This window comes from Callorhinchus milii, unplaced genomic scaffold (assembly GCF_018977255.1).
Source record: "Callorhinchus milii isolate IMCB2004 unplaced genomic scaffold, IMCB_Cmil_1.0 Scaffold5, whole genome shotgun sequence".
Classification (NCBI taxonomy): Eukaryota; Metazoa; Chordata; class Chondrichthyes; order Chimaeriformes; family Callorhinchidae; genus Callorhinchus; species Callorhinchus milii.
In genome coordinates this window covers 28,680,577-28,805,800 of record NW_024704746.1, presented here as the reverse complement: position 1 = coordinate 28,805,800, position 125,224 = coordinate 28,680,577, and the positions used below count along the sequence as shown (strand labels likewise).

Here is a 125,224-nt window from a genome sequence, read left to right as displayed (position 1 = left end):
TCCAAGCTTAATTATTTCAGTGTGATTACTTTCCTTTCCAGCCAAAAAGGTGAAAAGCTGAACAATGTGTTTCTCTGGCTGGACAGCTTCGACTAAAACATGGGAGTGAATAAGGGCTGTGAGCAGTTTAGGAATGTTATCTTTCAAGCCAAAGGCCAGTTTGGTAATAGCAACCGGATAAGGGAGGATTTGACTGGCATTTCTACAGCATCTTCTTTACAATGTACATTCTTACACACAGCGCAGATGATCATTAATTCTGTCACTGTGGGAACATGTGTCAGAAATCACTTGAGTCTCTGTAAGTGTAGAAGCTTACTCTCCTCCCCCAAATTTAACAAAAANGTGGGAAAAACTTTCATTACGGTTTTATGTTTTGCCTTCAGGGTTGGCGCTGACATTCTAATTTGCAGCACTACGCTATTAAAACCCATAAGGGAGGAATGTGTTTCCCAAGTGATACTCTCTAATGCTGGAAAACAACAGCTGTACCCACTCCGCCCAGATCTACTGTGATTATTTAGTTATTCTGTTGATGTTGTGTCACAGAAGAACCCTCAAAGCCATCTTTTGGTCTGACTGAGTATTAGACGAATGGGATTGGATGTTTGGAGTTTCGAGATTTCCTCACTCACTTCCTGTCAATCAACTTGCAATTTTCCTGGTTTCCTTTCCTATGTTTGTCCCGCACTCTCATCCTTTCCAGTCTCATTGTTGTCATTCTTATCCTTTTTTTATTGCTACAAATCTCACACCAATCATTCCTGTTATAATCTTTGCAGTCAGTTGTATCATTCCTTGATACTGGCACTTTGTTTAACTTTGCTTTCCTGCTGGATTGCTAATGATGATAATAATAATAATAATTACTGCATTTGATATAGCACCTTATGACTTCCTCGAGGCGTCTCAAAGTACTTCACTGAATATACTGTAAAGAGAACTGACTGTATATTTTGCGGGTGAAACGCGGCAGCCAATTGCACACAGCAGTATCCCACAAACAGTCGTGGATTAAGTAACCGAGTTATTATGTTATTTATTGTTATCATGGACCCGATTGCTTGTTAAAACAGTGTATTTACAAAGTTCACTAAAGGTAGCAGAATAATACTTAGTTCACGTCAACACAAATGTTACAGAGAGCGGGGTGGAGAGAGCATGTAAAATGTCAAATGGTGGGATGTCTGTACAAGTAGGGTAAAGTTCCCTTCTTAATGTTTTCAACTCATGGGATGTGAAACTATCATTTTGGGAAACCAAAAAAAAAAAGACTAACCAAGCATTTAAATCTATAATACGAGCTATCTAGAAAATTGTTGTAATCTAGCCAAAACTTTGAATTGACATCTGGGGGGCATATTTTGAACCAGTTTACTCGAGCTTGATCAATCTGATTTGAGGTTGAAATTGGCAAAACAAAGCGAATTCCTGCAGACATTTTAATACTTTCATGAGACCGAATCTTTGATTCAGTTTATCGTTGAAAAATTATGCCTTATGTATGTCCAAGTCAATCTCCGTTCAATAACCAGAGGATAATCAGCCTTTGTTCTGTTGGCTTAGGCCTGCTGCACGTCCCTTGTTCCTTCCATTCCACCATTGGCGCTCGTGCTTTCAGCCCCTGCATCCCCAGACTCGAGCTCACTGTCCAAATCCTTCCATCTTTCTTCCACCTTGTCCATTTTCAGATCACACCTGAAGACCTTCCTCTTCAACCATGCCCATAGTCACTTACCCTCTCTTGCTGACTCTGCGTCAAGCTCTGCCACTGTTAAACGCTCCAAGACGCTATCCCACGTGAAAGGGCATTCTCCTGCCCACAGCTCGAACACACGTCCCTTCCCACTGAGCCCGAGGCACCAATAAGAATCAACAGCTGGGTCCAATATCTCCTGTATCTTCAAATCAATTTCCTCAATGTCTTCTTTTGAGCTGTGGAGAACCATGATTCCACACATAGTCATGTTCCACCAGTTGGCCCAGTCAGTGTTCAGCGCAGAATAATAATCCTTGCATTTGGTATAGCACCTTTCACACCAGCAGGTCATCCCAAAACTCTTCACAGGATACACTTAAAGAGAAGTGAGTGTGTATAAAGCCTATTGAAGTTTGCGTTAGTGTTGTGTGCGGCAAAGAATTACACTGAATCACCTTGTTTGCCCTTATTAGGAGAGGAGCAAAAGCACCGAATGAATTGACTAAGCTATATTTTTGTAGGATTTGGGAAAAAGCAGCAAAGAGCTGGACATAGAGCAGCTCCACACCCGTATGCATTCTTTCCGGAAGGGATTACTGCAGTACTTTGGTTAGTAATCAGCAGCAGGAACCTGACAATACTTCTCCTCCCTAGCTCAGGGATTGGCAGGGGTCAAACAACTGAATGTGGGACTTTTCATTCGCCAATCAAAGTTCACTCTTGCAATCCCCAAAGGCCCAAAATGGGGTCTGATCAAAGCTTCTAAACTCCCCTTTCCTCCCCCTCTCCTCCCACCCACATACAAATCTGGATTATTTGGTGTTGCAATGGTTTCCCTCCTTTTTTCAGTCCTTGTTTGCTGGCTTTAAGCCATCAGGATATCCTTCAGCTGAGATAGCAACACTGTGCAGCCCAAAAAAAACCTTCCTCCACTTGCCATGTTAGTGACTCACGATAAGTATGCTCTATGGAGCATGATCTTACTGCACCTTTCGATACCTCACAACAAGTGCCCCACCCGGCAGAAGATTCTCTATGGATGACTCAAACAAGAATCAGTGTAGCTCTTCAATATAAGTGCTTTAACACAAGATCTGATAATAATAATAATCCTTCATTTGATACAACGCCTTATCACGTCTTTGAGATGTCTCAAAGCGCTTCACAGAATATACTGTAAAGTGAATAACTGAGCATTTTGTGGGCAAAATGCAGCAGCCAATTGCACACAGCAGTGTCCCACTCAGTGGATTGATTGACCAAATCATTATTTTTTAAAAAATAATCTATAATCTGCAAGTGACTGCCTGAATCTTGCAGCAAATTACAATACTCAAAAAATAATCTTGAATCAACCCATTCCCTCTCCCCAATACGTCATCTCTCCCTTTCTGTGTTCTTCCTTACCTAAAGATGCTGATTCTTTCTCGGGTCTGGTTCCACAGTGTGAGTCTAGGCAGTGAGCATTGACATGCTAGTCAACTATGGAGGACATCATAGTCGAGTCCAACCCATCTCTCAGGCGCTCCGGAACTCTACCCCACATGAAGGACGCTTTATAAATGGAATTTGTCGTAGTAGTTGTAATCCTTCACCCAGGAGGAGACGGCAATGAGGAACGTAAATCCTGGCTGATTTATTTTCTCTACAAATTCCAGAAGCAAACTTAGCACCTCTAACTATTGCCCCAACTGAGATAAGCTGTCTGGGAATGAAAGCCATAACATTCTCTTCTGTATGTCATAGTTTTACAGTGGGCAGTGCTTATTCTCTCTAAGCCTTTAAAGAAGCTGAACGAACATGCATTGGTAAGTCAAATGGCACTGCTTTATTCTACATCTCTTCTTCACAGAATACAGTATATTCTGTGAAGTGCTTTGAGACGTCTCAAAGACGTGATAAGGCGCTATATCAAATGCAAGGATTATTATTAACTCAAATCTGCATCTCAACTCACAGCTCGACAGAGCAAGTCATCTCTTTCTGGGAAGAATATTTATATGTTAGAGGAGCAGTTTTTATAAGAAAGAAAAGGGGACTGAACGCCAATAAATAAGAGATGGCCTCATCACTTATTTATGGCTTATTCATAGTTTTTAAACTTAAGTGATTACAGAGATGTCAGACTGGCTCATTTGGTAGTACTCGCACTTCTGAGTCAGAGGTTGTGGGTTCAAGCTCTATGTCAGGAATTTAAATTCACATAGTCTCAGCTACACTCTAATACATTCCGAGTGGAGCATTGCATTATTAGAGGTGCCAGCTTTTGAACGAGACGCTTAACCAAGAACCAGATACCACAAATATTTCTTTACTCAGAGAGTAATTAACATCTGGAATGCATTAGCAGGAAGGGTGGTTGAGGCCAGGACACTGGATTCATTTAAAAAACAGCTTAATACTGTGATGGGAAGGATGGGAGGGTGGATGTTTAGGGAAGGATGAGATCAGATCAGCCGAAGAGTCTTCTACATCCTAACAGATCTGTGGATCAATTTGGGATTTCACCTTCATGTCAAAGCCACATAGTCTAGGCACAAACACGTAAGCTTAGTAACAGCCCCCAAGACACTGTGTCTGCTGCACTCTATGAAAGGTTAATTCTGAAAAAATCTAACACTCAAAACACAAACTTGTCTTTCTTTTCAAGTGCAGTTTGATTTGCTGTTCATGCAGATATCTGTTGATCGGTTTCATCACAAACATATGGTCAAGCCAATGATTTTTGCAATGTACACAAACGCATACACAGCACAAAAGCATGATGGCCTGGCTTGTTCTTAAATGAGTAACCTAAAAATTACTGGAAACTCTCGAGTGCTTACCATACAAAGCAGCACATTCACAAAGAGCTAACTTTCAGGCTTCAGAGACTGTTCCGTGAAATATTATAGCTTTAGCAGCTTCCAACCAACCATATCAGAGTAGATTTACCTGTATGGTACCAAGTAATACTGTAATGTTTGCTCCTCACAGGTTGTCTATGCATATAATAATAATAATAATAATCTTTGCATATAGCGCCTTACTACATCATTGCGATGTCTCAAGTGCTTCAAAGTGTTACTGTAGAGTGAATTGGCTGTATATTTTTGTTATTCATTCCTTCATCACCCCCAGGCTCGACTATGCAAATGCCCTGCTTGTCGGCCTTCCCAACTCCTCCCTCCTCAGGTTGCAGACAATTCAGAACTCTGCAGCCCGTGTCCTCTCCCGACCAAACTCCATGACACCATCTCCCCCACTCTCGCCCGACTCCACTGTCTCCCTATCCTTCAGAGGATCCAGTTCAAGAAACTGGTCCTCACCTACAAAGCTCTGCATGGCCTCACCCCACCCTACCTCTGTGACCTCCTAACCCCCTACCAACCCACCCGTTCCCTCCGCTCAGCCGGCTCTGTCTGTTCCACATCCCCGACCCACCCGCCCAACCATTGGCGGGAGAGCCTTCAGCCACTCTGCCCCCAACCTCTGGAATTCCATCCTCCAATCACTCCGCCTCGCCCCCTCCTTAGCCTCCTGCAAGTCCCGCCTCAAGACCCTCCTCTTCGACCATGCCATCGGCCCCCCACCTTCCCCTCCCCTCCCTTCTCCCCCACCCCCGACCCCAGCTCGGGTCTGAAATGCTGTTCACTGTCCAGCGCCTTGGGATGTCCTCCCGACATGAAAGGTGCTATACAAATGTAATCTTGTTGTTGTTGTTGTATATTTTGTGGGTGTAACGCGGCAATCAATTGCACACAGCGGTGTCCCACAAACAATCGTAGATTGAGTGACCAAATTATTATGCTTATTTTTGTGGGAGAGGGATTATTACCCTGGAAATCGATCTGCCAATAGACTAACAGCCAGGTTCCTATTTACTGCGAGGCAAACAGAGGCGTGTGGCGTAGTGGAGTAAGGAAACTTGCCTAAGGTTTCGCCCTGTCCGGGAATCGAACCCGGATCCTCTCGCGTGTGAGGCGAGTGCTCTAACCAGGAATCCAAACACTTCACAGTAACAGTGCGGTCCTACAAAGACCAACGCAAAATCAGCCTCTGCATACTTCTCAGTTTCTGTTTCTCACATGGGCTCAGCAATGCTGTGACACCAGTTCTGAATACAATATTTAGTTCATTTCTACTCAACCTGTTATGGATCATTGCAAATTTTTTCAGTTCAGGATTTGCTATTATAATTCTTTTAACAAGGTCTCCAAACTGCTTCATTCTGCTGCTTTTGCCTTTTTTTTTAATTCAAAGTTGCTGTTTATTGAGGAATAAAAAAAAATGTAATCAAAGTACTGTTCAAACTAACATACATTCTAAATCAATTGGCTGATGTAAAATCAAATGGTGCTGATATTCATCTTGTGGACACATGTTTATGACTCGGACACGCCTGCCCTTGGCTGGATGGTTGCTTGAGAGGTGTTTGGTTTAAGTATCTGGTGCCTTTGATTGACTTTGGTTCTGTGCTGAGGGAAATCTGGGCGTTTTTAAAGCATAACACTGTTAATAATTACATTGACTGCTCCAAGCTTCACCCTAACGTTTACCTACTTACACAGGGGAGCTCAATTTAGAATGAATGTTTCCATCCGCCCAGATCCTCACCACCCACTGCCATTCCACACGGCCCAATCCACAATCTCACACTCAATCTCTCAACTCCAACTCAGCAGCGGGTCCTACAACCCTTGATGGCTTCACATCAACACCCACAGCCACTGTGTGATCAGGCCTGTGCGCAACGCAACTTCAATACATATTACATTACTCACAAAGATTTACCGGTTTACCAAAAAAAAGGGTGAGTGGGAGCCTGAGCTGGGAGGGAAGCTAGAGGTAGGGAAGGTGACAATAGACAATTAAAGATAATGGTCTGCGGGGGAATTTGAAAGCAGAGAAGGAAGGGGTGAGACAGGGATATTCAGAGATTTCTGGAGAGCTAGAGGCTTGTCTGCCGATCCCGGGGCAGAATAATAATAATGCTAATAATCCTTCCGTTTGAGACGCCTCAAAGCGCCTCAAAGAATATACTGCAAAGTGAAGTGACTATATTTTGTGGGCGAAACGCGGCAGCCAATTGCGCACAGCAGTGTTCCACAAACAGTCGTGAATTGAGTGATCAATTTATTGTTATTATTATTAAACTTTTTTTTAAGGAATTATTATCCTTCTGAATGGATGAGAGTATGAAGCAAAACTATGAACCTCAAAATTAAGAATAATGCGTTTGAAAAAAAATCACAGAAGTCTATTACATACGATGAAATGTTTAATCCACTTGAAAGAATTATTACACAGTTAAAGTACCATGTTCCTTTTATGTTTTATCAAAGCTACAAAATGAATTATATTATATTATATTATATTATATTATATTATATTATATTATATTATATTATATTATATTATATTATATTATATTATATTATATTATATTTGGCAACGATTTGTTAAAACTGAAGGCACAAAACATAAAGAAACCCAGAGTTTGCTGCCAGGGTTGTAATGTTTTGTCAGATTAATTGATTGATAGATTTTAATAAAATTAGGAAATATTCTTCTACTAATGCTTGTTATTACAATGGTGGGAGGAAATTCTCACTCAGGCCCTAACGAATAGGGTGGTCCTAACTGGACGAGCAGTGGGAAAGCTTACCAGACAGTGCTCCCAATGGCAAGCTATGTAGTTATAGTTCTCGCTGTTAATGTGGCTGCACCCCCTGGGATAAGCCATGTTTAGGCCAACAGAGCATTTTACTTTGACTTGTGCTTGTGGTCCAAGGCCAGATTGAAGCAACGCAGGTGCTGTTTGTACTTGTTAAAGATAAAACCTGTTATTTATCAGCCAAAAGCACGAAGCCAGTCATGTGTGAAAGCTATGCGAGCAGATCATTTGATGTGATCTTTTGAGGAACATATTGGTTCATGGCTGGCATTCTCATTGCATGCTTCCAGTAATTATGTGATTAGTGCAGAGAAAAGCACTGTAAAATCTGTACATGAGTGACATTTCAAAACAATACCATCTTTTATTCTACGTCAGAATGTTAGTAATACCTGGTTTTACTTTCCCACGTAACACAAAGACGTACTCTATACTGCACAGCAGAGCTGATTATAGTTTGCTTGGATACCCCGTGAAACAGTAGATGTATTAATGAATATTTACATCCAGCACTCTTTGTGTTTTAAATTATTATTTTTATTATTCAAGGAAATTCTATGACGTCTACATACACCCAGACAATGGTTAGTGTGTGGGCTTAGATGCTTTAATCAGTCTACCAGTAAAATCATAAGGTTTTTTTTGTGCCACAACAATACAATAAATACCTTCTATTCACTGAGAAGCAGATAATGTTAAATTATAGACTAATTCCCACTGGTCCAAACCTTTATTGGCTTGCAGTTATAGCAATGAATTATTTCAACATCCTATTGGGAAGAACCAGTTAGTTTGTGAACAACACAATAATACAAAGTTTTGGTTGTAGTACGTGGCTCACACTCCTGTTTAAAATGTATTTATATAATAGGTTCTATTTAACATGGAGGAACAAGGTCCTAACGTAAGCCGCTGGTTGAAGAGTACAGAGCACTAGTGTGTATCATCTAAGGCAATGTTGTCCAAAACATTAGCCACATGTGGTGAATTGGCAATCCAAATTTTTGATTAGTAAATAAAAAATGAGTGATAAGACACTTTCATTGGGAGTATGATCTCAATACTCGTACTCACATGGCGTATCCATGTGTACTTTGACCTTTTTGTATGTTTGTTGGTAAAATGGTACGATTAAAAATTGAAAGAGTGATTAGTCAGCGATATCTATTGGACAACACTTCTCCTAAGGGCAAAAATAACATTGCTGAACTATGTCTTAGTGAATAGAAATAAGTAGCTTTTAATACTGTTCACTGCTCCTCTGTAAAGGAAGCATTCACATATTGCTAGATTAGAAAAGTACGATATTCATAATTATATAAAACTCTAGCTTAGTACTATTGTAGTATGGAAACGAGAGGTACAGTAATCTGGAGAGAACTACAGTATATCACAATAAAGAATTTAAAAAAAACACTTTGGAACCTACAATATTAATTGTATGTTCAATTCACCTAACACATAGAATTCTTATTTTAGCCCTTAGAAGTTACACATCAATGCTCTGCAAAAAAAAAACTTTTCAATCTTATGTTCGCTTTAAGGACTTTGTTTCTTCATTTTAAAATAGAACCTGTACGTTTATCGCAGCTGACATTAGATTTTGAGACAGCTGCAAGGATTTTTTTTTTTGCTTCAAGAAAAATAAAGCTGTCCTGTTATTTCAAGCGATTTTTTGGTAAACACAATTACCCCCAAAAAATTAAATTGTGTGGGCTCCAGAGGCCTATTTTATGATTGCAGTATTACTGGCAATCAGATGGTTAGTCGTGGCATCCCAAGGGATAGTTTAGAATGCATGGTCAGGGTGTGCCTGTGGTTGAGAAGCATTTGTTTCTGGCATCTGACTGAAGACAGGAACACGTGGCAGTTTAGCCTCCATGTTAGGAAGTGTGTGCACAAGAGGTGTGTCTTTTGGGCAATATTGTGAGTAGTGTGATTAGAGGGTGAAGTGTTTTCAGTCACACATTCGCAGTGAGTGAAGTAACCAGAGGCAGACCGTGATCCTAAATACAAGGAATTGGTTTGGATTATTGTTAAGAACAATAACCTATGGTGTTGAAACTACAATAAAATAGTCATACATTACAGGAAACTGAGACCAAGCACCAACATCGTCAGTACAATTGAATGTGTTGGTGGTTGGTTACCACAAGAAGCAATTTTCTAAGTAACTCTAGTTACCTTAGTATTAGGACTCCCATAATGGAGTCCTGTAACATAGTGGTTAGAGCACTTGCCTCACAAATGAGAGACCCAGGTTTGATTCCCGGACAGGGCGAAACCTTGGGCAAGTTTCCTTACTCCACACGCCTCTGTTCACCTAACAATAAATAGGAACCTGGATGTTAGTCAATTGGCAGCTTGCTTTCCGTAGGTAATAATCACTCCCCACCAAAAAATAATAATAATTTGGTCACTCAATCCACGACTGTTCGTGGGACACTGCTGTGTGCAATTGGCTGCCGAATCTCGCCCACAAAATATACTGTCAATTCACTTTACTGTATATTCTGTGAATCGCTTTGAGACGTCTCGAAGATGTGATGAGGTGCTGTAGCAAATGCCAGGATTTTTTTTTACTACGTGTTGCTCTCAGAATAAACATGAACTTCAGTACAGAATTTGTTTGTCGCTAGAATTCATTGAGCAGATTGCCATGAGGATGCACCTGGACAAATTCACCAGGTTGCGATGAGATACTGCTTATTATTGGCTGAATTCTGTACATATGGTTGGTGTGAGAAATGGAAATGTTATTCTGCTGCCAGGAGTCAGCCTGGCTCAGTTGGTTGCACTTTCGACTCTGAATCAGAACAGTTATGGATTCAAATCCCACGTGGGAACTTTGATCTCATAGCTAAAAGGCTGCTTGTCTATTCCAATGCTAGGGAACTGCATTGTAGGACGTGCCATCCTTCAGATCCGAAACTCAGGTCCCGTCTGCCTGATCAGATGGATGGTACTATTCAAAAAGAGATGGAGTTTTTCATTGGGTCCTGGTTAACAATCCCCCAGTTAAAATCGGTCATTCACTTCATACAAGTTGATACACTTTAGACCAATTGGCTGCCACATTTGCCTACAAATAGACAGTCACTACACTTTACAGTGAAACTATTAAGATGGATCGATGATATGATAAAGCACTATATTAAATCCAAAGTATTATTATTGTAATACAATGCGCTCTTATGAGATTGTGATTATGATGTAAAGGTCTATAAATTCTCCTACGGTCGAAATTATTTAGACCTTACTGAGCAGAAGCATCTTATTCTCTTCTGAACAGTACTTTTTTGAATCCAGGCAAGTGTCAATTTGAAATAGGTTGACCAGAATCATGTTGATAGCTTGGCTGTTGGCTTGTGGCTTATGATAAATGGACGTTAAACATGACCTAGAAGATATCGTTTACACAAGTCTTCTTTAATCTGGAAAACCCTTAGACTTTATGTGCAAAGATGGTGATGATGATGAGGATCCCATATTGTGAATGGATTCATGTGATTTGGACACTTGTAATTCTGGACTGACTCCCAGTTTAGATGGAGTACATATAGTCCCTTGTAGATTGCCAACTAAAGAGGATCTTTCCATACTGACATATTTATGAAAGGAGTCAACAAGTTCACACTTCATCGTAAAGCCAGTCGAATCCGAATATGGGCACCTATCTCCTCTCTTCCAGGGCCTTGGCGAGAATAGTGATGGAATTTGGTTCAGAGCAAGATCTGAGGGAAATTCTGCTAAAATGCTTTAGCAATCATCTATAGTAAAGTAAGGTCGATCTGGACAATGTCTCACAGTCTGGCTGACCCCCTGTGCTTCCTGTTGTTTTCGAATGATGCAGAGGTTAGGTATATTATTTTAATGTAAGTTCAGAAATATTTGTTTCAACAACAACATGCATTTATATAACGCCCCTTCACGCAGGGTAATGTCCTGGAACGCTTCGAACGTTTCCTTCTATCCAGCAAAAAAAATTATCTGGTAAACAAGAAATATGGAAGCGAAAAATACAATGGTTATAAATCTCTTACTAACGGTGTTTACTCAATAATAAACAAACTGAAAATAAAATAGCATTCCAAGGGGCATGTGTCTTTTGAATTTACTACTGGCTATCTGATGGGAAGTTGTTTTAAATTGTTCACATCTAGCGTTAAATTTAATATTTAAAAAAAAGTAATCCTTGCATTTAATATAGCGCCTCGTCGAATATACTGCCATCCTTCAGATGAGACATTTAAACAAGGTCCCGTTTGCCTGTTCAGGTCCAGGTGAACGTTAAAGATCCTCGAAAAGAGCAGGGTGTATTTCCCAGTATCCCGGCCAACAATCCCCCAGATAAAATGAATCATTCCCTTCGTGCTTATTTGTGAAACATTGCTGAGCCCAAATTGGCTGCCACGTCCACCTAACAAATACACAATCATTACACTTTACAGTAAATCCAGTGAAGCACTTTGAGACATACTCCCAACATGAAAGGCACTATACCAAATGCAAGGATAAATATTATTAATATATTAGGTGTCATTAAGCATTGGTATCTGGTAACGAGCCACCTTATCTATGGAAATTAACATTTCATTCATTCTTGTGTGTAATTTATCTCTGTGCTATGGCATTCCAACTGTTTGTGTCCCATTCTTTTTAAGGTCTAGGTTTTTCTTGGGGAAAAAAAGTGATCGATTTGACTAGATTTTGTTGGTACTCTTACTATAAATTAAAATGTCCTGTTAGAAATGTGCAAGGCTCATAATAACAACAACAACAAGAGCAAATTACATTTGTATAGCAACTTTCATGTCGGGAGGAAGTCCTAAGGCGCTCATAACCATTTTCTAATCAAATGAGTCAAAACTGGCTATTGTTTTGAATGCGGATTCAAAGTAGTTTGACGGGTGCAAGCAGGGGCAAGCCAGAGTTATCTCCTATGAAGGGTTAAGCCAGGCCTACACTGCATTAAGGTTGCCATCTCCCTGAGCCCAGAAACTGCTGTGGGAACAACAGTGGGAACAATGCCAAATAAGGCCTTAGCACTGTATCAGTTAAGTAAACGTTAATGATTGCATTTAAGATGTCAGTACCAATAGGATTGTTGCTGGTATTACATAGTTCGGTTAAATGATATTTTTAAAGTCTGCCAGACTTTGCTGACAAGTGCTATTTGTTTTGCAGGGGTGGATACAATTGCTTCGGTTCCTCCGACTCTAGTTCAGGGTGGGGTTTATGAGAATTTACATTCCCACGACTACATTGTACAGTCACAGGAAGGAAACCGTCTAAACACCCAGAGAGAAAAAAAATGATCAGTTTGAATATTAAAGTGCCCTGACGAAAAAATTCCGTATAAATCTTCTGTGCCGTGTTTTTCTAAGGTTTTACATTATGGGTGAAGAAAGAGGGATTCAGTGAGAAATAGGAATGTCTGTAAACTATATTTCTGAAATTTATTTTGGCAGGAATACGATTTGTTGAGGTGCTCTTTCAATTGAAGGGCAAATTGAAGTTATGATGGAATGAATAAGAATGTAAAGCAGTAATTATTGCATTACTACTGCATTGTGACAGCATTAATCTCACCTTAAGCTCTGAGCACAAATAGCCTGTTATTCCATGATGTGTATCCATTATATCAGAGTGTATTTATAATGGAACTGCAGTAAATTATTCTAGCGTAAATACAGTTGAAAACTAAATGCAAAATTGCCTTAAAGTTGTTTGTGAAAGGATTATGACTGAAATGTTGTGGTCTAATATGTGATGATCGTTAGAAGGGTTCCTTACTGTGGTACTCCACAATCTACTGTTGGAGTGGAGTTCTTGCGTGTGGATGTACTTCTGTTTGCTGAAAGGAGTTTATATTGAGAAATCCTGTTATAAATTGTCACGTATTTGACTCTCAGTCATAATTATACCACCTATTATTTATCTTAATCCCATACTGCAAACATGATCTTAGCATACATTCCCTACATCATTGTTCTGCAGCAAATAACGTTCCTGTTATGTGCTGTTGTTATAATTTCTGGCAGCGTAGCCCATGTAAAATGTTGCAAACTTTAAATAAACTACAACAAGCTTCAAAAGCTATCTCCATCACACGGTGGATGAAACAGGATTCTTCTCACTCAGATTCATTAAACAACTTGAACAAGGAAATGCACATTTAAAACATACAAACTTTCTACCATTCAAGACAAAGGGGTGGCACTGTTCATATGTCATAAGCGTTTTAAACATGATGTAACCCATCTTAATAAACGGCATCTACAATGTATCATACCAACCCATTGGATAATTTCAACCCATCGTATTACAAGTGTTACACCTTTCAGCATTGCTTTCTTCACAATTTTTGATTTCCAACCTCATCCATACTCTCTGTTTTCTGACCGTGTATTTGATGCCGAGGTATCGTTCCATAGACCCAAACCACTCTCTGCTACTTCCCCCCCAAGTGACCCTTCTTCATGTGTAAGCATGAGCATTAACAAACTATTCAACCTAAGGAGCATCAAAACTAAGCCCATCCTCATACATGCACTTACCAGCAGGGTATCGACCAAATATTGACCAAACATTTGCTGTGAGCAATTGACTGCCATGTTTCACTTCACAGTATATTCCGTGAAGTGCTTTGAGATGTCTCAACAGTGCAATAAGGCACTATATCAAATGCAAGGATTATTATTATTATATACTGGCTGTGTCCGAGCCAAGAGGAAAGTCATAGATCTTCTAATACCAGGTGGTGACAAGGCAGTGCATTGGTGACAGCCCAGGAGAACACTCTCCAATTTTCCACTCGTCCCTGACTGAAAATATCCGCTTCATCACATGCTTTCTCCTGAGAATCAAGCAAAAATCAGGATCTCGATGTGTTGGGAAAGCTAGAGAGGTATACACATTAGTAATCCAACCTGGTGAGGAACTGTGCTGTCTATCAAAAGCACCATTTATTATAAATGTGCAAAAACCACAGGAAGATAAAACACAATAAGTTACACTCCATCCACACGTGTTGTGCATCGAATGCAATACAATAACATTTGTGGGACACTGCTGTGCGCAATCAGCTGCCACGTTTCAGCCACAAAATAAACAGTCAATTCTTTTTATAATAAACTCTGTGGAGCTCTTTGAGACATCTCAACGACATGATAAAGCGGTGTATCAAATGCCCGGATTATTATTATTTACATTTTTTGTGCGTAGCGCCTTTCGCGTCAGAAAGAGGCAGAGTGAAATTTAGCAGATTTATAAATTGCTTGTGTTTTTTGGCATTTAGTTCGAAATATGTGCTATTTAAATCTGCATTTGTCAGTTTAACAACAGTTGCGAAGCTGTAAAAAATGCCAAATTGGTCAAATATCAGTCAGGGAAATGGCATGTGAACCCAGTGAATTCTGTGAATGTGAATGTTTTCATTCCAGGTTCTGCGGGAACACGATTTGGGGCAGTGACTATTGAGAATGCAACAATTATTTAATCACGTTCTTGATTCAATCAGCAGTAGTTGTGCCCTTTTCCCTTTTCCGTAATGTACTCCGCAACATTCTGCCACTAGCAAGAATATAACTGATGTCATCCCCCAAGATTGTGGAGGTTATGGCACGCACGGCGCTGAATTCTGCTACATTGTGTGGAGGCCGTCGTCAAACATGTGTGGGAATTTAACTGTACGTCCAACTGTTGTGGTTGATTGATGGCATTCAGTGGCATTCTTCTGAACACCGATCTCTTCCCAAGTGAAGTGAAGTGTTTCAGAGATCAGAATAGGTGTCTTTAACTTCCTGGTATCTGTCCTGAATTGCCCTTTGCAACCCTAAACCTGTGCAAGACCAAATGGTTGTTAAATGGGATTGAGAAAGTAAAACTCAGAATAATACTTTTGGAAGCAACGAGATATCAGGACAAGGGGGCACAGGTTTAGGGTTGCAAAGGGCAATTCAGGACAGACACCAGGAAATATTTCTTTACCCAGCAGGTAATTAATGACCGGAACGGGTTGTCAGGCCGGGACACTGGACTCATTTAAAATGCTTGATGGTGTGATGGGCGGTTGGGAGAATGGGTTTTCTATAAAGTGAGATTATTAGTAAATGAGTCGAAGGACTATCTTTATCCAAAAGTCTCTTGTGACCGTATAATATTTCTTTTATAATTTTTATTGGTTCAGCATAGCTTCTTAAACTTTTGGCTGTCTCATGGGGTCACCCCACATATAGTATTGCTAAAACACGGTAGCCAAGGTTTGGAAAGTTTGCCACAGATATATTCCAATGTGATTTCTTGGGGAATTTGCGTTTTTGTGTTTTGGCAGAAATTGGGAATTTCAGTGCCAGACTTAAAGAGGGACTGCATTCCACTGAACCGTTCCACACTCCTAAATGTTACAAAGATAGATACTCTGATGAGTTTATCTTAGTCGCCTCTTTTTTTCTATCTTGTTTTATACACTGAACCTCTGATTGGATATATGAAAGAGTCATCTATTCCAAACAGAACAAGGAATTTCCACTCCTGTGACATTTTCTATGATGAATTATTAGATAAGTTAGGATTCATGTCTCGAAAAGAAACTGCACAGAGGGAACGTTCTAAACGTTAGATGCATAAGATGCTAAATGAGTCCTTGAGCTACTGTTGGTAATACAGTACAATTATCCATGGCATTGCTGACAGCCATCTGCTGTGAGTGCTGAGGATTTGCTTCCTCTTAAAGTATCTTTTGTTTGCATTGCATTACATCTATAGTCTGAACCTAACAGGTAAAACGAGAGAATGTCTGGGGGATAATTGATATTGGTAAGCAAACAGGGTGGTAGTAATCCAATTGAGGAGGTTCAAATGTTTTCACAAACCTGAGAGCAAACCTTATACTGTTCAGGTTTGTCAGCTGATTACTGCTTGTAATTGACTTATAGTTTCCTTTCGTAATGTGTACCAGACAGGCTTTTTTGTTCAAAGTTATTTTGTTAGTATTACGGCAATCCAATTTTATGTGTAAGATTTTATCATGTTATTGGAAGACAAGAACAAGAACATCATGTGGTTCAAACATGTTTCCAGTTTTATAAGGGACGACTTGAGGGTGGCGGAAGCATGCAGCGTTATAATCTGGGGTGAACATTGTGGCCTGTGGTAGTAATAATAACAATCCTTGCATTTGATAAAACACCTTTCAGACAGGGAGGACATCTCACAGTGCTTCACAGCACTCACTGTAAAGTGTAGTGACTGTATTTTGTCGGCAGCCAATTTGTGCACAGCAATGTCACACAAGTAGCCATGAAGTGAATGATCAATTTTATTTGGGGAATTGTTGGCCAGAACACCAGGAGAAACTCCATTCTCTTTTCAAGTAGTAACACGGGATATTCAACAGCCACCTGAACAGCAAGCGGGACATTGAGTTAACATCTCTAATTTGATGAATGACTTCTCTGACAGTGCAACACACCCAGCAGTGTAAGCCAAGACTATGTGAGCTCAAGGTCCTAACGTGAAGTTTGAACCCACAAGCTTCTGACTGAGACACAGTAACTAGACCGTGTAGGATTATTTACTTTACACCGAGAGTGGTGAATATGTGAAATGGACTATTGTGTCAGCACATTCGAGAGGGTGGAGGTCAGATGGATATTTGGCAACAAAAAAAATCAGTAGAGGGGAATAAGAGGGGAAGGTGCAATATATTGCTTTGCCTAGTGACTGGCCAGCACGGACTGCAATAGGTTGGTCTCTAGTCCTGTACACTCTGAATGCTCCAAACCTCATCTGTAGGAATACAACACAGAGAATTTGGGAAATGATGGTGTTTCTAGAAGAAATAAAAGACTGCAGGCAGCATGTGGTTTATGACTTATTGTGCAAAGCTATTGATTCCAGACCGTAACCGTATAGAGAATCGTTTCAAATAGCCATTTCCTTAATCATACACAGGCCCTCTCCCTTTACATTCCATTCTTGGACTGTACCATTAGGTTGCACAAAGTGTCATAGCAAAGCAATCACCTTAAACTTCGTTATTAAAATCTTAATTATTATTAGTACATTTCTCAAGTATGATTTGACACCTGGAGCTGGACACTGATTCCATTGAGAAAATCCATTTATAAATTGAACGCTTTGCAATCCATTACTTTTTCCTCCAGTACAGCAGTTTTCACTAACAAACGATTCCATTAAAACAATAGTTTGGAAAGTCTGTTGTCACTTTAAGTTACAATGCAGTTACAGTTACAGTTAAGTTACAATTAATGCAACACAAATGTGTCGGTCTTTAATAAGAAGTCAACATTTAATAACACACTCCAGGAGAATGGATGACCAGAAGCAACAGTTTACATTTTTGTATCTTACATCAAGAGAGTGCCATTTTGTGCACCAATGTATATTTGTTAGCTCTATGCTTAGGTTAGTGTGAATAGCCATGATTGAATTTATTTTTTTCATTCTTACAAAATACCTTTTGTATTGCTGTGTCAGGCTTCTGAAAGTGTACTGATTCCATCAGGGAACGGATCGACTCCAAGATCCTCACACTCGTGTTCAAATCCCTTCACTCCCTGCCTCCTCCCTACCTCTCCGACCTCCTCCCTCCCCAATCCACCACCCGGCAGTGCCTCTGCTCGACTGGTACTGGCCTCCCGCTCGTCCCTCGCACCCTCCGCCCCATCATCGGAGGTCGCACTTTCAGCCACTACACTCCTAAACTCTGGAACACTCTCCCTCAATCCCTCTCCCTGGCCCCCTTTCTCCCCTCTTTCAAGTCCCGCCTAAAAACTTTCCTCTTCGACCGTGCTTACGGCCACCTTCCCCCCCTCCCCCCGGCTCGGAATCAGGCTCTGTCACTGTTAAGCGCTCTGAGACGCTACCCTACCTGGGGGGCGGTATATAAGTGCAAGTTGCTGTTGTTGCTGCTATAATTTGACGCAACACTAATCAAACTTAACTTATTCCTAATGTACTTGTTGCACTGTTATATATTATCTATGGAACATCTGGTGTGAGTATTTCCCCTCCATGTACATTGTAGTGACTTTGATGATTATACTGTAGTAAGTTAGAACCTATAATGTACATTGCCACAGGGACTATTTAGTAGCGAGTGGAATTTTACCATTTAATGTTGAAGCTCTATTTTCATACTCTCTGCATTTCAGCTGTATATGAGAGAGGAATATATATACTTGTATGGTTTACTGTGTTCACGGTTTTATCTTCACATTGATTGCTCACTCTAGTGATCTTTTTATTAGATATTTAGAATATAATTTTCCATCAAAGACTTGTAACTAATGAATTGTTGTGATGAGCAATCAGTCCATGAGAGACAGAGCGAGAGAGAGAAATCCTTATTTCTTTGTATTGAAATACTTAGCTGGTTGGTATTATCTTGCTTGTCCTGGTGACTATCTGACGTGGTAAGGTGCTGTAAAAATGCTCCATTTCCTTCCTTCCTCCCTTTTGGAATAGTGTCATGGGATCAGGAACCAGTCAATGGAAATTAACATCTCGTCCAAAAAATATAATAATTTGGTCACTCAATCCACGGGTGTTTGTGGGACACAGCAGTGCGCAATTAGCTTCCGCATTTCGCCAACAAAATATACCCCCCACTTCACTTTACAATATATTCTGCGAAGCGCTTTGAGACGTCTCGAAGACGTGATAAGGCTGTATATCAAATGCAAGGATTATAATTATCATGAAGTGAGCCAAAACACCAATTCATTCTATCCTTTCTTGTCGTGATGCAATTTTAAAAAAAAAGCCAAAATAATTCTCAAGAATTTCACTGCACTTTGAACAACTGGGTTTGAAAATAAGAATCTTAGCCCGGGCTCTGTTTTTGACATCAGTTCTCTGTCTCTGGAGGGGCAATGTCATAAGCTCATTCAACCCAATTGTGTTATAAGGTTAACTTACAATTAAAATACCACCATAACAACACATCTGTTTTAATAATCACTAAAGTTACAGGCAATAACTTTTTTTTTAAAAGGACATCAAATTCTCAAAAACAAGCAAAGCAGAAATGCTAGTTCAATTAAGCAGCCTTTCGTGCGGTAGAGAGAAAAAAAACAGTGCCACATGTATTTGAGTCATCAGAAAGTATTAATCTTTAACCAACATATTTTGTTTAAAAATGGAAAGTTGCAATTGAGTTAGTAAGAGTTTATTACCGTGAAACGCTTAATACATTCTTTAAAGTGTAAACGGCTTCATTGATTCTCATACTTTTATCGTTAGTTTCACTTGATAGAAGAGATAAATCAGTATTGAGCAAAATATACACCCACTGTCATATTGTGGGTTGTTAATCATACTAAATACTGCCTTCAGATAGACACGTTATATTTTATACACACTGGATGTGCTGTTGAAACAGCTACTTTGCATTGACTGGTAAAAGCAGTGATTGAAACTTTCAACAGACAAACGTTTGATTAATACACTGTAAACAGTTTGCTGACTGTCTCCAGTGGCATGAAGTTAACTCGGGACATCTGCAAGTTGCCATCTTCTGTTTCCACGGTAACTGGAAATAAATATTAAAAATAGTACGACAGCAGGAAAGGCTCAGCAGGGAATATCTCTTCTCAAAAGAGCAGCGAGATTGCTAGACCCCACATACACAATCCGCTGGCCCAAACTACTTCTGTAACTCCACTGCCACAAAGCCATTTGTTTATTGCTGACCACTCAAGCTTGGAATGGAAAATGCAGAATAGATCCAAAGACTTAAGGTGACGTTACCCAATAAACTCAAAAATGTTGTGGAATCGGTTAACCTAACATATATGGAAGTCCAAGAAAGCAGATAGAATGCCAGATCTGGGAGTGAGGGGTGCCAGGAAAAGTCTCAAGAAACTATTTTGGGAATGATACCTAATAGTCCATCATAAGTGACGCAAGTAAGGCTGGACCCTGGAAATCTTTTCCAATAGAAGGTCAAAATAAAGTTTTGCAGCCAGCAAATGGGCAGGAAACAAACTCCTTAGATTTCAGCACCAGTGAGTCATTAAGTTAATGACCTAAATAACAATGATAATAATAATCTTTCCATTTGATACAGTGCTTTTCGTGTCTTCTAGACGTCTCAAAGCGCTTCACAGAATAGACTGTAAAGTGAATTGATTGTATATTTCGTGGGTGAAACGTGGCAGCCAATTGCGCACAGCAGTGTCCCACAAACAACCGTGGATTGAGTGATCAAATTATGATTGGGTTTTTTTTCTTGAGGGATTATTATCAGCTGTGTGGAGTAAGGAAGCTTGCCCAAGGTTTCGCCCTGACGGGAATCGAACCCAGGTCTCTCACGTGCGAGGCGAGTGCTCTAATTACTGAGCTACAGGACTCCTGATAAGTCAGCCTGGCTCAGGTAGTATCACTCTCACTTCTGGACCAGAAGGTTGTAGGTTCAAGTCTCATGGAATGGTTTGGGGGGATTGAGGTCCTGGACTAGGTTGACACTTAGTGTTGAAAGAGTGCTGCATTAATTGGAGTTGTGCCTTTTAGATAAAAACCTCAAACCAAGGTCCCACCTACCCGTCCAGATGAAAGTTAAAGAACCTATGGCACAATTTGAAAAAAAGGAAGGGAATTTCTTCTGGTGTTCTGGCCAACAATTCTCCAGTTAAATTGCTCATTTGCCTCCTGACTGTTTGTGAATATTGCTGTCTGCAAATTAGCTGCTGTGTTCACCTTCCAAATGCAGTCATGTCAAGAGCATAATAGAATTTAAACGCATTTATTTTGAGATGTTACTACGGGATAGACCATTTTATCAAATGCATTTAGATTAAGCAATAAGCTGAATTTATTTGCACTTTTTCCCCCAAAACCTTTTTTTTTAACTGGCAACAGAACTCCCTTAACATTTCTGGCCATGTGTCTGCCCATAATTGCCAGCATTGTTCTCTCCCTCTATGGCAGCCCTCCATCCAGTTGATTTTTTTTCAGTGAAATCTCAGGAGTACTGGACGGACATATTAAACTAACAGGAAAGCTTCAGCCATTTCTTACTCACTTCCAGTTTCAATCACAGCCCTTAACCCAGACTACATTTGGCCTTAACAAGTCTGAAGAATCAACACGCAAATTATGAGCAACCACAGAGCGTTTCAATTGAATTTAAATCTGGGCAATCAAGCAAAACTGTTTAATCAAGGGAAAAAACGTTTTTTTTAAAAAGAATTCAAATTCCAACTTTTATGTTAATGCATCCATGTAATTTATTTCAGGTTTTTAGAAACCTTGTAAACCTCTGATGTGGTTAGTGTACTTAGTCATATAACTGGCACATTTGGTGCACAAATCAAATGTTCCATGAAGAGACACAATTTCGAAGCTTCATTGAAACGTACACGAACATGGTGCGATTTCACTGGCTTCTTACTACAAATGAGAAAACTACTGAACTTTCCCATAATCTCAGCCAATCTCTCTGCCTGAGCGCTGCATCTCAAAGGGTCTAATATTTCACTATTGAAGACGAAAAATATCTTTGGCAACGCATAAGATAGTGAAGAGGCGAGTTACAATACAGTAATGTACAGTAAGTCATGTAAAGCAGCAATAATGTAAATGTCATTCATTCATCTGATCAATCAAGCAGAGCGAGCAATAGAGCCACATGAGGTTGAAGAATTGAGGTGGGGCAAAGCCAGGGAGATGTTTGATTTTGAGGAGAAGAATCTTGAATTTGGGGAACCAAGTAGAGCTGAGTGAGGATAGCGCTTCTGAGCTTCTGAAGCTTGATGTAGAAAAGGACATGAGCTGCAAAGTTCTGGATGGCCTGAGCTTGTGTAGGGAGTTGCTGGGGAGTCTGGCGAGCAGGAAGTAATCAAGCCTGGAAATGATGAAGGTATGGAAGAGGGTCTCAGCATCCCATGGGGGAGAATTAGTGATGGAGATGGGCGATGAGCGAAAAACAGAGAGGTCAAGGTCCAAACATGACCACTTGGACTAGATACCCAAGGACACATGGAACCTGAGGCAGCAGAAGAAAAAAAGTAAACATCTATCTTCATTAGAGGACGAATTACATGGAATTACATTGAGTGTACAGCACAGAAACAGGCTATTCAACCCAACTTTTCACATTTTTTTTTTACATTCCACATGGGCTTTACTGCTCCGCAACAGGTTTGCAAATGCAGTCTTAAATGTGAAATAAACTTACTGCTGGGCCAGCGATAGAATCTAATTTATTTTAATTACACAGATCAGGAGAAGGACAAGGAAAGGTAATTGTACTGGTCAGTGAGAAAGAATAATGAAAAATTGTTAATTGAGAAACAGTTGTTAAAAGCATTTCATTAAAAGCATCTTAAAGGTTTTCAAGAATCAATTATGTGTTTTATTATTTTGTCTAACAGCAAAACTAATTTCTTTAAATTTGTAATCGCTGTGAAAAATGTAGATAAAAATACTTTCTGGGAAAACCTTTAAATAACTCAGTCATTCTCAGTTTAATTTCTTGATAGACTTAAAGCATTGCTTTCCTGATTGAATATTTCTTGATTTATGGCATAAATCTATTCTATTTTATTATTTCTATTGATTATTTATTGGTCACCAAAAAGATTGGGCACGACTGGACTAAGGCAATGAAAAATAGGAAGTCTGATTTTTCACTGGCTGGTAACTTTACTGACTTTGTTGGTGTGAACTTATATGGTCCCATTCAAAACTCACATAATAATAATTCTTGCATTTGATATTGTGCCCTATCACAAAACCTCAAAGGGTTTCACAGGATGCATTGCGAGTTTGTTGACTGTACTTGTATGCAAACTTGGCAACAAATCTGCTCAAGGCTATAGGACATTGCTTTAAGACGTTACATGGCAATTAAGAAAGAGCCAATGAAATAGAAACAGGAAGTATAAAAGGATCCTGGGCAGGGACCCAGAATTTATGGTTGGAGCTGAGGATAAAGGAATTACTCATTACACCAGTGTTATGGATTGAGAAACATTATAACAGCGATGGGCCACAAACAGCCATTAGGGGAATGACTAATTGTATCTGGGGGATTGTTGGCCAGGATGATCCCATTCTGTGTTTCTTGTGATCTTTAGCATTCTCTTGGAAAGGCAGACAGACCTCGGTTTAATGTCTCATCTGACAATGCAATGCTCCTCCAGCACAGTATTGGAGTGGCTACCTGTGAGTTCAAAGTCCCGATGTTGAGTGTGATCCCAAAACCTTCTGACTGAGAGGTGAGAGGTTATCTTGTGGGTGACTGTGTCAGTCAATTTGCACAATAGCAACTTCCCACAAACGGCCATGGAGTGAGTGACTAATTTTATTTGAAGAATTTGTTTGTCAGGAGACGCTCCTTTCTCTTTACAAATACCGCCATGAGGTCTTAGCATCCACCTCAGCAGCCAGATGGGACCTCGGTTTAACATTTCATCATGATTCGCACCTCTGACAATGTAGCACACACCTCCGCACTGTATTGAAGTGTCAGCCTAGACAATATGGATTCCATATGAACTGACAACCTTCTGACTCACAGGTAAGACTTACTGACTGAGCCGGGCTGACGCACATTCTTAAATCTCTTGCTCGGTTTCGATTGTTTCCAAATGGAAACTGCGAGAAGGTCAATCCATTAGAGCAAATGGACTGTTCATCCTTAATAATGGTGTCCAGTTTCAATCGCTTCTCAATGCAGACGGAAAGAAAGGTCATTCCATTAAAACAAATGGATAGGTTTATGAGGCTAAAGTCATCTGTAATTTGCACAGCAATTTCATATTTTCCTTATTCATTGCAACTACAAGAATCTGGTGAGCGTTATTGATTCAGCGCCAGAAAAATAAATAAAATGTTTCCGGTGCATTTAGCCATCGCTTCAATTCCAACCAAGAATACGCAAACAGTGACTTCTACCTAGGAGCGAAAGAACATGACTCTCACTGTATCTAACCCTCTCCCGTTCAATGTGGCCCAGTATTGGCTGTGAATTCATACAGAAAATACAGTAAATCTCATTATAATGCAGGTTTGGAATCCAGCCAACATTTGCATTACAACAAGGGATATGTTGCAACAAACATTACGGGGGAATTGGCATAAATCTATCGAAGGAGTTGAGAGCAGAGTTTTAGCAACGTCTGTCAGTAGAGTTGGGCATGAGCACCTATCTGTATGGTATATAACGCTTAAATCTACTTCTTGTTTCAAATAACATTGCTGTTTTTTTTTTGTACCTAAACACTGTTGCTTAGAAGTTCCCCCAGCTTCTCTTGGGCTTGTGTTATGTGACATGCTAAATGGGCGAAACATTAGGCAAGTTTCCTAACTCCACATGCCTCTCTTTACCTAGCAGCAAGTAAGAACCCGATTGTTAGTTGATTAGGGGATCACTTTTAAGGGGGTAACAATGTCTTCAAGCTAAATAAAAATAATTTGGTTGCTCAATTCATGACTGTTTGTGGGACACTGCTGTGCGCAATTGTCTGCTGTGTTTCATCAACAAACTATACAGTCAATTCACTTTACAGTATATCCTGTGAAGCGCTTTGAGACATCTCGAATACGTGATAAGGCGCTATATCGAACGCGCGCATTATCATTTGTTAGTTTAAATTGTATTGCTTCTGACGTTAAGTTTTTGTGTGTAACAACTTGCATTGGCTGTAGAGGTTTAACCTTATCAGGAGCTAAATTAATTCTTGAAACCTCTCAAATACGAGTACTAATTGTACTAAAAGAGTCAACGTGGCTTCGTACAAAAAAGCAAAGGATGATCCTGGGGAAATCAGAGTACTGTTATTTGAAGGGTTTGTAACATGAGCTCACAATCTTGACAGATGAAGCCAGATCCTGATAATCAAGAAATATTTGCACTGAAACTTTAAACACTGTGGACTGAAAAGCAAAATTGCTGTCTGTTAATTGACATGAACAGGTTAGAGCCCTGAGAGAAACATCCAGCACAGTAGAATAAAGACTGCAACCTGCTGAAACCTTTCCTTGTTTGTGGTGAATGTAGCCCCGAGGTTGTGATATGACAGATATAGCTTGGGATTTTTAGTTCTAAGTGATATAAATGACCCTTCGGGTTATTAAAAGAGTGATGGGGATGTGCAACAGCCTACCAGCGTGGGTGGTGGAACAAAAACACTACAAAGGGCTTCAAAAGAGAACTGGACAAGTTCCCATCAATTCAAAGGATTCAGAGTTATTACATATAGAAGTGGATACATTGGAGGAACATTGTGGGAAATTGGATGGGCAGTCTAGATAAATCATCCTTGCATTGTTATAGCACCTATTAAAGTTAACATTTTCAAAGTGCTTTAAAGTAATTATCTAGTGAACCTTCTGATTCGGAGACAAGAATTGGGAGTCCATGTCCAAAGGAATAAAGCACAAAAGTAGGGAAGCAATGTTACATTTAAATTTTATAGGTTTCATCTACAAAATATTCAGTCAATCCACTGCACAATATATTCTGTGAAACGCATTTACGTGATAAGGCGCTACATCAATGCATGCATGAAGGACAAGGGGATAGAAGAATATAAAGAGGGGAATAGGAGTGCTGGGGGCTCATGTGGAATATAAGCATCAACTCAGCTAGGCTGAATGTCCTATCTAGTAACTATTCTGAAATAGTTACTGGCTTGTATTTGACAATCTAAAATACAATAATTAACATGAGGGGGTTTCACAGATTTCACTTCCTTTTCTGGTCACTTCTGGGTTTTTGTAATTTCTATTTCTGGTACTTTCTGTGGTTTATTTGAAGACAATAATCCTGGGCCTGGTTAAATAAAATAGACTAGGATTTAAAAATATAAGTTTGCATTTCTTTTATTTTTGTTTGAAAACGAAAAAGATGGCATCTTATGAATCACAACAACTTGGATTTATACTGTGCCCCTCACACAAGGTTAGCGTCCCAGAGCACTTGACAGTGGTGGAGCAAGACACCAAGCTGGGGGGAGGGAGAGGTGACCGTAGGCATGGTCGAAGAGGAAGGTCTTCAGGTACGACCTGAAGATGAGGAAGGGGGGGGGCAAGGCAGAGGGAGAGAGGAAGTGTGTTCCAGGGTTTTAGGGAATAGTGGCTGAATGCATGGCCACCAATGGTGGCACAAGGGACAAGCAGGAATACCAACCTGAAGCATTATTACTTACACACAGAAGCAATGAAATATCACTTAAGCTCTATCTGAGTGGAAAGAGGAAGGAAGTATACTTTTGCTGCTAATAGTCGGACCTTCAACCTTCTTGCCCCCACTCTCTGGAACTCCATCCCACAGTCCTTCCAGCTCTCCCTTTCCCTCACCTCCTTCCAGGTAGGTCTCAAGATCTTCCTCTCCTAGACCGTGCCTTGGTCATCTTCCCACCCCATCCCCCTTGGTTCCCATGCTTCCTGAATCCAACTCCCAGCTCGGGTGCCAACCCTCGATGATCCAGCACTTTGGGACGTCATCCCAATTTGAAAGCCACTATATAAACGCTGCTGTTGTTGTTGCTTTTGTGGTCTAGTGAAGCCAATCGATAATTATCCTTGCATTTGATATAGTGCCTTATCACATCATTGCGACGTCTCAAAGCGCTTCACAGGATATACTGTAAAGTGTATTGACTATGTATTTTGTGGGCGAAACGCGGAATCAAATCGATAGTGAGTTGGGGAGGTTGGCTTCCCATGTATTGAATACTCTGGAATCACCACTGTGGCACTTTAGCTGATAGACCACTATGTTCCTTTAAAAGTAGCACAGTATCTACTGCAATGCCAACATCTGTAGTCTGACTTTTTAACATGACATGAGAAACGCACAGAAGAAGCTGAATATGTTATTAACTCGTGCAGTAACAGTCCCCTTATTATATCATTGCTACAGTCCAGCCCTGGGCAGCTGCAATAAGAGACATATCTAGTGCTCACAGGCAAGGCACTTTAGTGTGAACAACATCAAATGTCTAATATTATAACTTAAGGAGTTCCAGATGTTATTTTTTTTGCCTGTTGAAGCAGACACGATGAGGCCTAAAGGGTTACTGTAAAACTCCCTAACCCAGGAAAACAGAAACTGGTTGAATTCAGCTAACAGTTAACTGCAAGTTTAACATTCGCTCTGCCTTTATTAACATTAATAACTGTTACTAACATTTGCTACACACGTGTAATTAAACTGCAGAAGCCATTAGCTGTTGCCCACAATGTGCTGCGTGAGTCTTGCTTTTCTGTAATGTGTACATCGCATCACGGTATGGCAAATGGAATTTTTCAGTCTTTACATGTGTTTTCAATAAGATGCACAAAATAAGCCCTGCTTAGTTTGGTATAGCTCGAATTGAGGGTTTCTTTTCAACCCTGACCTTTTTATTTGGCAAAAGAATGTATGCAATTGGTCCAATTTTTTTTGTTAAAAAGTCCTGGGTTTTTTTTCCTGTGCTTTTAGCGAGCTAAAGCCAAAGCTCCAACGGACAGAATATTCTATCAGATTAGCATTTTGTATGATTATACATGACAGAGGATTTACTTTCAGAGGCCCTGCTAAGGATAACCAAAAAAGGGCATGTAGCAGGACATTTTTGGCAGCAAGCAGCGGTTTTCAGGGGTTTTAGGTCTTGTGTCTTGATGAGTGGTTTCCTGAGCATGCCTGGAGAATGACCGGCATTTCTGGAAGAAGGCTGGACCTACCTTGGGTTACATAGTGTGATTGGCCGAACATTAGAATAAACTACAGACAATGCGTACCAGTGGCTGTCAACTGTAAACATAGAGGGAGATGTATTCACTTGGCATTGACTTTGGGAGGGGCTAAGGCCTGACTCCAGTTTCATTGAATAGAGCTGTATGTGTGTTTATACTGCCTGTACTTCCTTGCAGTTCTGGCCGCAGAGTCGCTTGTAGTCTTTGAGAGCCAGTCAGCGTTGAACTCACAGAGGTAAGGCAATGGACTTTTGAGTGTTCCTCGGTGCAGCAGGCGTTACTTCAGAACGTGAGGGATCTACACTGAGCTGGTTTACTTTAGGAGTGACTCCGACATGTTAAATGTCAGTAAATCAGACTTTCTTAACTTTAATTATCCAAAGGGCAAATGTTTGACAGTTTGGAGCTTGGTCTAATTTGTCTGCATTGTCTGAAGGCTTCTGGACTGTAACAGGTAGGCAAGGCAGCAAGGAGTTTTAAAGGGTGCTGTAAAGCACTCGAGCAGGATTTGAAATGTTTTTTTTTACTGAAGTAACAAAGATTTTCTCAAGACTGGCTGTGTGTTTTGGAACCGCCTACTGCAGCAAAGGACTGAGAGTTAGCAGGCGAGACTGACGCTTCGAGATTTAAACATGACTCAAACTCAGCAATTGTAAATGGTTTAATATGTTAGAACGTTTTAAGTTTATTTTATTGAATGTTCCTTCACATTGCGTTTTTATTCTGAGCTGGTAGTTAGATACACCAATCAAGCTTTGCACAGTCTCCCAAGTGTGTAAAATGCAGTTCAGCTGAGGATTTTGCTGAAATAGAGGAAAGTAACTTTCATTCCAATCAGTTAGACATGTTCAGGCAATTTAAGTTGTTGTTCAAGATGATATCTGATTTCAACCTCTGATATTACTTCAGTCTGTTCGTCAGTACTTTTGGAGCATTGCCCCATTTCTGTTTTGTGAGCTGGCCATTTGGATTTTTGCCTTCTCTATTCTAGTTATTGATAGTGTATAGTGTTCAGACAGTTACACACCCTGCACACACTCAGCCATGGATTCCAAAAGCATTCCTTTCCTGTAAAAATCCCTCCAAAAATATTAATATAATAATAATCTGGTCACTTAATTCACGCCTGTTTGTGGGACACTGTTGTGCGCAATTGGCTGCCCACAAAATATACAATCAATTCACTTTACAGGATTTTCTGTGAAGCGTTTTGAGACATCTTGAAGGCATGATAAGGCGCTGAATCAAATGCAATTATTATAAATTTTGATTCCGACAATAAATAAGAATAAATGATTTGTGTCCAAATCCTACTGAAGATTGTTTGAAGGGAGGGGGATTAAATACTACTTGCTCACGAATGCAAAACAAACTGATCAAATTCGGGACATACTGGGTACCGTTTTGTCTGCAAGAAGGAGCTCCTCTTTGGATGTGCTGGCCAGGTTGGCTGCTTGCCAGTATTTTGAAATGTAAAAAGGTTAGCTAAATATTTTCTGGCCTTCGGTGGAACCACATCAGATAAGGAATCCATGTTGGGAAAAAATAAAGAGAATGCACTCCCTGCATAGACCTTATAAGGAGCAGATGTAAGTGGGTGACAGATGACGGTTTTGACCTATGGAATGCAAGAATGTATTGGAAAACAAATCCAGTTATGTATTCTCTACATTACTATATTTGATCTGCTTTAGCCTAGTGATCATTTGGGACTGCGGTGTAAATCACATGCATAAATACATTTCATTGTGAATATTTAGAAACCCTACCTGCCCTCAGGGCCTATATAAAAGTATAGTTCTCATCCAATTGATTCTCCATGTGCATGCAGTTTGGCTGAGATTATTTTAATGGAAGTTAACGTAACCACGAGTGGTACTTAAAAAATCATATCAGTCAGTGAAAGGAACCCTCACTTGTCTCCAAAAATATAAATTACAAACTTTTTTTTAGCAAATATCATTATCGTTTATATTTTGTTCTTGCCAATTTTCATCCCTCCTTTCGCTGAAGGCATTTGGTTCCGCTTTGGTTCTGCAGAAGTAGGGTTCCATAGGGACTTATTGCCCTCCGGCATATTGCCCAATTGATCATTATTCGTGTGTGAACCTTGGCTGTGAGCCTGGTAACCTATTCGGCTACACTGCGAAGGGGATAAGGGTGCATTGCAATCGAGCTCCAACTTGTCCTCATCCAACATCTGTGTAAGACACACCTCCACTCGGGAAATTCATATAATCATTACTTTCATAAGGAAGAAGGAATCACTGATTGCCTTCTCTCCCCTGGCTCTTATTGGCACAAGAACTAGGATCAGCTAACACAAAAATGACTGAGGGATCAAGTATGGCTCAATCATTACTAAATATATTTGTTGAGCCAACTTGGAAGTGGTGACCATTGACTTGCCTGAATCAACTTTATCTTACGAAGCACATTTCAAGATATCAATGTTTTTTTTTCTTTGTTAACTTATCGTTATTCAATGGAGACCAGCTAAAAACGTGCTTTGATTTAAAATGACTGAGTTTGTAATTCATCTCTAAAATGTCTAAAAAGTATTCTAAAAAAAAACATTAGACCATAGTATTACTGTTACTGTCTAACAATGGCGTCAGTCAGGAAAGTGGTGCCTGAGAATCATTGCAAATGTATTACGATTGGCCTAGGGTCTGACCTGATGAAGTGTAATACTGTGACTTACAGTTGTGAAGAAATCATTACAATTCTTTGGCGGTTACTGTTACAGTACTTGGTCTTTGTATAATCCTGACAAGATATATTGATTTCTAAGCTGGTACGTTATGCAGCATCAAGCACATAGATTGGTAAATGTCTCTGGCTCCCAACCTGTGGATCCAGGCCAGAGCAGCCTGACTAGTTTATCTGTAGTTTCATCTTTCACCTTTTCACGGAGGGGAATTAGCGGCTGGGATGAATTACCAGAAGAATGGTTTCAGCCTCATTTGACAAACAAGTCGATGGAGAATTGGGAAGGTCTTATACTTGGTATTTCACAAGGATGAGATCAAATGAGCTGAAGGGCCTTTTTCATCTAAACCCCTCTTATAATCTTGTGATCCTGTCTTCTTTTAGTTAACCGATTGTTTGATACACGTGGAAACCCATCACCCTGCTTGAGAATCGCCAAACCAAGCTGAGATTTCCGTGCATCCCACTTCCACGTGGAAACTCCAGAGATAGACTGTTGAAATGGAATGCGCTCTCTCTCTCTGGAGGGACTCATCCTGCTTACGTAATTCCAGAAAGTATTGGTGCGGATTGTCAAGGAACTAGTCTTGGGGACTCAAGAGTGTGTATTGAGGTACCACTGGAGTCTGACCAGCTAAAACCACATACCTTGCATTGATATCACTGTCTGGCAAGTTTTTTCCAGCTAGGACCACTCTAACAGTCTTGGCTCTGTCCACTAGATAGATTCTGAGACTGTGAAAAGGGAGGAAAAAGAATGGCGATCTTATTTCCCCTCCTGCTTGGGAAGGCTTACAATGGGGAGGAGCAGTGACAAGCATTGACAATGGTCACAGAGTAATTTATTTGACCAAACCTCTCGATTCCCCTAGCTGTATGCCTATACTAGCGAAACAGAGGGACACATTATGAAAAAATATGTTGCCATCAGTCATTGGAATTCTCCATATGAATTCCATAAACTATGTGTAATTCTATGGAAAATATGTTTCCTTGTATTTTTATTTGAAAACGAAAAATGACAGATTAGCTGACATGCTTTGTGTATTAAGCTGAAACATTTCTCAAAGCGACACTGTTTCCAATTGCCACTAAAGTTGAGACTGGCTTAGACAGGAGAGAAGCTGTCCCGATGCTGGTAACCTTTTCTTGATTTGCTACAGCTTCTGGACAAACGTGTTTAATTGCAATTGTGATTGAAAGATACAGTTGTAGATGATTTTACATTGCCAAAGTGACACTGATTCACATGTGCATTTAGTGGATGAGGTTAATGACTGTAAACTATGGAAATTGCTTGAGGCGAATCACGGTACAACTGGAGAAATCACTGCATCGAAGATCAAGAACTCATATCCCTTGATGGGGTCTTGATCTCAACCAGGAGTGACCAGACCAGACACCAAGATTACTTCTGCTACTATTTTTCATTCACTTCATGGCTTCTCCTTGCAACACTGGTGCCTTTCCCTTACTGATCACGTCTAATGGGGAGGGATATGAGACGATGAAAATTACCGTCTGCCTTTATTAGTTCTTTATTTTTCTAATCACATTTCATTGTCTTTTCCAACATACCTTAATACCATTATTTCCCAATTGCTCATAACTATCCCTATTAAACATTCGTCTCCAAATAAAGATGCATACACTGTAAAATGTAGTTACTATACTTTACTGTAGATCCTATGAAGCTCTTTGAGACATTTTGATGATGTGTTAAGGCGCTACATCAAATGCAAGAATTATTATTAAACCACTCAAGGAAGAAAATGTAGAAAAGTACCCAATCAATGCATTTCAATGTATTTTTTTACAACTGTAAGTTTTCCTTATTATTGAAACTATAAAATAATTTCTATCAGTTTATATTCAATGCTTTATTGCAACTTACCTTTCCAATGGGGGATTTATAATGGTAACAATTCAGCACTGTGCTTGCCCAGCCCTGCCTATTAGTGCCTTGGCTTGCAGGGTTGAGGACACATCCATGCTGCTATGCCTTATTCATGAGCCAGTCGGGCTAACTAGCTGTTTACAGTTTGTAGATAATTGTGGATCGCTCTAACTTTCCCAGGCATCTCTCCTCAGATCCATAGAGATTCCGCTAACCTTCTCCCACCTCCCCACCCTCCAGTTATTTTACACAGTCATTTTATCACCATCAAGAGCTAAATGGACCCACTGGGATTCAAACCCAGACTCTTCTATTCCTGGCCTAGTTAAACTGACTGAATGACCACCATTGGTTGTTTTTGCTCCTATGCAAGCCATGGAAATATTTGTTGCAAATTCAGATTGTACCACATTTTGTTTTAGTTAATAAATATGTATTTTTAGACCCAGACATCAGTGAGTGAAACGGGTTGAGCGTTTGAGCTAATACTGGGAACCAGACTTGAAACCATTAGAAAAGCAGCTGGCAGCCTGAGTTCTTCAAATACCATAGGCTAATGGACTGTTTAACTCCTTCAAGAAATCCAAAATGAAATGCTGTGCAATTTTCTTCAAAATGATTTAATTGTCATGTTCGCAGGAATCATATTGGAAAAGGGACCACAGTATTATACAGTAACTTTCTGTTCAGCTCTTCAATGGCCCCATGGTTTAGTTTAGACCAGGGATGTTACTTATGTTTTTGTGTTTCACTTCCAGCTGCAAGTGAGACTGACATTCCACACTGCACAGTAGATCTGACTTGCAATCTTCCTCTTACAGCCATCTATAGGAATCAAGCTAACAGCTCTGGATTAAATAGATATAGTCTTTATATAGAGCTATTCAGACAGCTTTCTCCTCCTCTTCCCCCAGAATTGTTTCAGCGCAGATGTTTCTTTACCCTGATTTCGCACCTTTGTTTAAAATTCCTTTTGCAAACTTGATGTAAAATGCTTTACCAGTTGACAATGGGCCTCTCAAGACCCTCCCCTTCGACCGCGCCTTTGGTCACCCTCCTACCCCCTCAGGTCCAAATGACTGTCCAGTGCCTTGGGACGTCCTCCCGCTGTGCAAATGTAATTTGTTTGTTCCAGAGCAATTTCTTCTTTTGTTACAAGCTAACGTGGTGCTAAACATTGGCTTTAGGGCAGTGTGATTACACACTTGTGATCGAACAATTGTGTGAAAGATTACAGTGAGCATGCAGAAATCCATCACTGTGATAGTGAACACAGAAGCTGTTTACAGTCAGGAGTCTATCACAGTCTTGGTTTGCAAGAGCAGTCTAGATGACGAGGTAACTTTAATTATGGAAATATTTGAAGCCCCAGGTACTGACTATTTCCTGCGTATCTTTCAGAAGGGCATGCTTTGTTCAGAGCTGATAAGGAGTGTACATATTTTACATTTAAAAATAGTTTTTTTTTCTTGTAACAAGCTTTCAAGCAGATAACAACAACACTTTCAAGTACTCAGAAGGCTGGTATGTGGAGATAAGTATGCAGCTGCTGCAGTGCTCATTATAATGGTTGATGGTGTTCCCTTCCTCAATGCAAGTATTTTTTTTTGTTTTATTCCCTTCATGTCACACAGGCATGTTCTTGTTCACACGCCTCGGTTTACCTAGCAGCAAATAGGAACCCGGTTGTTAGTCGATTGGCGGTAAAAATCTGGTCATTCAATCCACAACTGTTTGTAAAACACTGCTCTGCACAATTGGCTGCCTCTTTTTGCCCACAAAATATACAGTCAATTCACCTATACATTCTGTGAAACGCTTTGAGACATCTCAAAGACGTGATAAGGTGCTATATCAAATGCAAGGATTATCATTATCTTTACAGCATTGAGTTCTTTCTGCTGATTTATTGGTGATCCAGCTGTAGTCTTAAGTAATGCCCGGTTTATCCTCCTGCTACTTGAAATTATACGTCTCGACATGTTTTAATTTCACCTTGTATTTTTTTTATTTGAAACTTTTAATACTCTGTAAAATGTTCTTGGTTCCCATTTTGAACCACTTAACACCAGCTTGAATCACCATTGAGGTCTCTGTTCAACTCACGATCAGTGATTTTGAAAACGGTGATTTTGGAGTTAAATCTCTGAAACCTGAATTGGTACATGAACCAGTGAGAGACTGCAAAGATTAATACTGAGAATTTTCCTGAACTCCTGGATGAGCTGTAGTTAATGACTGTTTGCAATATTGACTGACTAGTCAGGTGTAGCTGAATATTGATCTTTTTCATTCATTTCAGGAATCAAGCAGTGCCTGATACTGACTGGTTTGAGCATGACATTGGCACACAATCCTTAGCTTATTTATTAGCGAATGATCCTGATAAAATACCTCACAAAGCAAAGAAGTGGCATTTCAATTGAGTAATGGAATTACAAGTGATCATGAGGTCCTTTCATCTAATCATAATAATAATCCTTGCATTTGATATAGCGCCTTATAAAGTCTTCTAAATGTCTCAAAGCGCTTCATAGAACATACTATGAAGTGAATTGATTGTATTTTATGGGTGAAACGAATATTTCATTTCATCTTGAGACCTAGGCTTTCTTTTCACAATGTGCTAAGTCGAATGAATACGTTAGCCAAAGGTGACAACAAGATCAAGACATTTTTAACAAGAGGAAAACATTGTTTTTATGTTGTGAGATTTCTCACCTGTCCTGTTCGGTATACAGTCAATTCAATGTCACGTAGCTTTTAATTAAACTCCAAATGTGTCCAGCTTTCTCAACAGCAATTATTGGAAATGTTTTCCTTTCACTTTATATATCACTTTACAATTCATTCTTCCATTAACATTCTATACTTTATTTCATACTGGGACTTTGAGCTCATAGTGCAAGGCTGTTGGAGGTGCTATGTTTCAAATAAGACATTAAACCAAGGCCCTGTCTATCTGTTCAGGTTGACACCAATGACTCTATTCAAAAAGAGAAGGGAGCTTCTCTTGATGTCCTGACCAACAATCCTCCAACTAAAATTGGTCTTTCACTTCATGGCTGTTTGTGAGACGTTGCTATGTGCAAATTGGCTGTTATGTACCCCTCAAATTGACAGTAACTACACATTAGGTCCTGTGAAGCCCTCTGAAGACATCCTTCCAATGAGCAGTAACGTGCTTCTAACAAATGTTGAATGAGGTGCAAAAGTACAGTGGGGGATAATAATAACAATGTAATAATCCTTGCAGAATCAGAGTGTTCAGAGTGACTACTACCTTGTACTGCTCCCTTCTCATCGGGCCTCGGATACATTTGTCATTGGTTGACACAGACAATGTCAGTTTAATCCTTTTGAAGGGAGATGTTCTGGGACCACAGGACAGCCTGTAGTAAACACACAACTCGTGATGTACTGCTGGCAGATTGAGTTGCTGTCAGTTCTTCCTCAACCACTACTCAACTTAGCTGTTAACTAGCTAAAGGCATAGGTATAGTTAAAATACATCTACTGCTATTCCAAAGATTTTGATTGTCTGTTTCAGAATTCACAACTAGTTTCCCTTTTATAAACTATAACTGCTAGAGTGAATAATAATAGTACTTCATAACCATATTCCATTCAACCAAATGATAGTGACTACAGTAAAACTCACGTAAGTCTGATCTATATAATCACCTAAGTCATACATCTACCCAAGTCCTGTTGAATTTCCGATTATTTATAGTTTGACATAACTCGTACTTTGCATAAGTCATATTAAATGTATGGTCCCAACTGACTTATGCGAGGTTTGCTATCTTTGTGTAAAATGTTTTGAATGCATGGATCGAAATGTATACACATAAATGTAACCGGAACTGAATCAATCGATTTCCATCACTGGTAATAGTTTTTTTGTGTGACAAAATTAAATAAATTTTGAAAAGTAGGTCACAGAACCAGGTACACACTGTGCTGTACTGTCACTGAGAGAGACTTACAGTAAAGCTTTTTTCAACATTCCAAAAATATTGAGTCACGGAATATTAAAAGCGGGAGTTATACTTATGCAGTGTTATGAAAAATGCAATTAGTGGTTTGCGGATATTGACAGAGTAACATAATATTCTGTTAACCTTTTTTCTCCCCCACCCCCCGCCCTGGATTTCTACTTCGATATTTTGCCAGATTAATGTCTGAACATTTAAATGCCTATCAAATATGAACAGGCATTTTTGTGTGAGGCAGCTATGGAAAGATCGAGCATAAGTGAGGCGGTCTGCCAAGTTGATCTGAACTCCTTAGATGGATGTGAAGAGAAGCAAAGACCAAGTACAGGCATACTTAAACAATACGCAGCCGCTAATGTATATTGCCTTTCTGGGTGTTCTGGAGGGTCCTCACCAGCCTCTAACTGGGTCAGAACATGAACTAGAATTGTACGCTGTACATGCTAAATGGATGTTTCAATGAGTCGTGCGATTTCTTTACAGAGTAAGGGAACCTTAATGCCATGCTTCTCAATTCCATCGTAGATGCTAAGTGAAATCAAACAAATGCAGGTTGCATCGATTTGGTTTTGATGACATTTGCAAAGTTATTCATTCTTTAATAGGCTCATTCGGTAAGAAATATCGCAAAAATTAAGACATTCATTTAAATCCCTCAAATATTAAATATCTCTAATTATTCTCTTTAAGCAGGTAAATTATTGAGAACCAGCATCCTGGCTTCAACCACCTGTGTGCTAATTTATTATTTACCCTCTGGGTAAAGAGATTGGTACAAACTATAGTGTTTTAGATGAGAAGTTAAACTGAGGTCCTGTCAGCTATTCAGGTGTTAAAGATCCCATAGCACGACTCAAGAAGCAAGAGAGTTTCTCCTGATGTCCTGGACAACAATTCCCCACGTAAAATTGATCATTTGTTTCATTCGTGGAGTCTTGTAGCTCAGTGGTTAGAGCACTCACCTTGCAAGCGAGACACCTGGGTTCAATTCCAGGCAGAGGGCGAAACCTTGGGCAAGTTTCCTTACTCCACACAGAGCCTAATAATAATCCCTCCAAAAAACAATAATAAAATTGGTCATTTTCAATCCACCACTGTTTGTGGGACACTGCTGTGTGCAATTGACTGCCGCGTTCGCCCACAAATATACAGTCAATTCACTTTACAGTGTGTTCTGTGAAGCGCTTTGGGACGTCCTCCCGACGTGAAAAGCGCTATATCAAATGCAAGGATTATTATTATTATAGTGATGAGGTGCTATATCAAATGCAAGAATCATTATTCATTTAATAATGTCACAGAGCAGTCAGTACTGGAACAGACCATAGTATTATAATAATCCTTGCGTTTGATATAGCGCCTTATCACGTCCTTGAGATCCCAAAGTGCTTCACAGAATGTACTCTAAAGCAATTGTGGGTGAAACATGGCAGCCAATTTCACTATTAAATAAATATTATTAATATTAAATATTAGAGAGCAGGAATGCTCTGTTCTGATTTTTCAATTATTTTACTGTCAATCTTACCCATTTTCCACAACTCTTCCTTTGAACATCTTCCATCTGCATCTTTCCCTCCTCCACATTTTCTGGGTCCCACCCACCATTCTGAAGGTGAAAGAAATATTCAGTAATGTTCCTTTTCTGGTTTTTTTTCCAGCCAATTGATGCATCAGGGTTAAAAGTTGTAAGGCGAGTTCAAGACTTGAGAGGTTTCAGTAAATAAATACAGGAATATTTAGTGTTCAGGCCAAATTATGTCAGCTGAAATAGTTTATTATTGTCATCTGAACCCCCACATGAGATTGCTTGTGTGTGTGTGTGTGTGGTGTGTGTCAGAGGATTAACCCTTCGATTACTGGAAGGCTTACACAGCCTTCTCTCTCTCTGGGCTGACTGATTTTCGCTCCCAGGAAGGGTGGTTGAAGCAGGGATGATGAAGGGGCTTCTTCATTTGAACTCCTCTTGCGGTCTTGTGACGTAAAGGAACCTCACAGGCATGTTTTACAGCCAGTGAAAAGTTGAAAGAGTGAAACTTAACAAGGTCGGATCAGAAATGTGTCACTGTCAATCTCTGGTGCAATTTTCACACACAAATCAGGAGATGGGGGCCACAAGTAGTAAATACATCGGTAATAATAGATATAGATAAACAGAGGCGGGTAGAGCAAGGAAACTCGGTGGTTTCATATGAATGATTGATTGCATTACCAAATGCAGTACCACTGTCTGAGAATGAATTCTGATGTAAGCTATGCAACTTTACAAGATGATAACATGCTTAGTAGAGCGGAACTATCTTACCTATTAATTGAATGCAGCAATAGTTTTTATGCCAACCTTTACAGCTATTTAAGTGCAGGTAAGCTCAGGAGTTTGGCAATCAATGCTGGATTTAAACGCAGAGAAAAAAGTTGGACATAAATCGCTGTGCGGTAATTCATTATACGGTCTTTGCTATCGTGTTGTCAGTAGTGCATGCTAATGCCTGATAAGGAGCCATACAGAAACTTCACTAAAACACTTAGTGGTAACACTGGGTTGACAGAATGATTTGCTTTACATTCCCAGCCTAGAATCACAAATCAACTCACTTTGCTAATAACATAAGGTGTGTTTCCGAGTGGTTGTCAAATGTGATTGTCACACTGTCAAGCCTTCTTACTTTCATCGACATTAAGATTGTAATGATTTTAGTAGCAACACTATAAGTACCGTGGCTTGATATTTATATTCAATTACTAATTTACCAGTTTAAAAAAGTATATACTATGTAGAGGGTTATTTTAACGAGGGGAGGAAAGAAGATTATTCTGCAGATATTGGCAATGCTTTGTTCCATTCTTAAAATGAAACCATGGCATTTTGGCCTTTGAATACCTTTTAATACAGATTTTGTATTCCTCTCTCCTAAATAGCTCAGAAAACTATTGGGTCAAACAAAAGATGGGAAAGCTATAAATGCCATGTAATAATAATAATAATCCTTGCATTTGATAAGCGCCTTATCACATCTTCAAGACGTTTCAAAGCGCTTCACTGAATATACTATAAAGTGAATTGACTATATTTTGTGAGCGAAATGCACAATGAAGACACACACTCTGTAAATGAAAATGCACAGGAAAAGAGAGGAGTGGGATACAACAGAGGACATGGGGCGGTGTCGAGGGTGCAGAATAGCTCCACTACACCCGCAAATGTTCTTTTCCACGGAAGGAAAGTTCCTGCTAGGGCAGTTGATTTACTAATAGCCTGAGTCATAATTCTAACCAGTCCCATCACTCAACATGGGCTCCAGAATAAAGGAAGTCTTGGCCTTGGGCTGTATCTTTTGTAGAGCAGATCCCTGCCCATTGACTCATGGCACATTGACAGCAGCCGAGCAGTGTGTAAGCTTGAATGCTTGCTCTGAGGTGCTGGAGTTTGACTGTAACGTCAGAAAGGCCCAGGTGGATTCCTCCAGATTCAGGTCATCTCAGGCCACAGACTAGTAATCTGTACTCGCATGACTGCACTCTTTATTTACAGTAGTTTAACTCCAAGTCTTCTACCAGATATCCTACATCCCTGAACATTTTCTTTTGCTCAGCCGGGTGTCTGACCCATTACAGCACTTAAGAGCATCCAAACCATACTGAGAATTCCATGCAAACCTGCCTGCACATGGAGATTCCATGGAATGGACATCTGGTAGGAGATAGGAGAGTAAAGAAACATGTGGGAATTTACAAGATCCAGGAGACTTGTCAGGAAAGAAAGTATAGAGATTGTGTCACCTCTAGGCCACACTTGCACATCTCACAGTATTAAGTTTCACCCACAAATATACGGTCAATTCACTTTACAGTCTATTCTGTGAAGCGCTTTGAGACGTCGAGAAGACATGAAAAGCGCTGTATCAAATGCGAGGATTATTATTATTATTATTAAGTATTCACAGAGCTCAGGGTCAGAGTCTGCTTGTTCTCTGAGCCAGAGAGACCTGTGGGAAACAGCTTCAATTTGGGTCATTTAAAAATAATGGGTATTGGTTTGAATCCCTTAACGTGCAATAGAAGTACATGGACAATATTATGATTAACAGACTGGAATGTGAACAGAACAGAAAAACATTTTCAACCCACTTTTCATTTGAATGTCTGAAAAACTAAAATCACTGGAGGTATTTACTTTTGCTCAATGCTATTGATTTCAACAGCAACAAAGAATGTGGGACACCAGGGTTGAAGTCATTTGCCAAGTGTGTGTAATCTTGAAATCAAGACTCATCTCACTGTCTGCTACGCCATCTCGTTCTTTCCCAGCAACTTAATACTGTGGAACCCTGTCCTCCATTAAGTCTTCCCTTCCACCTAAAATCCACAGGGTTTTAAAACCCAAGCTTGGCGCATGCCCTGATTTGTCTCAATTTATTACAGGTTCGTACGGCAATGTTTACACCTGAGCTGGGGGGGAAGGGTTGGATTCGGAAAAGGTGGGTCCAAGGGAGGTGGGGTGGGATGATGACTGAAAGCATTATCAAAGAGGAAGATCTTGAGGGAGGGAAGGAGCAATGTGAAGGGGCTATGGGGTGGAGTGAGGACAAAAAGGCTAAAGGCTCAACTGCTGATGGTGGGGCGTGGGAAGTGAAGAGGCCAATGCTTGCCAAGCCGTGGGTTGGTAGGGTTTTGGAAGGTCACAGAGCTAGGATGGGACAAGACCGTGTAATAAATCACAGAGAAAGAAAAAAGCTAAATTCATCCATTTCTACCAAACATTTTTTTTACCCAGTTTACAGAAGAATAAGAATCAGGAGAGGAGCAACTAACCACGTGTTTACGATGGTCCCTCATCATATACCCCCTTTTTTCGGTACTTGTCATGATTGTTGGTGATATTAGTGATCAGGAATGTCAACCCCATGATCTTTTCCATTGTTCCTCAGTGTTGTTTGGAAAGAAATCCACAAATCTGAAAGATAAATTGGTACATCACCCAGATGCCTTCTGATACATATTAGTCAAGATATACTGTAGCCCACTTTGGATTATCTATCCACTGTTTTAGACCTCATTTTTGAGACAAGTAATATAACAGGCAATTTATTGAAATCACCCATCAAGATTACACTACATGAGGGATAAGGATACTTTATCCTATCCAAACACATGTTCCAATATGAGATCATGGTTCATTTATCAGTTTCTAGCAGCTGATATGTTGCCCCAAATCCAATAGGGAAAAATTGTCAGGTTCATTTCTTTGGTCATGCAGTCTCCATCTGATCATTTTAAAATGCATCAATGTGTCCTGAGTGTTGATGTCTCAAACAAAGTATATTGTAATTCACACATAAAGTTTCTCGTTCCCAAACTAGAACAGGTTGACGTGCAATGAAATCTTATTAAATAATCATTATTACTGTTCCCAGCCTCTGAGGTGGGTTTCCGTGACTGTCTGTTAATAATGTAACACTTAATGATTATCCCTGAAGATCATGACCTATGTACACTATTCAAAGGACGTAAGGAATCACGGACAGATCAAGTTAAGCTGGAGGAAACTATACAAAGAATATGACTGCACTAATTCTGAACGTGCTGATCGACATTTTATTAACGCTGTTGCCAAAACCAGCATTGCCTCAAGGCATTTGTGTCAGTTATGTACTCTGGCACCAAATAGTTTATATTAATTTTGCCTGTGTTAAGGCACAAAAGGAGTGTGTTACTTGTACTGTATCAACAAGGAATGGATACTCTGGAAATTGTTCTCCATTTGAGGGTAAATCAATTGGTTTACTTCACAATAAAATTCCTGTGAAGAACTTTAAGACGTTTCGACAAAGTGACAAGGTACTATATCAAATGCAAGGATTATTATTATTATTTTCCATTTGGGAGTAAATTAACTAAACCATATAATGTGATTCTACTAGAAATTCATACCATCAAAGGCTATTAAATTGACCCAAAAGAGAGCGTGTCAATTTAAATTATCTAACGCAGCAGTTTTTATCTGTAAGCAATGACTTGCCTCAGTTTCATTGGCATTAAGGCCTAAGAACAGGCCTATTATATTGGCAGGAAGAGAGTAATATTTGCCTTGCTGCTAAGTGTAGTGACTGTCTATCTTGAATCCCATTGTAATTGTGTAACAACAAAGTCTTTAGAATTAGTGGGAAGAGGAATTTTTTCCTCCATTTATAAAAATTGATTGAATTTCCAATGGTTATTAAACAAAGAATGTGGTTTGCATTCTTTCCTAACCCGGTTCACTCAACACAGTCTTATGTTGGTCAGCTACTTTCTAAGAGGCTGTTTCTGGCTGGATTGTTGGAAATCCAGTCTCAGCTTCACTCGAGGGACAAGAGAGTGTTTTTTTAATAAAAAAAAAGGCTGCCGCACTGTCTCAACCAGGCTTAGGAACAAACTATTGCTCCGATGAGAAAACAGTGGGGTGGCAAAACAATATCTAGCAATAGATGAGGCATGGTCTCCTCACAGTTCTGCCTTGATCTGCAGAACCCAGAGACTGCTGTGACCAGTGACTGAACGATGCATCACATGGCCAAGAATAAACTTATGCCAAGACGCTGTGGGAAAGCAATATAACTGAGATCAGTGCCCAGACAGTCAGCCTGCACAATGGGGGTCTAACCCATTGGGTAGCCTAGAGAAAGCCACACACTAATGCTGAAAATTGCTCGCTCTGGTAAGAAATTAGGTGCAAAATCATAAGCCGAGGACAAGACCTTGAATGTCCTCAGATGAACCTGAAAAGAACTTGCGAATCTCTGTTTAGTCTGTGATTGTGATCAGTGTTTGCTACCATCCACGAGACTTGCTTCCTGTCAGATAGAGTTGCTCACAACTTCAGTGTTCAGTCGACATGTCCACAAGGACATTCTCCAGAGCCACACGATTTACCCTTCTGCTACCTCAGGGATCCCTCAATTGGCTGCTGTGTTCGCCTACAAAAATATATAGTCACTACACTTTACGTTATAGCCGTGCCGTTCTTTGAGATATCCTCCTAATGTGAAAGGCACTAGATGAAATGCAATGATATTTTTTATTTAAACACATAGATGACAAGGCCATTGTACGAAGGGCATGCAAATTTGCGCAGACCGGAAACTCTTTGGAAATAGCGAGAATGATGGAAAATTAGTGGAGGGACAGTCCTTGTGCCAAAACTCTGATTAATCCTATTTTATGGAGTGTAGATGGCTATCATTTGCAGCAGTAACAACACCCAATGTTTAATTACTCCAAGAACAGCCTGAACTATTTCAAGAGAGAGAGACTATCTCGACTGATTGGCAAATCAGTAACAAGAGATATAAAGTGAGGATTGCCATCATTAGCTGGATGGGAGGTTAGAAGATTATTTTTGTACACACACACACACACACAGACACAATACAGCGTTGTTTAGTATGAGGACTAGTTTGCCACAAATCGCTGTTGAAGCTGAGTCCATAACATCCTTTGAAGGTAGAAATTCCCTGTGGGTCTAGATTTGCTCTGTTTTCCTAGTTACCGGAATTGGGCAAATTCTTCAATACAACCCTTAATTTTGAAGTTGCTTTTCTGTTCTTAAGTTCTTAAGAATTACAGCAAATTGGCTTCAAAGTTATGACTGAATTCAACAGACTTTAGGGAATTGTCTTCTGCGCAGTAAACATCCGAAAATCTTCTGATTCTGTTTTCTAAACCGTTATATTTAGAAAAGACACGTTAAGTTCAGTATGTATTTGGCTGGTATAAAATAATAAATACTTACCAAGCAGAATGCAAGTGGCAGCTTCTCAATGTTTGAAATCACTGCTCGCTCAAGTTACACCAAACTTCAATTCTGCAATAATCTCGTCAAAATGACTAATTTCAATCCAGCCCAGAGAGACTGTGCTGGACGTTTAAACATAGACTGTTAGTTGCAGCAGGAGGGCAGACATATAAGATTGTGTATCATCGTCTTTGCTTTATTGGGCCCAGAAACGATGGCTTCATATCAAATTTGGTTGCTTGTGTTTATTTATTCAAAGGACTGGCTCTTATTTTAGTAGCCAAATGCAGTACAGTCTAATGTGGGAACTTACAGCCTCTAAACGGATTCACAGAAGGCAAGCCAAGGGTACAAGTTTATTTTTAGACAGATGTATCTATATACGTTTGGGAAATAATTAAGAAAAAGTACAGCAATTTTGAAATGTTAATGTCGAAATTTTGGGGGGAAAAACAACTAATCATGAGTTGCTAAACGTGATAGCTGCACTAACTCTGAGAGAATGGACATATTTGGTAGAATAGTTCCAGCTTGCATTCCTTCATGGGAACCACACCAGACTCAGAAATTAAGGCATTAGGTCAAATAATGACTTATTGAATCACAATTCACGAAGCATCAGCTTGCACCTTTTCATATGATTGGGGCAGATTAATGTCTTTGCAAATACCCTTGAGACTACTCTTATATCAGTACTGAACTTACTAATTTTTAATAAGCATTTCTTGAAAAACAATTGTTACAATAAGAACCTGAGGAAGCACGGAGTGAGCTGAAGCCATTTAATCCATCAAGCCCACTCTTTTCATTGACACGCAAAACATACCTATTGCAGACTTCACCCACTCCCTCGGTTGGTTGGTTTTGTGCTATAAAGTTTTAACGACAAACTGCAGTCAATTCACTTTATATTATATCCTGTGAAGCGCTTTGAGACGTCTCAATGACGTGATAAGGCGCTATATCAAATGGAAAGATTATTATTATTACGTTCTATGAAACACTCCTCGATACTGCCAAGGAAGGAATGGTGAAAGCTTTTCAAGAATTTTGGTTTCACAATATTTCTAAAGTTAAAACACGATAACCACAAACCCACTGAAACTTCCAAAACCAGACAGACTATTTAGAAATATGAATCCACTGCAACCACTAAAGTGCCAAATGCCATTGTCTACTCACTCCAAGGCCAAGGTGGAATTGGACACAGACCATCACACTACAAAGCAAGGAAATGGAAGTTAATCCATGCAAATCCTACTGCGATTTAAAAAGTTCCAAACATTTAAACGCATCTAAGATATCCAGTGCAAATTATCGGAAAGTGATAAGGAAAAAAATATCTGACTCTGCGTTCTTCCACTTGATCTGCGGGTAGTTAAAGGAAAACGCTTGCGTAAAGATATTTATTTTAAGATCTGGGTAAATGAGGTCTTCCTCAGCCAAGCTATATATTTATTTTTTATTGTCTTAAAAATTAGACTAACCAGGCCATAGTAATGTCTGGCTGTGGGCCTATTTTGCTCCTTTCTCTTACTTACCTTTCGTCAGTCCAACGCCCACTTGCTTTGTATCACAATAAGAGATAATAATACTAGAGTATCATTTGACGTCAATTGAATCCTTCACTGTTGGAAATGAACCGAAGACTGTCAAAGTCAAGGTCAGTAAATGACATTTTGCACCAACCGTACTGAGAGAAATTTACAAAATAGATATTTGCTTCAGATGAAACATTTAAAACATTAATAGGCAAGTGTCACATCCAGGGTGGTTCAACCTTTTGGCGTGCAGCCGGATGTGAAATTTGAGAAAAATACGCAGGCCACATAAGCAATAGTTTTGTGTTTCCCTTCCAGAAACATAACATAACATTTATGGGTTATGGAGGGAGATGAAATGGGAGGGGTGTGGGTTGGGTGGATGGAATCACCAGTTGGACTGCCGTGTATGCAAACACATGGCCATGGCCAGTTTAATAATACATTTGTCCAGAGAAATGGAAACAATTAAACTGGTAATAAAATCCAATTTATATTTGAAGATGTAAAGATTGCAGAAATGCAGGCCCTCATGTAAGATACCATTCACTCTGGCACAGTGAGTATGTTGCTTGTAATTACACAGCATCTCTTTATAAATTAAAGATCCTAAGGGAGAAGATTGTGGTTTGATACTTAAAATACAACTTAAAAAATACCAAGAATGCAAGACATGACTTTTATTTTCATGACAAATACACTGAAGTAAATCATTTGCAATCTCCATGCTGATATATTAATCTCATTTTAAGATTCTCTCACATATTTTCTTGACCCTTGAATGACCATAATTATATGAAGACACATGTCACAGATGTATATCAAGATACTTGCCCATCATGATATGTTGACAATTCATTTACCAGCAAAAAAAGCTTGTGGATTCAAATTAACCCATCACTTATTGAGTATAGATTATTCTCTTCACATAACATAATTTTTTCAGCATTTAACTTTTATAAGATGGTGTTTGTTCTATAGAAATAATAATAATTCTTGAATTTCTTGAATTTGTTTATCAAGATGTCTCAAAACTCTTCACAGGATTTACTGTAAATGTGTATTTGTAGGCAAGGAAATATGAATGAATAAAGGAAGAGAACTAATATGGGTAGTATAAAAGGATTATTACTATATCTCAGTAATAGCAAAGAGACATTTTTTGACTTATTGGTTATTGATTTAATACTTTGCATTAGAGTAATTCCTAGAAACTGCTATTCCAGAAATCAGTGGAAAAATTGTGCTCGGGCTGGTCATTCTTATTTACATAGTACTATATCATCACATGAAGGAAAAAAATGACTTTGAAGAACTGGTATATTCAGTTCCGAAACTTTTACAAAAAATCCCCCTTTTTTTCCCTCCTCAATTCACATTTGTCTGACATCTTTCTGCTCTCCTGAGTATCTAGCTTGGCCGAGGAAGACAGTCTAGCTGTTGTGAGCTAGCTATTAGAAAGCGTACAAGAGGGAATAGATACTTATTATTTCTCCAATTTTCCTTCCATGCTGAGGGGAAACTCTGGCCTTTTCTTGCAACCTCACCCCCATGACATTAGCCGCGATCAGGAATTCAGCTGTGGGGCGGAGGAATGATGTGTACTGATGGCTGAACACTCCACGATGCTGGACCCTGTTTCAATGCACTGTGAACATGATCACAGTGTTGGGACCGAGCACATGGTTGGATCTTGATAAATGGGGAATTTGCCAAGAAACACTTACGCTTAGATCATTATTTTCCATCTTATCTTGTACGTGCGAGTAATGATCTAATTCACGAGTAAGCTGATGTGAAGAAATGTTTGATTCATAACAGCTTTCTTCTTCACGATTCCTAGATATAACACGAAACGGGAACAACGTACTTTGAACGCATGAACAAACCCAATCCTAAAGATAAATTATTCGAACATCTATGAAACTATTAAACCATTCCAAGAGGATTATTCAGGCTATTAATACATGCCCAGAATAAATATTCTGGCTATTAATACATTTCCATACTCAGAAGCGAGTTTAGATTCCCGGGCAGGGCGAAACCTTGGACAAGTTTCCTTACTCCACACACTTCTGTTTACCTATCAGTAAGTAGGAACCCGGTTGTTAGTTGATTGGCGGAGCGCTTTCCGGTCGTAATCCTCAAAAAAAAATCATCTGGTCAGTCAATCCACGACTGTTTGTGGGACGCTGCTGAGCACAATTGGCTGCCACGTTTCCCCCACAAAATATATCCACTTTACAGTATATTCTGTGAAGCGCTTTGAGCCATCTCAACGACGTATTAAGGCGCTGTATTAAACATAAGGATTATTATTATAGGTCAAGGACAAGATCAGTTGCTGAATTTACAGTGATATTATCAGGATGTCCTTTGTACTTAGATGATCAAGTGTGAAGTAACCTACAGTATTTCTATAATTGTTGAACAGAGTTGCATTGAGCTGAGGGAATCCAAATGGTTCTTCCACTAGTAGCCAACCTAAAGCCTTTCTCTGCTTCCAGCAATAGTCAAGTCAATTTCGGGAGACACATGTCTTCACTGGGGTTACTTTTAGCTGCACCTTATTATCATGCTACCTGATTTACCAAAAGAAAACTCAGGGATGTATTTGTTGATTAGCGTTATAACGGAAAAAGAGTTCAAACCTGGAAATCTGAAACAAAACCAAAAAGGTTGGCAATGACCTCAGGTCAATCAGCACCAAAAAAACGGGTGAACATTTTGGGTGTGGCCCTTCCTTAAAAAAAGACAATAACGAATTGCTCATGAAACATTAACCTAATGTTCTAAAATCTCATTTGCCTGACCCTTTGCCACACTCCTGCAAATTGCTACTTGTTGGATAACTTATCTCGTTCCCTCTTTTGAAGTTAATTTATATGCTGCCTCAACAACCATTCCTGGCAGGGAATTCTATACCTTAACAACTTGCTGTGTGTGTGTGTGTGTGTGTAAAAAAAATCTTCCTAACCTCTCCCTTTGCAAACTATTTTAATAGAACCACGGAAATACAGCACAGAAGGCCAATGAGATTCAGATGCAAGTTGGCGTACTGTTTCTAGTGTGTTCTGGTTTCTTTGATGGACAGTCTTGCTCTATAGTTTACTCATTAAGGGCAACCTCACATCTTAATGGAAATCTACCGTATGACTCTCATAACAAGAGTGAATGCAACTTCCAAATTTGGATGAGGATCATGTTTGTATTCGGCATGTATTAACCAGACTCTACTGGGTTCTGAATTACTGTCGGACAGTTTACGGGGCTAAGAGTTTAGGAAATTCTGCCTGGCATTTGACAAATAAAGTGCGGGCATTCAGTGCGTTAAATATGTTATTGTCCAGGGAAAACAAACACAGGCTCCCCTTTTGAGCCAGCACAAAGATACATGTATGGAAAACAAAGCTGCCTTGCAGAGCAATGGTATTTAAAGTGGTATGTGACAGCTTATTTAGACAAAATCTCACATACTTATGAAGGCTGCAGTTTGTGAAGGCTAAAGTTCAAACTTAAAATACAAGAGTGATTGCAACCTATTTTGACAGCAACAAAAAATTATGTCTTAAACCCAAAAGAATATTCAGAGTACAAACCATGCATGTTTCTGCTGTAGGATTGATTACTTTAAGAGAAAGCATTTTTATACATGTTAAGAGCCAACAAAGGCCAGAGCTTTTATTATTTTGGAAATTTCCATTTGTTAGCTGGAAAGAACTTAGAGTGAAATAAGTGGTGGAGTAGATATTTACGTTTGTGAAGCAGATATTTATTCACCCACAAATATACAGTCAATTCACTTCACAGTATATTCCGTGAAGCACTTTGAGACATCTCAAAGACGTGATAAAAGGCACACTATCAAATGCAAGGATTATTACTATTATCATCATTTCATTTATCCCTCAAAAAAAATCATTCCTCATGATGGATTTGACTCATTCTCCAGTCCCAAAGTCCTATCTTTGTCCCAGAAAGAAGTAGATGTTTCTTTGAACAAATAAACTTTGATCTGAAAGTGTTTGAAGGGTCAGAGGAGCATCTTCATATAATTCACCTATCAACCTAATTAGCTACGGAGCTGTGGAAGGATAGCAGGCTTTTCAGATGCCGAATGCTTGAAATTCTTTTCACATTTTTTGAATAACAGCTAAAATAACAAGATATAGCAATGGGCTCGAATTGGTATTCTTCAACCCATTAGATCTTATGAAAGCTGAGATAACAAAGCTATCCAAAGTATCCGCTTATGATCATTCACCGGATATTTCAAAAGCTTTGGGACGCTACCCTGCATGAGGGGCACTTTACAAATGCAAGTTGTTGTATTTTACACATCGACAAAGCCACTTCAGGATGTCCTGTTTGGACATACAGTAAGCTGTTTTGTAGTGGATGGAGCAATGTGTTACAGTCTCCCTGTGTGGCGAGATAGTTAATATGGTTTTCTATTAGTTTTCGATCTCAACTTGGTGCCTGGAGAAGATGGAACAGACGAGAAAATTTTTTTTTGCCCACAAAGACAGGGTCTTTTTCTCCTAGTCTTTACTTTCATGTAGAACCTTAACTCTGTCTGTTTGTGTTTGCTTTGGAACATTGTTCCTAATGGCAGTCCTAAGAATCATGTTATAAATAAAACACCACTTTCTCCGAGTTGGTGACCACCTGAGGCGTTTCCTCCTTCTATAGACGTAGGCAACAACAGGTTAACGTACCCTGTTCCCTCCCCCCCTCCCCCCTCCTCCACCCCACCCCTCATGCCCTCTCCCCCAAACCCATCTCCAGGGACGGTCCATAAGCATAATATTACAATCCCAACTTGGAAAACTGTAGAAGTTTGCTCACGTGCAGTGCTTTCAACTCTGCTGTCGCACTCTGGCCTCCGGCCCGTAGAGTAAGCGGTGTAGAATCCCAGCAACGAGCAGATTCAGGGCATTCCAGAGTCTGAACCGACTCAAGTACACTGCAAATATAAACACTGCAGCCTTGACAGTGACTTGGAAGAAGTCACTAAGTCTCCCCTCTTGGCTGAGGAACAGTGAAGGAGGTCACTGAAAGAACAGAAAATACCAGAGAAGGAAGTCAAGAAGGCCTCTCTAAGACCTCAAACGGCAAATGGGGAGAAATTCCATCTGGGTTTGGATTTACTTTATTTATGCAGCATCTCAGAGCATCCAGAACATGGTCACTGTTGAAAGTGTTTTTAAGAAGTTTAGGAAACAAACTTCAAAGGCCGAATTCAACAGGCCGACTTAAAATGAAGCCAGTATTTAAGAGTTGGACACATTCTGGATGCTCTAAAATGCTCCAGTAGTGGAGCAACTCTACACACAAGTGGGACTTTCTCCCCCACATATTTACAAGACCATGAACTTGTTCTGTACCAAGAAGAAATATTGGGGTCTAAAATGCACAGGAGTCACAATTTGCACAGGATGTTGAATCCTGCCATTAACCAGATTTACATCATGTTGACCCACGGGAACTTCTCTCCGACACAATCTCTTCTAAGCACATCAGAGCAGAGCTGCTGAGGGTCAGTATAAAACACATCCGAGTTCAGCAAAACCCACTGCCAGGAATGTTCAATCAGCGCAGAATGGCCGTATTAAAAGCCCAAATCATTTTCCACAGTACAGTATTGTTTTTTAAAAGTTTTCCTGAATACAAACTGCATGAAAAGGAAAACCTAGAACGAAGCAGTTGGGTTTCATCTATGCATGTTTATCAGATGTTGGTATCAAGGAATTACTCGAATTAAACTTAATCGTTAACAAAAACAGCTGCTGCATTCAAACAGAAATGGCTACTCACACGTTAGTTAAAAAGCATTCCTTATAAGGACTTCTGTATTGTACTGAGCAAGATTATTGCACAATCACATTAAAGTAGGGATGCAGCAATATGCACGCATTAACGTTTCCTGAAGAGTTTTTATTTCATTCTTATCTTAAACCCAGAACAAAAAGTTAAAGTTAAAAGGCTGCTAATTCATCTTTAGACTTGTGTTCCTGCAGGAGGCCATTGTGTTTCTACACATCGACCTTAATAAGAAGCAAAAGATAATTCTGCTTGTATCAAGTTGGTTTGCATTTATTTTATGCCAACAATTTTGTGTCTTATTTTTCTGGCTTCATTTTGTTTTTTTTTCCACCCTTTGCTTACCCCATTTCCATTATGTTCTGAATGTCGTACCAGATTTGTTCCACTATGTGAATCCAAAGCAAGGCACAAAAGTCCAGTTTCCAAAGGTCAGGGCAGTTAAAAGGGGCTCTGTTAAAATATTTACAAATCATCTGCATGTTTGTGTCACCTCCAGAGCAGCAAAACAATGGTATTAAGATGCAATAGACCCTCGATGCTGCATGCATTCTGGGGCACACCATACTGAACACAAACATGCTAGCGATTATGGCACATACACCTCAAAGAGGGGTAAGACAAGACCAAATGACTGCATTGGTCTTTTTCTTGCTCTGGGTTCAGCCCAACTGGACACAAAGAATTGCAGAGATACTGCGCTTTGGGAGAAGTTTCTGTTAATGTAGAAACCAGTTCAGTACCCAAAGCGCGTTTGAACTCTTGGCTCTTGATCTACTCGTTTTAAAAATACTGAAGTGTGTTGAGCATCTGCAATTGATGCAACTAAAAGCAATAATTGACCCTTACGTGTTACAGACAAGCCTAGTGTTGCCTTCAAATTCACTTTACAGTATATTCTGTGACGTGCTTTGAGACGTTTCAAAGATGTGACAAGGCACTGTATCAAATGCAAGGATTATTATTACTATTATTATTATTATCTAATATTGAAACATGAATATTTTCCTCTTGGGATCACTAGTCATTGAACAGTAGTCAAAACCTAGCTCAGAAGCTCTGAGCCCAAATGCATTGCCCAGCAGATGTTAGACCAGTAATCAAACCTGGAATCTTCCAGGTCATTATGGCCGAGTTTTTCATTTTGTTTGGGTCTGAGACAGGCAGAAACCCGCCATCACGTTTAAGAGTAAACAGACTCGACTGAGAGTTCCACATACGTCATCTGGAAATTTCCCTGTGTCTGGAATGGAATGTGCGCTCTCTTCCTGGAGGGACGCACACTGCTTACCGAATTCCAAAACCTATTTGGCGAAGGTTATCGAGAGCCGAGGCTCGGGGACATCCGGGTGTGAGATGCAGGTATTGTAGCAGTTTAACCACGGAAACCAATACTGGAGATTAACCAGCCGAAACAAACTAAATAAGACAGTGGTTTTATCAGCAGAGCCATTGGGGAGCTAAATGAAAAGCTTTCCAATATCATACTGTACCTCTTTGCACAGTATTTTCTCATACTATCAGATATAACAGTACGAGGAAATCGAAAGAAGTAACTTTTCTGTGACATTTTAAGCTCAGCAACGAAGCATGACCTATTATAACATCATTATCTCTGCAGCCATAGAGAGCTCCCTGCAGCCTGGAATTAGACCAGATTGTTTTCACTGCATTCTGTCTTCCACTTAAATTATCTTTGAATTACACCAGGTCAAAACTTTTGAATGTCAATGTCAATGTCACCAAAAAGTAAGTCTTTTGTTCTGCCATTCGGAGGGAAAATCCCAGTAAACTCTGTTTAGTTGTCTCGGACATTATCCAGGCCTGCAACAAAGTTTAGAGTTAGCATTAATCGAGCTCCAACATAATCGAGTTCCATTGATCAATGATCCAACTGTTGCAATGAATCTAAAGAGCGTGAACTGTAGAGCTGTGTTTAATTTAATGAAATCTATGGTGTTTGGCCACTATGTGCATCAAGTGTTTTCATTCCAGAAAAAGGATCCTTGCCATATTTGGTGATGTGGACATTGGCCAAATAGCTAGATGCTTGCTTCTGCTACACCACACGTACACATATGTTGTAATACCTGACGTTCGGTTGTTTCTAAGATATGGCTTTTCCAAAAAGTGTTCGTTAAATGATAGGGTTTCATTATTTTCTTTGAATTAAAAAAACGCAGCATTTCTAAGGAACGTTATTTACTATTTAACTCCCTTGGCTCGGACGCGCCTGTTTTTTTAACAGCTTTGCACTCCTGGCTTGCATTGGCTTTTGCAATCATCGTGCTTTTAGCAAAACCTGCAAGAATCAATTAGAATCAAAATAGAATTAAAAACACATACGCATGATATGCAATAAATATATGCAAAGTAAGATTTAAAACAAAATTGCTTTTAAAAAGCACTGTCTTGTAATATACACAAGTTTTAAGTATTTCTATCCACATTTTAAGGAATAATACAGAAATCCTGGCACAACGACAGCAATATTGTTCTTATATTATCAGTGGAAACCCTCAAGTATATTGAGGAACATCGCTTGAAGTTAGAGGTTTACATTTCAGTGCAAAATTACCCCAGAAAGTAACAAACATCTGTAGCAAAAAAACAGTGTATGCTCTGAACTTTGACTGCTGACTTTCTGAACGCTACCACTAGGAAAAGGGCTTTGTTATACCTGCAGTAAGGATTTTCAGAACTAATTTAAACAATTTTATGTGATTGATCCTTTGAGGAAGATAATGTATTTGTATGATTTGGCCTTTTAATACAACTACAAATACACGTTTGCCTACAAATGCACAGTCAGTACACAGCAATTTGCTGTGAAATACTTTGAGACGTTCTTGATATAATGGGCGTTATAGCAAATGCAAGGATTGTTATTATTTTAAATATCATATTTCAAATAAATATACTTAAAGCATCGCCTTTCCCTTTTATTTTGGTGGAATTCAGACATACCATTCGTAATTTAGATTTAACTGTTGGACTAACAAAAGTTCAAAACAAAATTCAGTAAATAGGATTAGTATGATCCACTCGCTCCTTCCCCTCCCCCAGTCTGCCTTTATTTGCAGGAAAAGGAGAATGCTGGACATGCGAAAAATGTCTGTGAAGAAAAATCAAATGCAGATGTTCAAATGGGGGGAAAATATTGCAGTGGATATTAAGTGTTGCCAACAGGTTCTACCTTGACTTGAACCCTGTAGCATAAAGTCAAACCATGTGAAATGTATTCACTGATGCACTTCATGATAAATATACGATTATTTACAGAGTAAAATGAAACCATGTTTTTTTTTTGGGGGGGGGTGGGGGTGGGCAATCCACTTTTCAATTACTTTCCCTGTACTTTTTCAGTGGGGCTGTCCCTGTAGTGTTAGGGTTAGCACTCCACAGCTGGGAGGGTGGCCACATCAGCTTCTCTCAAGGACATGAGCTGACTGTTGGAACATGCACAAGAACCACACTGAGTAGTTCGCTTTCCAATTGCCTTCGCGAAAGCAATTGGAAAGCAAACTATTTGTTAACGGAGTGAGAAGTTGCCTGTGTTTGGCGTTTTCCCCGGTGGTCTTCATATCAGCAGAACCGTAAGCTCAAAGCCATGCTTTGCCGTTCTGTGGTGTGACACGTTAAGTACGTGCTACTTGAAATCCATGAAATGTGGAAGCCAATTGCACACAGCGGCCTCCCACAAACACTCGTGGATTAAGTGACCAATTTATTATTATTTTTATTTATTTTAAAGGTGATTATTACCCCCGGAAAAGCAGTCTGCCAATCGCCTAACAACTGGGTTCTAGATTCTGCTAGATAAATAGAGACGTGTGGAGTAAGGAAACTTGTCTAACCTTTTGCCCTGCATTGGTGCATGTAGTCATTTGGAATCCAGAACTGCAGATTAAATGAAATCTTCAAAATTCCTGCCCTGGTCAGGCAATAAAAGTAAATTATCTAACACCCGGACAGAGTATTTCTTCATTACCACTGCCTTGTCTGTAAATAACAGGAGGGACTTGCCAGACATTAGAAGCACTCATTGATGAGACACGAAAGGCTACAAATTCCACATTGTCAGGAATTTGTATTTGTTAAACGGAGTAGACAATCAAAGGATCAGCTGGCAGATAAGGGAGCTTTGCTGCAATCTTTGGAACAACAATAGTTTTCGAAGAATTTTAAAACCACAATCTTTTGAGGCAGGCTTTTATATTAAGATTGCGCTTTAAAAGCTCTCCCAATTACGTGATCCATAGATTGGACTCAGTCCAGATCAAAGGCTAATACATTTGTTCAATAAGTTACCAGAGAAGGCCATCAATGCCAACAGTATAAATGGATTGAAAAGGCAACTAGATGTATTTCTGGAAAAAGAACAGATTGAGGAATATGATGGGAAGGCAGGTAGGTGAGGATGAGAATCAAAAGAGTGATCTAGTTCATAAGAAGTGTGTTTGCCATCTTTGATTCTGTAGATTTTTTTAGCGTAACAGTTTAAACTATTCTAAAATATATTATCATAACAGCACTGCCTTTCCACCAACCTTAATGAATCTAGAACCATAGAATCATGCATTATAATGCAGGTTACGTGCTCATTTATGCACATGAGAAAATAATCTTTTTTTAATATTCTGGGCATCTCACTATGATTTGGAAAGCTTAAGCACGGAAGTCTACAGCGGCAGTAAATGTCCTTTAATGTTTTGCCCTGACAGTGGTTTATTCAGTTCAGAAGTATACTGTGTACCATGGTAAAGGCTTACATGCATAATAGGATTTAATCGGTGGGGTTTTAATAAGGTGAGCTGGAAACGTTACAAGTTGGGGGGCATCGTTTTTTAAATTGTTGAAATGCCTGTATGTCCCTTGAGCTGGTTACATTAAAGATAGCAAGACATAATAGAGACTGGTCTACTTAAGCTGCATGTCAGTGAGAGATAAAAAAAAGAGTCCTGATTTTTCTTTACAAAATGCAAATTGAAATAGTTTATCCACTGGCATAATCCTTTGGCGTGCTTATACTCCCCACATCCTGCCTTTCTATGGAAAAATGTAACTTATAGTCACACAATGTTTCATCATAAAGCATTCCTTTGTCTTTACACTAACTCAACACTGGGTTTAGTTCACATTTAAAAGGCTGCAGGTAAGACACAGTAACAAGAGTAGATCATGCAAGCCATAAGCCAATTTTAAAGATTGAATGGAATCATTGAGTTTATCTCTAGTGTTTTATGTGAGGGATGTTCAAACACAGTAACTACTGTATGATGCACACATTTAGCTATATGGTTATGACAGCTATGTATTTATCATTGTAGAAAAAATATGATTGGAACATTACTGCAAGGTATAAGTGGAATCTGTTTAGTGGTGTCTTTGCGCCATAAAATTATACAGTATCGTGTTCGTGTTTATACCTCAGTACTTTCTCCTGAGGTATCATGATTTTCCTGACAGGCACTGTTCCATCACTTCCATCACTTCTATCAACAGATTTTATAAGCTCGAGCTATATTTTTTACACATTAAGCAGAAATGGCAAGTGTTGTTATGTGGCAAAATGACAGAACAATGCACAGAAGTATGTAAACTGGCAAGTCAAACTGTGTTACAGTCCCTCTATGAGCCACTTGTGATTTGCTGCGTAGTTTGTGGGCGAAACGCGCCAGCCAATTGCGTACAGCAGTGTCCCACAAAACAGTCGTGAATTGTCCTTCCTTGCGTTTGATGAACTGTATTCTGCATATACCATTCACAGCTCTGTTACACCATCGATCATACACTGCATTCAGTTAGTACTCGTTGACTGATCTTAATAATCTCTCCCCGCAGGTTCAGCAAAGAAGCCGAGTGAATTGACTGTAAGGCATACTTAAACGTGCTTTAGTACCTCTGCGTGGAATCAGCACAGCTCTCAATCAACAGTAGTCATTGATGATCTGATTACCTCCTAGTGAGTATAATTATCCTGTTTAAATAGAATTTAATTTCCCCTTCAGCTACTTGCTGAGCTGATGTGCTCACATCTCTATACACTCCATCATCATAATAAGACGTCTATGATTAGTGATTAACGCTAATCTAGTTTCTGCACTAGTTTAATCTGTTATGTGTGAACATGGCTCCTGTTAACATTGTACTTTGCTTTATCTTTAACATTGCGAACATGGTGTTGCCACAAGTCCAGGATTAAAAAGAGAAACAAGACAATGACAATTTGTAGATAGTACAGAAGCCTCAATTAAACTGAAATAATAATAATCCTTGCATTTGATAGAGCACCTTATCACATCGTTGAGACGTCTCGAAGCACTTCACAGGAATATACTGTAAAAGTGGATTGACTGAATATTTTGTGGGCTAAACAGTATATTAGTTTTACACTGTCAAGTTGCTTTCTGTGGTAAAATGGATACACAAACAAAATAAATGGCCTTTTGTCACATATTTATTTATTGTGGGATTTAATTTATTAAAATTGTCTTGTATCACCAAAATCCCTATATACTGATGGGAAATTGCTGTATGCAAATACATCTGGCAACTAAATACACAGTCACTACACTTTATAGTATGTCTCAAAAATGTGATAAAGGCAGTGATTCTTCTTCTTATTATTATAAACTCTTCACTGAAATCAGCCCAGTCACTAGTGTCAGACTTGCTGTAAGAAAAGCTCAAGAAAAGCTATTATTATTATTATTGTTTTTCATTTATGCTTTGAGATGACCTCAGTGACGTCGAGATATCAGACAATAATGGTGAATGAGAGTATGCTTGTCCAACCGAAGGACAGGATATCCTTTGAGATGAGTCAACGCTGACTGTAGTCTGCAATATCTGTTGGAGGGACCTGACTCATCAATCCAGGAGCCTCAAATCCTTGTCAGGTAGAACACTGGAGCGTTTAGGAGAGTCTGGCAAGTCTGTTGAGGGTTTTTGGAGTGCCTGTCTTTGAAGAAGAACCATGAGAGTTCAGGAAATGTAAAGCTCCACTGACTAGAGCCATGTGTGTCAATGGGAGTGCGGAATCCAAAGCAACCACCAATGGAAAAATGGGGAGAATCTGTTTGGCAACTCGGGGAAGAAAGTGCTAGAAATGAGCATGAAACTAAGCTCACAACAACAACAAATAGCATTTGGATAGAGTCCTTCACATCAGGAGGATGTCCCAAAGAGCTGGACAGTCAAGGATGTAATCAGTAACTGGGTTAGCATCCTGGGGACATTTTGAACGGTGATAGCAATAGGGGTGAGGAGTGAAATTGAAAGAATTCCGCTTAGTGTGAATCAAAACAAGCCTTGAACCCAATATAGATGGTTTACTGATCGCTAACTTTGTACAAGAATCCCATCAATCAAGATCCTTTGATCAGATGACTTGCTTTGCAATTTAATAACTTATAAACACGGTCCTCAGAAAAAATGCGAAACATTAGAATAACATCTGGGCTGAAGAGTCCGTAAAGATTGCAACACACTCCAAGGGTGCCAAGGACATTATGAAATATAAAAATAAAACTCTCTAAGATTGTAAGAATTGGTCCAGGCAAATTACTCACAATGGCAAAGGATCTGAATACCAGGATACACGTACCAAAAGCAGAATGTTTTTTGTGATCAGTCGGGTATCTAACGCGTAAGAAAATCCATCGCCATGCTTAAGAGTCTCTGAACTAACCTTCTAAGACTTGTATGTTATGGAGCTTTTTATTTTTTAGTTCACTTTTTCGATTGCTCTGAGTGGTACAACATCCCTGACCTTCAATGCAAATTTCCAAGGCTGAGGTGGGTTGATTTCTGTTAGTTCAGGGTACCAAGGGATACAGGGCAGTGGTGGATAATTGGAGTTGAGGTACATGTCAGCCATTATCTTATAGAATGGTGGAATAGACTCGAGGGGCTGAATGGCCTGCTCCTGTTCCTATGTTTCTAACGTCGTCTGAAATTGGTTACTGGCAGGCTAATGGGGAATGGCCAAGAGTTATTGTCCTCAGGCTGATATTCCAATGCAATGCTGGGGAAGTGCGTTGTATTGTTGAAGGTACCATCCTTTGGCTGAGATCTTCACCTGAAGTCCCATCTGCCTGTTCATGTGGATGTTAAAGATCCCGTGGCACTGTTCAAAAAGAGAAAGGAGTTTCTTCCCAGTATACTGGCCAACCATCCTCCCAAAATAAATAAAATGGTCACACACTTCATGGCTGTTTGAGGGGCATTGCCGTGTGCAAATTGACTGCCGTGTTTGCCCACATAAATACTCGGTCGTTCCATTTTATAGCATATTCTGTGAAGCGCTTTGAGACATCCTTCTGACTTGAAAGGCACTAAACCAAACGATTAGCTTGGTGTGACAATGGCGAATCATCACAGCAGCTTACATCACCATTCCTGCTGTCACATATTGAGTGGTGACAAAAAAAGATGAAAAACCTTCATGGTAAACGTTCATTGCTGTACCAGATAATTGCTCAAATTACTTAATGTCGCCTCAATTTTAATTACACTGACAGATTTTACCCAATGCCTTTTTTTGTCTACACAACATCTGCGTATTTATTGATGTAAGATGCTTGACAACTTAGTATGATAACGATCTCTACAAATAATTAATGCTGCTCATTTTTTACACTCACTCACTTCCTTTTCGAGAAATGTTCTTCATATCTTGATATATCAAGTGCAAGTATTCGTGTATGTAGAAATGAGTGAGGACGGTCACATCATGCAGTAATCCATCATGCAGCAGTAATTGAATGACAAACGTGGATGAGGCTAACGCTTAGTGTATAAATCAGCTGTTACTAAACAATTTGTCTGCTTTTGTCATATGAAAATTGCACACATTTATATAGTGGCTCAATTTGTGAGTTTGCTCTCAGTGTAAAACACATCGCCTGGAGCAAGATTGCAGATCTCGCAGACGTAATGCTTGAGTCGATGCTTTCTTTTCTTGACAGCATGGTTGAATAGCAACACCTGGCCTTTCTGACTTGTGCAAACCTGTGCAGCTATGTAGACGTTCATGCCTCTAATATTTTGCAAATTGATCGTCCATTATTTAAGATGTCCATAAGATAGGCACATTCCTGAGAGTTAAAAGAAATGCTCAGTTATGTAGACTTCAGTCTCTTCAGTCTCTTGGAAATCATATTAGTGTCACCTTCATAATGTGAAAGCTTAGAATGATTCTGAAATCTGGTCAGCAATGCTGACATTAGATCCACTGTTCTGCTGATAGTCCACAATCCTGATGGGACTTTGATAAACTGGTTGACCCTTGCGTAACAGACGGTATGTTTGTTTTCACTCCCTCTGAAAGTGAATCAGGTTAGGCACAATCTCAGTGCTGACTGATGCAATATCCTTTGAAGTCACTATCTGGAGACTCAGTGCCTTGATATCTGTCAAGAACAGCTTTACACTTTGTTAATGGCAACGCATTTTGCTGTGTGCAGTCTTGTTAAACATGGTTTTAGCGTTGCGTGAATTCTGTGCAGATGCGTCAGAAGAGCGGTGTTCACAGAGGATAGGTAGTTTCGATTTAAATCACTTGAAAAAACTAATAATACAAATTGGGTCACTCAATCCACGACTGTTTGTGGGACACTGCTGTGCGCAATTGGTTGCCGCATTTCGCCCAGAAAATATACATTCAATTCACTTTATTATGATCCTGCCCAATGCTGGAACTGAAAGATGAAGTACATCTATAGGTAAATGTTAAGTGTATTCAACCTTTCACATCTGCTTTTCTCCATTTGCAGAGCTCCTTTTCTGAGTCCTTACACACATTCATTTGTTGAAGTATTGAGATGTTCATTGTTGCATCTTTGCTCCACTCAGCACTTCAGCAAATTCATGGAGAAGCTCTTTGAGTGAGATACGTTTCGAAAAAGTTAAGAAGAACAGAGTTGGGAAAGATTCTATGGGTAATTACTTTGCTGTGAAACACCAAGCCTCGTGGGAGACATTGTCCTTTTCACACCAGCTATAGAGAACACCATATGCTACAGCAATGAGACATTTTACAATTCTCACACTAGCCAGCTTTGGTCTTATCTGAATAATACTCTGCTCTCTTTAATTTTAAACGCTTTCTGCTTGTCCAATTTGTGTTCAGATTTCTCCACAGACAATATTAAATAATCTTCAATCCTTGCGTTTGATATAACGTCTTATCGCATCATTGAGATGTCTCAAAGCGTTTCACAGAATAGACTTGTAAGGTTAATTGACTGTACATTCTGTGGGCGAAACGCGGCAGCCAATTGCGCACAGCAGTGTCCCTCCCACAAACAGTAGTGGATTGAGTGACCAAATTATCATTATTATTTATTATATAGATGAGAGTTCCTCTCTAGAGCTCACTCAGGTATAGTGCTGATTTCGGATTACTTTGTGCTTTGAATTTATTTGATTTACGCCATTCAAAATTTAAGCTCTTTTTAAAAAGAAATTTGGAGATTTCAATTGTTTTCTCATGATTAAAATCCTCTAGTAGATATTCCACTAAAGTCGATTCATAATTTAAAGTGATAGGCATTTTGATGAGAATTCTGTGGATAGCTGTTCAATGTAGCTATCAACCACATGTATTGAGGTTGAAAATGCTGTAACAATGTCGTAATTGGTGCATTTGATATAGCACCTTAACACATTATCGAACCGTTTCAAAGTGCTTCACAGGATTTTACATCTATGTATTATAAATACATAGAGACATGCAGTCTCTATGTATTTATAGGCAAACACAGCAGCCAATTTGCACACATTAATGTCTCACAAACTGCCATGAAGTGAATGATTAATTTTATATAAGAGATTTTTGGCCGGGACACCAGGAGAATGGCTAATGTTGCACTTGATGCTACGAAAATACATTACAATTGTTTAAAGGCTGAAAGTCTCTCCATAGAAACCTTAGAGACTAACTCTGCTACATGGACACAAACTACAATTCCAGTACAGTATTATGCTTTTTATATCTTAATGATTCTCACTCACCAAGTTACGTCATACTTTAATCTTTCACTTTCCCCCTTCATTTCTGGTTTAAATATTTCCCAGTTGTCGTAAGCATATCCTGGTCCAATTTCTGATTTTCTAGTCTGTGTACACACCAACAATCTCTTCTAAATAATTAATGCGTCTCTGCAGCCTGTCTCAAATTACCATTCCATTCTCACATTATCTTTCCAATCAATCATTGAGGCCAGTTATGCTATTCAACACTTGATCATCCCACGATAGTCCTGGCAGTTGTCCAGATATCACCAGTCTCCCAGTAACATTGTTCAACCTGACAAGTATGTTTATACTTATCTCGGCATCTTGGATATGTCCCATTGTCTATATCATTAAACTCAATGGGCGGTCAATAATCCCAACAGATAATGCAAGCAAAGGCTCCATCTGCGAGTCTTTAGTTTATTGAGAAACCTAAGTGAAGACCAGAGGCACAGGCAGCAAAGCACCAAAGATACAAGGAACAGGAGGCAAGACAAGGTAAATCAGAGTTAAACGTGATGCAAAGCTTGGATTTTGAAAGTCTGTAGACTGTAGAACGAAGGCAAAACTGAGAGAGGTAAAGAGTTCCACCATCTGGAAGTCCTGAGAGAGAATGAGTTCAAACAAGAGACGTTGCAATATGTTTTGATTTTGCTGCAGATGGAAAGAAAGTTGTTTAAGATGGAGTATTTGGAGCTTGAAAGGAACAAGTACATTGCTGCTGGTAATTTGCATAATTTAACACTGGATGGATTTCAGATGTTTTTGATTTTGAATTTGGACGTTGGTGGGGAACGTAAGTACTCTAGCTCATTGGGGAAGTAGATGATTTGATAATATAACATCTGCACACAGTGACACAACTTGTGAACTGATCTGCTACAGCAAGAAATAAAGAAATATTTTCTGATCTCTGTCAAGAATATTAAAAGTTGTAAATGTTAAAGAGTCAACGGAATTTGAAGCATGCATGCCATCGAGAAGAAATTACTCTCATTTGCCTTAGAGACTAAATTGCCTCCAATTCAGATTTGGTTACCCTATACTGTATGATAATAATAAACTTTGCATTTGATATAGCACCTTATCATGTCATTGAAGCATCTCAAAGCATTGCACAGGATTTTCTGTGTATAACGTGTATAAAATAGTTGATGCAGAGTACACTTAATATGAGTGTGCACTGGTGCAACTGTGAATGTCTTTCAGAAACGGGGAACCTTACTTCATAAGATCCAGCTATTTCTGTACCTGAACTGGGTTTGGTAGTGAATACGAATGTATACAGTTAGCAAGCAAAATAAATTCTGTGCCAGATCCTCAATGAGAAATGTGCACGCTGATTACACACAAGTGGGTGATGACAAGGCTTCACTGATGTGATCCACATCTCGCCAGGCAAGGCTAACTACAGTGTTTAAAGTAGTCAGGACTTACATTCTTGTGACTTAATAGATATCACATTGCAATGTTGTGATTGTTTGATTTGAATTACAAGTATGCCATCAACTGGTGCTTGTTTCGATCTGAGGGGAAAACTGAACCTTGTTTAAAAAGCATTAATTTCACCAGTATACTTACATCTGAAGCTCTCTGCCAAGTGACTTTAGCCATGTGCTGCTGTGTAACAGATTTCTTTCATCACCGCAGTGAGGGCCTTGTATCCATTTCTGTTAGGTAAGATGACATTGGGTTGGGTTGAAAATCCAGTGTTTACCACCCGGATCTTGTGTTTTGTTTCTCGAACGAGATGAGGCCTGTGGCCTTCAGCAAAAGATCGAAAAGCCTTTGCCGATTTCAGAATGGTGTTCTATTCCCCCCCCTTGTAATTTCAGCGAGGAATCTTGTGATTTCAGTCATTGCGTCCCTCCAGGGAGAGAGAGAGAGAGCGCGTTCCTCTCCAACAATCTATCTCTGGGATTTCCATGTGTAGGTGGGAGGCAGGGAATTCTCAGTTGGGTTTGGAGACTCTTAAGCAACGGTGATGAGTTTCCGCCTGTGTCAGACACCCATTTGACCCCTCAAAAATGAAGGTGCAATTAGTACAGCAACTTCTACTTTGTAAGTACGGTGCTGTGAATACAGTGAATCCAATGCGTAGCTGTAGGAAGAGGGACTGCATTGTTGGAGGTCAGTCCTTCAGAGGCGACATTAAACCGAAGCCCCACCTGCCAGTTCAGATGGATGTTAAAGACCCTCATGGCTCTACTAGAATAGAGAAAGGAGTTTCCTGGCCAGCAATCCCTCAGATAAAATTAATCATCCATTTCATGGCTGTTTGGGGGCATTATTGTGTGCAATCTGACTGCTTTGTTTGCCTATAAATACAGTCACTACACTTAACAGTAAAATCCTGTGAAACGTTTTGAAATTTCTTGACAAAGTGATAAGTGCTATACCACACCGTATCAACAGATATGTTGTGCCAGTAGCCCAGTTAGAAAATAATTTGTACCTATTATTTTTAATTTAATGCTTTAGTGCTTTGAAACTTCTCAAAGGGTTAAAGGAATTATGATCAAGTATAGCTACTGTTTTAATAGAGGCAGTATTTGCCATAAAATAGACATCTGGACAATGTCACAGTGGAAAATAAACTTTGCAGAAACTCAAATATTTCTTGGAAGTTGTTCCGTTGATTAATTTTTGGTTCTATTTTCAGTCCACTTCTGTGCCCGGTGACCCAATTACTCTAGTTTCTCTAGTTTGTCGGAAATAGTATTCAGCAGTTTAAACACTGGGTTTCTTGAACCACTCTCCCTGCTCTTTAGCGCTAAAACATCACACGTGTTAAAGAAGTAAACCTAGTGAAACTCCACATTGCAACAGGATTAGACAAATTAACATTTTTACTAGAAATGGCCTAATATGTTCATGCTATATGATTTTCCAATGGAGCCACTATTTTTAAAAAAATACTATGTTGAAGAATGAAAAATTACCGTACTAAAGGTCACTGCCTAGAATCAGGGTCACATGTGTGCCAAGTGTATCGAAACTAATACAGCTGCAGATTTACAAATATTCTTTGATATATGAATACAGGTTCTCAGTTTATTTAATGAAAATACAACTTTGACAGAAAGACTAAGGGCCTGATATTGGGGGTTATTCTTGCTGACTGAAAACCAAATAAATGCTAGTTTCCTAGGTCGCTCTGTTCTGTTGTGAATTTCACAAGATCGGTTAGAACGAAGAAGGTCCTTCAAACCATTTGATCTATTCTTTCTAGAATACCAACCTTCCCACATTATAATCAATCAGTTTTTAAATGAATCCAATGCCCTGGCTTCGACCATTCTTCGTGGTGACGTGTTCCATCTGTTGAATACAATGTGAGAAGTTATCCTTCACAACACTGAGCATGTGATCACATTGCGTTTCGCCCAAAAAATATACAGTCAATTCACTTTACAGTATATTCTGTGAAGCGCTTGGAGACATCTCGAAGACGTGATAAGGCGCTATATCTAATACAAGGATTATTATTATTATCTCTTGTTCTGCCACCTTGCACAGAAACTCTGAGTTAAGACTCATATGCCTAATTTACAGATATCAATTTAGTTACACATAACTGTAATCTTTCTCTAATATCCAGTTTATACTATGCTGTGTCCTGGCAGCCAGAAGTGTATGGAGGAATGGGCCCAGATCAGCACTTTGTACAAGTAGCTCTTCCTGTGTCACGCTCTATTTCTTTAGCTAAACATTCCGAGAAGTAGTTGGTTCTATTTATTAGAGACATAAGCACTCCCAAATCCCTCTCCTGTGTCGTATCCTGTGCACTGACACCGTTTAGTTTGCCCTTGATACCCACTGACATAGTTCATATTCATTTCCACCACATCCGTGAATGGCTTATTTTAAATGCTGTGTATAAAATTACTCTTTATTGCAGCTTTCCTCCGCCAAACACGACATGTTTCTCCCAAAACACAACGGAATGGAAATTCCATGGCTATTCCCCTAAACATTTATAAATAGCTTTCATGTGGTGTTCAATAAAAAAAAGTTGACTTTGAAGAGATATTTTGCCTTCGGGCAGTCTTTTCCCCTTTCTCTAAAATCTCCAAATTCCCTTCTCTTAAATCAGATTTTGCAAAAATAAATACATACAATATGTCAAGGTCATGGCATCCCCACAATAAATGAGTAGTACCACAAATTATAAAGTAAATAACTTGTGCTTATATGCTGTATTTTGTGCTATCAAAATGGTTCTACCTTGGGAAGGAAGGTGGATAAAGCCACACAGAAAGCAAATGGGAATCTACGTTCTATAAATATTGTAAAACCACAAACATTTCTAATCTTTTAATAATTGGTTTAACACAAGAGTTTCAAACCTTAGGAATGAATCAGGTTCTGGCTAACCACTGTGGAAGGATTTATGAGAACCCACCTTATATGCATCCTTGCTCAAGCGAAAACCGAGTATATTACGATATGAAATATGGAGCATTCGAGCCTTCAGAGTGGAGAAAGCATATCACAAGATGAGACACTAATTCCTGACTTGGAACAAACATTCTGTCAATCTCTTTTTGGTTGTGGATGATGGATCCATTCAAATTTTCAAGACTGAGGAGGATAGATTTTTGTTAGGTCAGGGTATCAAGGGATACGGGGCAAAGGTGGGTAACTGGAGTTGAGGTATATATCAGGCATGATCTAATAGAATGACGGAACAGGCTCGAGGGGCTGAATGGCCTACTCCTGTTCCTATGTTTTTATGTTCCTAAAGCAAAAGTACCATTTTAGTCGTCTAGTACTCTCACCATAACGCTCTGCTGTTCTGAAACCTCCGATTCAACATTCCTCATTTTTATTGCTCCCTGATCAACAAGGAAACATTGTAAAGTTCACTACATCAATACAACGTGCCTTTCTGATGACTCCATAAAGACAGTGTGATAGAGAGTGTCTCTGCTTTGTGCAAGTGTTAGATGATGGTCATTTTTATGGAGTAGTTTGAGCTTGGGCCAAGTAGTGAAGAAAGAATCACAGATAAGTGAAATGTTTGGATCTCATTTCCAGTGATCTCTGAAGCAACGTTTAGTTTTTCAACTAAGTTGATGAATGTACTGTTTTACATCCCAAATAAGAAGATACTTAATAAGAAGATACTTAAACTGTTAGGATTACAACATGTTCTGGTATTTCTAAGTGGTATTTCTCGATAATAATAATTATTTTTTGGATGCAAATGGAACTAGATGAAGGCGAGCTCGACAGAAGCAATGTACTAAATAAATGTCTTAGTAACTGGATCCAGTTGCAGTAATATTGGCAGAGTTATATCATCTCAGTGTCTCAGGCTTGAAAAGCTGCCCTCAGTTGATGACTCTTATGTGAAATTACCTTTGCCGACAATAATTTTGACAAACACTAGCATTGTGAAAATATGAAAAACTGCACCACACACGCACACACACGCGCGTAGTAAACCTGTATGCACACAAAGTTGCTCAAACAGATGAGGACATTAGCCGTGCTATTTGCAACCCAGCAAAATTTGTCCTTTGTTTGTAGTGAACGTGGAATAGACACTTGCGATGAAAGTTATAGCGGTCTTGTGTGCTGCAAATCTCTATGGTAACTTTTCCACAAACACAAGCCTGGCCCAAATAAAAGGAAAATAATTATTTACAAGCTTCTGGCTCATGCTATCATGTAATTTGGTGAGATCAATTCTATACGTCACTGGATCGTAAATTGACATTATAATACACAAACATTCATGGCCTTTGGGCCACGCTGCCACATTTCCCTGATGTTTCAGTCTCTGGTCATCCAGACATAAATGCCACAAGGACAAGAGATCCTGCAGCTGCACTTAAAACCTTCTGTTTCATTCCAGAAAGTTTTGTGCAGCGACACCACTTGTGCCTGAGGGACTGCTCTCCCAGACAGTGAGGGTCTAACAGACGCTGATCATTACAAATAGTTGATCTTTTTCACACACAAAATATAGTCAATCCACTTTACAGCATATCCTGTGAAGTGATTTGAGACGTCTGAACAACGTGATAAAGCGCTACATCAAATGCAAGGATTATTATTATTGTTGTTGTGCTATGATCAATGTGAGGTAGACGCCCAATGACATTTTATGGAACTCTTTCAGCAGTTTAAATAGATAGGTGAGCATTACCTACTGAACTTGGATATAGAAAGATTCTGGACACTTTCCATTGAATCCCACCAAAGATTTTTTGCAATCAAAGCAGCCAAAGGGTTAACGTAATGAGACATCTGTCCTTGCCTCCCATTGTATTCCATGGTTATCACAAGGAATATACAAAATAAATCAAACATCACAAGTTCTCGCTGTTTATTCTTTTCTTGTATAATTTAAGTACTGAAAATAGTAGTAAATCTGTGAAATCGGAGCGGATGCAAATATGCAGTATTAACAGTAACAGGAGACTTTGGCAGCACAGATCATTTCAGTCCCATGTCTGCCTTCTGTCTCTTGTCTTATTTAGTTTTACATTGTTGGCGAGTTGTGTAATAGTCTTTTTACCACCAATTTTCTCGTCTCTCACACTCTGCCTGAAAGTGTTTGACTCCTACTGGGGTGCCATTGTACAGGCGCCAGTCAATATTTGGCTCCTCGTCCCAATGGCCATACTTCATTCACGAGCCTTAGTGGTGAGTGTGAAAAAGGAAGTTGACTCCAAGTCTGATACCGTCCTCCTCGACCTCTTAAACATGGACTTCATCCAACAGGAAACTCTGGCAGATTTTCGACTCCCGAACCCAGAGCCACTGAGGCCAACAGCTCCACCCCTAATCGAGATTAGATCATTCAGCACAGACTGAGATTAAAATCTGGGACCTTCTTTGGTCCTTTGCACCTTTAGAGGAGCCATTTACTGTCATTAATGAAGACTGAAAAGCAACAACTTGCATTTATATAGCAGCCTTCATGTGGGGTAGTGTCTTGGAGTGCTTGACAGTAGCGGAGTCTGACCCTGAGCCAGGAGAAAAGGGAGGGATTCTATGGCACAAACTTCTGTCATTGCACAAAAATATTGCAGACTTATTAGAATAACTAAATAAACATACAAGTTTTAAAATCTAATGGATTAAGGGATATGGGGATAGGGCGGGTAAATGGAATTAGGTTAGAAGATCAGCCATGATCTTATCAAATGGCGGGGCAGGCTCGAGGGGCCGAATGGCCTACTTCTGCTCCTATTTCTTATGTTCTTATGTTCTAATAGATTTTGGAGGTTTGGCTTATACAGAAATGGGATTTACATTGGCAAAGCTATCACAATCCTCGGAACGCTTCGGAGTTTGCTAATACTGTATTTAGTCTGAAAGTAGTGTGCTGTTTGCACTGGTCTCTACCCACACTGCTGACTCTACTAGGCAGTAAAACCTTCATCGGGAGAGTTGATTTTCGTCTAAACACACAAGTGGTTACACCGAATGTGTTTGAAGCTTTAGACGAAAACGGTTTCTGAGTTACTGCGGGGTAACACAGTTGATTCTCAGTAGCTTAGCTCAGCTGTTTTCCAAGAATGCTTGTGCATGAAGCAGGATTAACTGGATTTTGCTGATAAAAGAGTGAGCAACTTGTATCAGTGGCAGGACTTGTGGTTAGAATCACTCAAATATCTAAATTAATATAATTTATTAAATAAATAGGAATTTTTCCACAAGCTATTGGTGAATTCTACACTTAAATCAGGCAAGTGTTTAGCAGTTATCAATTGATTTCGTTTGCTAACAGTTGACTCGTCCATGACCCCATCTCCCCCACTCTCGCCCGACTCCATTGGTTCCCTATCCTTCAGAAGATCCAGTTCAAGATCCTGGTCCTCACCTACAAAGCCCTCCATGGCCTCGCCCCACCCTACCTCTATGACCTCCTAACCCCCTACTAAACCGCCCGCTCCCTCCGCTCAGCCGGCTCTGGCTGCTCCATGTCCCCCGACCCACCCGCCCCACCACTGGCGGGAGAGCATTCAGCCACTGCCCCCAACCTCTGGAACTCCATCCCCCAATCACTCCGCCTCGCCCCCTCCTTAGCCTTCTTCAAGTCCCACCTCAAGACCCCCCTCATTGACCATGCCATCCGCACCCACCTTCCCCTCCCCCCCTGACCCCAGCTCAGGTCTGAAGTGCTGTTCACTGTCCAGCGCCTTGGGACGTCCTCCCGACTTGAAAGGCGCAAAACAAATGTAATCTTGTTGTTGTTGTTGTAGTTTATCTTAAAACTTATAGACTTCTAATTCACTAAAATATAGTGTATGAAGTACGGGACGACCATGGAGAAAGCACAGTATTCTTTAAGTGATACGTTTGACAGTCTAACCTGCTAGCACAAAGATGGAGCAGAAATGCCACCGAATTGTTTGATAAAAGTATGAATTCATTGATTTTCAAGGAATAGTATTACCTTAATTCAAACATTTTGTGACCTTGGACTCTCTTCAAAAGCATCCTATTGAAAATTACTGGATGTTCACTTCTGCCACTACTATACATTCAGTTAATGCAAAATTCCTGCTGTTTTTTTGTTCCAATTCCTCACCTTCATCTGTCTTGCTGGGATAGGATTCCACGTGCATCAGTACCGCAGTCTGCCAGTGCTCGCTCCAGTAGTTTTTCTTGATATGTGAACCTAGACAGGAAGTGTCGGCAGTCTGTTTAACCAATGGTGAGGGATAGACAGCTGATGCTAACCCAAGCTGACATCCACATGCACATATTTTCTAGCAGGGGGTCACTTGCGCAGCAATCAGGAGAAAGAAAATTGGATGATTTTTTTTTTCTCCTTCCTGGACTGCTTTGGCAGTCAGCACAAGCCTGCCTTCCCGTTGTGTGCGGCTTGGTTCACACAGGTGGTCTATTAACCCAGAACGACCCATCGAGGGAACACGTTCATTCCGAACAGGAATTTCTGGCTTGCAAGTACTTTTGAATGAGAATTGCAGAGTTGTTCTTTCGTTTAATAATAATACTAATCCTTGCATTTGATATAGCGGCTGATCACATCTTCGAGACGTCTCAAAGCGCTTCACAGATTATACTGTAAAAGTAAATTGACTGCATATTTTGTGGGCAAAACTCATCAGTGAATTGCGCACAGCAGTGTCCCACAAACAATCGTGGATTGAGTGGTCACCCAATTACCAATAGTTTGGTAATTTTTCACATTGTAATCCTATAAAATAGTAAAAAAATGCTCAGTTCATACCTTCAGATGATGTGATTTATCAAATTGCCCTTTGAGCTATGTCCCAGAACAAAGTTGTTTATTTACGAATATAATATTGAGCACCCTAAGTCTTTCCTTCGCCCCCACCCCCCACCCGACTGTCTCAGCTACTTTACCATGTCAAATAATGGTTTGCTGCAAGTCCCAAGTCAACTTGTTGCAGTTAAGAAAACACGACTGTTTTAATTTGGATTAACAGATCACAAAATGTGCATTGTAGCAAGAAAATTAGAATGGAATTTTAAGCAGACGAAAAAATGTTGTACAGCATAAAGAAATCTTTTTTACATTGCTTATTATGTTGAAATGTCTCAAAGCATTTTACAGATGATTATTGTTGAGGGTAGTTGGTGTTTTTGTAGGCAAACATAGCAATTATTTTCCACATAGAAGAGTCCCACAAATAGCCACCGTAAATACAGTGAATATATGCACCATTTTGCCCACAAAATACACAGTCAATTCACTTTACAGTGCAACAACAGGGGTTTATATTTCCACTCTGAAGCAACATGGGATACTCAGAGGACAGCACAGGGATGAGATGCAACATTTGCATTTAAGTGTGAACACATTTTGCTTAAATGCCATTGGTTTTGTTGAGTCAACAATGAACGAGATTCTCTATGCTTTATTTTGCATTAAATTCTTTACTTATGTTGTAGTCATATGTGAGTTAATCTTTATTTTATTGTCACCACAATCAGCTATTTTAAACATACTCACATAAGCCACAGTGTTAGATGAGCTCACTAGAACTTACAGCTGTCTGCAGTCAAACTCTTACTTCTCATTGTTCCACCCACAAGGAAGCCAAGGCCTTTTTAAGTGAGATAAAATCAAGTCACGTCCGTCCCTGCATACGGTTCTGATGTTTAATTTGACAGTTTAATTTGACAGTATTTTTGTGGTGGTTTTAAGGGCTCGTTTGGGTTGAGGAATGGAACAGAGCAAACGTCCGACAACTCTCTTAGCACGAGCTTCAGAAGATCGTTTTCCATTACCCTCAAAAGTCACTCTATTCTTCTGACTTTCCTGAGAAAGATCATAGAATAATGGGCACGTCAATGCTTTGTATCTGCAGCCCATATAAGTTGGGTTGAGGCTGCCCAAATAAATGTCACGTTACAGCCAACAGTGGTGAAAATAACACCATATCATTCTTCGCTGGAGTTACAACGTGGAGAGTTGTTTTTTTAAGTCTCTTGTCGAAGACCCAGGAACGGTTCCCAGAATCGGTATCTCTTGCAACGTTGGAATCTGCACTTATGCTTCAAAGCCATACCAAGTGCAAGCCTGAGGGGCAACAAATACCTCATGGAATTACCTCACAATTGTTCCAGTTACTTGATTTTATGAAGTCGTGTACCCTGCTACTTAGCTGGGAGCAACATAACAAACATAGCTACTTAAAGTACTGTATAAATACACTGTATCATCCACCCTTATATTAAGCTAATAATCCCTTCAAAACAAATATGCTCACTCAATATGGTCACGACTGTTTGTGCAACACTACTGCGCACAATTGACTGTTGTGTTCCACCCACAAAATATAGTGTCAATTCACGTTGCCGTATATTCTGTGAAGCCCTTTGAAATGTCTTGAAGACGTGACAAGGCGCTATATCAAATGCAAGGATTATTATTATTATTAGTGGATTGACTGTATATTTTGTGGGCAAAATATGACAGCCAATTGCGCACAGCAAATATATAATATTTCTACAATACTTTATACTTTAAGTAGTGGCTTCGGTCACCCTCCTACCCACACCCTCCCTGCCCTCCACCCCTCCTGATCCCAACCCCCAGCTCGGGGCCAAATCCCTGACTGTCCAGTGCCTTGGGATGTCCTCCTGACGTGAATGGTGCTATCCAAATGTAAGTTGTTGTTGGTGGTGTTGTTATCTGAGTTAATACAGTAAACTCCTATGAATATTTTCAGCGCAAGATACATTAAACATTGTGCCAAAACTGGCTCAAACTCTCCCGCATCAAGAGTGACATGTTTAGACTGTAGCTTTTTTGAAAGGTGAACTTGTTTCTTTCGCAGAACTGAGCTGACTATGCAGTTTGGTTGCCTAACACTGATCTGATACTAACAGTCTATTCATAGGAGTTGGATCTTGAAGCCAACTTGGAAACCATTATTACTACTCAAACTCCATTTCAGCTCCTCTTAAGCGATGCCACCTTGGTTCTCTCGGTCTTTGCCAGCTTATAGTTCCACTGTCAAGCTTCAAACAGTGGCACAGAGCTCTCCACATTTCTAACGCACAGAAGAGGTATTCTGGATGACAACTCATTCTGCACTAGACCGTGGTATGATGTGAATTTCCTCGACCGAATTTGACTGTACAATATTCAGTCAACGAGAAAACAGTTTCCTATTACACTGATCAGATTACCAATCCCATTTGCTTCAGTTCAATGAAGTTTAAATATAGACATGCACCCATCTAGACTGAGGTGGAACAATTAAGGATGTCACCTTAATTAAGGATGTCACCACGGCTCATTTCTAATGAATTTGCAGCCAAATGTGCAAGATGAAGCTCAATGCATAGAGCGTTAAAAATCGATCATATTTGTTCTAAATATTAGCAGAAAATTGGTCAACCCAATAAGACTGATTGTTCACCTCGTGGCTGTTTGTGAGATTTTTGCGGACATTATATTTGTGAAGCGTTTTGATCATGCTAAGAGGTATTCAGGGGCGAATACAGCTTTCATCCAAAGAAAGGTAACACCAATATTGCAGAAGTGTCAGCCGAGGCTGTGAGTTAAAAAGTCCCTGTTGTGGAGCTCAACCTGTTATCTTGTGACGTGAGATTGCTACCAACTGAGCCAAACACACATCATATATTAAACATTGTAATAAGGCTCCTGAATTAGCACAAGTTGTCACAGGATATTCTCTTTGGGACGTCCTCCCGACGTGAAAGGCACTCTATAAATGTAATTTTGTTGTTGTTGTTTGCATTATTGAAGCCAACACAATCGTGTGTTACTAAACTTGCGTAAGTTGGATTATAAAGTCCCCAGTACTTGGAACACTGCAACTTCAAAAGTACTAGAGAACACATCCAAAGTAACACAAAGGTAGCAATAAATAATGCAGGATTTTAATGCAGGGGGAAAAAAAGGACAAAAACATCTTCTCGTTTGTTTACAGGGACAAATGTCACGTAAATCAAATTGGACCGTATCATGGGGCATAATATTGTGACACTGATTGTCCTTCTTCCCCTTCAAAAAAAATTGTGTGCCGAACAGCGTTCTTGCAGAAAATGCAGCTGTAATGAGCAATAGAGCAACTTTCAGATCCAGCAACTTTAATTTTTACTCCTGTGTTTGTGTGTGTGTGTGTGCGTGGTTGTGTTTGTGTGTGTGTGTGTGTGTGTGTGTGTTTTGTGTGTGTGTGTGTGTGTGGTTGTGTATGTGTGTGGTTGTTTGTGTGTGTGTATGTTTGTGTGTTTATGTGTGTGTATTTGTGTGTGTGTGTGTATGTGTGTGTGTGTGGTTGTGTATGTGTGTGTGGTTGTGTGTGTGTGTTTGTGTGTGTGTGTTTGTGTGTGTGTGTTTGGGGTGAGTTGAGAGCAGAATTGTATATCCAAAAGGTAAATGGACTTGTGGGAAGCATCAAATTACATAAAATTCTAATGTGTGCCTACATACACACCCAAGAAGGGTTTATTGTGCTCAGAGGAACGGCATCTGTTCAGAGTCAAAGTCTAAACCTGAGACAGATAATTTTTCCAGCTCGCTTTATTCCCCAGTACGTCCACAGCACCAACACTGGGTCCGGTCCGTATGTTGTTTTAGTTCAGAAGCTTTGTGCATTCCTACAGATGACAATGCTAACAGTTCTACAAAAAAAATTTTGTGCAGCTACTTTTCTTTCTCCACCGACAGAAGTATTGCCAATAAAGACGGGAGATGTGAAGCCAAGATGTGAGAAGCCTCAGGCAGCCCCGCAGCAGTATGCTGGCTGGGGCTGGGGCGAGGGGCGAGGGGCTGGGTGGGTCTGTACAGAACTTGCACAGTGTCATTTCGGTGCTTTGCTTGCGCGGAATTGCCTTAAACTGGGATTGCAAAGGAAGTGGAGGGCTGCAGCACTCTACAGGAAACAATCTTAAGAGTTGGCCTTAAATGCCAGATTCCCTTCAGAGTTTTGCTAACCACTGACAGCTCTGTAAACAAAGAAAGGGGAACGAAAAGACAGAGAGAGAGAGAGAGAGAGAGNAAAGGCAGGCAAGCTTGTCCTTTTGCTAGTAGCCATTCCTTTCTCTTGGGCTGGAAAGGGATGCATTTGGAACCGATGTGATGTCTTAAGAGGCATTGATTGTACTGTGTGTTAATGAGGGGAGCAAAAGACATCAGGAGAAAGGTAGAGCAAGGTTAGGCAGACCACAGACGTTGGGCTGGTAAGAGGTTTTTTTTAATTTTCTTTGCTGTTTGCTGTGAAAGCTTAATTCTGGGCAGGAATTAAAACCATCGCCCAACTTCTGGGTGGTCCAAGGAGGGGGAGGGAAAAAAAAGTATGTGTTCAGCTTCAACTTCTTACTAAATCTATTTGTTTGGAACCGTTCTTAGTTGGGACAGATATTTTAAACCGTAATATACAGACAGTTTTTACGCACTGGCATGACTGCTATCAGAAAAATCTTGGACTCTTTGGATTGTAAAAACTGGAGTGAAGTTATTTCGGTTAGGAAACGGTTGAGCTTTATGTGACAAGACTTGCAGGTTTGCTCAAACAAAAAGAACCATTTTCACTGTTAACATCACTCATCACAGAAATGGACAGCGGGTTAAACCACATGTGAGCAGCTTTAGATTAAATCCCCCTGCCAATAAACCCTCGTACCTTCCTCAAAATCTGTAAGCAGTGTTGAGAACTACGGAGAGCAGAGGCTACCTACCTACTTACCTACCCACCTTCCTATCTATCTATCTATCTATCTATCTATCTATCTATCTATCTATCTATCTATCTATCTATCTATCTATCTATCTATCTATCTATCTATCTATCTATCTATCTATCTATCTATCTATCTATCTATCTATCTATCTATCTATCTATCTATCTATCTATCTATCTATCTATCTATCTATCTATATTTATTTTTGATTGTTGCAATTAACTCCAGATCGAGAAAAACTTTTTTTTTCTTCCCCATCCCCCTCCCCGTAATTCGACACAATTTTTGATTACAAAATAAACACAATTTTTCATTGAGTGAGTAACTGAAATGTGTTCCCTTGTGTCTGTCTCTCTCTTTCTCTCTGTGCAGATTTTTACCAAGGCATCAGAGCAGACACTTCAGCTGAGCGACATGGATATGGATGAGTTTGAACGTCGCAGGGAGGAGCGGAGGAAAAAGCGTGAGGAAATGCGCCGGGAGGTGGAAAGGTAATTACTTTACACATTCTGCACTGAGAGGTCTACTACCCTCGTGAAGGGCGCTATATGAATGCAAGTTGTTGTAGTTGAATCAACAGTATCCATCATTTTACATTTTCCCCAGATTCAACTAGTTATCCTAAAGATTGTTCGATTCCAACCAGTCCCATTTCTACCTTAATATGGGATCACTTGCATTGATTTGATCCGGAATTACACTAGAACAACGCATTTGACCCTGTAATGTTCAGTGGAATTAATTTAAATCGTGTTAAATTGCTTCAGTGTGCCTTAGCTTTTAAATATAATTGCAATGCAGTTTATTTGAGGATTAAAAATGCAGCAGAAACATTTATCAAACAATGTAAATAGCTGTAAATATGCCACACAGATCTTGTAATGTATGATCTCCAAATAAGTTTTGTTATACTGTGTTTAAACTGGATGTTGGGTAGAAAATCACCCCGCATTTGGTGATGATTCTCTGCCAAATGTTCAGTATAAGTTAAGGTTGAAGAGCATAAATTGAGCTGGAGCCCAACCCTTGAACGAGTTTGTTATCTGGAGGAGGCGGTTTCAGACACTGTGCAAGTGGAACCCACCACAAGATAAATGTGTCAGGTGGTAATCACATTGGACTCCCTCTCATACGGTCCGTTGAACAATATTGTGAGGTCCATTGAGCCACGAAAGAGCTTTCATTAAACCTTTTATTCTAATATTATTAAATTTCTGTTGTGCCACTATCACTGGAATAACATTTAAAAAATAACTTAACATCCAATTTTAGAGTCCTGTATCTGTGCAGCTTAGCAGGCGTTAGTTTTGAACAGACCTGACTTGATGCAATGCGGAGCAAGAAGTATAAATCTGTCTTTCCTGCTCCACACATGACAAAATGACTTCCTTTCCAGCAGTAAAAACAGAACTAAGCTCTCACATGTCACCTCAGTTCTTTCAGTCTATTTATGAATTACACAAATGTGGTACTTGTTCGAGGAAACTAAATCGAAGGCAGTCAGACTAATTTAAGCATATTCTCAAGAGACACTCTAAGGTGGACGTCAAGAAATGACTCACTTGAATATGTCAGCAGCAGTTTGACAATATCCTTGCCTTACCTACCTGGTGTTTGTGCCCAGTTGCTGAGTCTCATAGTTCTCAAAAGGACTGGGAAATAAGGAAATATCTCAAACACTAATTCCATTGCTAATAATGGACTGTACTGAATCGGTAGCCTGATTGAATGATTTGTTTTTCTGTCCGATAGCTGTCAGTCCTGCTTTCTACATTTCCCTATATGCTATCGGCCTTCAACAGCAATTAGTTCGTTCTCCCACCTCTGTGCCTGTATAAACAAGGAAGAACAGAGTTCAAAAGAAGGCAACTGAAAGATTGATACGTTTTCATAATGATATGTGTAAACACGTCATCCAAATCTTTTGCATATTTAGGGGCCAAATGGAGTAAGTAAATTATATTTGTTCATTAAATACAGTGGAATGGCAATTTTAGTTTGATCAAACACAGTCAAGGAGACTTAGGGTAAAGTTAGGAAACTGTCTCAAGGACATGTTGGAATATGAGCTAACAGTTTGGGAGGGGCAGCGCAGGATGGGACATGAGCCAGCAGACAATATTGCAATGGAAAGACAATGAGGGAAGCCCTGCAGTTTGGTTGCATTTGGATGAGCAGTTCCTCTGCAGTTTATTTTTACATTACTTTACTTGTGAACTGCGTGAATCGCCTGTTAAAGCTTAACATGATGACTTACATCTGTTTCCTATGATTGAGTGGGCGCTATTTTGCATTTGAAAAGTTGGTGTAAATCAGATTTTCCAGCAGTAACTGGCACAAGCCAAATTGTTCCACTGCCACTAATTCACAGAGCAACGGCATCCCTTTAGATGCCAGCAGCATTTTGACCACAGGGCACATGTGTTGATGATGGTGTGTGGCACACCACACAGACCAGATTAGAATGAAGTACAAAGTCATCCCAAAATAATATTCTTACAGCACCTTATCATGTCGTTGAGATACTTCAAAGCGCTTCACAGAATATACTGTAAAGTGAATTGACTGTTTATTTTGTTGGGCAAAACACAGCAGCCGATTGCGCACAGTGCAGTCATTTATCAGTTACTGCATTAAAGACCTTTGATGTCTCGTCAGTAATGAAAGTCTATTTTACAATGCAATTCAAGAATCCAAGAAAGACTGCTTGATAGGCACATCATAAGAGTACAGCATTTTACTCTTGGAGGAATTCATGTGAACGGAGCCAGCAGAATGATTAAAATGGTGCCTAATGAGCCATACAGACATGCTGTAGACTTATCCAATGCCTCCTAAGGTTAGCTGAATGCACTGCTTTCATTCTTGCTGGTGTATTGAAGGGGAGTCTGTACAGTGAATAGGATCCTTTACTTGAGGTGAACTTTTAGCAAAACAATATAACTCAAATTGCCTTGGGCTGACAAGCCTGACTGTACTTAAGGAGGGAAAGCGGAATTAGAGCAGTTTTATGGTTGGCTTTCAACGGTCTGATTTGTTTCATACATTCCAAAAACTATTCGATGCCAAGAGCAAAGTTATGCTTCTGATTAAGGGTCTTTCTTTAGGTCCAGAACTAACATATTAAAAAAAGAATACGATTGTGAATGAATGGTCAAAGAAATTGCATTTTGTAAACTGTTTTAGAATATAGAACAATATAACGTAAAGATATGAATCTAATTGTATGTCATGGCTGACTACATACTTATCCTTCAAAATGGTAGAGAGATTCCAAGTACACAGTTCGTATCCAATACCAAGATCAGAATAGGAGTTTTATCAAATTATGTGGATCTGTGCAATCAGTTTAGTGTGTAATTGCACGACTACTTGTGCTAGAGACCAGTTGATGCTAAGTTACCCGACCTCCATCAGTGCAGTGACCAGAGGTTTATCATTAGGTTTAGAGGCTCTGGACTGGAGAGGGCAAACTTCAGTTCTTGCTCCTGTTGGTTCTTGTATTGATTCCTGATGGAGAATGGATGCGTGTGGGCATTGGAATGAAGACAATTTGATCCTGGCTGAGATAGAACCATAGAAATATGCAGCACTAGGAGGCTGTTTAACCTGTTATGCCTGTGCTGGCTCACTATCCCATTCCTCATAGCCTTATAACCCATTCCCTCTGATGCTCAATGATTAGACACACATAAGAAGAATGGTTACTTAGGCGAGGTACTAGAGGTCTTCAAGTATTGATGGAATTCACAGCAATATGACTGCCTTCAAGAGGTGGTGGGGAGGGGAAATCAGAAGAAGATTTTTTGTTTCCTACTCATTTTGTGGAAGCAATGTATAAATAGTAGCACGGTCAAGAGTAACATGAAGAATAACATGTCAAGACGTATACAATGGGCCAAAAGGGTTCCTTCTGAGCCATATATTTCTATGGTTCTACGTGAGAACTGAATTAACAAGCCTTCAGATATTACAAGTTACCCACATTGCAACTGTACACGTCGAGACAGAGCCTGTACAAACATTAGTGAACGGAAATGCCAGCAGTACTATGACTTAATGCTCAATATTGCTGGTATCAGGGCCTCTTTCACAATGCAATGGTCAAAAATTTTTTTTACATATCTGTCGGCTTCAATTGATACAATGGATCTTTTTTTTCAAAAATAAGAAGCGACTCTTCGATTTCCAGCTGCGCTTGTGAAATTCCCACTGAAACATGCAATAAGAAACCAGTAATAAAACATCTGAGATGTCAGAAATAGCTCTATCGCTGCAATAATAAAGCTAAACAATTAAAATAAGCAGAACACAAAAGTATAATTCTACTTGCCCTATTGACCTTGTTTTTTTTTTAAAAAAGTTTAATCCTCTGCTCGTATCTCTTTTTATTTTTTATACAACCTAATTTTTCTGTACCTTATTTGCCAGGAAAAAATTATATCCTAAAATCTTTTCCTGCCTCCCTCTTGACTCCTGCTTTCCGCACTATTTCGGAGGCTGCAGTAAGTTTTAAAACACTGCATTTCAGTTGGTTTTAAAAGCCACTTGTCAAATGATATGAAGCAAGAATGGCCATGTGTGATTTTTTTGAGGGTCAGACGGGTGTCTAACACATGCAGAAACCCATCCCCATGCTTAAGAATATCCAAACCAAACTGAGTTCCAGGCATCCTACCCACGCATGGAAATTCCTGTGTTTGGAATAGAATGCACACTCTATTCCTGGAGGGATGCATCCTGCTTACCTAATTCTGGAGAGTTTTAGGTGCAGGCTGGAAGAGCCAAAGACTCACAGATGTACTGCTGGGAGCTTAAGCAGCTAAAACTGTATAGCTTGATATTGAGAGCATTGTCTGGCTCGCTTCCGCAGCTTGTCCAGCTAGGACCACCCTATCCGTTAGGGCTTTGGCTTGCAGGGTTGGCAGGAGCTGAGCGGGAAGAATCCCTGCCCACAGCACAAATGATTAACATGGACACTGTGGGGTGAACAAACCAACCTCTAAAAGATTTCTACCTGATAAGCAGAACCAAGGCTGCCGAATGATTACATTTGCCAGTGACCCATGCATTGGGTGTGTTATTTCCTGAAGCACTTTAACTGATTCATATTGCCATGGGGATGGAGGAGTTACTGTGCCCAAAAACACCAGAGATACTTACAAAGATGAGTAGGTACAGTCACTAACCCTGAGTCCTTCAGTGATATTAGAATTTGAACTGTTTAGATTAATTCAATGGCTTTTACTCAGTCAATGTCTCTTAATCCTTCAAGTCAGATCTTCCCAAGATATCATCAGCACTCACTTAACTATACAGTCCACGTTTCGCCCAGAAAATAAAGTCAATTTACTTTACAGTATATTCTGTGAAGCGCTTTGAGACGTCTCAAATACGTGATAAGGCGCTATATCAAATGCAAGGATTATTACTATTATTATAAATAGGCAGACAAACAATGTCCAAATTATTCTTATTTAATTTTAAACTGATTTGTCAATAGGCTACTGCCAACAATAATAATACTTGCATTTGTTATAGTGCCTTTTTACATCAGGTGGATGTCTCAAAGCGCTTCACAGGAAAGTGTAGTGATTATATTTTGTCGGCAATTGTGACAGCTGATGCACAGCAATGTCTTACATTTGTCTGGAGGATTGATGGCCAGGACACAAGGAGAAACTCCCTTCTCCTTCTGAATAATGCCATGGGATCTTTAACATCCATCTAAATGAGCAGACAGAACCTTGGCTGAACATCTTATTCGAAGGCAGCACTTTCTACATTGCAGTGCTCCCACCCACTGTATATCGAGACTCACTTTTTAAATACCAATTAAGGGGTTAATGGCTGAGGAGTGTTTCATTTTAGATTCTGACTATTTATTGATGGCAAGAGCTGCTCTCTTGTTAAATATTTTCCGTGTATTGGCCATTAATTCATCCAGTCTCATTATGTGTTATTAGCTGATTCTTGGGTCATTTAAAAGTCCAGTTTCATACAGTACTTTTCTCGGAAAAAAATCTCTAAACCCTGCACAAAGCAGGCATAAATAGCAAGTGAGCATTTGTGTTCGCCATGATCTCTGGAGAAAGTATTTTTAACTGCACTTAATGTTTATGATAGGAAATTCTTTAGATGCCAGTTTTTCCAGTCTTAGCAGCATTGCTTTCATTCACTCCTGTAGCGTTCAAGGTTGTAATAAATCTGTTTCAAGGCTCAACCTGGTTAGAGAATGCGAAACATTGGCACTTTATAGTCTAGTGGGAATCCAGTGATTTTCATGGGGATGGAAGAGTGTAAACTAGATATCCTGTTGAGCTACCACCATGGCTCGTTGAATTGAATAGATGCTTTATTCTGACAACACATGCAGCTAATAATGTTGGAACAGAAACAGTGACCAACAAATGTTATACTCCCATGGAAATGCCCCCTTTCTGCGTAGGCCTGTTACAACATCTCCAGGCTCCTTCCTCACTCCAGTGAATGATTTGGGGGAGTCTAGTGCTGTTGATTGGATGTTGTTAAAAGTTCTGAGGTGAAAGAAAATGAGAACAAAATCTCTTTTTAGTTCACGCTGGGCCGGATAATAATAAATTATGTCTCTGTTGTGTTTTATTTGTTACATGGCTTTAAAGTTTCGAGTGTGATCCCACAGAACAGGGCCAAAGCCTCTAGAAATTGGCTGGAAGACGTTCCAGTCTTTCTGTTCCAGTATATTGGAACATCAGTGCGTAATAGAACTCTACACTGACACAAATCAGCCACAGGCGTCCATCAGACCTATTAATGTGCCAAAGCCACGGGCAAAAATACCCTTGACCTCCTCCTCGCTTGAGAATGGAATTCAATGGAATGCCATGGAATAAACCTAACTTTCACCAAAGCCCCTTCCCCAGTCACTGGGGGCAGAGAGTCATCATACTCAGCTCCTATTAACTCTGCAATCCAAAACCCTAAAGGGTGGGCGGTCCTAGCTGGACAAGCAGCGGGAAAGCTCACCAACAAGCGATATCGATATTTGTTTTGGTAGTGTGAGTGCTGCAGATTATAATATTATCCTTTCACCCTTTGGAAACTCGGTTTTGATGCAGCTCAGACTAAAGGGGTGAATGTCTCTCTGGGTGTAAGGTTCCTAAGTAAAACGTTTGGGGAATCTCAATTCAGTCCCCATTTGGCATAAATGATAATAATCCTCAAGTGCTTTGAGACATCCTCCCAACACGTAAAGCTCTATATAAGCGTAAATCATATTGTATTTTGTTATATTTGATTTAGCACCTTTCACGTCAGGAGGATGTCTTCAGCAGATGTACTATGAAGTGTAGTGACTGTGTATTTTGTGGACTAACCAATGCATAATTCTCATGACTTGACACTATTTGACAGGTTCACTTCATGTGCGGTGTTCCTTTAACTGGAGGTATTATTTTAGTTAATATTTCACTGACACCAACTTGCCAGAGGACCATTTATGGCCATTAACTTGAAGGAACAAATAGATGACTTTTTGAATTTTTTGCAATACAACCACATTGTTAAAGAAAATATTAAAATCTTTACCCACCCGCCTACTCAGCGCGAGTATTTTATAAAAAACATATTAAGTTTTCTTTTTGTGTGACATTGTCATTATTTACACTGGCTTACTGCCGTATCTGCAGATCTGTAGAACATTTAGAAATTCTATATGATCCCATTTTAGCTTTATAAATGAGACATGTCTACAGTAACTCGTGGGGTTAGATTAAAGCTCTTACAAATTTCATATCATTATATCGAGGGCTGGATTAAAAAACATTCATTCTCAACAGTACAATTTGGGTTTTCAAAAAAAGTCACTGTGTAATGGTCCAAATTTTGGAGTAACCCAATTATTTTGTCCATTGTTGTTTAATGCAGTCAGCGACTCTTAAAGGAATGCTCCAGGGCTGAATGCTGCAATGGAATTAAATATGATTAACTCAGAAATGCTAATAGATCTTGAACATTTTCCCAATTTGTTTAGTTACCTCCTTTCTGCTGAATAGGTTATCTTCAAAGTACGTCACATTTAGGTTCCCAGATTGATCTACAGGGAGAGCTTAAAATTGTACTCTCCCTGACCAGAAAATAAACTTTATATTGCCCGAGGATTCTAAGCCCATAAGTAGTTAGAGAACTCGCCTCGCAAGCGAGAGGACTAGGGTTCGATTCTCGGGCAGGGTGAAACTTTGGGCAAGTTTCCTTATTCCACACGCCTCTGTTTACCTAGCAGAAAGTAGGAACTCTTTGTCGATTGATGCCTTTCGGGGGTAATAATCACTTATCCGGGGGTATTAATCCCTTCTAAATAAATAAATAAGTAAATAATAATAATTTGTTCACTCAATCCATGACTGTTTGTAGGACACTGCTGTGGGTAGGACACGTTTCGCCCACAAAATATCCAGACAATTCACTTGACAGTATATTCTGTGAAGCGCTTTGAGACGTCTCGAAGACCTGAAAAGGCGCTATATCCAATTCAAGGTTTATTATTATATACTAGAGCTCTTGTAAAGTCATTCTGCTAAACCAAATTATCAATCAAGTTTCACTGGAACCTGATTGTGGAAACAACCAAGAACAGATACTTTCACTAACGTAAATGCAGGCAGCGAGAATCTATTTGGTCTCCATTCGGAATGATCTTTTAAAAGCTCTTTAACAGGATTTTAAAAAAAATAACGCTGGTTAATAGACCTCTGCGCATGTGTAACGAAGTTCCTTTTAGCTCCTGGTGAGAGCGTTTGAGAGCGGATAATTGTAAATCAGATGTCCTGCTTCCAGTTGCTCTATTGCTGGAAGAAGTGTTGCATGACTCAACAATATAGACTCAACATACATTGCCTGAATATAAAGCAGATATAGTAATTCTTGTCTGATCCATTCAGATTTTGCTAGTTAATTTTGATTAGCCAGTTTATTCTTTCACATTTTGACATTAAAATTAAAGTTTTGCTCTGGACGAAAATACTACAACTAATAATAATAAAAATCCTTGCATTTGATGTAACACCGAAGACATGATAAGGCGCTATATCAAATGCAAGGAATATTATTATTATTGGTAGTCAACAGAACAACAGTGCAGACAGATCGTAGAAGAGGATTCAGTAGAAGGAAGCCATATTCATAAACCAGCCATAAAACAAAATGGAAAGAAAACAATACATTACAATGGCGGAGAAAAGATGAGATTGCAATGCCATATTTATTTATGAGTGTAGCCAAAAGCAAGTTTCTAAGTGTTTCGGGTTGAAATGTCCATGAACTGTGTATGGTCTCTGATATCTCACACTACCTTATTCCCAGCCACTATTTAACATTTTTTTTAGTTCTCTGCAATCCACTCATTCTGGGTATAATTTCACAGATTCCATGTTCGGCTGGCCGTTTTATTTGTTGAATCTATCTATCTATCTATCTATCTATCTATCTATCTATCTATCTATCTATCTATCTATCTATCTATCTATCTATCTATCTATCTATCTATCTGTCTGTCTGTCTGTCTGTCTGTCTGTCTGTCTGTCTGTCTGTCTGTCTGTCAGTCTGTCTGTCTGTCTGTCTGTCTGTCTGTCTGTCTGTCTGTCTGTCTGTCTCTCTCTCTCTCTCTCTCTCTCTCTCTCTGTCTGTCTGTCTGTCTGTCTGTCTGTCTGTCTGTCTGTCTGTGTGTGCGCGCGATTTTGTGTGTTTATATATAAGTGTGTTTCTGGGTGTACGTAATTAGAACAGATGAGACTAAGCTTACTTCTAAAGCCCCTAAAATCATGAATGCACGTTTATTAATAATAAAAATAAGAACAATATTCCTTACATTTGAATATAGTGCGTTTCATATCGGAAGAACGTCTGAGTGCTTTACAGGATACTGTAAGGTGTGTATATTGTGGGCAAATGCAGCAGCCAATTTCAGGTAATATCCTACAAACAGCCATGGAGAGAGAATGACCAATTTCCTTTGGGGGATTGTTAGCCAGGAGAAATTCCCTTCTATTGTCAAAGAATTCCATGGGATTGTTAACATCCACCTGATTAGGCAGATGGACCATACGGTATTACAGACCTGTTGCTGATGGCAACCTCACTTCAAGCACAGTGTTGCAATGCAATGGAGGCATAATCTGCCAGGAAATTAATCTAAACTTGTTTTATGTTTGAGCACAAAAAGATCTGAGGAGGATCAATGACTTTACCGATTACAGCCCTGGTACTAGAGGACCCATAAATATGTGCTGTATATATTGCTGGCTTCCCAAGAATTGCCCATATCAAGATTTCATAAATCTGCTGTTGTCACGATTAACCAAATGATAGTTACTGAATGGTTTCTTACAGTGTAGAAAAGCAAGCTCTTTACTTTTGTAAGACTAACAATTAAGGTAGTTTCGGTGGCTTAAATAATATAATAATAATAATCCTTGCATTTGATCCAGCGCCTTATCACGTCATTGAGATGTTTCAAAAGGCTTCACAGAATATACACTAAAGTGAATCGACTGTGTATTTTGTGGCTGAAACGCGGCAGCCAATTGCGCACAGTTGTGTCCAACAAGTAGTCATGGATCGAGTGACCAAATTTATTTATTTGTTTGTTTGTTTGTTTATTTGGGATTATTACCCCCAGAAAGCGATCCATCAATTGACTAACAACCCGGGTTCCTACTTAGGGCTAGGTAAACAGAGGCGTGTGGAGTAAGGAAACTTGCCTACGGTTTTGCCCTGCCGGGGAATCAAACTCGGGTCCTCTCACTTGCAAGGCGAGCGCTCTAACCAATACGTTACACTGGAATCCACAGTCCTGTGGCTTTTTGGTTAGAGCAAGTGACATGGTGAGGGTACAGTGATTTACAGAAAACTAGTAATGCACTTGTCTCTACTGTGCAGACACACAGTCAAATCCGTCGAGGGCAGTTGGGAATTCCCGCAACAGTTCCACTGACTGGTTATGAAATCCAATCAAACAGCTGCAAACCATTTTAAACAAAAGCATGTAAACCAGAGCAAATGATTCGGATCTGCAGTAAATGAACCGTTTTAAGCCTGGTATTGTTCATTCATTCACAAAATCCTTTTCAAGCCTGCGGCATTTCCCTGTAGGTAATTGTTCGATGATTGCGGTAATTTAATTGAAAGAAATAAAACTTAACAAAAATTATGTCTAATTGACATGAAAGGAAAACATATGTCTAAAGCTTGTGGCATTAGACATTTGCCAACTTTGGATTCAAATTAAAAAAGCAGAAACTTCGAAATCCAGTTCTCAGAAAAGTAAATAAAGGGTTAATGGAACAAGTAAGAGACAAAAATACGGTATACAATCGTTTGCTCATCTGATGGCACAGTAAGTAAACATACTACCTATGTGGATGGGGCAGAGAAGGACTGTATTATTTGGAGCAACTCCAGGTATTCACTGAGTTAACTGATCCATCTATCGGATGAAATGTTAAATCAAGGTCCAGTTCAGGTGGGCATTAAAGATCCCATTGGATTGCTTTAGGCTGTAACTTCTCAAAAAGAGAAGGCAGTTTCTCCCACAGTTCTGGCCAACACTCCCCCAAATAAAATTGGCCATTCACTTCATGACTTTTCGTGGGACGTTGATGTGTGCAAATGGGCTGCAGCGTTCACCTGCAAATAAAGTCAACACACTTTACAGTAAATTCTGTAAAGCATCTTGACACACCTCTCGACATGAAAAGAGCTATAGCAAATGCAAGGGTTATTATTATTTTCTTATCTCAAACTCTGATCTCCGTGATGGAGAGCAGCAGCAGCGCAACCTGAGGTGGAACAACAATCAATAACCTGTGAAGCAGCAAAAACTAATGGCTCTAGAATTGAAAATAAAGTCTGACCTGCTGCAAGGTGGCAGGTAAGATAAGGCAACAAGTTGCCCGGGCGTGAAGAGGAGCAAACCAATGTGTCAAAATTTGGGGGTTGTTCAGTTTCCAGCCATTCCTTAGAAATGGATAAAAATATTGCAAGAGTTCAGAACAGATTTGATGCATATCGAGTCTGTTACAAAACGTGGCAAGCTTCTCTCCTGTATTGTGGTGCCCTGTAGTTTATTGGTTAGAGCACTCGTCTCGCAAGCAAGAGGACCTGGGTTTGATTGCCAGGCAGGGCGAAACCTTAGGTAAGTTTCCTTACCCCACACGCCTCTGTTTACCGAGCAGTAAGCCGGAACCTGATTGTCGGTCGATTAGTACTTTTCCGGTGGTAAAAAAATAGACGTGATAAGGCGCTATATCAATTGCAAGGATTATTATTATTATATTGAGTCTGTTTCAAAATGTGGCAAACTGCTCTCCTGTGTAACGTATAAAACGCAACTTCCATAACATAACATGAAATGTTTTATCTGCATTATTATCCGATCACTCTGGAACAAAGATAAATACAGTATTTGACACACTGGAGCTCAACAGGGCCATCAGTAACGTGCAGGTTCTTATTTGGATCCCAGAACAAAATTCTTTCAGCACTTACTGACTCTTTACGATATATAAGATGAAGTAATGGAAACGTTCCTGGACAGTGTCAGGCCTTTGAGAAGGCTTCTCTGCTTTGGGGCCTCCATTCGCTGTTAATGATTAGCAGAATGTTCACATTTCGTTGGTTTTAAAATAGACCCGTTACAGGAAGAGTGATCGGGCGTGCCAAGATTATGGCACAGTTAGAAACATTTTTAGTTTCATTTTTGAGGTAACTTTAAGAAAACAAGGAGAATTTAGTACTGTTGCTTTTCTAACCGTTCAAGAACCAGCTGCGTGTGTGAGACGGGACTGCTGTGATTGTTTAGATGTACAGGCTGTTGATCCAAAGGCCTGGAGTCCCAACCGATGTATAGCATTGCCTCAAACATATACGTGCATAGTCTGAAAGTGGTGGCTTTTTTTTACTTTCACACGTGACACCCTATTTTATGTGAGCCAGTAACTGGGGTTCAGTCATCTCCTTTGCCTGGTAGTGCCCAAGCCTTCAGCCAACATGTCCCTATTGTCTGACACTCTCTTCTCAAACCAAGTCACTGGATTTCTGAGAGTTCATGGAATTCTGGACAACACACACACATAGTCATGTTTGCTGCAGCCATTGATTTCCTGATTTCTACACAGAAAACGCTAACATTCTGTTAGCATGCAGAAAATAGCACACAGTGATTGAAATAATATGCATTTGAATGTCCAGTACCCAGTTGTTGTCATAATTCCTTTATATTAAACGCTACAAGTGCATCTAAATAATAATAATGATCCTGGCATTTGATACAACATCTTATCACGTCTTTGAGACGCCTCAAAGCGCTTCACAGAATATACTGTAAAGTGAATTAACTGCATATTTTGTAGCTGAAACATTTCCCAAACCTAGAGTCGTGGACAAATGGTTATTGGGGAGCTTGACTACGGCATTGACTCCCGGACTCATTCCTTCATAATAAATGACAACAAGACTTCTGCATCAGTGTGGGGTTGTAACAGAAAAAGCTTTCCGTGCATTGAATAAGAGGTTTCGTTGCCTGAATCAGTCTGGAGATGCTCTGAATTATACGCCAATTATAGTGGTAAATATCATTTCAGCTTGCTGCGTGCTTCCAACATGCCTTGAGAACAACGCACTTTATCGGAATTGGTTGCAGATCTTTGAACAAAGCTGTTGAGGACAGACAAGAATGGGACCTGGAATCAGCAGCTAGTTCTGCTGACAAATCACATGGAAATAATTAAAGATTGCATATGCAAAATTATATATTTGGTTGCTTGGAACTTTTAGTCACAGTTGTGGAACTAACTGTGGAACATGAAGAATAATTTTGCATGCTTTACTGAATGTCTATTATAAATTTCCATTGTTGCATTTGCTGCTTATTTACCACCAGCTCGGGTGGAAAATCAACGTGCACATGGCCAGAACTCAGCAAAGACTGCAGGCTATATATTTCCATTGTGCATTCTTTATGGAGTGTCAACCACTTCACTTTGGGAAGGACCCTCTTCTCCTTTGAGCATTGCTGTAGAGATGATTTAGTCTGTGCATGAGGAGAGGAAAAATAAATGCTTGGAATCGCATCTCATGAAGTCCATCAACCATTCATATCTCAGAACTTTAACACTTGTGAATTTCCGTATGTCCATCTAATTTTTTCTTGAAAGAATCGACACTTTCTGCTTCCGCTGTCTACTATTTACTAACAGTGTAGGGTAAATTTTCATTTAGCGTTCCTGAGTTTGAAAATCTGGAGCTGCCAGTGCTCTCTGGTGATCAAAGATTTACGCCGTATAAATTTATACCAACGATTACCAATTCCAAAATATCGAGGATTTCTTGTACTTCCAGAAACAATGTTGAAACGTTTACTGGATCTTGAGAAAATGTCATTGTATCTGAATTGAGAGAACACAAATTCTGAGCTTTTCTGATTCTGTGAACTGTGGCGACATTAACATTGCAGTAACAATACGTGGCAAGAAAGCCTGTCCATTTAGAAGGAAGTCTAAGAAAGATAATAATCATAATCCTTCCATTTGATATAGCATCTCATCACATCATTGAGACGTCTCAAAGGGCTTCGCAGGATAAGTGGACTGATTTTGCGTGTGAAACGCGGCAGCCAATTGCGCACAGCAATGTCACACAAAGAGCCGTGGAGTGAGTTCCCAATTTTATTTTGGGATGATTGTTGGCCAGGACACTGGGAGAAACTTCCTTGTCGAATAGTGCCATGGGATCTTTAACATCGACCTGAACGTGCAGATGGAACCTCGGTTTAACATCTCATCTGAAGGATGGCACCTCCAACAATGAAACGCACCCCCACCCCCAGCACTGTATTGGAGTGTCAGCTTAGATTGTGTGATTCTATGTCCCAATGTGGGCTCCTGACTCAGAAGCGACAGTGCCACCACTGTGTCAGGCTGACACGCAATCAGAATTATTTGTGCTTTCACCCTGGACATGCTGTTCTCTATATATTCTGCCATTTAAGATTACATTAAACTTTGGTAAGAACATAAATGGCCACAGCTTGAAGGGTGGAGAAGAAAAGCATATGGGAACGGTTACAGACTAGTCTTTAAAATAATTCCTGTCTGCACTGTGATGCCAGTTAATCAATTGAATAGAATATTAGATAAAATTGTTTTGAATCCAGAGAAGTCTTAAACTGGACTAACTTTTAACATAACATGTAGCTGAAAGCAGCGTTTGATGAATTGGTATCTCCATGTTGGGATGTGGAATTTACTCCACAAATGTGAGATAACAGTGTGACTGGAAATGCTCTCGCATAAGCTATTGTGGTTGAAAAAAGAATCCTACAGCTGTATCCTTGCCCTGGCCTGGGTCCCTCTCTATGTGGTTCTGAATAAATAGTCGTTTTTTTTGTCTTTCACAAGATCGCCAGATTATTGGCTCAGATGATAAAAGCCCTTCGGCCCATTTGATCTCATCCTTCCAGAACACCATCTTCCCATCACAGCAACAAGCTTTTTTTTAAAAAATGAGTCCAATTTCCTGGCCTCAACTACCCTTTCTGTATAAACTGTCCCAGTCATTAATTACCTTCTGAATAATAAAAAAAGTCTTGGTATCTGTCCTGAGATTGCCCTTTCCAACTCTAGATCTACATCCTCTTGTTCTCCTGTCTTGCTGCATCGGAAAGTACTGCACCACTTACTTTCTCAATCCCATTTAAAATTTTGTACACTTTTATAAGGTCCTTACTGAGACTTGTCCTTCCAAAGATAATCGTGGAACTCACTGAGATTAAAAAAAGTCAGTAAACATTGCCGCGTTTTGCCCACAAAATATACAGTCAATTCATTTTACAGTGTATTCTGTGAAGCTCTTTGAGACGATTCGAAGATTTGATGAGGTGCTATATCAAATGCAAGGATTATTATTATTATGAAAGCATATGCCTCATAAGCGCAAAGCAGGAGGTGACATCGCCGGTGACCGAATGAATTGGAACGCAGCGATTTTAACTTCCTGTTCTGCAAAAACGGGCAACTGCTGGGTCACCCGGTCATCTCTGACATCACGTTGTGCTTTCCTTAGGAAGTAACATAGGTGGGGACCAGATGACCTGGAAATTGGACATTTTTTCTTTCTGTGTGGGAAATTCCAGCATGCGTCCAGCGAATCACCCTGTTGCATACATGTGCAGGCAATGTGGCTCCCAAACATTACATTTTAACAGGGCTCCAATGACTATACAAGTCTCTGCTATCTGTCTTCTAAACACCCTTATTGATTTCACCCCGACAGCTTTCTGGAGCAGGCTACACCTTCACTATCTTGTTTCGCTGTGTGTGTGTGTGTGTGTGTGTGTGTAGAAATATGTTGTGATTGCAATTCTAATTGTGTTCTGAGTCTTTGGACCTATATATGTGTGTATTTTAAGTTTAGACAAAACTTAATGCGTCCTTAAATCTTTAAGGGTTGAAAATAAAAGGGTTGCTAAGAGGAGATGTGAAATATGGAATTACTGAGTGTTTCTATTAGAGGCAATAATGTAGAAAGGTTTGGTCACATGACCCAGACTGTGATTGCAGCCCATTCTCATGAAGTTTTAGACAGTCTCAGGAGATGTATAGGTTCGCACACGGGCTGCATGGGAGGTGAATGTCACGCATCATCTGGGAGGAAACCAGTCAAGACAATTCATGGTGATGTTTCATTCAACCAAAAACAAATCAGCTGCCTGGCTGAGGAACTGAGTCAACAGTAAATCCTGTCACAGTCTCCTGGAGTGTGTTCTTTCAAAGATGGCCAGCAGAGCACATAATAGACAAAACTGGTCTGCTCTTTTCACGTAAGTGCCCTTTTAATATGTTTTGGCTTGTAATAGCAAGCTTTACACGAGCAGTGGGGAGTCGTGTGAGTGTGAGAGTGAGAGGTAGCAGACTCTGGTCTCCAGTGGATAAAGGATCCTTTGTTTGTTTGAACTGTATTTTTGCTCTTTTTTTCTTTAAAAACCCAGATTAGTAGCACCCCTCAGTTTGAGCTCAAGTTGTTTAGTTGCTCTAGCTGCACACAAAGATAACACAGAACAATGTTTGATTTGTATGTGCAGTTGCTGCTACTCAGTTATGGTTCCCAGTCCTTGTCCTGCTCACTTTGATAGGCAACGCAGCTTATAAAGGGGACAGAATTACAAAGAACTACACTCTGATTGAAGTTGCAAAACTTGTCATGATGAAATGTGGCTTGATGCTTTGCTCACAGAGAGCTGTGTACGTTTAGGTCCTACCGATTCATTGCTAGACAGTAGTATTGTTGTTAACCTAGGTGGACTGACACGGAAAACTATCCCAAAGTGAAACCCACACAGAAGTATGTAAACCCACCGCTTATCTCAGCCTCGCTCAGGACACATGAAAGTTACACGACCAGCCTTTGTGTAGCCAGCATGAAAGGAATCGGAAGTAGAGTTTATTTGAAGCTATGTTAAGAGATCATTGATAATTAGCAGCAAATTTATGATGGCAAGGATGTTTTGTAATGAATGGAAAGCAGAGATTTGACAAAACCATTAAATACCATGCTTCCTGTAACATGTAAAAAGAGCAAGGAGCATTACATAATCCCAGTGATTGAAATGCGACCAGTCTATACAGTATGCGTTCCATCCTGCCTTAACAAGATTACTGCTTTTTAATAATAATCCTTGCATTTGATACAGCACCTTATCACATCCTCGAGACATCTCAAAGCGCTTCACACAATATACTGTAAAGTGTAATGACTGTATATTTTGTGGGCGAATTTGCAACTTTTTGGGGGAATAACTGATGTGCTACATTGCACCAATCCTTAATAATATAGTAATCCTTGTATTTGATAAAGTGCCTTTCATGTTGGAAGGAGGTCACAAAGAGCTTCACAGGATTTACTGTCAAGTGTGTATTTGGAAGATTGACTGATTCAGCCAATTTGTACACAGCGATGTCTCACACACAGCCCTGAAGTGACTAATTTTATTTGGGAGGATATCCTTGGCTGACAGGTGAGCAGATGATCTGTTCTGGTAGGTCCTTTGCTATTACTGAGTCATGTACTGTACAGTAAAGGGAAGGGAAGTGTCTCTGAGTCAGGCAAAGAAGCTTGAACCCATCCTCTGATTTCTACTTTAAAAGGATTGTGTGGGTAACTGGAAGAGATAGCTAAGGTTTAAAAATCTCACGCCCTATGGGAAAAAAAACAAGAACGATTCTATCCCTGATGTTTATATTGAGCTTGGCATACAACAACAATAATTTGCATTTATATGGGGCCTTTCACGTCGGGAGGGAGTCCCAAGATGCAGGATATGAGGCAAAGTTGGAATAATAATAATAAATAACAATAATTCTTTAATTTGGGAGATATCCCCCCCAAACATAATAATTTGGTCACTCAATCCATGACTGTTTATAGGACACTGCTGTGCGCAATTGGCTGCCATGTTTCGTCCACAAAATATACAATCAATTCATTTTAAAGCATATTCTGTGAAGCGTTTTGAGACGTCTCAACAACGTGATAAGGCACTATATCAAATGCAAGGATTATTATTATCATTTGATGTAGCATCTTATCACATCATCAAAATGTCTCAAAGTGCTTCACAGGATTTACTGTAGAATGTAGTGACTGTATATTTTGTAGCCAAGGCCAGAGTGATGTAGTGGTGAACCTTTAGTTATATGAGTATAATTGAGATGTTCGGCAAAGCAGAGTATCAATCAACATCTTATATAAAAGATGTGGTAAATGGCAAGAGCATACACTAGGCCTGCCCTCAGCTTTGACTAAAATAATAGTAATTGGATTGTGCCTCAAATGAAATTATCATTCATTAACTAACACAAACTTTCCGCTTTCCCAATCACTTGTAAACTATCCGAGTAACTAACTATTAGTGGGAATGGCCAGAGCAGAAGAGCACTTGCAAAATGCTTTACATGAGGAACAATGCAAATCTGTTCCTTCAGTTTCCTTTGAATGTAATCAGCATCCGACATTATAGAACAGAGGGCAAACTCGATGGACTGTTAAAACAAACAGTGGGATGCTTTCTGTCTAGTTTTTCTTGGGTTACTGTGCACTATTCTCATGTTGCATAATTAGTCCTTTGTACATTGTTGGAAGGAAACATTTCTTACTGAATCAAAATCGTATTCGCTCACGGTCCTGTTCAGTGAAGTGTCAGTAATACTTGCAATACAGAATGTATTTCAGTAATAATCAGAATAGTTGCATTTTGATATTGCACTTTATCACGTTGCCTTGAAATGCGGATTTACGGTAAAGTGTAGTGACTGTATATTTGTAGTAGTTTTATTCCGATGCGTAAAATACACTTTATTGGGAAATCAGGCAGATGTAGACTTCATAAATGAATCATAGCACGAACAGTCTGCATGTTGATTTATGGTTGAAAGTTCATCAACAGTGCCCGCATCACTTGTAACTGAATGTGTGGATCATGTAGTACAGATTTATCAGAATGAGTTTACCACAGGAACAGAACAAAGGCATTCATTTGTTCATTGATTTCCTTCCACTAATCGACATTGCCTGAAGCAGCAATCATATACCAGAATGACCTAGCACAATGATTTCCTACTGTGGCTAACAGCCCGAGATCAAAGTTTTCATTAAACTCCTGATAACAAAAAGCTTGTGTAAAGCAGATGCTTCACATGTGAAAAAAATCAAGGTTTAACAACATGTAACTAAAGTCGACCTTTCAGATCTTCAAAGTTTCTGCAAATGTTAACATAATAGGAGTTGAATTATTAGTACGTGGGCAGAAATGGTTATTACATCATCATTATTAACATAATGTACAGCATTGCACAGGAAGACTAGCACTATTGTGTGTTTCTTGCCGCTTTACTGTTCCCAGTCAGTCATGTATAGAAAGGCCAGCATTGATGACTACACCATTGTTCCTGTGCGATGTGACCTCTCGGGTCTGGTACATTAACTGGATGGCTGCATTAGCGTGGTGCGCAGGTGAAATAGACATGTTCACAAATGTTACCATCAGAAAGGCGAACTCTAGTCTGTTTCTCAAATAGAGCACAAAACATGCACAAAAACTAAAGACACTGCCCAAAAAAGCCATCACATCTAACTCAAGTTAGCACGAAGCAAATCCAGACTGATGTGTTAACGCAGAGAGCACCAGTCCTCCGACTTTCAGGAGTGAAGGAGTTAACACACTCCAGGGCGGGGAATGTGTTTTAGCTTATTCATTATTAGAGACACAGCATCATTGCAGCTGAGTATCCTGTTCAAGGGAAATACCGGGTGATGACATTGGTGCAGCTGTGTGAGTGAGTGAACGTTCTCATGGTAAGGCAGCTCATCGGCAGTCTCGTCTTCAAACAAGAGGATTAGGTCACCATGTTGAAGAGACAGACCACTGTAAGCCACATCAGTCAGAGCTGAAGAGGAACAGAACATCTCGGTAGCTCCACATTGGGCTGAAGAGCAGCCCACACAGCTGATGGACTAGTCTGGAGCCCGTCACATGGAAACAACACAAAGATTGGATTAAAGGGATTATCGGAGAGGGTAGAGGAAATGTGATGCCACCAGATCGCCCCAATGGGTTCAAACCCTCGTGGGAACAGCTGCAAAACAATAGTGCTTAGCTGGCAAGATGGACTTAAAGGAAAATGGAGAATGAATGAGAGATGGAAAAACTGATGTTTTCATTCTCAAGTGACAGTGTAATGACAGATTGCAGTGAATAAGTCACAAAAAAAGAGCTGAGCTCTATAAAGCACTTGAGATCATCCATAAAATAATGTTGTTCAATTGCTGTAGCAAACCTACTTGTCTCCATTTGAAGATTAAGCGAAAAAGGTAGTCAAATAATCATAAATAGTGATTTTTTTGCACCAGGTAGCAGATATTTAAATCAATTATTTAAGATTAGGATTTAAAGAATATATAGGCAATGTAAAATATTGCAATATTTCATAAGAGTTACAACTAAACAATATATAATAGATAGTTTTGTGTTAAGTCAGGGTATGAAGGGATATGGGGCAAAAGCAGGTAATTGGAGTTGAGGTACAGATCAGTTTTATCTAATAGAATGGCAGAACAGGCTCAAGGGGCTGAATGACCTACTCCTGTTTCTATGTTACTATAAACGTGTGGTAGTGCTTGGATTGCATGAGGGCTGGATACGCTGTTTAATCTCATCATTCCAGAACATCATTCCCTCTGCCTCTCCTCCCATTGCAGTATGAAGCTGTTTCTTAAATGAGTTCAGTGTCCATGCCTCAACCACCCATCTTGTAATCGATTCTAGCTGTTGATTACCCTCTGCATAAAACACATCACCAGGAATATTAACAAACCTGAACTTGTCCTGTTGGCTTGGAGGACTTGAAAATATTTGACGTTCAAACACTATATCTTGGTTTTGAATGTCAGACACAAATTCCTTAAAACACTCAAATTTGGATGTGCTAACAGTTTTGAGCGTGTTTATTTTCAAAGCGAACCAAAAAGGCAGATATGAGAGGAATCACTTTTCAGCTTTGGTGCAAATCCCATAAAGATTTAAAGATACTGGGATGACTCATTGATGTTTCCAGATGCGTGAATGAGACATAGCCTTAATTCATAAAGAACCCAGTGTCTGACAAGAATAATGTACTCACGTATTGATGAAAATTGGATAGTTGATTTTTAAATGGAGATGACAAGATATTGCTCTTGGTCGGATTGAGATAAAACCCCTAACAAATATTCTGTGGCTTTTAATGGTGCAAAAGGGAACTTCACAAATTGACTGTTCAAAGAAGCATCATAAGGGATCAAGTGAGCTCCATTCTAACATATTAGATATACGTAACATTTTTAGTAAACTGAAGCTTTGACGGATATCTGTCTTGTAAGAACAATATAATACAATACGCAACACAGAGCTTTTGTAGCTATTCAGTTCCATGCATTGTGGCCATTTTATGCAATCGTGTCAGCCTTCAAATTGCTTATACTGTTTAAGAACATATCGCATGCTACATTGGTGACCAATACTGGTCGATTAGCCACAATAATCACTGACAACATCACTTTCTGTATGCTCCATATGATGTACGTGCAGCAGACAGGAAGGGAGGTTGACAGCAACCCGAAAGTTGGTCATTTTTAGTGTGCGTAGGAAACCAGCTAGTCTCCACGTCAGAACCAATAAGGTTGGATACCCTTAACAACGGTGATGGGTTTCCACCAGGGTCAGACACTCACCTGCTCAAAACAAAATTCTGCTGTGGCTCTGGTGACATTCCTGCTGTTTGAGTTAACAACCCACCTTCTATGGGAACCTGCCTTTAAGGAGGGTGCCTTCTACCATGGTTGCACTGTGAATGTTGCTCAATGCATTGGCCTAGTTTCCTGGAAACAATCTAGTTTGCACGTCCACACTGCAGCTTCAAACCCAATCCGTTTTTCATTGCTACATCCCGAAGATTTCCTTTGATTGCGAAGGGTTTTTTCCGGGTGAATAAATTTAACGTTTTTCAGTATAAAAGTCAGTTTTACGCTACACTTGTACAGCACGTGTGGTAACATCATTACAATCTTGGCCCGAAAAGAGCAGTATAAAGAGGATTTCATACAATGGGAATGGCACAATATTTTGTTTTGATCAGCTGGGTATCTGACACATGTAGAAAACCACCATCATTTTTAAGAGTATTCAACTCAGACTTTCATATATGTTTGCCACCTATATACGTGGCCATTTCCCTGTGTCTGGAATGTAATGTGCACTTTCTCCACGAAGGGAATTATCCTTCTTATCTAATTCCAGAGCGTTTAGGTGCAAGTTGGCTAAGGCTCAGGGACCCTAGAGTTTACGTTGGTTTAGTGCTGGAATCTATCCAACTAAAACCAGATAGCTTATCGGTTAAATATGCAGGGTGAGATTAATACTAGGATTTAAGTGTTTTACTTTATGATGCGAACACTGCCTGGTGTGGTCAATGCAAAAGAGAGAGAGAAAGAGTGTATAGTGTAAGTGGATTGTTAAAGGAACACTGTTTTCTGTGTGTAGAATGACCACTCAGCAGGTAGAAGATGATGATGAAGAACAGGCGAAAGAGCGACGTCGTAGAGCCCGTCAGGAACGGCTGCGTGAATCAGGACTTGGCCAAGAGACAGTGGAAATCAACTCCCAGAACAGGTAAAGGCTCATCATAGCAACAGAGTGTCGTGTGTTCCCTCCACTCTTCAGAACACACCAAAACGTCACACTGTCCAAAGCACACGGCACAGAGGCTAACCATTACCAATGTCATGGAATTAAATTGAGTTGTCACTGTAATGTGTAATATACTGGCGTGGTACCCTGTGAATGAACGTCTTCAATCCGGTTCAGTCATCATGCGATAGTGTAATAAAATAAGCAGCAGCAAGCACCATTGTTGAACTTGCTGCATTGTAATGCACTGATGAAAAGGTTAAAGTGAACAGTAGTTTGTGAAGGTTTCCAATTGTCCACCAATGCAGAATTAGTTGATGGATTGTCAATCACGTAACAGAGTTTTTTTTGGTAGGAACCAAAGGATGGAGGTATAGTTTTCTAAGTCGGATTCCATAAAAGAAAATGGCACGGTTGATTCCAGACAAACACATTTCTGATCCAAGTTTAGAATTCCATTCTACCAAATCATTTCCCATTCACAACTATTAATACTTGACCAAAAATACTTGATCTGTGCAGAGCACACAATCCGACTCCTAGTAGAAAGTGTTCCCTGTTATTCATTTTTTAATTGCCTGTCACGCTGTCTACCATCAGCCCAACACATTCCTTACAAGGACTAGCCCTCTTGTCGACAATCAAACTTAATGTGTTCAAATTTGCTCTCAACTGCGCAAGACTCATTAAATTGACTTACGCACACATATTCGTCCTTTTTTTAAAAAAAAAAGTTATATAATGGCTCACCATGGGCTGAATAGCCCCTTCTGTGCAGAAATGTCTATGCTTGCATGGCATTACATTAGTGGGATTCCTATTGCGTTCTGTTCCTTATTTAAGGAATTCATTTAGAAACACCTGCCAGGTGTTCTCCAAGTAAGTGGGGTGCTACACTCAAGGCTGAATCACAACTATTTTGTTTTGACCTTGAAGGGGAGCAATGCTACTTTGTACAGATCTTTCTGCCTTTGAGGACCTGAAATACTCAATTCTTCTCGATTAAAGGATTTTTCTTAGCAATTGTCGCGTTTATTCTATAAAATTACATCCCAATGTTTCTAAAACCACACAACAGAAATCCTCTCGGAGTACAATAGCTGGTGTGTGATCTGAAGGTGCCAGTTAAATTAGGACATGGCAACAAAGAATTAACAACAGCAACAACTTACATTGATATAGTGCCCCTCACACAGGGTAGCGCCCCAGAGCACTTGATAGCATCCCAGAACACTTGTGCACAATTACTGAACATTCTCAATGTTGTGATTTAAAACCTAGTTTGGTCATCACATCTCTCCCAACCTTTAACATCTCCATATACCGAAAAAAGTGTTGTAAAAAATTCCCTTTCTAATAAGTTGGAGTCATTACGTCAGCCGCACAATGCCTCAAGCACTGGAGGAGCCTCTAAGGATTTTTTTGGGGGGAAAAATTGCAGTCAGACCATTTTGGTTTTACTTGGCTGAATGTCTGACCTGCCGATAATATTAAACATTTTTGGGTATATAAAAAAAATGTGTTGCAGCAAATGTAAATGCTGTGATATGTTGATTACCTCCAGGACTGGAGAATATCTACAGCAGAGACTGGAACTGTTTCGTGGCAACAATATAGTCAGCACAAAATTCATGAGAGCATTTGGTTAAATACTTGAGGGAAAAAAACATTAAAGAATATGAACAGGGGAATAGGTTTAAAGTAGATAGGGCCAGTGGGGGAAGGAAGCATCAACACAGGCAAAGAGCCAAATACCCTCCTTCTGTGCTATAAACATTTGATGAATTCCTAACTTGTTTCCAACTATAATATCTCGGCTTTTGTTGCAGTCAAAAAGCACATGTTACATGGTAGCGAGATGAGCCGTAGCATTAGCAGCCGTACTCCATGGGATTAAGTTCAAGGAATGAACTGCACTCGGAGAAAAATCCATTTGTTCTAAGAATTTTCCTCTTCACCCAGTTCTCGAGGCAGTGATACAGTAATAGGTTTTTCCATATTCTGTCATTCTGTGGTAAAGGTCAAAGATTGACTGCTCTCGGCAGAATTACAAGGTACCTTGAGATCATACAGGGAATGCTATAAGTGCTTAAATTTGCCAGGAAGATTTACAGTGAAAAATTGAGGATATCCTTTTATGCAACTGGCTTTTTTTTATTATGAACTAAAGTGTGACTAAATCTGAGACATTTGAAGTATGAGAATGTGCAGCGAGAGCCAAGTACTAATGATTTTGTTTTTCCATTTTCTAACGTGAGATTATAAAGTCTATCACAGAACAATCCTGGTACTAATACTAACCATACATTATTGTTAGTGTCATTTTTCAATTTTGTTTGTTATTTTAATGCATTTTCTGGACGCTGTACAGAACGAACAGGGGCTTACTAGACTCATGCAAATGTTCGGGGTGGGGGGCTCTTCTCCATGTCCCCATAGACCACGGGGTATCTGGATTCAACTCTCTGGTACTCCGCTCAGATGCCCACCTCAGTTTTGTTTTCCGTAAATAAATTGGGGTCTTTGCGTCTTTCCAGAGGCTTTTACGTGGTATAAACGCAAAGGTGGTAATAATCTGAATCAGCTGACAATCAATCCCTTTCCAATACAGTGCAGTGGAAGAGGAGACCAAAGTTACAAGAACTGAGACCTTGGTGGATGATGAGGATGATGTTATCGATAAGTTGGCAAAGCGTGAGGAGAGACGTCAAAGGCGTCAACAGGAGACCATGGAGAGGCAGAAATATTTTGACCCGACAGTAACAGAAGACACTTTGAAGGAACCTGAAAGGAATGAGAGAGAGGAGGAGGTGGAGGAGGAAGAGGAGGAGGAGGAAGAGAAGAGCGAGCAGCGCAATGAATGGCAACAGGAAGCAGAACCGGAGCCAGAGCCTGAACCAGAGGCTGAACCAGAACCTGAACCCGAAGTGGAAGTTGAACCAGTACGTGAAGTAGAGAAAGTGGAGACTGTAGAAGACAAGCCTGAAATTTCTTACAAAAAGGTAAATAGTTTGCTCCAGTGAAAAAATATTGGAATCCAATTCCAGTATTCTGTTTCTTCGAGCGCACCAGGATCCTACTCCAAGTGAAGGATGCTATATAAATGCAAGTTGTTGTTGTTCTCTTCAAATCTTAATTTTATCAGGTGATGAATGTTTTTTCCATTGGAGGGATTCACTTGAGTAGCTGCACAAGTTTAAATTTAAAGCAGTTATGAGTGTAGTGTCTTATTTATTTCTCCAAATATTAGTATACGTTATAGCGGTAATTAAAATAGACAAATTGTTTCATAGGCTTCCCTATTCTCCAACATGTCATTCCATAAACAAATTAACATAGGAGCTAGATTTGTAATAATCTTTTATTTTGAAAAAGATAAATCAATTTAATTCAGGGGGATTATTGCTCCGGCTTCAGTTGAAGTTCATATTCCTTCAATTATAATAATAATAATCGCATTTGATTATCACATCGTTGAGATGTCTCAAAGCGCTTCACAGAATAAACCAGAAAGTTAATTGACTGTATTTTATGGGTGAAACACAGCAGCCAATCGCGTACAGCAGTCCCACAAATAGTCAACCAGAAATGCTTGTCCTAAATCATTTTCTTTCCAGATCCGTGCAGGAGTTAGTAAACTCTTAGAAATATAAAGCTCAAACAGATTTTGTTATGCGGGTTTAGATTCTGTTTGCAGTACTCTTTTCTTAATTAAATTCTGTTTTTGATCTTGTGCAATGGGTATGGTGTCTTATTATTACTATTGGTGCTGCGCCATAAAAAACATCAGAGCAGCATGATAAAGAATCCATCAGCTCGCTATCCTGATAACTGAGCACAGATGGTTAGTGATTCAACATGATAATTTGTTATTGATCTCATTGTTTTTTGTGGCACATTGATGCTGCATTTTTCCTACGTTTCGCCCACAAAGTATACGGTCAATTCACTTAGCAGATTATTCGGTGAAGCACTTTGAGGTGTCTCAAAGACATGATAAGGCACTATATCAAATGCAAGGATTATTATTATTACTACATATTATTAATAATGAACCTTGCATTTCACAAAAGGCCTTATTACGGTGTCAAAATGTCTCAAAGTACTTCACATGATTTTACTGTGAGGTGTCTTGACTCTACGTCCTCACACCAGGAATGAGAATACACGATCCAGAACTCAAAAGGAGAAACAAAAGGCAAAATCCTGCAGATGCTGGAAATCGGAAATAAAAAAAACAGAAGTCGCTGGGAACTCTCAGCAGGTCAGGCAGCATCTATGAAGAGAGGAAAGTGGGTTAAGGTTTCAGGTCGATGACCTTTCATCAGAATTGGCTGAACAAATTGTAATACAATTCACCTTCCACCCAGGTTCTCAATAAAAGCAACAAATGTTTTAGGAAGATCTGCATATATCCACTGAGTGACTCCAACTCTGAAGTGAAAAGCCTCTTGGCTCCAAAGATAATATTTAACTGAGCTGGGGCCAGTTTAATAATCTGTCAGTTATGAATATTTCAGTTCGATCCAGAGATAGGTTTCCTTCTCCTGTTTATTCAAAATCAAGTCTTTAAAATCTCTGATAATTTTTCCCACCTGAACCAAATGTTCTATGTACTCCAAATCTTTAGAATGTATTGACTTATAGATAATACAATAGACTGTGGCCCCTGATGTAAAGACTGATTCCATGAAGTATTCAGAAGGGAATTTGATCAGTTCCTCAGACAGCAAAGGGCAAATGGATAAAGATTTGAGTTAGTAAGTTATAAATGAAAACTAGTCAGCTTAGGTTCTGAAAAGGACTTGGATTGAATGGGCTTTAATGCCTTTCTCTTTTTTCTACATTTTTATATGGATTTATGTAAAGTGAAACTCTTGCGAGTTACTTAACCAATACAAAAGTGCCCTTATCAGAGCAATTCCCTTTAATATTGCTTCGACATTTTAAGTTAAAGTGCTTTGGAGAGGTTGGTAGAGTGGGTATCATGGAAGGGTTAGAACATGTCAAGGGCCAAGCTTACTACTGTAGGAATTCATAAATGTTGAAAATGGTAAGAGACGAGATAAAAAAAAAGAAGGCGTAGGCCAATGACTATATGTGAAATAACCAGATTTGCTAAAACTTGATATTGCACTGTTTTTGGTAATTGAAGATTCCTGAATAGATTTTCTGATTGCAAATATGACCTTGTAATGTTTCATAAGTTCATGTGAGAATTGCTTATCATCATCCATTGATACTACCATTATTATCAAATCCATCTTCGGTCATAAGGCAAAAAGAAACAAATGAAAGTACAGTAATATCCATTTTCTTTCTACCTTATTTTGTTCTGTTCTGCGATTTTCCAGACGAGCCAAGTGTGGAATGAAGAGGTTGTTCAGTACACGGAGGAAAAAGTGTCAAAGCAGGGCCCAGAGAACGGAGAGGCTCTCCACGAAGAGATTCAGCACAAACATAAAAAAATGGAAAGAAATTTGAGGTAATAGAGAAATATTACATCCATTTTCAATGCACTGGCCTCTGAAGTTCTGGAATTTGATGAGAACAGCCGGTTTGATATCCTGTCTACTGCTATAGCGATTCTGTACTGTACCATATGGGTGGCAATAACAATAGCAATATAATAGATCTGATCACCGCTATATGGATGGATTGGATGGACCTTGGCGCTAACTATATAAATGCTAGTTGTGGTTGTCGTGATCTGTGAGTGTGACATTTGCTAACACATGAATGAGTTTCAGCAATATGTGAAGGACCAGTTTAAAGTGGTCTGTTTCGACTTGATTTCTGCCCCCACCCTTTGGAACTCCATCCCACAGTTCCTCCACATCACCCCCTATCCTTCAAGGCACATCTCAAGACCCTCCTCTTCGACCGTGCCTTCGGTCACCTTCCTGACCCTACCCTCGCTGCCCTCCACCCCTTCTGATCCCAACTCCCAGCTTGGGTCCAAACCCCTGACTGTCCAGAGCCTTGAGACGATGTTTTGCTTCATAGCTTCTTTTTTTTTCTTTTGGTGAGGGAGTGCAGCCGCTCAGATTCCAAGGCTACCCACGAGCTAGAGGAAACCGAGGCAGCTCGGCTTGAGGCCGAGCAGAAGCTGGAGGAGCTACGACGACGACAGGGTGAGAAGGAGAACGAAGAGTTCGAGAAAATGAGAATAAAACAGCAGGAGGCGGCTGTGGAGCTGGAGGAGCTGAAGAAGAAGCGGGAAGGTCGCAAGAAGGTCCGGGAAGAAGAAGAACAGAAGAGGCTACAGGAGGAGTCTGAAAAGAAAGCCAGAGAAGAGGTGAGGATAGAAATGGGATCGGAGAATCTTACAGCACAGAAGGAGGCCATTCGGCCCATCGCACCTGTGTCGGTTCTTTGAAGGAGCTACCCACCTAGTCCCACTCCCCCGCTCCTTACCCCATAGCCCTGCAAATGTTTCCTTTTAAAATACCTATCCAATTCACTTTTGAAAGTTACTATCGAATCTGCTGCCACCATCCTTTCAGGCAGTGCATTCCAGATCGTAAACATGGCCCATGTGAATATTGTGAAGGATGTCTCCAGCTCAATGAGCAAATACCGGCTGGTGTTTTACTAAGCTACGTACACCAAGAAGGTCTTACGAAGGTTTAACTGAGATTGTTGGATTGTTCTTAAAGCTTCCCCCGCCCCAAAGCCTCACCTCCCTCCCTGCTCAGTGTCTGCCTTCGCCACTGTAAAGCCCTCTGAGACTTTATTCTTTCCGAAGAGTGCTGTATAACTGCAAGTTGTTGTTCCTGTGCTAACCAAACTCAGTTGAAGCAGCAATTAAGAGCACCAAAGGTGACCTTCATGTGACGCGGCTGGAAGGCAAGTGAAATCACAAGGTGAAGCTGCTCCTGATCACTGCCCAGTGAACTGCTGTGTGTATGTGCAGGTGTGAGGGAGGACAGAGTTTGATGTGTTGGTTACAAAGACTGCCTGTGCTCGGTGTCTAGACTTGCGTATGAAGAAATACCACTTTGACAAGGCACAAGAGACTGGCAACACCTGTGTAGCAATAATTACATGAGTCAGCGCCTTCAGGAGAGGGAATGAGCGCACATTTGTTCACTCTCTTTGTCGGGATTAAAAGGACAACATTCATATGTGATAATGCTGACAGACAAGCTTCAGGGCTTAACACCGTGACATCCAAAAGATTTATTGCACACTCAACCAAACGCGTAATGTGGGGTTAGGAGAACGGCAATAGGGATGGGTTTAGATGGACTTTCTCCACTCAGAGGGTTGTTAGGAAGAGGAACTTACCTCCACAGTGGCTTTTGAGGCAACAGAAACATTCAAAAGGGAACGGCAAAAACACCAGAGAACTAACGCTGTGAGACACTGCCCTGCACGATATAAATGCAAGGTGTCGGTGTTGTTTCAATGTCATTGAAAGATTTCAGCTTTAGGATAAAGCGGCCTTATCTGATGTTAAGTAAATCTAATTACAGGTATTTGTACCAAAAATCTTCCTTTTTTTAAAAAAAAGGAGACAGTGGTGCCTGTGAGAACAGGTATGTTGATCACACTGACGATGTGAGTGATTAGACTTGGAAATGGATGTGCTGCTCCCAGTGACACGAATATAATTGACTCATACACAGTGACATGAGCCTGCAAGTAGCTGTCTGCAAATTGTTCTTCCAAGTTTCACTGTGAATTGAAACTGTGAGCAATTAACAATATATATTTATGGTTTGTCTTTTATCCAGGTGTGTATTAATCATTGCTCGCTTGCGCCTTTGATCTTCCATTCATCGTTGCTCCGCTTCAATCCAGTTCTCGGTTTGTCAGTCTTTATTTGTGTCAAAAGAATGCGTTCTTGTGGTCAAGATTAATATATAAACCTTGTCCTAAGGAGGAGAAGAGGAAGCTGAAAGAAGACATTGAGAAACGGAGAGCGGAGGCAGCAGAGAAACGTTATAAACCAGAAGAACTTGAGGCAGCAGATGATAAGGAGCCCTTCAAATGTGTCACTCCTCGTGGCTCCTCTCTCAAAGTACGTACTCACTCACCTATATTTGTTTCTTTATATGTTGCTTAACTGTACTACAAAAGATATTTGCTTTCTGTTTTTGATAATATCCACAAGAACAATTTCGAGTAAAGTATACAACACATGGTTAGTTTCAAAGAAAGCATTACACATAGTTAATTATTACATGTGGTCGATTTCAAATATAAAGTATCACATGTGGTTCAGAAGATATCCTTTGGGGAGAAATGTCTCTCTGTTATTGTCAGGGTTATTGTGAAAGCTATTGAGTGTGACGTCTGCCTGATTGATGGACATTGGATAAATTGCTCATTTCCCTCTGAGGATCTCCGTACACTCCCCAACTCTTGTGAAATTTAAATTACCGATCAGGGAAAATGTAGAGCCAGATGTTTAATTATCTCACAATGAGCAGTTAATAAGAACCTAACAAAATGACAGAAACATTACTGTGAAAAAGACTATAAAAGGACCAGCATTACAAAAAAAAAGACGGGCAGTTTTTTTTGCTATTTCTGTGAGTTTTTAAAAAAAATAATTTAAATGTATTTTTGCAGATATTAAGCCATTAATTCTATGGAGTCCTCTGCTTGTTTCTCTTCATCTCTTGTGACTTTCGTATGACACGCTCCGAGTTATGTCGGGAGGACGTTTCAAAGCGCTTCACAGGATTTACTATGAAGTGTAGTGACTGTGTATTTTAGAAAAGCACGACATGTGTGTGTTTTGTCGGAGAAATACTGCATCGTATTTTTGTTATTATCTTAAGGAATTAAGTGTTAAAGTTCGTTTGATAGCTCAGCAGGTGAGATACAGATCGGGAAGGACCCGGGCTCGATCTCCAGTCTGTAATGAGTTAGCTGATCTCAAATGAGGCTTCATCTGGGGTCAAGCCTCATCTGAGATCAATTCCTCTCCGCAATCTTAATCAAGGAGGAAAAAATTAACCAGGGTACTTGATTGCTGCTGGATTTGCAGGGGAAGGGATTGGAGAATAAAAATAACATCATGTGATATGAATTCAATTCTCTAATGGTATTTGATTTTTAAAAATTGTGCAGTATAATTTGTATAAGTTTTGTATTGAACAATTACTTGTTATATTACTAATAACAAGCCCTCCAAAAAAAAAACAATTTGGGACATTGCTGTGCGCAATTGGCTGCCGCGTTCGCCCACAAATATAGAGTCAATTCACTTTACAGTATATTCTGTGAAGCGCTCTGGGACGTCTAGAAGGCATGAAAAGCGCTATATGAAATGCAAGGATTATTATTATTATTATTACTTGAACATATTATATGTTTGGATCTGTGACTGAAGTTTGTTATTCTGAGGGGAGAGGTGGAGAGGGGAAATTTCAGAGAGTGGAGCTTTCAGCATCGTAGAAATGATGGTTGCTAATTCATCTCAGTCTCTGAGACACCACAGAAACTCGCTGTTATGTTTGAAGGTAAAGTATCAGAACAGAACGCCTTGAAGAGTAACTATCATCAGTTGCTTACATGTTTCCTTCATTCTGGAATCTATTACAGATCTGCCGGTACATGTGCATCCTGTTTACCGTATGTGTCTGCCTGTGTTCGATGTAGCCTTTTCAGGATACAATCACTTTTTGATTTGCTGTGCGTTTCTTTTGTTCTTATTTATTCTATTTGTACACAAGACTGATTTCATTCTTTCTCGCCACATTAACAAGAGAAGAAAAATGGTGGCAAATGGCTCGGTAACGAGTCTAACAGGCCGGAGCCAGTCATTCTTGTTCACAAAATGCCAATTTCAGTATTTGTGAGCGCTGTAATATTGATCACTCACCTGATGTGGTGCTTACAATGCACCTTTGTAAACTTAACATGTATTAAGTGGGGCCTATTTCATCTAAAGCTTTTCACCAACAAGTAGGTCTTGTTATGTGAACAGGGCTAATGAAATTCATTAAACAAAGTCTTGTATTTTTCATTTGATGTAATGTTACTCACTCGGAAAACAGATCTTTAATTTTCATCACACCATACGGCTTCAAGCTATATCACACTTGGTTTTATCTTCAGTATATAGATATCAAATGGATATGAGAGGGCTTTACAGTCATCTAAGGTTTCAAATAACTCAACTATTTCTGGTGTCTAATGAATCTCATTTGGCGGAAGTGCAAATTGACCGAAATATCAATCAGTTAAATTTTTATGACATTTTAATTAAAATAAATTTGTGGCAGTGATATTTTTCAGATTTCTTTGAATTAGTCCATGCCGTACAAGCAACATGCAATACAATACTTACATTACAATAACTTGCAATTCCTGTTGCGTTACAAAATGCCTACATGTGACACTGCCATGAACAGTAAACTGCTTCAATCACAGCAGCAGCATCACCTCCAGGCACTGAGAGATATTCCAGTTGTAATTCAGATATGCTTTTGCGTTCATATTAAACTTTCACGATCTTTTGCGGAATTAATGAAACAAAATCAACGACACCTCAAAACTTGCACGGTTGAGTTGTTTGACTGATCATTTGATGGAAGAGTGTGCTGAAATGCCTACAGTCAATCTTTCCCAAGTGTAGCAATGAGCTCGTGAAGCCTCCCTGTGAAAATATTTCTGATCTTTCCAGTGAGGATCATTTACTACAATGTGTGGTTTGGTTACGCTGCATGTTGTCTTGCCTTTGTGATGGGCAAAACCTGGATTTCAGCACAGCAGTGCCCATCCCAGAGGCAAGAAGCAAATTTATCTCATCTGAGAAAATATTAAACAACAGGAAATTGATGAGACAAAAATGCACCATACTTATGCCCTACTTTGGAAGCTATAGAAATTGAATCCCAGATAAGTACAATTGAAATTGACCACCGTTAGGCAATAAGTCCCATTTTATCTTAGTTTCAATTTGGACTGCTGTATCGTGCTGCTGGAAAAATAAAAAAGATTTATTTGTTCTTTTTACAGCAAAAGATAGTGTGTATTTGTTCTAGTAATCGCTCCTTTTCAGTATTGCAACCAGCACAAGATTTATATCTCTGTGAATTATTTCAGTGTCGTGCCTGTACACTCTCAATGGCAGAAGCATTGCAAATGGCAAATGGAGATTGATCTGGAATGGAAATGATTGTATCTATATCCTACTCCAAAAGTACAGCCTGAGAAAAGTGGGTTCAGGACTTTATTGTAATTAATTTCACTTCTTGTCATTCTGCCATATCCTGGATGGTTAGGTGGAGCAAATGATATGAGTCTTTGCAATGAGCTTGTCTCTTTTAAGATTCAGAGTAAGAGATACTACACTTGGGGCTGCTTCTCTCTGAAACTTTTCTATGGTAAAGATCCTAATAGACTAAACACAGAAATGCAATAAATTCCCCCAAATAATGGTAGTGTTGAATCTGATCAGAGATGTAAGCTTGCTGGCTGTTATGGAGTGTCTTCGGTGTGCAAATTATATTTTGCATTTGGGTCTTGTCGCTTTGACCTGAATCACTGACTTCTTATACATTTTGTTTTCAGATTGGTGAAAGAGCAGAATTTTTGAATAAATCAGCAAAAAAGAGGTAAACGTTAAGCACATTCCCTCGTTTACCATTTCCTTCCTATTGTGCTCACTTGTTAGTCAGGAGATTAATGTCACATCTTCTATTGTATCCACAGCACTAGTATTAAGACTACTCGCCCACTGTTGGGTGTATCCAAGATTGACAGTAAACTGGAACAGTATACCAGTGCAATTCAGGTGAGTGTTCAGAACAGTTACCCAAATAAATCTGTGACTTATTTCCCAGAGGAGTCATTTTTAATGGATTCACATTATTCAACGTTACAGATAGCAGCTAATCATTTCTAGAAATGTTGCTTCGATTTTTACAAAGAGAACCAGAACCAGATTGATTATTTGATCCATGTTTTAGGGTGCCAAAGCTGCAAAGGGGGGCAAATCGTCAGCTTCCGATCTCCCATTGACAGCTGATGGAGTGCGAAACATAAAGAGCATGTGGGAAACTGGAGATGTTTATGGTTCTCCGAGTAATAAGGGTACCCCAAACAAGGTAAGGTGTCTCCGTATAAACCTCCTGCCCAAACTGGACTGTTACAGTGTAAGTAGGCCAACACATTGACACAATCCAGTGTCATATTAATATGCTGAACACTTGCATGAAGCTGCTCACAGACTTTTTTGCACAGCCTGTTTGTATTTGATATGAATCTTATTTTTAACTCTTTATCCTGCAGAAATAAATTTTTTGACACTGTCAGTACTCCCTTGGTCATATATCTCTGGTCAATCAGACTCATTAATCATTTCTCATTAATCTACAGATATATATTTTTTGAGCAACCCTTTGAGAAAAAAGTGATGCATTTCAAATTTACACAGTTGCTCGCATTTTTTCCTGCTTTCCAGTTGACAATAAATACAATAATGATCTCTTAAAAAATAATAATAATTTGGTCCACTTTACAGTATATTCTGTGAAGCGCTTTGAGATGTCTTGAAGACATGATAAGGTTCTTTATCAAATGCAAGGATCATTATTACTATAATAGGAATGCAATAAAAATTACAGTCTCCATCTTCAATCTCATTCCTGTAAAATAAAAGTGATCCCAGATTGATATGGACTGAGCAGTGTAATGCAAAAAAAACAACCATTTTTAATTAAAATTCTCTGTGGGTTAAAGAGTTAAATGTAACAAGACTTGCTGGATGCCACATATTGTTCTTTGTAAGACTTGTCTATTGAATGTTATGGGGATTATACGTGCTACATTTCTATCTGAGGTGTTTTAGGTAAACCAAACACAAATTGATAAGCAAAGCTGATGAAAAATATAAATAAGACAAGATTTGATTCACATTGAAAGACAGGAAAAATACAATTGCTGCCTCTTATAAGTGAACATTAACAATTGGATGAGACCTCGGATAAATATTTCTAATCCTTTTCATTAAATTATTAACCATTAATATCTCAGAGGCCAAAATTCTACCTAGTCTTGACTTGCAAGACCATTTGACTGAAAATTTAAGATCACTCAGATCTACGGAAAATTCTTATTTTCTGCAAATAATTTAGGAATTATTTTTCCACTAAGAAGAACCAGAGTTCAAGTTAAGACTGAATTTAAGGATTGTCCACAAGAATGCCCAATCCTAAATTTCAAGGCAAGATAGTCAGGTCCTAAGGCAATGAGGATATCAGACCTCAGATCTTATATACAATATTTATATTGCTGGTAGAGTATTGTGGAGTCACAGGGAGTCTGATTTATATTTCCTTCTCATTACATTGGTTAAGAGCATTTAAAGAATGGTAAATGTACTTAGGAAAATCAAGTGTGTTTTTAGGTTATTAAGGAGACAGTTGTGTGACATTAATTATGATCCATTGAAGCCTCTGGGATTGTCCACTTAAGAACACAGTGAAATCGATTTGGATCCAGTACGTTTCTCCTGTCGTGGAGACAACCTTTAAGTGCTGCTCAAAGTACTTCCTGCGGAACTCCATACCCCCAGTGGGATTCTCAGCCAAATCCCCTTCTCAATCATTCTGTTAAATCCAGGTTTTTGTGACTTATTCCTGCAAAAAGCACAGCATTAGTAAAAACTTAGATCCCCTGTGCGATTCCTGATCAGTGATCTTAACACTGACTTTGGGATGAACAGACATAGGGATGCAAGATTCATCAGTATCCTAAATTTAAACGATGTGTAGATCTAATTCGATATTAAACATGCAGAAAATATTTTTTTTGGATTATATTTAACAAAAATTGAGAGACTTTTTCAGATTTCGGTTATTTTACACATTCAGAATGGACATCGGAAAATAAACCATCAGCAATGTTAAAAAAATATATAAATCATGTGATGAATACAATCAAAGTATAACTATAAGAGAGTAACTTGTGGGCACAACTATCGAATAGACTCATTGGGTAGAATTGTTGAGGGTTTTTACAATTTGTTCTAAGTAGAGCCAAATAGAAATAGTTTGGTTCAAGGGGCATTGTCATCAGGAACATCTGCATTACATGACCAGGTGTGTTTAATGTACAATCTACAGCAACTAGAAAGGTAACTGTGATTGGAGCAAAACTGGAGTTTGGGAGTTTTTGCAAATGATTATATTCTGGAACTGTTTTAAATGGACGTACTTGATGGAAAACTCACCAACACAAAGATCAGCGTTTTGAACATGCTTCTAAAGTGAATATTTTCACTGTCAACTGTTGTGATAGAATCCTATGGTTGTCTTTCATTCGAGCTAAACCGTTCATTTTTGGTGCCCATGGATTTCCTGACCACAACACCCCTTTCATAGTCCTGTGATAATATTGTACCTTGCTGATGTCAGCTTAATTGTGTTGGAAAAAATGTATTAGGTCAGGTGTAGCCCAATATATTCCCATTAATTATGAGTGAAACAGATTATGTGTTGAAATGTGTTAAAATGCCAATTTTGTGATGCTGACAGTCCTTTTGGGGATATATTTTAATATTGCATTTAGAGTGATATCAAGGTTCAAAAGCTTGTGTTTATGGCTATCCCTGTAGGAGGTAGCAGGCCTGAAAGTGGGGGTTGCTGGTCGCATCAACCAATGGCTTAACAAAACTCCTGAAACAAACAAATCACCTGCATCTAAAGCTTCAGTAAGTCAGCCACCTCTTCAATGCTTTTCTGAAATCTCTTACCTTAAGCCAGCCTGGAAGCTATGCTGCAAGAGTGGTGACCTCCTAGTTGTGTGATCCAAGGTTTAAACATAGCCTGAATGGAATGATGATTTGGGCTTCCCCCTGGGGAACAGCTTTGCAGTCATTTTTGCCGTCTTAACCAAGTTGCTCGATGGGTAAGCCAAACCTGGCTGTGCTGTACATGACCTTTTCTGGCATAAGCATATCTTCCAAAAGGTATACCAAGGTTACTGCATAGGGAAGTGCTCAATATGCCTAGCCTATACTATCTTGCTTGACGGAAATAACATGAATTTGAGGAAGGGTTAACCGCGAGAGAAGATCAAACAAGAAGCATGTTATTAAAAAGAAACATATCTTTAGGGGCTAATGAACTGGCTCTTCCCATTGAATTTGCAAACACAAACAACCGGAATAAAATCTAAATACCTTTTGTGCTTGGTTTTCTTTGCAGTCTGCCAGCCTGTGTTGGTTTAAGGAATGTGAAAGAAGAAATGTTCCATAACTTATAATTCAAATCAATGTGTATTAATGAAATTGATCGCAGTGTATTTCCCATCTATTTTGCATGGACTGTTAGTCCCAGTGTTTAGATTTACTAGCACTGCACTATCACAATGCATTTGCTTTAATTTGTGAGCTTTGTTGTGAGTTGAGCATTGTCTGCTACCAAACACACTACACTGCTTGATGAATGGTTATCACAATTTATGCCCTATGTTACACTTTAAGACACGAGGTGGATGAGTTTTTGTTATTGATGAGTATTTTCGGTAGATTTGTAATAGACGCTATTATACTGGATTATCACTCAGGGCCATTTATCATGTAATATATCTTTGTTGCAAAGTCTGTTTTAACAAACCTTTCATCACAACAGCAATCTTCTCTAGAGCCAGCGATAGTGTGGTGGTGCAGTTCACCACTACTCTGGTACACTCTTCCACTAAGTGGGCAGATATATGCTCCTAATGGTGAGCTTCCAAACTCTTTCATGCCAGCAGGGTATGGTACCAAAGTGGGCCTGAGTGCAAAGAAAATTCAGAAGTCAGTCACACATGACCACTTTTACGCAGTCCTTAGAAGATGGATCACAAAAGACACTGAGTGAGACCAGAATCAGATCCGCCTTAGCAGGGAGGGAATGGTACATATGGTTACACAGGGGCTCAAGAAAAGGAGAAGAAACTCATTAAAATAAATAGGGAAAGGATAACAATTTATAAGAAGAGGCCCCATGGGTTTGCCTGGACAATATATTACTTAACACTCAGAAATTTCATTTTTAACTGTGAAACACAAGAAGAAATCGTCATTTTTGTTGGACGGTTTTCAACAATTTCTCCTCTGTGGGTAATAATGTGAGGGCCGAGGACAGATTTGCCCCTTGCAATAAGGATCCATGAAGGAGTATGAAAATAAGTTAACATTTTGCTGTGTCTATACTGTAAATTTTACCAAGCACTTAGGAAAACGAATTACAACACTGATATGCATACTATTTTTGTATGTATTATATTATATCAATGTTAATTTCCATATAGTACAATTCAATGGGATCATGCTGGTTTTATCCAGAAGTGTGCGTAAATAAAACAAGTGAAATATTGAATTCTGTATGTTAATGGGGAGAAATTCCTCTTGTTGTTAAATGTAGAGACGTTGATGCTGTAGTTCTAAGTAGACATCCTCAAACTCCTACTGTATTTAACCGAAAGTGGAATATCTCTCCCTATATTTCCATTGTATATTTCAATGTGATATAGATAGTTTAGTTCACATACAGGATAGTCTCAGAACTAAGTCTTGGAGAATACTTTTTATTTCTTGAAAGTCCAATACCAGAAGATACAAAAATGGGATGTTCTAGTGTTTTTTTTACATATCTCTGACACATATTACTGTACGGGGTAATAGGTGAAAAATGTGTCACTGAAACATTCCGTTTTTCACAAAACTACAGCTGAAAGATTAGAAAGATTAGCCGACATCAATCTCACATCTGATGCATTACTGTGTGTTTATCAGGTATATATAAATTATGTACCAGCTAGCAGATCAATCTTTATATACTGATGGCGGTAAGCTTGTAGTCAACATACTACTGTTCTTTAGGTAAAGCAATGGTAATTGAGCACACTGCAAAGCTTCATTTATTTTCTTCCTTGAGCATCGCTGTTGGTATTTGTTCTATGACAGCCTTGAACTAATTTTTTTTTAAAAAAAGGGAAATCCTTTTGCTTGTTCAGGTGAGGTTCTAACTTGTACCCGCTATGGGGAATCCCTGTGTTACCTGCTGTCTTCAACCCTTTAGACTCATTAAAAGACGCGTTTTCCCATTTATTTCAAAGCCCAAATGGGTACGGTGTTCCGAGCTGGACAAGCAGTGGGAAAGCTTGGCAGACAGCTAGACTCGCTGCCAGCTGATAATAGTTGGTGGGCGGTGATGAAGGCAGTTTATATATGAGCAGTGACCTTTCAGTCCATCGTGGAAAAATAGCAATTAAAAACATTATTTATTTTCAATCAATTTACAGCAGTAATGAGTACTATTTAAATACAATCATGAAACCTCTTGTCCTCAAGTGTGTTGCAAAAGGTACCATATCCACAGGAGGGAGCTCTCACACGCCATTACAATTTAAAACACTTAGAAGTTTCCATCACATCCTTAACTTGTTTTCCCATTGTTTCGAATATATTGACTTAACACAATCTCTGTCGTCCTTTTCAACTTGGCTGCACTAATCTGAAGAACTCATATGAAGTTAATAACCGTTTACCTTTCCTGTTCTCTTGCCCAGTTGATTCCTCCACTTCCTTTCTTCATACCTCATTTATTTCTATCTGGTTGGCATAGTGTCTCCTTCTGTCCTTCTCTTCTCTACTTCCTGGTGCTCAACGATTCTAGTGAATAATCAATCAGGTAATCTTGCATTGATTCTTTTCTTGTTATTCTTTATCTCCAGGCCCACAGCTACAAACAGACATTCTTTTATATCCCTGATAGTTTAGAGAGAATTGTAGGAATTTAACAAGGGTCATTACCACCTATATAATTCCAACCTTTTATATGGTTTACGAATCGTGTTTGTGGCGGTGACATCAACTGTGCAGAATGCCCATTCTTTACCACAGTAACTCGTGTTCTAAGGATCACCACTTTAACAATAGAAATGAAGATTATCGATAGCAAAAACTCATTGACATGGAAGTCAGTCTATTCTCAAACTTCCTCTCAGAGATAATAAAATCCCTTCAGCAGTCGTGCACTGTATGTGCTTGACGAACACCGCTTTGTTCTCTGTCCTCTGCTCATCACGCAAACTGAATGCAGGTTGATAGTTTGTGCTGAGTTCCTCCCACTGTCACCTTGCACCAGTGCTATTTAAGTGCCATAGTGTCCTTCTTACATTGGCAACTCATTGTATTGAACTGTAACATTCCTTGCCTCAATATGTAATAAAAACTACTCACAAGTTTTTTTTTTATCTTTCTGATTCCAGGATGTGAAGCCAGGGGATGTATCCAGCAAACGTAACCTATGGGAAAATAAAACAGATTCTCCCAATGAAAAGTCAGCCACTCCATCTAAGGTTAACATTGACAAGGAGTTAGATATCTGCAACCTTACTTTTTCATTACAATATGTTTAACATTTGCAGTACGTGTAAATGTTGAACCCGCAGGTTGACTGAACAAAACACTCGAGTACTGGTTGAATATTACACTGGAATTGTCACACAGGTTCAGTAACACCTCAAAACAAAGTAAAATTCCAACTCTCGTTTGAAAGATATAATGTGAATGAGTAAGAGCTGGAATCGAGGGTCAACAGGAAGTTGGAATGTGGTATAAGGACAAATTTTAAAACTTTTTTTAAAATGACCGAGTATAGTGTCTCAGATGTTATATTTACTCTGATTCAGAGAACAGGTTGAGAATTCACAGCTTGAGTCTCCACTGCTACCCTTTCTTGCTAGTCATCTTTGGAAGGCAACTATTTAGCTGCTGTCTCCCTTGGTGTCTTCCTGTCAATATTGACTCCATGATAACATGGAGGGAACAACTCCCACTGCTTAAATAACAATGACACTGTGAGTCTTTAATTCTCTATGGACGGCCTATTATTTAAGTGGTGGAGTCTGTTTTAAGGTGAGTGCACACGCAGGTATCTGTTCATATCATGTACTAGTTCAGTGTAGACATTCAAGAGTCCATCCATCCTGGAGTCCGTCTGAATTGCTACCTCCCTCACCTCTTTCAAGGTCCATCTCATGACCTACTTTTTTGACCTCGCTTTTTGTCATCTTTCCCATGCCCACCCACCTCAGCTCCTACCTCCAAATCAGTTGTGAAGCCAGGTTTGTTAAGCGCCATGGAGTGTTCTCCTGACAGGAAAGGTACAGTCTAATTGTGTATTGTATTGCATTAGTGCATAATAATCACTATTTACTACTAAATATAGAATACTTCTATATTCACTGACATTTTTGGCCACAATCTGACTTCATATATCTAGCAACTGAACTTGGTTGTGAGCAGGTTGTCTTAACGCAAATTTGAATCCTCACGCTTTATAAATCCTTTGTGAATCTTGCAAATCTTGACATCCCATGTGGCTTTAAACCTCATATTCAGGTATGAATCAAAGCGCAACAATGACAAATGGAGAGAACCATTTTGGTCAAAAGGGGAACAGTTCCATCAAAGAGGGTATTTGTCTGATAATTGAATGCAGCAACATACAAATAATGAGCATTGTGCTTTATTGTTTATTATCCCCAGATTACAGCTGGAAGTAAGTTCAAATCAGGTTCAGCAGAGAATCAGCGTGGTTACTCTAATGGTAAGTGACTTTCGTAAACATTTCAAGTGGAAAACCTCGGTCAGAGCCAACTGTTTATGATATTTTTCACTGCACTATTTCAAGCTACACTGACAGGTATTAATAATGGCTCCTAGCAGCTGAACATGAGATTTTCTTCATTGCATCTCATAAAGTCAACGCCCCGTCACCAAAACGTGGGTACAGTTGCAAAAGAACTTAGGGGCAGTGTTGAGGACACACAGGGCAATCGACTGTCACAGGTTTAAGTAACGAAACTCCACTTAATCGATGGCTGTGGCTACTTTTCCACAGACCAAGACCACGCTTGATGGGAAATTGTTGGGATTGCGCGATAAATAATTCATACCTTTGTTCCTTGCTGGGAACGTGTTAGAATGCCATGGTGTCAGCTGCTCACTGCATTGTCTAAATTTAAATGACGAGAGAAATGTGAATCATGTTTACTGCATTGCATGTGGCCCTTGTGTGTTAGGATGAGAGAGACGTGTTGGTTTTGAATATAAATCATTTGTTGGCTGCCTTGGAGAATTAAATATACCTACGAAAGGAAAGCGAGGAGACACAGGAATCAGATCACTGTACCTCATAACAGCTGAGTATTATTGCCTGATTATTGCAGATCCTATCTGAGATTAGCAGCTTGCTCAATCTATGATAATTGGACAGGGATCACTAGCGAGGATTAAGAGTACAGCATATCATGCAATCTCCTGGTAAAAGAGTATAACGCTAGCAATTTAAATGTGGATTTGGTTGTATTTCACTAAACTAATTTATCTTGGGAGGGTCCTCACATACAAAGCCCTCCATGGCCTCGCTCCACCCTACCTCTGCGACCTCCTAACCCCCTACCAACCTGCCCGCTCCCTCCACTCAGCCGGCTCTGGCTGCTCCACGTCACCCGCTCCACCATTGGCGGGAGAGCCTTCAGCCACTCTGCCCCCAACCTCTGGAATTCCATCCCCCAGTCACTCCGTCTCGTCCCCTCCTTAGCCTGCTTCAAGTCCCGCCTCAAGACCCTCCTCTTCGACCATGCCAGCGGCCAGCCCCCTTCCTCTCCCCTCCCTTCTCCCCCCCTGACCCCAGCTCGGGTCTGAAATGCTGTACTCTGTCCAGCGCCTTGGGACGTCCTCCCAACATGAAAGGCGCTATACAAATGTAATCTTGTTGTTGTTGTTAATACTGTATCACTTCATTAGCTAATTGTAGGCTGCAGACACCCATGGGATGTGATCAGTCTTGCCCTAGCTTTCTGATCAAGTCACAGGTTTCAGCCTCAAAGTTACACATCAGTTACATCCAGGCTCTATCCCAGGCTATGAGATTGGAGTGGTGTAATGAAATGGAGGAATTCCCTCTTCAAGCAATCCAAATGAACTGGATGCTGATCGAGGAGTGAATTTGGATGCAATTATGAGTCTAGGTCCAAACTTGCCATTCTGTGTGTGCGACTGTGCCTAGCGATGTCTGAGAGACGATCCCTGCTGTTCACACTATTCACAGAATACTTCTTGTAATATTATTAAGCATGATGATGACACCGTGTTATGTGGGCAGACACATATAGGAGGTTAAAATAGGTGCCTGGTCTAGTTGTAAAGTCAAACAGAATCATCCAATACTCCCATCTCTAATGATTTTACTCACCAAATAGTTATCCATAAACTCCTGAATTCGTTGACAAAAAAACTGCTTTCAGCTCCTCCTTGGATAATCTATTCTACATACTCACTACTTTCTGTGAAAGCGTGACTTTTTATAGGACATTAGAAAATTATAGTCACGACAATAAATATCAAATGCAAGGATTTTTATTTTTTTTGGGTGGGGGGGGGGGGGGGGGTCAGCCTGGTGTCTGACACATGGGGAAACCCATCACCCTGCTTAAGAGCATCCAAACTAAGCTGAAAATTACATGCATCCCACCTAGACGTGGAAATCCAAGAGATAGATTATTGGAATGGAACGCGCGCTCTCCCTGGATGGACGCATCCTGCTTACCTAATTCCGGAAAGTATTAGACGCAGGTTGTCCATTTTATTATTAAAGTGAAAAGGCACTATAACAAGTGTAAGGATTGTTCTGATTGCGTATCCAGATTTGTTCATCTCCTTGACTATTTTCTGTCTTTTTCAGCAGGAATGGCACACTATGAAAACGAACCCTAAAGAGATTTGGTCCACAAGTTATTGAAAAGGGCTAGGCCAGCTTTTTATATTTATGTAATATTTTATTAACAAATTGTTTCACATTATCCCAGTCAAAGCCATGTATATTAGCACTGTATTTAAAATCCACAATCACATTTGACCTTTACCGGTATTCTGCCTTTGCACACATCATTGCGAAACTTGGTTCAAAAAGTGAGATGTGCTGCGAAATCTGAGCAGTTAGAATATTGATGAATAAAACTACAAATAATTCTTTTTTTATTACACATATACCTATAAAGTAAAATATGGCAAAAAGAACATTTGATCTTGAATTGATTGATGAATTCAATGTTAAAGACTTAACAAGATTTTGATAAGATTTCTCCTTGAGACAAAAAAAAGTTGAGTTCTGCCTATTATGTCCTATTTTTTACTTTTCTATTAAATGTAATGTTTAAATGGGTTTAAAATTCGATCTCCAATAGTGGTACTGACTATGGACTGGTTGATTTTGCTCTGAATGGTGGAACATTGAGTAATGGTTGACGCATCACAGATAACTTTCATAAGTTCTAGCTTTGTAGTTTTGTGTAGAGAGCTTTTAACTGGCTTAAAGTGCTAGATCATGTATTCCGTAATAAACCAGATAGTAGCCTAAGTCACAGCTTATTTGAAACGTTCACAATTTGTTTTTATTAAATATAGAACCATAATAACTGGCCTTAGATGTTCGAAGCAAGTTCTCGAGCAGATAAACAAAAAAAGTCAAAGCTGCCTCATTTTTTTTTAAAAAAAGTAACACAATATATTTTAAGGCGTAAAGTAGGTTATGTGAGTGAGTGTATGCGTGCGTGTGTGTTCGTTTCTGTATATCCGCGAGGAGATAGGACAATGGAAAGATTGGGGGAATTAGAAGGCAAAAAGGGTAAGAGTTCTCCAAAACACTGAACTTCCACTATGCATGTCACAAGACTTGTACCGCGTACCTTTTTGATGTATCTCACTTTTATTCATATTTTAGCCTGTATACGTGGCAAAGACAAGACCATTCAAAGGCCTTAGTTCTGAGGGAATTTGGAAGGTATATGACACTGAAATATATATGATAGACCTAAAGGGAGTTTAATTCTGACAGGCCGAATAGACAAAAAAAAGGCTTTTACCACTCCATGTATATCTTAGTCACCTATACGCAAAGTTAAATAAAGGTGAAAATCAACCCGAAAATGTGCTACGACTGCTTCGCTATGAAACATTAACCATTTTGTACCTTTTTTGGTTTACATATAACAAGAAATGCAAATGCACTCAATCATTGTATAGGTCTGTCTGAAAATAAAACTATGCAACCTTTATCTTGAATTATCTGCCTTCCTGCCATTTTGTGAACACCGCAAACAGTTTGCGTCGCAGATAACCGCCTTTTTGCATTTAAAAAAAAGTGTTCCAAACAATGTATTATGAAAATGACATCTTCAGAATAAATAGATTATTTCTATAAGACGACTTATCGAAGTGTTTATTCATTAGCGTGTCAGCCTGGCTCGGTTGGTAGCACTCTTGCCTCTGAGTCAGATGGTTGTGGGTTCAAGCCCCATGTCGGGTCTTGGAACTCACATCGTGTAAGCTGACACTCCAATGCAGTGCATGGGAGGTGGGTATTGTTGGAGATCCTGTCCTTTGGATGAGATGTAATATTGAGGTCCCACTGGCCTTTTAAGGTGGACTGTAAAGATCCCATGTCACTATTCGAAAGGAAAAGTGAGTTTCTCCCGGTGTCCAGGCCAATAATGCTCATTCACCTCATATTGTTTGTGGGACAGTGAGGTGTAACAATTTCACACAGGTGTACGACAACAACGGTTATATAATGCCTTTCATGGTTGGGAGCACAACTCAAAGCATTTCCTACAACTGATTAGGATGCTGATGGGGGGGTGGGGGTGGATACATGGGGAGAACAGAGCAAGAGAGGGGATAGCTGGCCAAAAGTGCAAGTGAAGAGATTGGTCTTAAGGTAGATTTTGAGAGTGGAGAGGGAGGGTCAGGCAAGAGGCATCGAGTTCCAAAGAGCGGACAAGCCAAGGAGGAGAACATCAGTCTTACGGACATTGGCAAAAAGTTAGAACCCATTCATTAGAACATTAGTACCATCATCAGTCCATCTAGCTGAGTGTCTCTCAAAAGCTGGTGCATGGGCTCGTGCTGTCCGAGATGGCTGATGGCTGGGGCAGTGTTTGTGAAGCCCTGGGCAACATCGCACAGCAACTTCAGGAAGACATGTGCAAGCGATGCTCCACAAAGTGTTCGCTCCAGATAAGGCTAAACGTTAAAGAGTAGAGATCTTCTGAAGCTGTACCTAGTGTAGATATGTGGGATGGGCTAGCTTTGGGAGGGTTCCCAAATGGTGAACCCCTCCATCTGAAAACCCACCACAAAACAATTTTATGTGTTCTAACCATCTCACCTGGACTTCGGTCAGAGATAAGTGGAGTCCAATGAATAAATTTGTGAATCTCTACCTTAGATTATCAGCTATGATGATAAATTGTATTTAAGGTCCACGTTGGACTGGTCTAAGAACCATCATTGCACCTCTCTGTCGCAATCTCATGGCTTGTCAACACCAGAGATCTCTGATGACAGTCTCATTTACTAATGGTCCACCACATTTCAATAAAAATCTGAGCCACATCTGGTAAGAAAAAGGTTGACAAGCACAGATACAGCCAACCAACTTCCTACTAGAGCAGTGGGGGCCAACTTTGGTCTGCCAACAAAATGTTTCCTGATTGAATATCTATTGACTTATCTAACAATGCTGCACTCCCCTTGTACTGGGTTGGAGGGTTAGCCTTCGACTGTAAGGTGAAGGTGGTTTGACCTTCTGATCCGCAGCAGTTGTGACTCAGAGGTGAAACTGAGCCAAACTGACAACCCAGAGAAAGTTACAAGGTTCGAAGATTTAGAGGTTGAAAATCAATTGAAATGGTTTACAAACTTAATGAGGTTAATATAAACACAACGCCTGTCTTTGGAAGCTCTCTTGACACCCAGAATACCAACTCAGATCATTCTGCTGAACATGTTTCCTCAACTGTGAAGGGGAATGATACCCAAATGTCATAACCCTCATGTCAATTCTTTTTTTGTTTGCATTGCACATTCTATCGTTTGAGCAACTTTTCACACTATTTTTCGGTGCTATTTAAAGGCTGGGTATCTGACAATGCTCGTGGAATGATCTGA

The 125,224-nt window shown here is 39.6% G+C and overlaps 1 protein-coding gene across 1 annotated transcript; it reads left to right on the top strand.

The window, feature by feature from the left end:
- The first annotated feature begins 28,130 nt into the window (after positions 1-28,130).
- Positions 28,131-122,759, top strand: LOC103185558 (non-muscle caldesmon). The gene is made up of 15 exons (XM_042335111.1): positions 28,131-28,302; positions 57,657-57,777; positions 77,376-77,494; positions 100,108-100,236; positions 102,866-103,256; positions 105,609-105,739; positions 106,285-106,552; positions 108,140-108,280; positions 111,787-111,830; positions 111,928-112,009; positions 112,185-112,322; positions 114,833-114,928; positions 118,477-118,566; positions 119,759-119,819; positions 121,959-122,759. Exons 3-15 carry the CDS (start codon positions 77,418-77,420, stop codon positions 121,988-121,990), a joined length of 1,680 nt encoding a protein of 559 aa, XP_042191045.1. The 5' UTR covers positions 28,131-28,302; positions 57,657-57,777; positions 77,376-77,417; the 3' UTR covers positions 121,991-122,759.
- Positions 122,760-125,224: the final 2,465 nt, after the last annotated feature.

Coding starts and splice junctions, on each gene's coding strand:
- LOC103185558 (XM_042335111.1), top strand. CDS start 77,418: ATGGATATGGATGAGTTTGAACGTCGCAGGGAGGAGCGGAGGAAAAAG. Junction 114,929..118,476: donor CACCTGCATCTAAAGCTTCA/GTAAGTCAGCCA, acceptor TTCTGATTCCAG/GATGTGAAGCCAGGGGATGT. Junction 118,567..119,758: donor AGTCAGCCACTCCATCTAAG/GTTAACATTGAC, acceptor TATTATCCCCAG/ATTACAGCTGGAAGTAAGTT.